Source organism: Leopardus geoffroyi, chromosome A1, assembly GCF_018350155.1.
Source record: "Leopardus geoffroyi isolate Oge1 chromosome A1, O.geoffroyi_Oge1_pat1.0, whole genome shotgun sequence".
Classification (NCBI taxonomy): domain Eukaryota; kingdom Metazoa; phylum Chordata; class Mammalia; order Carnivora; family Felidae; genus Leopardus; species Leopardus geoffroyi.
This window is the reverse complement of record NC_059326.1, coordinates 8,224,919-8,369,097: the sequence shown is the minus strand read 5'-3', so window position 1 is coordinate 8,369,097 and position 144,179 is coordinate 8,224,919. Positions and strand designations below refer to the sequence as shown.

The 144,179-nt window shown below is 43.3% G+C and overlaps 1 protein-coding gene across 1 annotated transcript; it reads right to left on the bottom strand.

Annotated features, from left to right (window-relative positions):
- Window positions 1-57,026: 57,026 nt before the first annotated feature.
- Window positions 57,027-114,612, bottom strand: LOC123605593 (translation initiation factor IF-2-like). Its single transcript, XM_045496612.1, has 7 exons — window positions 114,562-114,612; window positions 114,205-114,347; window positions 113,843-113,893; window positions 93,251-93,438; window positions 90,206-91,136; window positions 66,659-66,731; window positions 57,027-58,926 (listed from the first exon to the last, which is right to left on the bottom strand). Exons 1-7 carry the CDS (start codon window positions 114,610-114,612, stop codon window positions 58,840-58,842), a joined length of 1,524 nt encoding a protein of 507 aa, XP_045352568.1. The 3' UTR covers window positions 57,027-58,839.
- Between the last annotated feature and the right edge of the window lie 29,567 nt (window positions 114,613-144,179).

Genomic DNA, 144,179 nt, shown 5'->3' with positions numbered 1-144,179 from the left:
CTGCTTAAATACCCAAATGGCTGGGAGAATCCATACCTAAAGCATACAGTGCCCCAGGTTCCAAGGGCTTTTTTTAATTCTTAAGCAAAGTATGCCCTCCCTTTTACTAGAATTTGTCCCACAAACAGACCCCAGTTTTCACCCTCGGCCTGTCTCTAGCTGACATTTATATGCCAAAATTGCATCACTAACACAGCCTCAAAAAGAAATGGTGTAGCATTTCTATGTACTAACCACACGATCTAGAACCCTCCATTGTACTTCTCACAAATCCTGCTTATGTTGGGACCGTATTAGTCAGCTCAGGCTGCCATGACAAAACACCCACACACAGGGTGGCCTAGACACCAGAAATGCGTTTTCTCACAATTCTGGAGGCTGGAAGTCCAAGCCCAGGGTGCCAGCTGATTTGGTTTCTAGGAAGAACTCTCATCCTGACTTGCAGACGGCCTCCCTCTCACTATGTCCTCACATGGCACACAGAGAAAGAGCAAGGTCTCTGGTGCCCTTTGAATAAGGGCACTAATCCCATCCTGAGGGCCCCATCTTCATCACCTCCTCTAAACCTAAGTACCTCCCAAAGCCCCCATCTCCAAATACCACCCCACTGGGGCCTGGGGCTTCATATGAATGGGGGACACAATTCAGCCCATGGAAAGGACGGTAATGAAGACAGAAGTTACACAGTGAAGAGTGGCCCTAAAAAAGCAACTGAAAAGCCCTAAAAGCTCCCAACAACACCTCACTCTATGTGCCTTTTGCCCATCACTGGAAAACAAACTGTGACTTACTTGCTGCACATGCAAAATCCTAAGTCTTTAGCAAAGGCAAAATCACGTCTCTCTGGATCCTCGCTCTGTGATATACTTCTCTGAGTCATAAAAATTTGCAAATCTGCACATGGCAGAAACTAAGCCTCAACTTGAGGCTATAAATAATTACAATCATGTTCTATTCATACGGAAAGCCTGTTGAACCTGTCTTCCCATTTAGCCAGCTGTAGTGTTCAAAGCCATTTGGAGGGTATCTCAATACTCATGCAGTCTCTCTCTGATGCTTCTGAACTCTGAGCTCCTCCAGGGAACCGGCAACACCCAGTGTCTTGGGAGGCCCTGTGCTTCCTGGGGCACTTGTAGTGCTGCATTTCAGAAAGTTTCAGAATCGCTTGTTACGAAAACCATAGCAAAATCACCAGGTATGCCGAAACGAATAGAAATGGACATAATGACTCAGCCCCCACCTGGGAACAACACGACTCTTCTAACCATAGATCAGGTTAGTTAACCGAAGGCTTTGCCTTCAGGTCTTGGGAACAGATTACCATTCTTACTGTTGTCTTGGTGCTCCCCCATCTATACCTGCCCTATGCCACTTTCTACGCTGAACTGGGCACAGAAGGAAACCTGAAAGATGTCATCAAAGCATCACGTGGCCAGGAAGAGGCTCCTTCCTGCCTCTGCCCGTTCTTTTTCCCGACACAAAACACCTCTTCCCGGCTGACTCACTGAGTAGCTTTCCAAACTAATTTTTTTCGTCTAGTTTGGATACTTGACCCTGACGATAGTTCTGATACATCGATGCCTAAACATCTGCAGTGGCTCCCCACTGCCCGAAGAAGGAAGTCCAACTCCTCACCTGGCATTCAAGAACCTCCACAGCCACCCACTGATTCCCCCTCCAAGGGTGCCACTCATTCTCCTCTGTGGCCATATGGAATGCTGTTGGTCCCCCAGGACATTCCAGGCTATCCTGCCTTCAGACATCTGCTTGTGCGGTTTTCTGTTCTGGGAATGCCCACCACCCCCACCCACTGACTTTACAACCACGAGCACAAGTAAGCACCCAGCTAAATTCCACCTGTGGAAGAAAGGGGTTCCCCACCATGAAGCTGTCCCTGCTTTTCTCTAGATGGAAGTTCTCCACCCTGTGAATCCTCCTAGAACCCAGCAAGCGTTCTCCTGTGGCTTTTCGCACTCTCTGTACTGCAGTCCTGAACATAAGGTTCATCTCAAGACCCTAAGCTCCTGGGTTAGGTCCCCCGAATGTCTGGATAATGTCTTTTACATAATAGATTCTTACAGAACAAAGGAGAAAAGGAAAAGGGGAAGGTGAGAAGGCGGGAAAGAGGTGGGTGGGGAAAGAAACAATGCCCCACCCCGTGAATTTCTCATCCATCCACATCAGATGATTCAAAATGTAATTTCAAAGAGATGAACTAAAGAATGAACTCAGGGTAGAACTTAGGTATGATTTGCTATAAAAGATAGGCTTTGGATTAAAATGTTATTACTTTAGGATTGGCAGTTGTTCTAGAAGGATGACATCAGCCAGGCCTCAGTGCCCTTGAACTTGCTGTTCCCTTGGCCTAGAGGGCTCTAAATACTGATGAGACAGCTCCTCCCTCAAGGAGTTTCGGGTACGGAGTTTGAGGGGTAACGAGATGATTACGACAGGCTATGACTCATGAGTCTGGAAGTGTGTATAGGATGATCAGGGAAGAGGAAGGGAGACCCTGGCTCCAACCTGGTGGAGAGAGTTAGCAGCTAAGAAAGGTTTTCCAGGGAAAATAACACCTGACCTGGACCTTAGAGAAAAAGTAAGAATCCACCAGACCAAATGGGGTACGCAGACGGCTGAGGGAGGGTACCTGCCAGAGATGAGCTTTTGTTGTTACTTGTACTTCCTGCCCTGATTACCTTTTCATTCCCTTAGTCAGGAGCTTAGCATTTACAAAAACTCATATTACGTTATATGAGTTCATATATACACATTTAAAGATACCTCCCAGTGCCAATAGCCTATGATTCTGCTCGTCTGTATGTGCAGGCAGAGTTTTTTAATAGGTAACACGCTGTACTCTATAAAACTGGAGAGACAAGAGAGTGTACAATAAAAAGTTGACCTGCCTCTCAGTTCCCTTTCACAGAGGCACCCGCATGTACAGTTCTCCAAGATCTCTTTAAACTCCCGTGTCTGCCTCTTAATGGAAATATTGGCTCTATCCCCTTCTCACCTGCAACTCTGGCATCTGATGAGACACTGGAGGCTTCCAGGCTCCAGGTGCTTGCAGGATTTACGAACACTAATTAGGAACAGCAAAATGTGTGCCATGTGTCCTAGGACAAATCTCTTCTCCCACAGCGTCTTTCCAGGTAAAGGGATAGCACGGGGCTGGTTCAGAGGAAAAGCTGACACTTTATAGGGATGAAAATGAGAAGACTCCGAGAGATGGGGCGGCTTCCTTCAATTATGCAAGAGACTATAATGGAGAAGAGAGGTCAGAGGTGGCTTCTGTGATGTCAACGGGTAAACTGGAAGAGACGGGAGGAAGCTCCGGGGCCCCGTGGAGGCAGGATGTTCCAACAATCGTGGCTCGCGAAGATGGGGTGGATTTCCCCCGTGGCCTCAGTCCAGGGTCACGAGGGAGAGAATCAAGCACAAAAAATGTAGGAGACCAGATGACAAGATCAGTGCTTCTCAAAGCAAAACACATACCCCCCACCCCCCACCCCCGTTAGTAGAATGTGATCTAACCTTAACTGGCATAAAAGCGATTTTTTAAATAAGTATTTTCATGGTTGTTACAAAAACACATCATAAAGAGAGATACGCTGCGTGCGCTTACGTGCAAGGTACTATTGTAACTGCTTTTCACTCTTTTTTTTTTTTCCACTGACTCTTCCTAAAAACCATTTAAGACCAATAATATTATTGTCTCCATTTTGCCCTTGGGAAACAGAGAAACAGAGAGATTTCCATCCTGCTCCGGGTGACTATGACCAGAATCAGAAACCGGGCAATCTGGCTCCAGAGTCCAAGCAGCAACATCATCAAATCGAGATATTTATGCTTAGGATGAAGCTAAACCAAACATAGGATTTAATCTGGAGAAAAGCTATTAAGTAACTAATAGTGCAAGCAGTTCTCAGATATAGCAGAGAGAGCAAAAATCATGAATACAGTCTCATCGCTGATGTCTGAAATATACTTGTCTAGATGTATCAGTAAGGTCTCCTCCAATCCATCTTCTAGAATTACAATATAACCACTAAGAGCTCCTATAATTTAGGCCATTGGGTGGTTACAGAGTATAAATCACTAGGAGTGAAGCTGCATGGCCAAAACGGACGCTGTTCCAGGGACGCTACGATGCTTTATAGTCTAATAAATAAAAAGTTGCTACATTGCACAGAAACTGTTTTTGCTAAGTCCTCTGAACCAAACACCGGAATGCAGGTGTGGACAAATTTAGCCAAGACCCTGGTCGAGTATCATCCCTACCATCCTGCATCCCCTCCCCCCAACCTCATCCACTCCCACTACAAGACGCAGAATATAGACGCCTTCTCCTGCTCAAACTCCACTTAAGAGCAGAAAACACACGCATACACTAAAGGGAGTATTTTCATGTGTTCGTGCCAACTTTCCATTTGCTATTCCTTGAGGCTATGGTCCATTTTGCTACTGGTTATGGAAACGCTGAGAATCCTAAGTTAGAGCATTTTTGAGTCTGATGTTTTTTCCCACATCTCTCCAGGCATGGCTACCCTTCTTTCCAAGAGAAAAACAAAAAAACCCACACCCTTTGTCTTGAAATACAAATCCCAACACGCAGCACAAAGCACTGTTCTGTGTTTAACACATGGTTGCAATACACACATAAACTGGGGGAAAAGGAAAAACGTGGAAGTCTTGACAACAACACACACCCATACTCATTGCACACTTCAGCTTTATTACAACTTCAGACGCCCTACAACACAGTGAGAGTAATTACCTAATAACTAGGCAGCTCCCCCAAATCTGTGATGATTTAGTTATAATTAGAAAGTCAGAAATAATGAGCATGTACCTGCAAGCCCAATGCTAGCACAACGCTAGGAGAAAATGCCACTGTGCAAATGAGTCTAAGTTCTCCAGGGCAGGCAATGCATGTCTTGATTCAATCATCTGTGCAAGTCAAGGGAACCCCTAAATGCCACGTTTCCCCCCCTTGAATGGAACGCTACCATCACGAAATCCTTTCTGGTTTTTCTGAAGCCTGTCACAGAATGGGGAGCATGTGAGAAGCTACCCTCCTGGGAAGAGCTGAGAACAAGTGAACAATGAGCCTGTCACCTCCATCATCACAAAGAATTAAAAAGAAATTAAAATAAATGGATTATATGAAGCACCCTTGGTGGTAAACACTAATTACTTCCAAGTGGATTCTTGGGTATGGGACTTCACAATCAATTCCTTTTTTTCTTGGTGGGTGGGTGGGGGGAGGAGGTCAATTTAGCATACAATTTTATTTCTTTTTCTTTAATTAATCTTTTCAAATAATGTGGTTTATCCCTTACCCTTTGCCCTAGACATTGACAATGCAATCTTAAAAGCAAAGGATGGGACGCAAAGGTTGATTGTAGTATCTCAAGGGACCAATTCTCTCTCGCAATATCTCTTGCTTTTCAGATTTCATGAGAACTATGCAGGGCCTCCAACCAGAATGACGATCGACAGCATTTCTGATTAAGATGCCAAAGGGAAAATCAGATAGATGGTCTTCTTCATCTGACATGCCCTCATTCTGTATCAGACACTACTCTTGCCTTTCCACTTTCATTGTCCTATTTAGAGCATTTTCATCAGTGTTTCAAGATCTATTTTTGTATTGCTCATAAAAGTTATTTAGTACAATTATAAGTCCAAATATCACGCAAGGCACAGGGATTTAAGCTTTAGAAAGACTCAATCCACTCAGAGCACAAACATACAATGGTCAATAGTACAGACCAACAATGTTAACAGAAGAATGGACAGTGTTCTGTAGGGTCATCCCAGGATTAATCCGTTCCGCCACAGATGACAGGTAAGGATATACGGGCAGGGAAGGTTTTGCAGAAGAGGAACACCTGAGCTGTGTTTTGATAGGAAAGAGAGGGTGGAAAGGTGTGTAGGGACAAGGAGAAAAACATGTAGATAAGCAGATCCCCAAGTACATATGCGGTCCCTGAGCAGACACTTCACATAGTTTGGCACATGTAAGTTACTCATGCCTTTCGCACGTGAGTAGAGCTACCTGGTGAGGAAGTCTGGAGGTGATGAGGGAAGGAAGAAGGTGGAAATAAGGGCCCAGATGACAGCCCTGAGAGGGAGTGGTGTGAGAGAAGAGGTTAGGGACAGACCTCAGAGAATGCTCCCTCATAGCTCTGCGGTCACACCAGACATTGTTTCCTCTCCTAGTGCATGAAGCTCGTTCCCATCATTCGGCCTCAGCACATGCCCCCTTGGTCCAGAACGCTTCCCCCTTCCTTTTGCCCAACATCACTCTGGTCTCAGGCAGCCCAGCCCCAAACCCTCTTCCTCAGTGCTCTGTGAGTTTCCCTCACAGGACATAACAAAATTGAAATATAATGCAGGGGTGTGTGTGATTATTTATTTCATGCCTGCTCCCCAAAGCCTGGCTTTGTCCTCCATATCCAGCGTGAGGTCTGCCACAGAGCAGGCTCTCAGTAAATATTTCCCGAGTAAATGAGAAAAGAGCTGTGGCCAGAGAGACTGGAGGCAACTCAGGAATTCGTAGTGTCCAGGGGGCCAAAAGGGGCAAATGTACCAAAGGGGCAAGTGTACCAGGAAGAATATATAGTCAATAATGAGGAGGTGACCCAGAGAATAAGCACAGCTAAGACCACAAAAAGGCCTACTTCTAGAAAACCTAATGGGAATGATTAAACTTCCCAAGGCAACTATCCAACCAGGTCAACTACATAAATCAAATCCCTTCAGTCATGGTTTATTATCTACGAAATGAAAGCCAAACTCCCTAGCAGGAACCCAAGGCCTTCCTCAACTCACTGACCTCCAACTCAAACCCTCGTGTCCCGACTTCTATACCTTGGACCCACCAGACTAGCTTCCTGGGTCTCTAACCTGCCACACCCTGCAGACTTCAAAGCCAAGGGAAATGTCAGTTCCTCACCCAAGCTCACCTACTCCTAACCTGTTCTGGCCCATGGTGATTATTCATCTAAAGTCCTAAAAACCAGTCTATGTCTCTCATAAACTTCACATACCTTTTCCTTCCTCCACATATCTACAAGCCTCACTCTTCATCATGTTCAGGTGACTCTGGGAGGCTCTCCCTAAGGACCTTACTCGAAATATACACCTGTCCCAACACATCCTATCACCCTTCCCTTCTAGATGTGTTTTCATAACCCCTACCACTATCTACATATAGTTTACTTATACAGATAGTTTACTTATTTTCCTTGATTTTGGTCTGGTTTATCCACTGCTATATCCCCACTGCCCAAAATACAGCCTGGGACCAATTAAGGCCTCAAAAACTATTTATTGAATGTATGTCAAATAATCAGATATTTATCTACTCTGAAATACAGTATTTACTATTCATCTTTAAAAGGGATCCACGCAGGTATGTTCTGTACATACTTCCTGTTTATACATCAGGGCCATCCACAGCCAAAGAAGAGTAAAGATGGTTAAGACTGTCATACTCCTAAACTTGACCCAAAGCCTGCTTATGGTCCACACTTTGTTGCCTCTCCGAAGCAAGTCTGGATCCCAGTTCAGGAACTCATCAGCTGTCGAACCTTGGGAAACCACTAAATGTTCCTGAGCCTCAATGTCTTCTTCTGGAGGACACTTAACCCCCAGAAAGAGGGCAGATAGGAGACTATCTGGCACAGTAGTTGGAGCACAGGCTTCAAAAATGTCGACACTCAGTGTTAGCTCACTGTTCTCGCCTTCATCCACAGAGGTAAATACCACGAACGTTCTCCTTGTCAGCCTCATGGCATCATTCGGTCGCCAAGAACATTTTTCAATCCGGTTAAACACAAAAGTCTATGTCTCACCAAATTTTCTGACTAATGTTTACCAGATGACATATCTATCTATATCTATATCTATCTATCTATCTATCTATCTATCTAGAATCACTGCAAAACAAGATAAAAAGTAAAATATGAATGATGCTTTTATTAAAACACCCAAACCAAAACTGTTAAAATAAATCCTACTATAGAGCAATTTATCCATTCATTCATTCATTTAAATACATATAATGACTAGAGACATCTGGTTGGCTCAGTAGGCAGAGCACGTGACTCTCAAATCTCAGGATCATGAGTTTGAGGCCCACGTTGGGCATAGAGGTCACTTAAAAAAGGAGGGGGGGATCTATCACAGGAAAGGCAAAGAACCCTCTCGAATATATAATGACTAAAGTCAAAATTCAATCACTGATGGTAAATCAATGTAGTCATTCCAAGCAAACCCTTACCTAAAAAAGCAAAAGGTGTGAATGGAAAATTCTACTAGATCTTAGAATTTTAATTCATATATATATGGGGAAAGAATCTAACAAAATGGCATACCTTCCAATAATCACAGCAGGTTTTGTGTATTTCCTGCACATCAGGAAAATCGGTGGGTTGTCTTTACAGACAACAGTATTCTTGACCCAGTCTCCCCCTTGGGGAAACTTATTTCAAGAATGTTGTATTAATAGAATATTTAACCTTTGGAGATCCATCTAAGTTGTCGCAGGTACTGATAGTTTGTTCCTCTCCATTGCTGTATACCGTTCCATGGTGTGGCCCTATTACTACACCATTCACCCATGAAGGACGTGTGGGTGGTTTTTACTTTTTTGCTCTTCTCAAAAAAACGGCTATGAACATTTGTGTACAGGTTTATGGGTGAACGGAAGAGTTCATTTCTCTGGGGTCAATACCCAAGAGCGCAACTGTGGAGCTGTGTGGTGAACACACGCTATTTTACAGGAAACTGCACTGGGTTCTGGAGTGGCTATACCATTTCACATTCCCACCGGTGGTACCTCGGTGGTCCCGCTTTTGTGCAGTCTCAGAAGCATCCAGTATGGTTACTGTCTTTACGTTAGCCATTCTGATAGGTGTGGAGAGGTATCTCACTGCGGCTTTAATGTGCACTTCCCATACGGCTAATGATCCGACCATCTTTTCACGTGCTTACTTGCCATCTGGATAGTCTCTGTATCGTCTATACAGTCTGTTCACGTCCCTGTCCTTTGCCCATTTTCAAATTGGATTATGTGTTCATTACTGTTGGGTTTTGAGAGTTCTTTATGTATTCCAGATGTTGTCCACTTTTTGATACGTGGTCTAGAAATATTTTCTCCTAGACTGGAGCTTGTCTTTTCAGCCTCTTAAAAAAAAAATCCTTTGCAAAGCAAAAGCGTTTAATTGTGGCTTGTCTTTTCATTTTCTAATGCTATCTTTTGAAAAGCAGAAGTTTTGGGGGCACTGGGTGGCTCAGTCGGTTAAGCGTCAGACTTTGGCTCGGGTCACGATCTCACGGTTTGTGGGTTCAAGCCCTGCATTAGGCTCTGTGCTGACAGCTGAGAGCCTGGAGCCTGCTTGAGATTCTGTGTCTCCCTCTCTCGCTGCCTCTTCCCCACTTGCACTCTGTCTCTCTCTCAAAAACAAACATTAAAAAATAAATTTAAAAAAACAAAAAGCAGAAGTTTTTAATTTTAGTGAAGTCTCATATATTAATATTTTCTTTGATGGGTCATGCTTTTGAATGTCGTATCTAAGAAATGTTTTCTAGTGCAAGGTCACACATGAAAAGCAACCTTCTAGGAGTTCTACAGTTTTAACTCTTACACTGAAGTCCATGATTCACTTTGAGATAATTTTTGTGTTTGGTATGAAATAACAGTCTCAGTTCATCGTCTTGCATACGCATATCCAATCATTTCAGCAATGTCTGTTAAAAAGATTACCCTTCCCTCATTGAAATACTCTGGCCTCTTTGTCAAAAATCAATTGATCACAAATGTAGAGGTTTATCTCTGAACTTTTTATTGTGTTCTATTGATCTTTATGTCCATCCTTAAGCCAATACCAAATTTAGTGGTAGAAGTCCTCAAATTATATTCTTTTTCAAAATCACCTTGGCTATGCTAGATCCTTTCCATTTCCAAAAGCACTCCATTTTTTATAGACTTTGTTCTTTCAAAAACATTTAATTCTAAAAACAAATATGTAACTATAGTCTATTCTAGAACTCAACCTTTTTCATAAGATTTCTCTCAACAACAGACCATACTGTACTATTAACCATGTGAAATTATCATCTTTCTCGCCTTCAACTGTCTACCTAATCTTTTCAAATAATATAAATGGATGAAACTTACTAAAATTTTCCCCCATAATAAAAGGAAAAATAGGTACAGAAAACCAAAATCTGGAATAAAATATTCAAAACATAGTAATAATATTTATCATAATTATATAATAATAAAACATAATCTGTGATTATTGCTGAGTAGTATAACCAATGGAAACGAGTTTTTCTTTCCCTTTTTATATACTTACCCAAATTTTCTAAAATATGCATGTTACATTAAAGTTTATTTTTTCCTATTATAAAATACATGGACCTTCAATATTTGATTTTCCTTTTTCTTCTAACCTTTGCTTTTTGGTGGATAAACACAGTGTTACGATCTGAGTTGTTAGCATGAATATTGTCAGAGTCCGTGATTCCTGGACTTTGCTTTCCCATTTCACAAAATCCAAGATAGAACAACAAACTTTATTAATGCTTTACTTTATTCATTTACTGCTCTGTTTCATAAATATTCAAGGATCAACCTTGCTAGATTTATCCTGATCTTGATAAAATGTGTTTTATATTTTCACATTATCCTGGAGTAATATGCAAGTAGGAAACAATAATAATCAGACAGGAGGGAAATGAGAACTCCATTTCACCAACAGTAAATGCTTTTTTCATATTTTTCAGAGTTGGTATGAATTAAACATAATGAATACAGATTTCTTCCTTAAATCATATTATTAACCAAAATGTGTTGAACAAAAATGTTAAGACCAAACGTTGGTGAAATAAAATTTCAGCAGAAGATGCCTAAGTGTTTGATGAAAACGGTGGAGTCTTTCAGTAGCTGAAGAAGTTTCTGTCTTCTTCCAATAAGTTGTAGCCTTCCTGGGTTTCATTTCTTTACCTCAGCCCCAAGATCTATCACTTCAGATAGAAGAGCGTGCATTTATTTTTATTTTTATTTTGTTTTTGTTTTTATTTTATTTTATTTATCAGTACAAATGCCTTCACCTTCTTGCCCTCTTGCCTCCCTGACCTGAATCGATTCATCCACCTCTACCTTCTCTGTCCTCTCATGGGTTTTTGAGCACTGACCCTGAAAACCACAAAGCAATGTCAATGGTGTTTAGATACATCCCTGCCGTCAATGTCCATGGGGCACTCAACACTAAAAGGAAGTTCTTTCACTTCAATTTATAGAGTTCTCACTGTAAGTTTCAACTTCTGCTAGACCATCCAGGGACTTTAGTATTTAACAAAGATCATCAAAAACCCTCTCTTAAAGCACACAGGGCCACACAGCCTGTCTAGGAGACACTCGCTCTCTCAAATTTGCAGCGATGACGTTTCACGAATATATGCAAATAAGGGGAGCCCCCAGGTCAAGTTTTTAACATCAACGTTTCCTATCACCCGTACATGAAATAACGGTCCAGGAGAAGTCTGGTGGAAACCAATGAAATGTACATTCTAAGAGATAAAATGGTATTCCACAGACCTTTCCCTGCCTTTAACACTAGGTGTGGCTCCACATTCAGATTCTAAAATTTGAACTTCTAAATGGGATTAATTCTAAATTAATTCTAAATGGGATTAATAACACAGAGGAGCATGAAAGTGAGGGGGAAGAAAAGCAGGTTTTAAATAGTAATTAAACTTTATTCCCTGCCGTTGCCAGAAGTGACCTGGGGAAAGGCCATTCCACCCGAGTTCTCCTATCTGCCACCAGTCACGTGAAGAATATATATTATTTTTTAAGCCACCACTCCAGTGTTTGAAAGCATTCTGAGCCACTGTGCAAAAGCCCACCAAATAGTAAGTCTGATCCTCGCGTATATCAATGAAATTCTTTCAGAGCCACACAGCACGTACCCTAATCCGCCAGTCATCCCTCAAAGGATCAAGCGCAAACCTTGCGCCATAACTAGAGAAAACACAGAGGCCATGTCTATACTCAGGACGTCAGTAACTTCACTTCCAAATGCAAAGGAAACACATTTTGAGATGTGGTGAAACAAAGGAGCCAGCATCTCTGAGGCTCACGCTGCCTACCAAACAACGAGCACCAGGGTAGAGAATCAGCCAACGAATCTATTACCTGGAGACGAAATTTATTTTAAGTAAACCGACAACGGCATCAGCAATATAAGACTTTACTTACAGTTTAGGACATCAGGAGATAAACTATACACATGCTACACACTACAAATCGGTGGGGAAGCTCCTGTGTATCTTCTTACGGATTCATTTACCAAAGCAACATCATCACGACATCAGTTACAGGATTTATAGTAATCTCACACTAAATTCACTTCTTTTAACTGAGCAAGTGTCAACAAGTACGGTGAGATTTTATGGTTCCTACCATACGCCATCATTAGAATAGGACAGTCTCTGTTATACTTCCTCTGGCTTACAAGTTATAAATAATGGATCCGATCTGCTTTCTTAGCTTTACTAAAAATGAGCCCCTACACGAGGATATGCTGACGAAATTATGTAAACACATACCTATCAAATTGTTTTAATTATGTTATTTTTAATAATTCTATTAATTAGGAAATAGCAACAGGCTATATAAATTAGTTTTTAATAGCATTTACTTATTTTTATTTTTTAAGTTTATTTATTTTTGAGAGAGAGAGAGAGGATAAAGTACAAGTTGGGGAGGGACAGAGAGAGAGAGAGAGAGAGAGAGAGAGGCACAGAATCTGAAGCAGGCTCCAGGCTCCGAGCTGTCAGCACAGAGCCCGACATGAGGCTCAGACCCATGAACCGTGAGATCATGACCTGAGCCAAAGTCGGACGCTTAACCAACTGAGCCACACAGGCACCCCTAAATAGCATTTAAAAGTGAGACAATTTTTTTAAAAAGACAATAACAAGCAACGTATAAATGTTTATCACCCAGGAAACAAAAGCAAATATATATGTCAACTCTATTTCAATAAAAAATTAATTAATGTGAGATTAATTAATTTTAAAAAGCAAACACAGAGTTTGATAAATGAAACAAGATAAAAGAGAAAATTCATTTGATAAATGTTTACTGATGACCTATTATGTGCCAGGCATTGTTCCAGGTACCGGGGACATAACAGGAAGCGTATGGGTACTGTTTTGGTCATCCACCCAGCATGTATTACCTCCTTCCTAATAAAATTTTGATTTTGCTCAGGTCTTCACCTCTCCTCCAATGCATCCCAAAGAGGAGTTCAGGAATGAGCCTATGACTCAAGCTAGACCAAAGACACACACAGAGCGCCTTCCAGGGGATTTCTGAAAAAGACTTCCCTCAATCTTATGGTACCTCAAAGAAATAGCTCTCCTCTTGTCTGGACAGGGTGTTGAGATGACAGGCTGGGAACTGCTACAGCCATCCGTAGGATGGCCAGAGGATCCGGAGGACGGTGGAGCCAAGATGTCCACATGGAAATGTAGCTTGAACTTCTAGATGACGTTACCCGCAATCCTACCCTCCCTTTAGGCTTCCATATTGATGTGGCCAAATCCAAATCTCATTATTTAACCACTCTTAACTAGATGGTCTTATGAAAGCATATGAGGGCAACTCTTTGAAGGACAGCCATAGCCTCCTGGCTTCAGAATGTATAATCTAGGGGGAAACATAGACCCTGATCAGAATTAGGCTCCTTAATGCTGAAAGAAGGCAGAGATGGAGCAAAAGATTAGAAGTGCTAAAATCCTCCTGGGAGAGAATCATGTTTCAGCTGTTAGCTAAAACGGTTCAATAACAGCATCTCAGAATAACAGTATGCAGGCAACTGTAGGAATTGGGGCTTTCCTGGCATTCTGCCACCCATCCAAGTCTCATCAATTTTTAAATTAAAAAACATTTTAAACAGGTTTTAGCAGGCAAAACAAGTGATGAATAAAACATTCTAGAACATTACAATAAGCAAACCTACAAAACAATCCCTTAAAAAATTGCTGTAAATCTTTACTGATAGATTCTTAACTTCAATGAACAGAAACCTGTTTTCTTTCATTTAAACATACAGCTTTATCTTTCTTACTAACCCCAAATTGTTGAAATGATCATCAATATTCTTGAGTGACGTCAAGTGATCAATTACATAATCAGCTGAACAATTTTCTCCCGGGGAACATGCTAAATCCATATAAACCCAATAGCATAAATCTACATATGGTGTATATTTTCCTTCCACAGTAGTGCAGATTAATTTAATCCTTTAAAAATTAAACAGTAACATGAATACAGAACACTCAACACATAGGATTAGTAAAGCGGCAATTAAGGGCATACCCTGGATAATAAAAACAAAAAAGAACTGAATCTATTTAATCTAAGATTGGAATTTCTCCAACAAAGAACAAACAAGTTCAACTGGATTCATTTATTCATTTATTTAATACATTTTTGCTGAGCACCTATTATATGTGCCAGGTACTGTACTATTATGCTGGTTGGTGGGGTACACTGAATCCTTCCTTCATAAAACATTGTCTTGAGGGGGGACACAATAATATAACCTCATAAATACATTTGAATTACAATTATGGTAAGAACTTCTACAAAAAAAGAGTTTGGGAGACCTTACTTTTCTTAGGATAACTGATACTAAACCAAGACCCCTCAGAGTGAATCCATTTAAAACAAACTTTTCATAGTACATTGTAAAAAAAAAAAGGGTAATTCATGTGGTTTCCAACCCCCCAAAAAGCCTACAATGATCCATGACCCCTGGTATTCCTGTCCTTCTATAGTTTCATCCCACAGTGACGCAGCATTGGCCTTGTGTGACTAACATCAGTGGAGGTCACAGTATGGGACTTCTGATGTCATAAAAAGGCACTGTAGCTTCTACCTTGGCTTCTTGGAACATTTGCTCTTGAGAGGGCTGGGTACCATGCCATGAAGACATTCAAGCACCCCCATAAAAAGACCCCCATGGGGGGGCAACTGAGGCCTCAGATAAATGGCCAGGCACGCTAATGAGCCACTCCAGCCTAGTCATGGCTATAGAGCATGCAGCCTCAGAGAAGACACGGTCGCCACAATCTAAGAGACACCAAAAGACACCTACCTAGCCACGCCCTTCCTGAATTCCTAACAGACACCAAGGGACATAATAAAGGATTCCTCTGTTTTAAGCCATTATGTTTTCTATGATTTATTACACCACATAAATTAAATGACTTATCTTAAAAATGATAAGAAAAATAAAAATAAGTTTATTTCATCTAATATTTAAGAATATTTAAGAAAGTAATTCTTAAAACAAAAAATATGAGTCAAGTGTTGATCAGAGAGATGGATAATTCCCCCCAAATACCATATAATAAACAACACAGTACAAAACCCTATTTTCATTCTGAACTTTTACAGGGTGACAATAAAGCAAGTGATTTTATAAAAAGAATTTTCTTAGAGTCTTTTTTTTAGCTCCTTGATGTCCAAATTAGCATCTATTAAAGGTCATTCATTGTCCATTGTATCTTCCTCAATTAAGAACTCATATAACTCTACTGGACAGTTACTGGTCAATACCATTACATATGGTTCTATAATTCAACATCACTGTCATCAAGTTCATAAAATTCTGCATAGATGGGGACATGAGTGATTTTACTTTAGAACCGACTGGCTCTGCATAGTTGTAAACATCCAACTATCAACTAGAGGTTAATACAAGACACTGACAGGATGAATGAGGATCAATGTCAGTGTTAAGGCAACAGGTTTAAGTGTGAACTAATTTAAATGTTATCAGTTCACAAATATTTTTATGTTATGACAATAACTTCCCTATTGAACATGGTAGAGAAGTCCAATAATTAACATTTGGATACTCATGATATCCTTTATAGGGGGACTTAGTCTAGCTTTAAACTAGGGTATCAAAGAAGGCTTTCAGAGAAATGCCCTTTGTGACTCTATCTAAATGAGCAGAGTGGGTTAACTTAACAAAGATGAGAAAAACACCAGGCAGAGAACACAGGATACATTTAAAGACTATTTGAAGGGAGTAAATGCTCCCTCATGGCATGTTCAAGAATCTCAAAGATGCGTCACTGAAATATATTGTTCCTTCCTATATCTCCATACTTCCATTTTGGTCTGCTAGCAATGCGTTTTTTTGTGTGTTTTTGCCGGCGTGGGGGGGGGGGGGGGCGGGGAGGAGGGCAATACATTTGCCCAAAAATTCTTTATTTTGTCTTTGAAAGATGTTTTCACTGTATCTAGAATTTTAGGTCGGCAGTTACTTTCCTTTAGTTTTTTAAGCACGTAAGTGCATCATCTTCTGGTTCCATTGATTCTCTCATAAAGCCACCAAGTCGGTTTTACCGTCATTACTCCGTCAAAGACAGGACTATTTGGAGTTTGTGGAGTGTCTTGAATCTGTGATGTCTTTTATCAGACTTGGAAAATTCACAGCCATTCACTCTTCAAGTATTGCTTATGCCCCTCAGGTCTCCCATTGGATGGTCTATATGGATCTCAAACTTAACATAACCAAAATAAAACTTTTGGTTTTCTCTTCAAAACCTACAATTCTCCAAGCCCTCCCCAACTAAGTAAGGAGTATCATATCTACACAACAATTGTTCAGGACAAAAACCTAAGAATGCCCCTTAATTCCTCTCTTTCCTCTACACCCTTCCTGGAATCCATCAACATATCTATCAAAACATATTCTAAACTTACCCAGTCTTCCTCAGCTGCCCACCATCACCCATCTTGCATCAGACTCTTTGTCCGACAGCCTCCCCACTGGACTTTCTATAGCCTACTGTCCACACATCACCACAGTCATCTTTTAAATTTTTTTTTTCAACGTTTATTTATTTTTGGGACAGAGAGAGACAGAGCATGAACGGGGGAGGGGCAGAGAGAGAGGGAGACACAGAATCGGAAACAGGCTCCAGGCTCTGAGCCATCAGCCCAGAGCCCGATGCGGGGCTCGAACTCACGGACCGCGAGATCGTGACCTGGCTGAAGTCGGACGCTTAACCGACTGCGCCACCCAGGCGCCCCATACAGTCATCTTTTAAAGTATGAATCAGGTCACCTGCTTCCTTCCCTTCCTGAAAATCTCCATGTCTTGTCACCCTACAATCTCTCTCATGTGCTGCTCTGACAAACTCCTGTTGTCTTTCTAGCCACTATCCTTGATCAATTGCAAATCAAACCAAACTTGATAAACCCCAACTAGTCTACAAGCTTAATCACTACCACAGGCATGGATACCGATAACTGAGGGCAACCAACGTGAGATGGTGAACAGCCCAGCAGAGAACTTGACTGAAGAAAAGACGAGGGGCTGTGATGTGCAGTTCTGATCCAGCGGACCTTCCTTCCTCCTCCTACAGTCTGTCATCTGCCTGCTTCTCCCAGTGAGGCCATTTGTCCAACCATCTGGACAATGGAAATAATATCAAGAGTGTATTTTTATTTTTATTATTATTATTCAAACAATAAGAGGTATTTGATTTGGATTCCTCTTCTTTTAAGACCTAAGTTTCTTTTGAAAGTAAAAATTTCAATCTAGTAATATTCCACATACCTTTTTACTAGCGTGCACAAAGAAATCAGAGTCTACGTCAGCCCAAGAGTGAACATTTTACAGTAATTCAAATATCTGATAATAACCAAAACAGTGCCTCTACTGCACGGGAAACAGTCCCATAAAATACAGGAAACTGCCCCATCGGCTTTTTGTTTTACTGCTACTTTTTAACGAAACTCTATGAGTGGCACTGAAAGAGAAAAGAGTCTTTCTTTACGATAATAATTGATTTACAAATGGACCAGTGAAAGTCCAGCGATTGTAAAAGTACTTTAAGGAACAATTAAAATGAACTGGAATTTAAAAGCTTTGAGAGGGCCCTAAGATCAACACCAATGTGAAATCATCTGAAGAATGGGCTATCCAGCTAGGCTCATTGGATGCTAGGAGAGTCAGCTTTAATCAGTTACCTTTGAGGTCTGAGAAACCCAGAGCAAGTTAAGTGAGCGAGAGCCAACCAGGGTTGGAGTTGGAGCCAAGGTCAAGATTCTAAAGAGCTCTTCAACAGCTTTGAATGTGTCTGCCCTTTGAGAAGGGTTTGTAGCTGATCTGCAGATAATCAAATCAACCCTGTGTAAACACTACAGCTACGTGGTTTTGAAAGAGAAATTTCTGGCAACTGTCCTGCACTCATGTTGACCAACCTTCTCTTTTCTGCCTGTACCCAAGAGCATCCTGCACACATGTAAGCCATGGAATGGGGACACTGAGAGGAGTCCTAAAGATCAGGCAGCCCAGTGCTTCCCAAACTCTGGTCTGAAATAAGCTTTTTATCAATCAGTCTACGGTGAATTTATTTATTTATTTATTTATTTATTTATTTATTTATTTATTTATAATTTTTTTTTTTAACGTTTTAATTTATTTCAGAGACAGAGAGAGACAGAGCATGAACGGGGGAGGGTCAGAGAGAGGGAGACACAGAATCTGAAACAGGCTCCAGGCTCTGAGCTGTCAGCACAGAGCCCGACGCGGGGCTCAAACTCACGGACCGTGAGATCATGACCTGAGCTGAAGTCGGCCGCTCAACCGACTGAGCCACCCAGGTGCCCCTATTTTTTTTTTAATGTTTATTTTTGAGGGAGGAGAGACACAGAAAGGGGACAGAGGATCCCAAGTGGGGCTCTGTGCTGACAGCAGTGAGACTGATGTGGGGCCTAAACTCACGAACAATGAGATCATGACCTGAGCAGAAGTTGGATGCTCAACCGACTGAGCCACCCAGGTGTCCTGGTGAATTTTTTTTCAAAAAAGACACATAGTGAACTCTTTATAAAGCTGAATTCGATTCATCTCTAGAGGACTGACAGTCTGAGATTACAACGTTCCTACTTTTCTGATGTTAACATGTCCTTTCTTTCACGAACTCTCTAGAAGGCAACAAAACCAAGGAGATGATGACCATATTGGTGGGAGATAATGACTATTTCTTTTTAACTTACCTGGTTGGCGAAAATAAAAATTGGAATATCTTCTCCTGGACTATCTAGTCCCTAAAATCCAAAAGGCTTAAGATCTATCCCAATTTTCCCTTTATAATGTCTGAGTCCTATTAGTGACTGGAAGTCTCACACCAGGCACCATATACACAGTAGCAAACTGATCAGAACGCCCTGGGCAGATGGAACCCAGGGCCAACAGCACAACACTGTGGGTGAGTCACCTCCTTCTTCCCCCCGAAGCTCCAACACTGAAAGATGAGAAAAGAGCTTACTAAAATTCCAGCACGAGCTGACAGGAAACCGTCACTGCTGTCACTAATCCCAGTACCTCTTGATGACTCTGGCTGAACGTTCAACCACCACAGAAATACAGGTTCCATGGCAAGAAACAGATGAATCTGTCATACGGGATAACACGACTATAAGCCAATAAATTACCCATTATTGCAGTGCAGCGTGAATTTCCACCCGAGTGAGCTAAAATGAGCATCTAAAACGGACGAGGTTCTGAATTTGGGAGAAAATGCTGTTTTTGCGACGTCCATTTCCTCCTCCTGTTTTCCTTTAAAGTAGCCCTGTGGTTCCTCCACCTCTGTTACAGACAGACAAAGATGAATCACAAGAACAGGAAAGTGCTTTGAATTCCTTAGAAGCAGATACAAAAATTACACGGTCGACTCTTCGTGTTGGGTCTTTCTGGGATTCCCTCCGAAGGATCCTAACCGTCCCAGGATGCCGCACCACCAGGGCCCCGGAGTCTGACTGAGCGCACAGTACCTGTCTTGGCAACGACCGCTGTGCCGAAAAAGCTTGCCGCTTGCAGCTGCTCCCCTGGGCCCTTGTGCTAGCATTTCAGGAGAAAGGAAAAGAAGCTGCCACAGTCAATCACCGTGGCGAAACAGTAAGCACGGGACACGGGTGCTGTTGGTGACAGCTGCACAGAACCGCACTTCCGGAACCCCAGCGACCGGCTTACAAGAAAACCTCACGCCCTGCCCAATACGGTAGCTCCCAGTATTCTTCACCTCGTTACTGAAGGAAGCCCACACACATGCCTTAAGAGTTACAAAAGAACTGAGGGGCGCCTGGGTGGCTCAGTCGGTTGAGCGTCTGACTTCGGCTCAGGTCATGATCTCACAGTTCATAGGTTCGGGCCCCGCGTCGGGCTCCGTGCTGACAGCTGGGAGCCGGGAGCCTGCTTCGGACTCTGGGTCTCCCTCTCTCTCTCTGCCCCTCCTCTCCTCACACACACTCTCTCTCTGTCCCTCAAAAATAAATAAAAACGTTAAATAAAACGTTACAATAAAAGTTACAATAGAATAAAAAAAACAAAAGTTACAATAGAATTTAAATATAATAAAATTTAAGGGGCGCCTGGGTGGCGCAGTCAGTTGGGCGTCCGACTTCAGCCAGGTCATTATCTCGCGGTCCGTGAGTTCGAGCCCCGCATCAGGCTCTGGGCTGATGGCTCAGAGCCTGGAGCCTGTTTCCGATTCTGTGTCTCCCTCTCTCTCTGCCCCTCCCCCGTTCATGCTCTGTCTCTCTCTGTCCCAAAAATAAATAAATGTTGAAAAAAAAAAAAAGTTACAATAGAATAAAAAAATAAAAGTTACAATAGAATTTAAATATAATAGAATTTAAATATAATAGAATTTAAATATAACCCAAGTATTCTAGTATGAAAAACAGTAACCCTTCCTCCCACTAAATATTTTCTAAGCAATATGAATTTGGCAGAAAAGACAAGAAAATGAGAGGTGAAACTTTGCATAAGAGATTTACTGGAATTCTGAATGACATTTCTCTTTCTCCAGAAGCACCTGATCGCATCTAGCCACGTCCAGAACTTTCTCTTTGTATTGTTGGTCAATATAGTGCCTCCCCACGTTTTTCTTCTAATTTTCTCTTCAACTTTTAAATCTATATTAAATGAAATACAAGGGCGAGAACAGGAAGAAAAGGAAAAGAGCTTTGCTTACACACCACAAAGGGTCAGAGACACAAGCAACTTTTATTTAATAGTAATAAAGGGGGGCATAGTTGCTTAATATAAAGAGCAAGGGTCTTTTAGAAGCTAAACATTTGGCCATTCTTGGTAACTGCCTTGAAGATCAGACCGACACATTCTCTCACTGTCCACATACACCCATCTACCACTAAAGTACAGTAGGCAAGACTTAAGACTCTCACCTTGTTTCCAAGGGCTTGGGGGGACGTAGAGGCAGTTTATGTAACTTGAACATTTGCTCAGGTAGCAGGTGTAACGCGGCATTTTCATTCATTCATGATCCTGTTACTGCCCTTAAAAAATTTTACCTGCATTTTAAAATTCATTTTACAGTTTCAATCAATCCTCAATTACAGATATGTTTTAAAAGGAGGATTTAGAAACTTTCAAATGCAGGCATGGGAGTCATATACAGGATAGCCAGTAATCCTTCCATCAATCATTGTATCAAATAATACCAGGCAGAAAAACATGCCTAGGACTCAACCAAAAATAAAGGCTAAATCAAAACTGCTACACGTTAAAATGAAAATTACAGTTTGTCTAAAAACCATTCTTTGCAGCCATTCTCCAAATTTTATATAAAACTCTCTTTAAAATGAGAAAAAGGTGAAGGAAGTCGGGCCTGGTTAGTACTTGGATGGAAGTTTAGAATAAATTTAAATATTTACTTCAAACCATGTAAAAATAAATTTCAAAACTCAGCTGAGGGGTGCCCGGGTGGCTCAGGCCAGTCAAGCGTCTGACTTCGGCTCAGGTCATGATCTCACGGTTTGTGGGTTCGAGCCCCGTGTGTTGAGCTCTGCGCTGACAGCTCGGAGCCTGGAGCCCGCTTCGGATTCTGTGTCTCCCTCCCTCTCTCTCTCTCTCTCTCTCTCTCTCTCTGCCCCTCCCCCGCTTGCACTCTGTTTTTCCCTCTCAAGAATAAACATTAAAAATAAATAAAAAAAAAAACCCTCAGCTGAAAACCATTATCAGTCATTTTAGTATTCTAATACAGAATGTTTCCGCCCCATGGTGTCCAGCAGTCAAGAGGCACAGATGCCACGAGGATCGATAACAAAAACCGTCAAAAGCTCTGTGCCAAGAAGCAGGAGGCAGCACACAGCTCTTTGTTCCCATCAGGCCCTTACCTGCAACTGCTCTCGTCACTTGTGCCTCCCGACTGTCGGAAGTTCAGGAAAATGACGTTCCGCACATCTGAATTTCCGCAGAAGGAAAGAACCAAAACGGCCGCCCGGCTTCCGAGGAGCTGTGGCCAAATTACGACGGTAGCTCAACCAAGATGAAAGCAACGAAAGTGTGCGGGAAGTGGCACCGGCACGAGCAGCCACCCTCTCGTACACGAGCACAAGATGCAGCGCGCACACCTGCTCCCGTGCAGATAGCGAACACCGTCTTGCTGACGAGCGTCAGAAGCACCGCACGGGGGAAGCGCGAAAACGCACTCCTCGTGAAAAATTAAACACGGGGTCGGTGGACGCCCCTCCTCCTGCACGGATACTTGTCAGAAACAACCACAAACAACAGCAGCAGCGGCATTTCGTTAGCATCTGAAACGGAGAAGAGTAAGGAACTCCAAGCAGAGTTCTCCCAGGGCCTCACATGGTTTGTTTCCAGTTTGGGTTTCAGGAAAAAACACTTTGGCTCACACGTCAAGGAAATCGCAGGAGAAAAAGAACGACAAAGAGCTACAGCAGCTGAGCCTCCAAGAGGCCACCACTCCAGTGCCCCGTCCTCCCCAGAATGTCACCATGGGGAAAACCCGAGGTCTGTCGCCGATGACGCTACTCTCCCCACGCCAGACCGATCAATACGCTCACTTTAAGTGGCTCACCTTAGAAATACCATAACCCATCTCATGGCCCAGGGGATTCCACCGCGGGCCCAAATCCTCAGGATTCCACAGCACAGGTTCCATTTTCTCCCCATTTAAAATGTGGACGCTTGGTGCTCAAACAATCTGCAGGCCTAAACTCGGCCCCTCGTTATCGAGCACAAACAGAGGAATCGTAAAGTCACGGCTGGAAGCACAAATGGCTGGGAACGCCGCGGCAGTCTGCCAACTTAAGATGAAGATTTCATACTTTCTGAGACTTTCATCGCTTTCATTGGATTCTGACACACGAGTGAGGTTCTGACCCAGAGGACTGGGGAAAGAGCTAGAACCAGAATGCAAACGAAAGGGACTCCGTTAGCTTGGTATTCAAGACGCCAAAGCAAGCAACGTTTCTTCAAATCACGGGCTTTTGTGTCACCTGCAGCCCAGTCTTTAACAGTAGTTATTAGAAATGCAGATTCCTGAACCCCCAGCCAGAGCCTTGGGGGATGGGCCCTGGAATCTGTACCTAACATTTCTTATGCACATTAAAATCTGCTGCATGAACAACCAACTGTTTCACAGAGAGTCTGAACTGGTGAACATACACACACAATGCACCCTTTGCAGTTATATTCACTGGAAAGAATTTTAAGCGAAGCACATGAACATGGTTTCACATTCTTTTTCTTTAAAGACATTTATTATTTTTGAGAGAGAGAGAGAAAGCACACAAGCAGGGGAGGGGCAGAGAGAGAGAGAGAAGGGAGACACAGAATCCGAAGCAGGCTCCAGGCTCCAAGCGGTCAGCACAGAGCCCGATGCGGGGCTCGAACCCACAGACCGTGAGATCACGACCTGAGCTTAACTGACTGGGCCACCCAGCCCCTGGTTTCGTATTCTTCAAGAGTTGCCAAGTCTATACTGACCAAAAACTTCAATTACTGGCAGCTGTATGTGCATGGGGAGAAAATTTTGTTTTTAATAATAATAAAAGGACAATACAATGAAAAGACGCTGTTGATCAGATTTACAACCATGGTTCATATTTGCCTATCACTAACTCACACTTCTCCCTCCCTGACCAATCAGCCAATTTCTGCCCGCCGCCCCCCCCTCCTCAAAGGGAGGACTGCAATGAAAATAGCTGATACTAAAGTAACTAGTGAGGGGCACCTGGGTGGCTCAGTCACTTAAGTGTCTGACTCCTGGTTTTGGCTCAGGTCATGATTTCATAGTTCGTGACTTTGAGCCCTGAGTGGGGCTCTGTGCTGACAGTGTGAGGTCTGCTTGGGATTCTCTCTCTCCCTCTCTCTCTCAAAATAAATAAATAAACTTAAAAAAAAAGGAACTCAAGCCTCTCAGGTGTGAGGAATCTGAGCACAGTATTTTTGTTCAGTGAGTTTAAAACCGTGCAACTTCTTGAATCAAGCACAACTTCAGACCCACACCTTTTCATTTAATTTAGTCATCACCACTACCATCACTGGGTTTTGAAAGGCATGGTCTTTAGCTATTAGCTTAATGAGTATTAACTTAGGTTTTGCCAATTACGACTTGTTTGAAATATATTCAACGGTGAAAAATAATACACCAGAAAAGCCTTTTCAAAGTTTTTGTTTGGTGGGTTTTTGTCCACAGCAATTATTATTAGGCTTTTCACATGAGACTAAGAACAAAAATCCCCTAATTCCTTACAGGTAACAAGAAAAAAAAACTGGACTATAAATTATAGAACAGTCTAGGCTTTATTCAAAGAAACTGGATTCTGGATTCCATGCTGCAAATCCTAAAACATCAGTTGAGCCCCCCCCCCACTAAAAAAAAAAAAAACTTTCTCACCTCCTTTCCTTCCCCCAAACTCCTCCTAGGAATCTACATAACACAGTTTGACACGCTGACATCTTGGAATTGACATCTTGGGTATTCGTTCATTTTTACCTCATTCCAAAAAAGGGGACTGAGACAGTCTAAGATCAGAATAAATACTGTCACTTCAAATAGACAATAAGCTCAAATAATGCCCAGAGCTCTCGCGTTTATTTTGGCTCAACATATTTTACCAAACCCCTAGAATATTCTGTTGCTTCTAATTCCTGCCCTCCTATACCCAGCATTGCAGGAAACAGGGTTCTATTTTTAGAAGCAATTTTAAAAGGAGATGAACACCTTTCCCTGTGTCCTTTTTGAGAGTTTTTTATTTTTTTTATTTTTTTAATTTTGGGACAGAGAGAGACAGAGCATGAACGGGGGAGGGGCAGAGAGAGAGGGAGACACAGAATCGGAAACAGGCTCCAGGCTCCGAGCCATCAGCCCAGAGCCTGACGCGGGGCTCGAACTCACGGACCGCGAGATCGCGACCTGGCTGAAGTCGGACGCCCAACCGACTGCGCCACCCAGGCGCCCCTCCCTGTGTCCTTTTTGAACTGAAGCCCTCTGCTGGGTTCATGACTGGCACCGTCAACTGGCTTAATTCTGAGGATGTGACAAAGGACTGCTTACTCCTCTCAGTGTCTTCACGGAACACTCCCTAAGGCCGTTTGACTTTCGACGACTCAGATAATAAATTCTCACAGAAATGAACCCAACAGAATACAAAGCCTTCATTCCACTGTATTATTCTGAAATGGAATACTAAATCAAGTAGCCACCCTTCCTTGGCAAAAAAAAAAAAAAGAGAGAGAGAGAAAGAAAGAAAATTAAAAAAGACAACAGAAACGTCACATCTACTCTCCAGAGATGGGGATTCATTGCACTAAGCCACCCACAGTCTAACTTGGGTCACTTGGTGCCCAACAGTATTCACTGACAAGATAGCTATCTGGAGTCAGAGATACTGCCTTGGAGCAAAAGACTCCCAGTGGCTTTAACACAGTCCATATGAGCCCTGAATACAGTTCCACGTTAACCAATCCCCTTCTCTAACTAATCGGGCTGGCCTGCCTATAGCTAGGTTCAAGATACTGATGAAGAAATTTGTCGGTGATGACAAATAATGAGAACGCAATAAATGTAACAGTGAATAAATGAAGGAAATCAGTGTCTCAGAGACCTGACTCTCCTTCAGGTGCCTCCTGTGCCCACATCTACTCTCTCAGCCTTTCAGGGCCACTAAACCACTCAGGTGCTGAGTAGGACCTAGTCAGCAATGACAATGATAGAAACCTGGTAAGTCACAGCAGCTGTTCCCGGCCTCACCAACCTGAACAGCCCCATGAGCCAGGAAGCCTGGGAAGTCCCAAAGCTACAGGTGCCATCCACTTGCCATGATACATTCTTTTTTTTAAGTATTTATTTATTTAGAGAGAGAAAGAGAGCGTGCACAGGAGGGGCAGAGAGAGAGACAGAGAGAGAGAGAGAGAGAGAGAGAGAGAGAGAGAGAGAGAGAGAGAGAGAGAATCCCAAGCAGGCTCCTCACTGTCAGTGCAGAGACCAAGGTGGGGCTCAAACCCACAAACTGTGAGAACACGAACTGAGCTGAAACCAAGAGTTGTTGGCTTAACCGACTCAGCCGCCCAGGCACCCCACCCCATGATATATTCTTGGAAGTACGGGACTCTCCTGTCCAGATGTGATCACAGCTCAAATTTTGACCTAAGTGGGTTAATCTGATAACCTGAAATCAGGTTAATCTTGCCTTCCCCATAAAATAGTGTAGCAAACTATCCCACTTCCCTTTCCCCTTCATGGTCGCTTATAATATACGTGCTATGGTTACTAGGTAGCTAGCAGTTGTTACATAGTGAACTCGTAATTGGTATACGTTTATAAGACAGCTTCTTGCATTTGTGAATACCCGGTGCAGGAAGGTGTGGATGGTTAGACATTCACCAAAATCAAAAGTGGACGCAGGGCGCCTGGGTGGCTCAGTCTGTTGAGCGTCTGACTTCGGCTCAGGTCATGATCTCACGGTTCATGCGTTCGAGCCCCACGTTGGGCTCTGTGCTGACAGCTCAGAGCCTGGAGCCTGCTTCTGATTCTGTGTCTCCCTCTCTCTCCGTCCCTCCTTCCCTCACACCCTGTCTCTCGCTCTCTCTCTTGCTCTCGCTCTCGCTCTCTCAAAAATAAACATTTAAAATTTTTTTTTAAAGTGGACAAAGTGGCAAAAGATAAAAACCAGAGGCACGGGATATAATTCGTAATTCCTAACCCACAACTTCTGAACTCCAGATAAGGAACTATACGGGGCCTGGAAGCTGAACTTCAACTTTATCTTAAAACACATCTGTTTTCAGCAGACCCATAGCGCTTGTGGCACCTGTGAGACATTCTGCTGCTAAAATGAGCTGTCTTTCCCTCACTGGCAAGCCCACTCCAGGCGAACAGACAGGTGCACAAGGGTTATGCTGGTCCCACTGCAGAGGAGCAGAAACGGCTGCCTGTTAATATCAACCTTTTCTGTCCAAGGTCAAAGTCCCTCAGCCTCAGGCTCTGCTGGAACGCTTGCAGGGCTCAGCACTAGGACGCTGGCAGGAAGGACTCTGCGGGTCTCTGGTGACGGCTCAGGGAGGGAACCTGAGGCTGGATCACGACTGGGGGCCACCTCGCCAGTTGCCCAGCAGGCTGGGTGGTCCTTCAGACCAACACACTGTGAGTGAGTGGGAGGGCTGCAGACGACCAGCACCTGATCCGGGAAGGGAGTGAATTTTAGTAAGGCATCATCTGCCGGTCTGTGGGGCAAACAGCCAGCAGAGCAGCTCTTGAGAGTCACGGAAGCCAACTGCTCAGGAGACAGAGAAAGGCTGGAAGGAGGAGGAAAGGGGGCAAAAAGTTGAATTCGATGAGCTTGGGACCCCTCCCCCCCCCCCCAAGATAAAGATGAAGCTTTGTTACCAGCACACTCTCCCACACAGTGCTGTCCTGTTCAGGAACAGAGAGGAGACCGCATGTGAAAGACGGCCTTTTATAGGTCTCTTTTCTGCCATTTCTTCTTCTCTTTGATCACCCTTAGAAATGGTAATCACTTAAATAGATGGTTTGAAATTATAAAGCAAACAACAAAACACTAGCACCATCCCCTAGTATGAAATATTATTATGTATCTGTTTAATTCATACATGTTTAGCTGAAGTCACTTTGTATATAAGAGTTTTATTCCCATTTTTCAGTTCGTATCACATTAAATTTTTCCATGTTACCTTGATCTTCAGAATCACTTTTAATGATTTTATAATTCATCCAGGAGATGGATCCCACTCTCTTGGCTTTTAAGAAGTTTCCAGTTTTCACTGTTACAAATAAACCCACAACGAACATCCCGTGCATAGATGGGTTTCCTTTTTGCACTGGCTCCTTAGGACAAAGTCCCAGAAGTGGGACACCGAATCATCAGACAGTCACACACTGATTGATCTGGGGATCGCCTGTCTAATTGCTCTCCAAGAGTTTTACACGAACTAACCGTGCAACCGAAAATGTGCAAGAGTTTATCTTTGCCAGCCCAAGTACTGTTTTCATTGATTTTTTTTCTCAAGTTGAGTACCTAAAAATAGAAGCTTCTCTCTGGTTACATATTTTTAGTTCTACTTGAGATAGACCTATTTCCACACATTTACCAGCTCGACTTCTTCCAAATTGTCTATTCATATTTTTTTTTTTTGCCATTTATCTACTATGTATCAACTTGAATATGCTCTTTACATAAAAGACATATTAATACTTGATCATACTGGCTGCAGATATGTTCTCCACTCTGGCTACTTTCTGTTTTCACATGAGATTATTTTAGGTACTCAAGTCCCATGATCACTCCTAGTCCTTGAAAGTCATCTGTCGTCCAGGGGGTTCGTAAATACTACATTCTATTTTCTTCCAGCTTTTCTCCTGTTGGATTGTATTGTGTTGGGTTGTATTGTTGTTCTTTATTATTTAATCGTATGGAATCTGGGTACATTCTATCAGGTGCCACCCTAAATAAATATTTTGCAAATTTCAAACCAGCTATGTCAACAACACTGTTGAATAATCCAGTTCAGATTGATTTGTCACATTGATTTGTGATATGCCCTTTCATACACACACATTAAAATCATGTATGGGCTGAGGAGGGTGTGTGTGTGTGTTTCTGTGTTGGCGTCTACTTCTGATGAAGTTGTTTTGTAAATATTAGCCTCTCTCTCCTATGTCAAGGATAAAAAGAGTTTTCTTTCCCACATACTTTGGAAGCTGGGTGTGTGGGGGGGAAGAGGGTTGCAGCAAAACTCTAAGCCAGAGAACCTATGGGGAGTTCTCTGGGAATCTCTGGGAACTGGGTCAGGGAAAACCAGGCATCGGCGTTCCAAGTGGCCACCCCTCCATTCAAGCCACTAGAGCAGTTCCCTTCCACACACGCACTCCTTGGGTCACTAAACAGGGAGAATATTTGCCTTCTAAGTTTCCCCTGATCCTTCCATACAATGGTAAGTGCTGAGTGTCTCCTATGTGCCAGGTACTCCTCTAGGTTCAGCAAAAAGAAAAAAAAATGCATGCAGAAAAGATCCAAGATTCCTGACTTGTGAAGAGTATTCCCAAAGATGGTATTTTGGCCTTCATGCAATCGCAGACACTGCCTGCTGATTGCCTACTAAGTGCCAGGCATTTTAAAATGTATTAACATATGCAGTGATCTCCTTTAATCTTGAAAGCAACCCTTGGGGTGACTCTTGTCACCATTTTAGAGTAAAAGAAACCGAGGCTTAGAAGAGCCAAATGCTTACACAGAGCTACTAAGCGACAGAAGTACACCCACACCAGGCCGGTCTGGCCTCACAGCCTCCCCCCCACATGCAGAACATTGTGTGGGGCTCTCTGTGGGTGGACAGGCTACCTGCATGAATTCTCTAACACAATTCTGGCAATCATTTCTTCAATAGGCAATTAATCTACAGAATCTCTCATGCACATTCTAAAGGTACAAATGCACCCCCACTCCCCCCCCCCCCATATTACTTTCCATTCTATGTAGCATCCTAACCTCAGGGACTACTTGCTCTGTTTATGCTGTGGCACCGGGAAAATGTCCCCCACCCCATCCCCCGTGAGGGCGGACAGAGACACTCTCCAGCTAAGAGCACCACCCTCGACTGGCCCTGGCCCTGAGCAGCAGAGCTTCAACTCTCTCTGCCGGAGGCTCTCGGAGACTGATAAGACTCTTCAATAGACTGTTTACCTGGTAAGAACAGTACCCGTTACTGATGGAACTAGCAAGGGACGGTATGCCTGCCGCAGACAGGACGACAGCTATGACCCGGGCCACGCTTCGGCTGTCCAGCAGAGCCACGGCCAACCCCAAACATGACACGCACAGGCTGGGGCACTGACACACCTCCCCCCGCTGTGTGTAACAACAATGTCTGGCAAGACTGAGCTTGTACGGGATGAGAGTTCACAGGTGCACCGAGAAGGTTTCTCCTAAGGCAGCACAAGAACGGTCTGTCCTAATTCCTCCTGCATCCACACACACACACACACACACAGACACGGAGCAGGGGGGAGGGGGCCGTCGACTCCAACGGCAACCTAGGGCCACAGGGACCAGCCAAGCACACGCCCCATTTTATGCCGAAACGGGCAGCCCGTGGCAATGTTTCCCTAAGGTGCTCTCCTGCTTGCTTTCTCCTTGGGACTGAAGGCAGCACAGCCCACGCAGAGTCAAGGATCCCACGCTCTCCCAATTACCCTGGTTTCTCCGCTGCTTTCACGTGGGGCGTCTCAAAGTGTCAAGACCTACATCCCTATTCCAAACCTCTCCTTCTTGCCTCTCAGCTCAAGGGCTGGCACATAAATCCTCAGGCGTTCCCCGCTCTTCTCTTTTCAGATGCTATCCTTTTAGGAGGAAGCGAATCAAATTCCCCCATGCCTGTGAAAAGCTGGCAAAGGGACGGCTGCAAGGAATGCTGACTCATTTCTCCTCCAAGAGAAAAACGAGGTGTTCGCTTGTTTTCACGGCAAGTGAAAATAGTTATCTGGAGAGCAGAAACAACAGTATTTGGTTATGGGAGGAGGGCCCTCAATAAAACCTAGAAGTATTATTTTGATGGCGTCTCCAGATGGAAGCTTTCCTTGCGGATGGCAGGAGCCCTAAACCCATCCTGTCAAAGATCTGCATCGCTTTTGATCACAGCTCAGTGTCAGTTAAATCCCGCCGCCTGCCTCTGCCTTCCCCCACCCCCTCCCCCCAGGCTCAAGGTTTTGCAACACAACTAGGCAGAATGGAGTTCGTTGATCAGCAAGATTAATTCTGAAACAAAACCCAGAAGTCTGCCTCCTACGGAGCTTCAGGGGAAACGTGTTACAAGAAAGGATTCTGCCCTCTCTCCCCACCTGATCAGCGGGCTGCTCCCACGAGCCCTGACCATCCCACAGGAACATTTCTCCTGAAGCAACATGCACGTTGCCCACACTCGATCTTTTCTGTACGTATGCTGCTGATCTGTGAAACTCCTTAGGTAAACGCAGTCTCCCTTACATCGGTTACAGGATGATTTACCCCCTGCCTTTCCAAATTGAGTGGGTTTTCTGAAAACGAAGTTTGACTTCAGGACTTAAGTCTAACAGTAGCTACTTGTACTCCGCATTACGTTTGAGTCTTGCTAACGCATAAAAGCCTTAATTACTATAGTTCAGAAAGTTGGCAGACATCCATACACATCGGGCCCGCGGAAGCCAGCATATGCCTAATGAACACCAAGTCCTAGAAAGCAAAACACCACCCCGACGGGCCCGGCTTACAAATGGGTCTGTAAACGCGTTTTACCATAGAAATGACTATGCCGGAGGGATGACGTCCCCGAGCGGTCCCCAGAGTCTGTATGTTCCGCGTGTCTGTGAACAATCCAGCCATGCTTGACGACTGTAGGGACGGCCTGCAGGCGTCCAGCCCAGGACAAGGCCAAGGGCAGTGCACAGCCCCCACCCCACACCAGACCCAGCCCTGAGGCACTGACCACCGAATCAGGGCAATGCAGGGTGAAGTTCAACCCGCGTTCCGACCCCCTGGCTCAGCTCCTCCCTCGGTGACACGGAGGCACTAACACCGAATTCAGAGCTACAAGGGGCACAACGCCAAACGTGAGACGCACAGGCTGTGTCCCCGTCCCACCTCTCCCCGTGGGTAACGACAGTGCCTGCAAAGGCTGAGTGTGCACAGGATGAGATTTCACAGGGGCACCGGGGTGAAGGGCAAATGCGACCACGGCACAGGGCTCGGCTCAGCACCTGGGCTTGATAAAGGCTCCATAAAGGACAACTTAAAACATCACATACTGGGGCGCCTGGGTGGCTCAGGCGGTTGAGCGTCTGATTGCAGCTCAGGTCATGATCTCGTGGTTCGTGCGTTCAAGCTCCACAGGGGGCTTACTGCTGTCAGCACACAGCCCATTTTGGATCCTCTGTTCCCCTCTCTCTTTCTGCGCCTCCCCCCCCCACCCTGTTGCACTCTCTCTCAAAAATAAACATTTTTAAAAATCACATACTATCTACATTCCCCCATTCCCCAAAAGCCTTTGATATCAGTTTAAAGAAGGCTCTCTTGCTTCCTGGTTTCCTACTCCACCTGCGGGATCTTTATCTCCCCCCACCAGCTTCCCTCCCCACCCCCCAAAGGCAGCTTAGTTCAGGAAATGAGCACTGGAGACAGATCAGAAGATCTGGTTTCAACTCCAGCTTCTCTCACCTCCTCATCCAGCAGGGCTCAACTTCGTCTGAGCCTGCTTCCCACCCACTCTGTCCTTTTCCAGCCAAATCTCACCCATTCTTCAAAATTTTGCAGAAAACTCCCCCACACATTCTGAGTTAGGGGTTCCCTGCCTCATCTTCTGATGTCCTTTGCGCATGCCTCAAGAGAAATTAACACACTACATTTGAAAGTTATCGGTCTCCCTCTCTATAGGTGGTGGGCACACATTATAATTTTGTTTCTAATGTCCAATGCAGCAAATCTTCAAAACGCATTTTGATAATAATGGCACAGTGGTAATAATGATGATGCGTAATGATAATAATGCATTACAATAATGGATGCATAATATTGTCCTGCCTATCCTACCTGCATGGGAGGTAGATGAATGAGAGGAAGGAAAGGGGGCTGGGGACAGAGATACAGTCAAAATAACTACAAAGTACTCAGCCAGCTATTAATTGCTGTGTGTTAGTGTCAATATCATTTCATAAAGCAGGTCAGTGCAAAAGACAAATTTGCAATTCAATGTTCCTGCCTTTAGCTGCAACTGTGGCATAATTGACCCACTGTAAACGTGGGGCAAGGGGATGATGCGAGGTCGAAAAGGCTCTGGGTCCCTGAACACCTTCATTCAAGAATCCTTCCTATATTAGGGTGCCTGGGTGGCTCAGTTGGTTGAGTGTCTGACTTTGGCTCAGGTCATGATCTCACAGTTTGTGGGTCCGAGCCCTGAGTCGGGCTTTGTGCTGACAGCTCAGAGCCTGGAGCCTGCTTCGGATTCTGTGTCTTCCTCTCTCTTTTCCCCTCCCCTGCTCATGCTCTGTCTCTCTCTCTCTCTCAAAAATAAATAAACATTAAAAAAATTTTTTTTAAAGAATCCTTCCTATAAAAGAATTCCAACCTTAGGGTCGATGTACACATCCTTACATTCCTAAGCAAGTGAGGACCCTGCCTCCCAGGGAAACAGCACACCGTCCCTCACTGGCTTCCTTCTTCTCGTTCTTTGATTACGTTGATCCCTCCATCGGCCATCCAGGACGCCACAGGGCTCTCCTGCTTGGGACTCGGTGCTGCTGTAATTGTTCACTGGTGCTTTTAATAAGATAGCACAGCAGGGACCATGTGCGGCTTTGTGCTCCTCTGTGTCCTTAGTGTCCAGCCCAGGCCCTGGCACACAGCAGGGCCTCAAAGGTACTTATGGAAAAAATGGACTGATGGATGAGGAAGCACCAAAGTGAAACTCCAAGGTTAGACTCTGTGCAGAAGCCAACGAACTTGAGTAGGAATCGTCCCTGACCTTCATTTGTCTATGTTCTCTCATTCCCTTTATACTTTCTTACCTACTGATCATCAAAGTCCGTTAACAAGTCCCTCACTTGTTGCTCCCACGGTACAATATCAAGTGTATTTTCATTCCCGGCGCTCAGTCGGTTGAGCGTCCGACTTCGGCTCAGGTCGTGGTCTCGCGGTTCATGGGTTCAAGCCTGTCAGCTGTGCTGACAGCTCAGAGCCTGGGGCCTGCTTCGGATCCTGGGTCTCCCTCTCTCTCCGCCCCTGCCCCACCCGTGCTCTGTCTCTCCGTCTCTCAAAAATAAACTTTTAAAAAAATGTATTTTCATTCTTTATTTACAAAACAAAACAAAGCTTCCAAAAGGGCTGCTCTGTAGTTTGACTTTCAAAAGTAGTATCAGTCTCTCCCTGTTCCCCAAAAGACAGCCCTGGTACCTGCTGCCTCCTGGGATCAAGTGAAAGCCCTCTCGCTTCCTCTTTCCACCTCTACTCCAGGAAGCGGGATACTCCAATTCCTAAGGTTGGAATTCTTTTATAGGAAGGATTCTTTAAAAAAAAAAAATTTTTTTTTAATGTTTATTTATTTTTGAGAGAGACAGACAGGGCATGAGCAGGGGAAGGGAAAAGAGAGAGGAAGACACAGAATCCGAAGCAGACTCCAGGCTCTGAGCTGTCAGCACAGAGCCCGACGTGGGGCTTGAACCCACAAACTGTGATATCTTTACCTTCTCTTTTTTTTTTTTTTAAGTTTACTTACTTATTTTGAAATAGAGAGAAAGCCAGCATGAGCAGGGGTGGGGAGGAACGGGAGGGAGAGAGAGAATCCCAAGCAGGCTCCACACTGTCAGCACAGGGCCCCACCCAGGGCTCAAACCCACGAACCACTGTGAGATCACGACCTGAGCCGAAATCAAGAGTCGGACGCTCAACCTACTGAGCCACCCAGGCGCCCCTGCCTTCTCTTTCAAGAGCCGACTTTGTTCCCACATGACGCCTTCCAGAAAACTTATCTCCATGATCTTTACTGCCTCCAAAAAGCTCACAGATCGTGTACAACTTTAATCTTTTGGATTTTCAAAAGGGTTATTAGTTGCAAAGTGAACCTTCCGAGTTTAAGAAGGCTTGTCTTTGTCATTCAGAGCTTTTACCTTCCCAAATGTTCTCCTTGGTTCTATACCCCATGTGAGATACCCCCAATTGCACACCCAGGGTGGCTCTCTGCGACGGTATTAATCGCTATACATTAAAGGTAGCCCTGTCTCAGTACACAAGGCCCTGCCCTCCCGGATAAGCCAGGCAAACAGGCCACCAGCCCCCTCAGAGACATCCACACCTCCTTCAAGAGTCGGTGGCTAACGTACTCGGCCGCTTAGAGGTTCTGATTTAGTGGCCGAGGAGGTGCATCTGGAGCCAGAATGCCTGGTTCAGGGTCAGCTGTGCCTCTGAGAGCTGTGGGGCTCAGCAACTTTACGTGGGTCTCGGCTTCCCCGTCAGCGAAACGGACTTGACGACAACATCCAGCCGATGCGTTCACGGTGACAACTAAGTGCGCTGGACACGTGGGCAGTGGGCGCCGCGCCCAGCCCCGCCCCGTTAGCCGTCTAGAAATGACAGGAGTCTCCTTCTGCAAGAGCGCGGGTTGGGGTTTGGGGTCTGCTTTTGCTTCCATCGCCTTCACCTGTGTGGTTTCTGAACTCCCCCATTCCACTTCCATGTGGATTAAAGTTCAGGACGTGTGTGCCACGGCAGAAGGCAATCCTGGATGCCAAATGGTGTGCTCTTTCCAGGGAGAAGCTCTGTTCTGTGGGCAATGAAAGTAGCCCTTTTATAAATCCTCCTCAGGCTATTTTCAGATTAGTCAGCTAGCCAATAAATGCATAATTTGATATTCTGTAAACAAATTTGTCAAAGACATTTCCCCGGATGGGCGGCAGAGTTCCAAGGGCGGGAGGCAGATGTACCCAACTGCAGACATCAGCAGCGGCAGAGTGGGGAGCGCAGCAGGGTGGGGGGGCACAGAGGGGTGGGGGACACAGTGGGGTACGGGGGCGCAGCAGGGTGGGGGGCGCAGAGGAGTAGGGGGCACAGTGGGGTACAGGGGCGCAGCAAGGTGGGGGGGTCGCAGAGGAGTGGGGGACGCAGTGGGGTGTGGGGGTGCAGCAGGGTGGGGGACACAGTGGGGTACGGGGGCACAGCAGGGTGAGGGAGCGCAGAAGGGTGGGGGACACAGTGGGGTACGGGGGCGCAGCAGGGTGGGGGAGCGCAGAGGAGTGTGGGACACAGTGGGGTACGGGGGCGCAGCAGGGTGGGGGGGCGCAGAGGAGCTGGGGGTGCAGCCGCCTGCAGCTGCCGGCTGTTACTGCTCCCGCTTCCTCCACGCCGCCAGCCCTGCCTGTGGCTTTACCTGCCCTGCCAACTGCCGGCCCTGGGAGAGGTCCAGTCCGGCTCTGTGCTGCTGCCCCAGGGCGCAGCAGATTCCATACACATTCCGCTCAGTGGGGGTTTCTGGCCATCTGGGATGGTGGTACATACTCAGTCACCCATTTACTCGACCGGCGTTTTGTGTGCCCGCTGCGTGCGACGTGCCTGACTTTGCAAGGCAGCAGTCTCCAAACAGGGGCACACGACGACTTTCCAGGGGTTCTCATAGAGGGAAATCGGTTTATACATCCTTATCTTGTATTTGTACCCCCCCCCAAGTTGTTCTGCCTGGGAACAACTTTCCTCCTCACAAGTGTCCTTTGTTCTGCTTTTTTATTATCATTATTTTTTATTTGTTTATTTTGAGACAGACAGAGGGAGCATGAGCAGGGAGGGGCAGAGAGAGAGAATCCCAAGCAGGCTCCACACTGTCAGCACAGAGCCCGACGCAGGGCTCGAACTCGTGAAACTGTGAGATCATGACCTGAGCCGAAATCAAGAGCCAGATGCTTAACCGACTGAGTCACCCAAGTGTCCCGTCCTTGTTCCATTTTTTAAAGAAAAGCACATCCCTCACACATCCTGAAATTCTCTATAGGGCACTGATTGGGGCTCGAAAATCTTCCAGTGACAGCGGGACACTTCTAAATACTGGCATATCAGTAAAGACTAGAATATCGGTCAGAATCTCACCAGGAAAACAGAATCCACTTGAAGTATTTGCTGCAGAGGGAATCAATTCAGGGGACTGGCCACACAAATACAAGACGAGCTGAGCTACTAAGAGAAACTGTGGAGCAGGACAGAGAAGCCACTGCTGGAAGGTGCCCACCAGCCTGAACTGAAGAAACAAAAGAAGCCTTGGCCAGACCACAGCCCTGGGCCAGCAGCCCCAGGAGGGAGCTGGAGCTGTGAGCCCATTCAGTGGGGGCTGGAACCACCAGGGGATGCCACCAAAGTCTGTGAGGGAGAGAGGCAGGAGGAGAGAGGAAGAGAGACGGAGGGAGGGAGGGAGGGAGGGAGGGAGAGAGAGACGAAATAAACCCAGGCTCTTCCCATTCGCCAGCCCCCACTGGGAATCTACCAAATCACTTGGTAATTTTATTCTAATAGCTACACTGAAAAGAGTGATGGAACCACCTGCAAAATATCAATATTTACAAGAACCTAGGAATTACTTTGCAACTTTTTAAACTTACGATAAAACTTTTGTATGTTCACTTTTCAAAATGTGAGGGTATATGTGATTTTTCCAAATTCCTTTAGGAGGTACGTGAGTAAAAAGTTCATAAAGACCTCTGTGCTGGGAAATATGAAGATAGGCTTTCCCTCCTTCAAAGGGTTCACAGACCAAGGAGCAGAGGAGGAGGGACTGAACCAAGGATAACTAGGTTCATCCTCACTATGCCTCATAGACACGCGATCCTTACAAACACCTACGAGGCCACGTCTACTTTCAGACTTAGAACAGGGGCTCAGGGGCTCAGACTGCCTAAAGTCAAGTCTGAAGTGATAGAACAAAGTTTACAACCAGACGTGTGGTGTTTAGCATCACTCATCATCATGGAAATGGACATCAAAACCACAAAGAGGCAGCCCCTCACTTCCGTTAGAGTGGCTGTCACTAAAAAGACAAAAAATAACAAGTGTTTTTGAGGACGTGGAAGAAAGGGGACCCTCGGGCACCCCTGGCGGGGATGTGAATTGGTGCAGCCACTATGGAAAACAGGATGGAAGTTCCTCAAAAAATTAAAAATGGAGTCAACTGTACTTCATTTTAAAAAGAGAGAAATAGGGGCGCCTGGGTGGCGCAGTCGGTTAAGCGTCCGACTTCAGCCAGGTCACGATCTCGCGGTCCGTGAGTTCGAGCCCCACGTCGGGTTCTGGGCTGATGGCTCAGAGCCTGGAGCCTGTTTCCGATTCTGTGTCTCCCTCTCTCTCTGCCCCTCCCCCGTTCATGCTCTGTCTCTCTCTGTCCCAAAAATAAATAAACTTGAAAAAATAAATAAATAAAAATAAAAAGAGAGAAATTAAAACTAGAACTACCATATGACCCGGTAATTCCACTTCCGGGTGTTTAAACGAAGGAAACAAAAATACTGACCCCAACAAGATTAATGTACCTCCATGCTCACTGCAGCATTATTTACAACAGCCAAAGCATGGAAGCAACCTAAGTGTCCACTGATAGAGGAGTGGATAAAGAAGATGTGGTCTATATGTATCCTGAAATATCATTCAGCATTAAAAAGAAGGAAATCTTGCGATCTGCGACAACATGGATGAATCTTGAGGGCATTATGCTAAGTGATGTAAGGCAGGGAAAGACAAATTATCATATGATTCCACTTCCACGGGGCATATTTTTTTTAATCTCACAAATACAGAGAATATATTGGTGGTTGCCAGAAGCAGGGGCAAGGGGGTAGGCAAAATGGGTAAATATGGTCAAAAGGTACAAACTTCCAGGTAAGTCAGTCTTGGGAATGGAACGTACAGGGTGGTGACTGCAGTTAACAATGCTGTATTGCATATTTGAAAATTTCTAGGAGACCAGATCTTAAAAGTTCTGATCACAAAGGAAAAAAATAACTCTGTGTGACGATGGATGTTAAATAGACTTGCTGTGGTGATCGTTTCACAAAATATACAAATATGGAATCGTTATGTTGTGCACCTGAAACCAATATAATGCTCTATGTCAATTACATCTTTTAAAAAAAAAACTCAGAATTTCCTAACTCTACAATTTCTTGTGTAGGGCAATCACTCCCTGATTTCAAAAGCACAGAAGCAGTATGTTATAAAATATGCCCTTGACCAGCATTTCCCAAACTATAACATACATACAAATCACCTGAGAATCTTGTTAAAAAAGCACATTCTCATTCTGAAAGTCTGATGTGGAGGTCTGAGATGCTGCGTTTCAAAAACATTCCCATGTTTAGGGACCACACTTTGAATGGCAAGCCCCTTAAACTGTGGGCAGGAAACGTGCTTGGGTGGACACCCCCTAAGAGAAAGACACTTTGATCAGGCATCCCCCAACAGGTGTATACTTGTTTACTTACAAACTGTGTATACACATACATATGCTATTATATACCGTTACACTGTATGTAACTGTATACACGTATACACTGTATATAAACTGTATACACGTATTCCGACCAGCAACTAATGTAACTAGACACACTATCCAGTTAGGCCAAACTACACTGTCGCAATAACAGCTATAAATCCTCATTTGAGTAATTTTCTTGGTGATCTTGAATTGCTGGGCCAATCTCTTGTCCAACAGGATTAGGTCATCACTACTTTTTTACTCAGCTAAGAAAATTCACACACAGGGAGTAGTAGAAACAGTATCAATTCTACTGTTTTCTTAATGTTCATTTACACTTTCATTTCTTAGTATAATGGTTGATTTTGGTTTTTTAACCCACTTATCTATTTTGTGAAGGTTAATTTAGTTAAAACCAGATAATGTAAAAAATTTGAAGATGGTGGCATGGGAGGACGCTGGGCTCACTGCGTCCCGCGGGTCACTTAGATTCCACCCACATCTGCCTAAATAACCCAGAAAACCGCCGGAGGACTAGCAGAACGGAGTCTCCGGAGCCAAGCGCAGACGAGAGGCCCACAGAAGAGGGTAGGAAGGGCAGCGAGGCGGTGCGCGCTCCACGGACTGGCGGGAGGGAGCCGGGGCGGTGGAGGGGCGGCCAGCCCACCCGGCAAGGCAGAGCCCCCGAGTCTGGCTTGCAAAAGCGGAGGGGCCGGACGGAGTGTGTTCTGACAGCCAGCGGGACTTAACATCTGGAATGGTGAAAGTGAACAGCTCCGCTCTCGGAGAGTGGGGAGGGTGAGAGGACACCGGAGGGAGAGTTGTTGAGCCCCGGATGACAGAGCTCAGCTCGGTGGGGAACAAAGGCGCTGGGAAGCGCCATCTCCCTCGCCCATCCCCCAGCCGGAATCCCAAAGGGAACCAGTTCCCGACACCAAACTTGCTTGCGCTGCGCCAACTCCCAATGCTGTGCTTCTGTGGATCCATCCCTCCCACGGGCCTGCCTCCCTCCCTCCCGGTGCTGCAGGGCCCCTCCCACAGGGGACCACCCACGGCAAAGCGAGCTGAGCCTGCCCCTCCCGCCCCCATGCACCTTGAGGATCCACCCTGGCTAATATGCCCTTGGCCAGATCCCATCGAAGCGGCACCACAAGCCTGGCAGCGTGCAGGCAGCCCAGGCAGGGGCCACACCACTCCACAGTGAGTCCTGCCCCTGGGAGAGGGGAAGAGAAGGCACACACCAGTCTGACTGTGGCCCCAGTGGTGGCCTAGGAGCAGACATCAGGTGTGACTGTGGCCCCGCCCACCAACACAAGTTACTTCAGACAGCACAGGGAAGTGCCCCCCCCCCCCCCCCCCGTTACGGGCCACCCCGGGGACTATCCAAAATCACGAAATGGAAGAATTCTCAAAAGAAATTCCAGGAAGTAGCAACAGCTAATGAATTGATCAAAAATGACTTAAGCAATATAACAGAACATGAATTTAGAATAATAGTCATAAAATTAATCCCTGGGCTTGAAAAAAGTATACGGGACAGCAGAGAATCTATTGCTACAGAGATCAAAGGACTAAGAAATAGTAATGAGGAGCTAAAAAATGCTATGAATGAGGTGCAAAATAAAATGGAGGCGGCCATAGCACGGATTGAAGAGGCAGAGGAGAGAATAGGTGAATTAGAAGATAAAATTATGGAAAAAGAGTAAGCTGAGAAAAAGAGAGATAAAAAAATTCAGGAGTATGAGGGGAGAATTAGAGAACTGAGTGATGCGATGAAACACAATAATATCCGTATAATAGGGATTCCGGAGGAGGAAGAGAGAGAAAGGGGCTGAAGGTGTACTTGAAGAAATAATAGCTGAGAACTTCCCTGATCTGGGGAAGGAAAAAGGCATTGAAATCCAAGAGGCACAGAGAATTCCCTTCAGACGTAACTTGAATCGATCTTCTGCATGACGTATCATAGTGAAACTGGCAAAATACAAGGATAAAGAGAAAATTCTGAAAGCAGCTAGGGATAAACGTGCTCTAACATATAGAGACTGATAAGACTCATGACAGATCTCTCTACTGAAACTTGGCAGGCCAGAAAGGAATGGCAGGAAATCTTCAATGTGATGAACAGAAAAAATATGCAGCCGAGAATCCTTTATCCAGCAAATCTGTCATTTAGAGTAGAAGGAGAGATAAAGGTCTTCCCAAACAAATAAAAACTGAAGGAATTCATCACCACTAAACCAGCCCTACAAGAGACCTTAAGGGGTTCCTATGAGACAAAGTACCAGAGACATCGCTACAAGCATGAAACCTACAGACATCACAATGACTCTAAACCCATATCTTCCTATAATAATACTGAATGTAAATGGACTAAATGCGCCAACCAAAAGACACAGGGTATCAGAATGGATAAAAAAAAACAAGACCCATCTATTTGCTGTCTACAAGAGACTCATTTTAGACCTGAAGACACTTTCAGATTGAAAGTGAGGGGATGGAGAACTATTTATCATGCTACTGGAAGTCAAAAGAAAGCTGGAGTAGCCATACTTATATCAGACAAACTAGGCTTTAAATTAAAGGCTGTAACAAGAGATGAAGAAAGGCATTATATAATAATTACAGGGTCTATCCATCAAGAAGAAGTAACAACTATTAATGTCTATGTGCCGAATATGGGACCCCCCCAAATATATAAAACAATTACTCACAAACATAAGAAACCTATGGATAAGAATGTGGTAATTTCAGGGGACTTTAATACCCCACTTACAACAACGGATAGATCACCTAGACACATGGTCAATAAAGAAACGAGACCCCTGAATGATACATTGGATCAGATGCACTTGACAGATATATTTAGAACTCTGCATCCCAAAGCAACAGAATATACTTTCTTCTCGAGTGCACATGGAACATTCTCCAAGATAGATCACATACTGGGTCACAAAACAGCCCTTCATAAGTATACAGGAATTGAGATCATACCATGCATACTTTCCAACCACAATGCTATGAAGCTTGAAATCAACCACAGGAAAAAGTCTGGAAAACCTCCAAAACCACAGAGGTTAAAGAACACCCTACTAAAGAATGAATGGGTCAACCAGGCAATTAGAGAAGAAATTAAAAAACATATGGAAACAAACGAAGATGAAAATACAACAATCCAAATGCTTTGGGATGCAGCAAAGGCAGTCCTGAGAGGAAAATACATTGCAATCCAGGCCTATCTCAAGAAACAAGAAAAATCCCAAATACAAAATCTAACAGCACACCTAAAGGAAATACAAGCAGAGCAGCAAAGACACCCCAAACCCAGCAGAAGAAGAGAAATAATAAAGGTTGGAGCAGAAATAAACAATATAGAATCTAAAAAAACTATAGAGCAGATCAACGAAACCAAGAGTTGGTTTTTTGAAAAATAAACAAAATTGATAAACCTCTAGCCGGGCTTCTCAAAAAGAAAAGGGAGATGACCCAAATAGATAAAATCATGAATGAAAATGGAATTATTACAACCAATCCCTCCGAAATACAAGCAATTATCAGGGAATACTATGAAAAATTATATGCCAGCAAACTGGACAACCTGGAAGAAATGGAAAAATTCCTAAACACCCACACTCTTCCAAAACTCAATCAGGAGGAAATAGAAAACTTGAACAGACCCATAATCAGCAAAGAAATTCAATCAGTTGTCAAAAATCTCCCAACAAATAGGAGTCCAGGACCAGATGGCTTCCCAGGGGAGTTCTACCAGACATTTAAAGCAGAGATAATACCTATCCTTCTCAAGCTATTCCAAAAAATAGAAAGGGAAGGAAAACTTCCAGACTCATTCTATGAAGCCAGCATTACTTTGATTCCCAAACCAGACACACACCCAGCAAAAAAAGAAAACTACCGGCCAATATCCCTGATGAATATGGATGCAAAAATTCTCAATAAGATACTAGCAAATCGAATTCAACAGCATATAAAAAGAATTATTCACCATGATCAAGTGGGATTCATTCCTGGGATGCAGGGCTGGTTCAACATTCACAAATCAATCAACGTGATACATCACATTAATAAAAGAAAAGATAAGAACCATATGATCCTGTCAATCGATGCAGAAAAGGCATTTGACAAAATTCAGCACCCTTTCTTAATAAAAACCCTTGAGAAAGTCGGGATAGAAGGAACATACTTAAAGATCATAAAAGCCATTTATGAAAAGCCCACACCTAACATCATCCTCAATGGGGAAAAACTGAGAGCTTTCCCCCTGAGATCAGGAACACGACAGGGATGTCCACTCTCACCGCTGTTGTTTAACGTAGCGTTGGAAGTTCTAGCATCAGCAATCAGACAACAAAAGGAAATCAAAGGCATCAAAATTGGCAAAGATGAAGTCAAGCTTTCACTTTTTGCAGATGACATGATATTATACATGGAAAATACGACAGACTCCACCAAAAGTCTGCTAGAACTGATACATGAATTCAGCAAAGCTGCAGGATACAAAATCAATGTACAGAAATCAGTTGCATTCTTATACACTAACAATGAAGCAACAGAAAGACAAAGAAACTGATCCCATTCACAATTGCACCAAGAAGCATAAAATACCTAGGAATAAATCTAACCAAAGATGTACAAGATCTGTATGCTGAAAACTATAGAAAGCTTATGAAGGAAACTGAAGAAGACACAAAGAAATGGAAAAACATTCCGTGCTCATGGGTTGGAAGAATATTGTTAAAATGTCAATACTACCCAAAGCTATCTACACATTCAATGCAGTCCCAATCAAAATTGTACCAGCATTCTTCTCGAAGCTAGAACAAGCAATCCTAAAATTCATATGGAACCACAAAAGGCCCCAAATAGCCAAAGTAATTTTGAAGAAGACCAAAGCAGGAGGCATCACAATCCCAGACTGTAGCCTCTACTACGAAGCTGTAATCATCAAGACAGCATGGTATTGGCACAAAAACAGACACATAGGCCAATGGAACATAATAGAAACCCCAGAACTAGACCCACAAAAGTATGGCCAACTAATCTTTGACAAAGCAGGAAAGAATATCCAATGGAAAAAAGACAGTCTCTTTAACAAACGGTGCTGGGAGAACTGGACAGCAACATGCAGAAGGATGAAACTAGACCACTTTCTCACACCATTCACAAAAATAAACTCAAAATGGATAAAGGACCTGAATGTGAGACAGGAAACCATCAGAACCCTAGAGGAGAAAGCAGGAAAAGACCTCTCTGACCTCAGCCGTAGCAATTTCTTACTTGACACACCCCCAAAGGCAAGGGAATTAAAAGCAAAAATGAACTATTGGGACCTCATGAAGATAAAAAGCTTCTGCACAGCAAAGGAAACAATCAACAAAACTAAAAGGCAACCAACAGAATGGGAAAAGATATTTGCAAATGACATATCAGACAAAGGGCTAGTATCCAAAATCTATAAAGAGCTCACCAAACTCCACACCCAAAAAACAAATAATCCAATGAAGAAATGGGCAGAAAACATGAATAGACACTTCTCTAAAGAAGACATCCAGATGGCCAACAGGCACATGAAAAGATGCTCAACGTCACTCCTTATCAGGGAAATACAAATCAAAACCACACTCAGATATCACCTCACGCCAGTCAGAGTGGCCGAAATGAACAAATCAGGAGACAATAAATGCTAGAGAGGATGTGGAGAAACGGGAACCCTTTTACACTGTTGGTGGGAATGCAAACTGGTGCAGCCACTCTGGAAAACAGTGTGGAGGTTCCACAGAAAATTAAAAATAGACCTACCCTATGACCCAGCAGTAGCACTGCTAGCAATTTACCCAAGGGATACAGGAGTACTGATGCATAGGGGCACTTGTACCCCAATGTTTATAGCAGCACTCTCAACAATAGCCAAATTGTAGAAAGAGCCTAAATGTCCATCAACTGATGAATGGGTAAAGAAATTGTGGTTTATATACACAATGGAGTACTACGTGGCAATGAGAAAGAACGAAATATGGCCCTTTGTAGCAACGTGGATGGAACTGGAGAATGTGATGCTAAGTGAAATAAGCCATACAGAGAAAGACAGATACCATGTCTTCACTCCTATGTGGGTCCCTAGAAACTTAACAGAAACCCATGGGGGAGGGGAAGGGAAAAAAAAAAAAGAGGTTAGAGTGGGAGAGAGCCAAAGCATGAGACTGTTAAAAACTGAGAACAAACTGAGGGTTGATGGGGGGTGGGAGGGAGGGGAGGGTGGGTGATGGGTATTGAGGAGGGCATCTTTTGGGATGAGCACTGGGTGTTGTATGGAAACCAATTTGACAATAAATTTCATATATTAAAAAAAAGAATGACAGAAAAAAAAATATATATGGATATACATACACACACACACACACACACACACACACACACACACACACATAAAGATGCTCTCATGAAAATATGTAATCAGGGAAATGCAAATTAAAATAACAATGAGACACCACTCAACACTACTGGAATGGCCCAAATCCAGAACACTGCCGATACTAAATACTATCAGGGATGTGGAGCAACGGAAATAGCAATACTTTCATTCGTTGCTGGTAAGAATGCAAAATAATACAGCCACTTTGGAAGACAGTTCAATGGTTTTTATACAACTAAACGTACTTTAACCATATGATCCATCAGTCATGCTCCTCAGTATTTACCCAAAGGAACTGAAAACTTATATTCACCCAAAAACTTGCTCACAGATATTTATAGCAGCTTTATTCATAACTGCCAAAACCTGGAAGCAACCAAGATGCCCTTCAGTAGGCGAATGGATAAGTAAACTGTGGCACATCCGCACAATACATTACTGTTCAGCTTTAAAACGAACGGACTACCAAGCCATGAAAAAGAGGTGGAGGCCCTCATATGCACCGAGTGAAAGAAGCCAATCTGAAAAGGCTACATACCACGTAATTCCAACCATGTGCCGTTCTGGAAAAAGCAGAACTATTGGTACAGTAAAAGGATCAGTGGTGGCCACACATACAAGTGGGAGGAGAGATAAACAGGCAAAGCACAGAGGACTTTTCAGGCAGTGAAAATACTCTAAGATTACAGTGATGGATATACATCATTACACATTTGTCCAAACCCATAGAATCTACACCAAGAGTGAACCTTAAGGTTAACAATGGACTTTGGGCGATTATGACGTATCAGGGTAGGTTCATCCTTGGTAACAATGTACCCTTCTGGTAGGGGATGCTGATAATAGGAGATGCTGTGTGTGTGTGAGGAAAGAGAACATTTGGGAAACATCTGTACCTGTCTCTCAATTTTACTGTAAACCTAAAGCAGTTCTTAAAACCATAAAGCTAAATAAAACTTAAAAACTAAAAAAAAAAGTAAAACGAAATAAAAAGTAAATAAATAAATAAAACTAGATAATGTAATCTGCAAATCTACTTAACATTGCACACAGACCGCAAAAGGCACAAGGGTGTGGGGGGGTCTCTCTTCCCCCACGCCCAGACGTGACCTCCCACTGCTGCCCCTGAGTATCTCAGTCCAGAACACTACAGTAGACCAAGTGAAGTTGTGTGTGGCTACCCTTTAAGCAAAATTACAAAAGCTTCGTTTCTGTCCCATCCTCTACCCTCAAAGGAATTTTATGGGCCTCCCCAGGGTACCCACTCTGGACACAGCCCACGAGAAAAGAGGCCCCACATATCCTGCAGGAACATAAAAAACAAGAGATCGTTTTCACAAAGTGCTGCTGCCTTCATGATCAAATGCATGTTCAGTTTAACAAATGCATAATTAGTAAAAGAAAATATTTTATATGGGATTTTTTAACTTTTTTTTTAACGTTTATTTGTTTAGAGAAAGAGAGAGAGCACATGTCCGAGTAGGGGAGGGGCAGAGAGAGAGAGGGAGAGAGAATCCCGAGCAGGCTCCACACTGCCAGCGTGGAGCCCAAGGCGGGGCTCAACGTGGGGCTGGAAGCAGGGCTCAGACTCAAGAACCATGAGATTATGACCTGAGCCTAAATTAAGAGTCAGATGCTGAACCAGCTGAGCCAGCCAGGTGCCCCAGGAACATAAAAAACAAGAGATCGTTTTCACAGTCAACGTGCTGCTGCCTTCATGACCAAATGCATGTTCAAATGCAAAATCAGTAGAAGAAAATAATTTATATGGGATTTTTTTAACCCTTTAAAACTACACTGCACACAAACACACACTGAACTTCTCCCTCTCTCTCCCACTGTGCAAACTTCCAACTGAATCCAAATGAAGCACTATATTTGAAACGACAGAACATTTAGTATAGGTGTAAATTACAACACAAAATCAGACCTATTTCAGATAATCTGCCACTGCCTGTCCATAGATATCTGGCAGGGAAATGTTTTCCAACAGTTTAGAAATCCTCTGAATGTATGTTGCTCAGAAACTAATACATTTTACAGAAGACCATTTTGATTTCTCTTTTCACAAGCCAGCGAGGACAACGCTCCCAATTACCATCCCCGAACTATGTTTCTCCACTGCCTTCATTCACTTTTTCATCTGGCGGGTACTCACTGAGTGTCTCCCAGGTGCCAGACCCCACTCTAGGTGCCGGAACACAGCAGAGAACAAGGCTTCCTCCCCGAGTTTACACTGCAGTCGAGACGGACGAACAAATGACCATGTAACGGAGTGGTGATGTTCAGAGGGAAAGAAGTCAGAATAAAGAGGGCAGAGCGTGCAGGGGTGCTCCAGATGCATGGGCAGACAGCGCCCTTCCGAGGGCCCCCTGGAGCAAGCTGCACACCACACACAGGGGGCGTCCTGCAAGCAGAGGGGACACAGGCGAACGGAGACAGGAAGATGGCAGATATGCCTGAGGAACAGCAAGGAGGCCAGCGGTCGGCACGTGAGGAGCTAGGGGGCGAAGCACTGGGGTGATGGGAGCCGGTGGAGAATTGTGAGCAGAGCAGCAATGTTGTCTGAAGGAGCTTCCAAAGGCTCCGCCTGGCTGCTGTGTGGAGAAGACGCCTGGAGGGGCCGAGTACGATGTCACCGGCAGTCTGGCTCGTTGGGGAAATAGGGCCCAAGGCCCAACGATGGATCGCAGGCTCTTCTCAGGAGCTCCCTCGCCCTGCACACTTCCCATGGGCTCCTCGCCTGCACAAGCCTCTTGCAAATAAACATTCACTTCTCTAGCAGATTCTCTTTCTAGAATGTACAGTTCTAAGAAGGGCCCCCAGAACTAAAGGCACGTCATGCCCCTGCTCAGAGCCCTTTTCACCTGTACCACAGCTGCTACTCACTGTATCTCCTCGTAGACTCAAAGCGCCTGGAAGGCAAGCACTGTACTATATACATCACGTTTATCTCTGCAACCATGACAGACGCAGAGCACCTGATGCATAATGGTTACTCAAAATATATTTTCCAAATTATTTAATGCACACACGTACACACACACACACACACACGTGTGTGTGTTGGGCGTGGGTGGGTGGGTGGGTGGGTAAAGGGTGATAATGTTCTTGAAACAAGTAGTCTCATTTCCTTACTTGTAGACCAGAACCAACCCCAGGGCTTCAGGTACATTTGGGTCATCTAAGATGACTTCTATCAATGTCGGTATCCAAATGCATGCGCTCGCACGATGATATTTAAAAATACAATTCAGAATCTTTCAGAATCACCAGCCCTGCAAGTAAATTACACACGGTGTTGCAGGTTTCTTATTTCTCACAGGTCCACTCCAGATTCATTTCCTCACTTTCCTCTACTCCCAGTACCAACATGAGTAAAGGAGTTTGCTGGAATAGGAATAGACCTTACTGCTAAGACACAGGAAAAAACACAGCACAGAAACAACCCTCAGAGGCACCTCGCAGCTCTCACAGAACAAACAAGCTTCAGGCAAGAATAAGCTCTCATCCTTTTCAGAATATGTTTTAACTTGCAAATAAATGATCATTGCATTTAACAGCGATATTCCTCTCCTCTTTGGCAACTGATGCACCCGGCTGCACACAAAAAGGGGAAATTTACATCCAAAACTAAATGAAATCACATTAAACAGGCAACTGAATATTCTGATTACAAAAATCAAGGTAAGTTTTCTCTACCCAGTGGTCTCATATGAATAGAAAACAAGTACTTGTAATAAGGACAGGTTTGATAATGAAATTTTAACACCCAGCAGGAGGTTTAATTTTAATGTATCTGTCTGAGATTTTGCTGTAAAATGAATCAACTAGCTAAAGACCGACCTCAGGGGTGGTTCAGACATCCTTAAGAAATGCCGCACACAGAATGAAAGTTCTCTGCAGCAAAATTAAACTTCATTTTTACAAGTCTCTTCTCCCTACCACTGCTTCGCATTTTAATGTTAAGCATACCCTCTGGGCAATTTATGTTTTTAATATTGCTCTTCTCAACAGAGGTGATCAAACCCACTGCTTTGGGGAATTCTATCCAATATTGCTAAACTCCCAGATACACTTTCTGGGAAGAGGGTCCCTGGTGATCCTGACAGGAGTACTTAGCCCCGTGGGGTTGGCTCTGGCCAATTAGCAGAACGTAGCCTCACCAAGAGCCACACATGCCTCCCATGTTGTACCTGGACCCCAAGGAAACAAGGGCCGGCTGATTTCCACCTGTATCCAAAAACCGGAATGGCGTCCTGTGCATGGGGGAACTTACCTCCGCCTAATGTTAGGATAGCATTTACGTTTTTGTCTGGAGTTTGAAGACAAGTTAAAAGCACTTCCCATCCCTTCTTTGTCCAGGTAGGGACTGCCAAAACCTTCACGCAGATTTTAAGCCAGAAGGCAGGGTGCTGTGCACAGACTCTGGCCAAACGTCCCTGCCTGTGGGCATTCATCCAATGGGTCCCTGCTGGACAGAAGGGGGATGCTCTCCCGTTCTTAATGCCCGCTTCGATGACCATAAAAAGATGAATTTCTCTCCAGCTAATTTTCTGTAAATGCCTGAGGTTTCTATAGAATGGAGTCCTCCTGGTGCTCTCCTTACCTCTACCCACCTCCTCGCTCTGGGATTCGCATGCCACATGCAATGTGCTGACTGCTGTCTTCTTTAAGTCCTGCTCATAAACCATGACTGCACGTCGTTTCCTGAATTTGGTGGAATGGGAAGGATGCAGGCCTCGCTTAAAATGTTCTGATGCGGAAACATTTAGAAAAGGTTTCGCAGAGGGCGCAGAACTTGAACCGGGTCTTGGAAACAAATCAAGGATAGAGAGGAGAATGAAAATGGCATTCCGGAGAGAAGAGCATGGGGAGCAAAACCAGGTGGAGGCAGCATGAGGCATGGTTAGAAAATAGGCAGGGAAATCTGGCTGGAGCAAAGGGTTCATACATGGAAACGAGTGAGAGAGAAACTGGGAAGAACTGATCCCGGTGGAACCAGCACAGAAGCATCCCTGAGGCAGCGCAGGGTTTTCTGAGCCTGCTCTCATTCTGTCAGTCTGCGTCCCTGGCTGACGGCAGCACGACCGTTAAGCTGAGTTTGTTTCCTCTATGGACTCTGTATTATGCCCACTTGTTTTCCTACTAGAGGCTCTGTGTTGAGCTGGCTTTTTGGTACAGCTGTTTGCTTGTGCCATATTCCTCTGTGGCTCTGGACCAAGTGGGCTTTTGTGAACTTCTGCCGCACTTTCTGCCTGTTCAGCTTTCCAAACAAGCTGATGTTAGAGACAATGACTTCCCAGCTTCTCCCTTTGGGAGAGCCAGGTGTCTTATTTGACTGACTCAACACTCTCTTTGAATCGTTCAAATGACTTTCATCAACTTTGGCAGCAAATTTTCCATTTAGTTAACCATCAAAGGTCAAAAGAAGTATTTGGAAAACAAATAAAATGCTATTATCTCCAGGAACATATGCATTTATGCAGTCAACCCAAAATGCATATTAATTGTGCACTATGTTATAGAGTCTGTGCTAGAGACTAGGGATACACGTGTAGCATTCTCCAAAATACACTAATCAATAATCAAACAATTTATCTTATTAATTAATAAAAACAAGCTTGTTAAGGCCTTAAATGTCCCATAATAGGAAACATAACATTTCATCCTAAAGCACCAAAATACACACTCTTCTCAAGTGCACATGGGATATTCTCCAGGATAGATCATGTTAGGTCACAAAACAAATCTTAACAAATTGAAAAATATTTCCGTCATATAAAGCATCTTTTCCAACTACAATGGTATGAAACTAGAAATCAATTATAAGAAGAAACCCAGAAAAACCACAAATGCATGGAGATTAAACAACATGTTACAGAACAAACTACTGGGTCATAGAATAAGCCAAAGGAGAAATCAAAAAACACCTAGAGACAAATGAAAACAGAAATAACACATACCAAACTCTGTGGGAAGCAGCAAGAGTGGTTCTAAGAAGGAAGTTCATAGTAATAGAGGCCTACCTCAAGGAACAAGAAAAATCTCAAACAATTTAACTGTATACCTAAAGGAACTATAAAAAAAAAAAAAAAAAAGAAAAACAAAGCCCAAAGTTAGTAGAAGGAAGAAAATAATAAAGATGAGAGCAGAAATAAATGAAATAGAGACTAAAAAGATAATAGAAAAGATCAATGAAACTAAGAATGGGTTCATTGAAAAAACGCACAAAATAAGCAAACCTTTAGCTAGATTCAACAAGCAGAAAACAGAGAGGGCTCAAATAAATAAAGTGAGAATGAAAGAGAAGTTATAGTTGATACCACACAAATATAAAAAATCATAGGAGACTGCTATGAAAAATTATACACCAACAAACTGGACAACCTAAAAGAAATGGATAAATTCCTAGAAACATACCATCTTGCAAGACTGAATCATGAAGAAATAGACAATCTGAATAGACCAGTTACTAGTAAGGAGACTGAGTAAGTAATCAAAAACCTGCCAACAAACAAAAGCCCAGGGCCAGATGACTTCACTGGTGAATTTTCTCAAACATTCAGAGAAGATGGAAACTCTTGAAGAAAAAAGAAGAGAGAAAGCATCCAAACTCATTTTACAAAGCCAGCATTTCCCTGATATCAAAAACAGACAAGGACACCACAAAAAAGGAAAATTACAGACCAACATCCCCAATGAACACAGATGCAAAACCTTCCACAAAATATTCGTAAACCAAATTCAATAATACATTTAGAGAATCATACACCATGATCACGTGGGATTTATTCCAGGGATAGAGGGATGGTTCAACATCTGCAAACCAAACAGTGTGATATACCACATTAACAAAATAAAAGATAAAAAAAATAATATGATCATCTCAATAGATGCAGAAAAAGCATTTGACAGAATCCATTCATCTATGATAAAAACCCTCAACAAACTGGGTATAGACAGAATGTACCTTAACATTATAAAGGCCATGTATGAAAAAGTCCACAGCTAATATACTCAACAGTGAAAAGCTGAAAGCTTTTCCTCTAAAATCAGAAACAAGACAAGGATGCCCACTCTCCTCACTTTTATTCAACATATTACCAGAAGGCCTGGCCACTGCAAGTAGGAAGAAAAAGAAAGGAAAGGCATCCAAATTGGAAAGGAAGAAATAAGATTATCACTATTTGTAGATATAATACTATATATAGGATATCCTGAACACTCCACCAAAAAAACCGTTAAAACTAATAAATGAACTCAGTGAAATTGCAAGATACATAGTTAATTTGCAAAAATCTGCTGCATTTTGATATACTAATAATGAACTATCAGAAAAGGAAATAATCCCATTTACAACTGCATCAGAAAAAAATAGGAATAAACTTAACCAAGGATATGAAAGACCTGTACAATAAAAACTATAAGACATTAATGAAAGAAACTGAAGAAGACACAAATAAATGGAAAGATATTCTGTGCTCATGGACTAGAGCAATTAGTATTGTTCAAATGCCCATACTACCCAAAGCAATCTATACATTTAATGCAATCCCTTGATAGGGAATTTTGATAAATTCCAATGTCATTTTTCATAAAAAATGAACATATAATTCTAAAATTTCTATGGAACCACAAAAAGACCACAAATAGTCAAAACAATCTTGAGAAAGAAAAACAAAGCCAAAGGTATCATGCTCCCCGATTTCAAATTATACTATAAAGCTATACTAATCAAAACAGTACGGTACTGGCATGAAAACAGACACATACATCAATGGAAAAGATGAGACAGCCTAGAAATAAACCCATGTATATATGATCATTTAATTTTCAACAAAGGAAAAAAGAATACACAATGGAGAAAAGAATCTCTTCAACGAATGGTATGAGGAAAACTAGACAGCTACATGCAAAAGAAAGACTGGACCGTTATCTTATGCCATATGTACAAATTAACTCAAAGATTTGAATGTAAGATGTGAAACCATAAAACTCTGGAGAAAACACAGGCACTTAACTCCTTGACCTTAGTCATTTTTTGATTACTAAGTGTTTTTTGATTACTAAGTAACTGATCTTAGTAATTTTTTTTATTTGATTCCAAAGGCAAGGGAAACAAATGCAGAAATAAACAAATAGGATTGCATCTAATTAAAAGCATCCACATGGTGAAGGAAACCACCAACAAATTAGGAGACAGCCTACTTAATAGAAGACATTTGCAAGTCATATATCAAATAAGGGTTAACATTCAAAATATACAAAGAACTCCTACAACTCAGTAACAAAAAGTAAACAATCCAATTTAAAAATGTACAGAATATCTGAATGGACACTCTTCCCAAAAAAGGCACACAGTCAACAGGCATATGAAAAGATGATCAACACCACTAATCATTAGGGAAATGCAAATCAAAACCAGTCCCATGGTGGGACTGCCCTTCTCAATCAAGTGTGCCTCAGTCCCAGTGTGGTATGCCCCCTCCCCAGAAGACCAACAAAGGTCCCTGCCCACATCTCCCAGCCAGAGAGTTCTGCAGGGCCTCAGTTCTGGTGGATGTGGTGTCAGGTCTCATTTCACATGCAGACCAGAGCACACCTAGTTAAAACTCACCACATTCAGGCCAGGGACCAAACAGTTCCCATAGAAGGCAAGGAGAGCCTCTGCAGACAACTAGACAACTAGCCTGAAGGACAGAGCAACCAAAACACAACAGCAGAGCACACACCAGAGACACTCCCTGAAGTGCCAGGCCCTGGGCACTACATGCCCTCTTCTTCGTTAAGCCATTGCTTTCAGGAGCAGAAGATATAACTGGCTTTTGTAACACAGAGAAGGAAGAAGAGACTAATAAAAAATGCCAAGATGGAGGAATTTATCCCAAATGAAAGAACAAAATAAGGCCAAAGCCAGAGATCTAAGCAAAATGGATATAAGTAACATACCGGATGGAGAATTTAAAGAAACAACCCTAAGGATGCTCACTGGGCTTGAGAAAAGAATAGAAGACATCAGGGAGACTCTTACAATAAAGATAGAAGAGTTAAAAAAGAATCAGAGATGAAGAAAGAGTACAATAAACAAGACTAGAAACAGGCTTGCTTCAATGAACAGCAGGCTGGAAGAATCAGAAGAACGAATAAGTGATACAGAAGACAAAATAATGGAAAATAAAGAAGCCGAACAAAAGAATTATGCAACACGAGAACAGACTTGGAGAACTCAGTGTCTCCATCAAACCTAATAACATTCATATTATAGGAGTCCCAGAAGAAGAAGAGAGAGAAAATGGGGCAAAAAAAATTTATTTCCAGAAATAATAGCAGAAAATTTCCCTAATTTGGGGGAGGAAACAGACATCCAGATCCAGGAGGCACAAAGAAAAAAATCTTAAAAGCTGTGAGACAGAAGAAGTCCTTAACTTACAAGGGAAAACCCATAAGGCTAGCTGGAGATTTCTCAACAGAAACTTGGCAAGCCAGAAAGGACTGGCATGCTATGTTCAAAGTGCTGAATGGGAAAAAATCTGCAGCCAAGAGTACTCTATTCAGAATAGAAGAGATAAAGAGTTTCCCAAACAAAGACTAAAGGAGGTCATGACCACTAAGCCAGAAATATTAAAGGGGACTCCTTGAGTGCAAAGGAGAGACCAAAAGTGACAAAGACAAGAAAGGATCAGAGAAAATCTCCAGAAACAATGACAAAACAAGAATAAAATGGCAATAAATACCTATCTATCAATAATTACTTTGAAAGTAAGTGGACTAAACATTCCAATCAAAAGACATACAGTGTCAGAGTAGATTAACAAAAAACCAGACCTACCTATGTGCTGCTTACAAGAGGCTCATTTTAGACCTAAAGACACCTGCATATTGAAAGTGAGAGGATGGAGAAACATTCATCACACAAACGGATGTCAAAAGAAAACTGGAACAGTGATACTTGTATCAGACAAACTAGACTTTATTCTTCTCATATTGTTTTTATCTTACTTTGGTGTCAGGGTAGCACTGGCCTCATGGAAAGATTTTGAATGAGTTCCATCTGTTCTGTTATTTGTAAGATTTTGATAAAGACCGTCATTAATTATTTTTTTTTAATGTTTGGTAGAACTCGCCAATGAAACCATGTGGTCTTAGGCTTTTCTGGGCTGGAAGATTTTTTTATTTCTAATTTAACTTCCACTGGTCTAAGAATATTTCCTATTTCTTGGAGTCCAGATTCATGATTCAATCATGGTAACTTGTGAGCTTTTAAGAATTAGCTGATTTTTTCCCTAAGTTATCTGATTTGTTAGTATATGATTGTTTAAAGTAATCTATTATCACACTATATATTTCTGTGGTTATCTGTTGTATTCTCTCTTCCATTTCTCATTTTGGTTTTTGAGTCTTCTCTCTTTCTTAATGTAGTTAAAGCACTGCCAAAAAATTTTTTTGAAAACCTGGTCATTTCTTTCCATATCATGTTATTGTTTATTCTAGTCTCTCTCCTATTTACTTCTGATTCTTCTTTTTTATGCCTTCCTCTACTAAGTTTCAGCTATGTTTGTTCTTTTTCCAATTGCTGTGGTGCAATGTTGTTTATTTGAACGTGTTTCTCTTAATAGAAGCATTTATAGCATTAATTTCACTCTAACATCTGCTTTTGCTGCATCGCATAGGTTTCGTAATATTGTATTTTCTTTTTCTTTTGTTTTGAGACATACTTTGATTTGCTGTTTGATTTCTTATTCGGCCTGTTGCTTGTGCAGTAGTGTGTTGTTTAATGCTTACATGTTAAATATTTACCAAAAAAATGTAAATTGATACAGCTACTATGAATAACAGTATGGAGGTTCCTCAAAAACTTAAAAATAGAACTACCACATGATCCAGCAACTCCACTACAGGGTGTCTATCCAAGGAAAATGAGAATACTAATTCAAAAAGATATATGCTCCCCTATGTTCACTGCAGCATTATTTACTAAAGCCAAGATTTACAGACAACCCAAGTATCCATTGATAGATGAATGGATAAAGAAGAGGAATGAATAAAGAAGCCATAAAAAGAATGGAATCTTGCCATTTGCAACAACATGGTTGGATCCTGAAGGTATTATACTAAGCAAAATAAGTCAGAGGAAGACAAAAACCATATGATTTCACTCATATGTGGAATCTAAGCAACAAAACAAAGCAAAATCAGACTCATAGATACAGTGAACAGACCGGGGGTTGTCAGAGGGGAGGGGAGAGAGGGGTGGACACAAAATGGGTGAAGGGGATCAAGAAATACAAAATTCCAGTTATAAAATAATTAAGTCACAGAGATTCATGTACAGCATGGAGAATACAGTCAATAATTGTGTTAACTTTGTAGGGTGACAGGTAAGGTGACAGCTAGATGTATCAGGGTGATCATTTTGTGATGGATAAAAATATCAAACCACAATGTCGTACACCTGAAACTCACAAAATATTGTATGTCAATGATGCCTCGATTTTTAAGAAAGCTTGTTAAAAAAAATGAAAAAGACATGTAGCAAAGGCCAAAATAAAAGAGGGTCACCATCACCAGTGAAAAATTGCTACGAATCACCTGGCCTGTAATCTAGCCCTCCAACCCCCTTTGGTTCAAAGTCATCTTTTTAAATATCTTTATGGGCACACTTGATTTGAGATCTTATAAAATTCTCTAGTGAATACAAGCAACATAGGTCAGGCATCCAGACCAGAGCTTTGCCAACTCTGACACAACTGATATTTTAGGTCAGAAAATCCTTTGTGGGAGACTGGCCTTTGCCTGGGTTTGACTAGGCCCACTATACGTGGGTTTTCCCAGCATAGTACCATTAACGTGTTTTCCTCATGATTTCCTCAACAACGTTTTCTTTTCTCTGGCTTGTTTTATCGTAAGAATACAGTGCACGGCACACATAACACACAAAATATAACCTAACTGTTTATGTTGTCAGTAAAGCTTCTGGTCTACTGCAGGCTATTAGAGGTTAAGTTTGGGGAAATCAAAAGTCACAGATGACTTTTCAGCTGCCCAGGGGGATGACAGGCCCCCAATCCCCACAAGTTCAAGGGTCAACGGTATGTATTAGTCTCTTGTCCTGCCAGACTACACACCACTGAGTATAATTTATTTCTTTTGACTCTGACAGCTCTTACGGTAGCTAAAATTATTTTCCGGTACAGCAATTGTTGTCATTCAGTACTACAGATATAAAACACCAATATCAACTCAATACTGACTGATCCCCAGACATACTAACTATGAGTGGCTTAGGAAGGAGGGAGCCTCACCTCCATGCTTCCCATGTAACATCGCTTTAAACCACTGTTTACGTACTAGTCTATCCCATCAGGTGGTAATTTCTTGGAAAACATGAAACCAAATTTTATTTGGCAAATATCACAAAGCACACATTTAATACATACTTCCACAGCTGAACTAAAAAAGGAGCAGGCAGCAGGAAATGCAGATCGAAGACAGAGTGTGCAAAGGAACACTCTGCTGAGGAATCTGAGCATTGTCCTGCGGGGTTATGGAGGGGGCTGTCAAATATACGAGGGCCGAGCCCAGCCAAGGCAGAAAGCCCAGGTAAGTAAATGCCACTGTGTGTCCGAGGAGAAGGCCTAGATGAACCTTCCCCTCCCGCTCTCCCAAGGCTGAGCGGTGCTGACAGCGGATGCCCAGGTGCAGGAGCTATACGGGGCCCGGCTGGCCTTAGAAAGCATAACTGCAAAGTGGCATCGATCTTCAGGGCAGCTGCCTGGTTTCCTCGGACAGTGCAGGGGGAGGAATCAGGCCACGTAGGGAGGGCAACGAGGCCTGCCCTGTGAGACCCCCCTACCAACTGCTTATCAATTCCCTGGCATTGGCCAGAGCAGTAATGAGACCGAGGACACGGTGCAAATAATAAACAAGGAAGACAGTGACATAATCAAAAGAAGTTTTAAAAGTCTCAAGTTATCTTTAATGTCTTCTAGAATCTAACCGAGGCCTGATATCCCACTGAGTCCTTCTCCTGACTCCTTCTCAGAAGTGGGTCCTTTTGCCTTTTCTTTGGGACCAGTCACTATCACTCTTCCCTCTCAGGGCTCCTGTGCCCCCTGTCTCTTCCTTCTGGCAGAAAAAAGAAAACCTGTAGATTCCACCCCCATCCCTATTTCTCCAAAAAGGAGAATGAAGATGCCACCAAAAAAACCTCAAATGATACTCACTCTATTTACAGAAACACCAAACCGTTCATGCCTATTTCAATATATTCCCACTTTACAAAGAAAGTTACCCTAGGTGAGTTTCTGGCAGGTTCCTCTTGCCATCCTAAAGACAGCCCAGTGCGATGGCTTGAACAGGATCTAAGACAGACATCAACCCTTCCACACCATTTCCATCTTAAATAATGAGAACCATAATGAATCCGGCCCTCCGTGCTTTGGGCAGACAACATTTTCATTCACCAAATACTTACTAAGCCCCATTATGTGCAAGGCATTTTGTCAAATAATTCTGAAGGAAATGAGACATGGATCACCCCACCGAAGAAGCATAATGTCCAATATGGAAATAACGTGTTTTGTAAATAACCCCACCGCAAGGTAGAAGGACGAATCCCCTGCAAGCCACTGATGGGGTGCTATGGAGCTAGGAGCTTCACAGACTATCATTTCTATTACGTCTGCCTTTTAGGAAGATGATGAGTCCTAATACCCTTTTCCTATTAAAATTCATTGGTTTTGTTAAGTATGCATTTTCTTAATAAATGAAAGACTGCTTTGTTTTCTGAATGCACAACAAGAACCGCTTCTATGTGAAGCGGAAGAAGACATGAGTTCTTCTGACAAGGAGTCTATTAAAAATCCACCATAAGTGGCATATTATTTGCACATTTATAACAGTCTGTGGAGATGAATCTGCCCAGATAATTTAATTTCTTTTAAAGAGAGGGAAAAAAAAGAGAACACAACTAAAATATTGAAAAGCCACATACAGCTTTTGACTTGATGGAGTCAGAAGTGTATCCGTGCGTTTTGGTTGATGTTAAACCTCTCCAGTGACCCAAAATACATCTTAGAACTTACAATTGGCCAAGCGTTTCCGATCTAATTCTTTCATGCATTGCAGTTATTACAGAGAATCACTATTCCTCTAAATTAAACTCTGAGGAGAAGGATACCCTGGATTGACAGACCTCAAAACTTAGTTTAGATTTCCCCATGGTCTGCTCTCATGTGGCTTCCACATGGAAGAATGTTGGTTCATTAGCAAACGAGCTCAGATTGGCGCAGTTATGTGAATGCCTAAACAGACTCCTCGGCCAAACCACAACTTTTGAGCAGCCCTACTTCCTGTATAGGACCCTTTAATATACCCTATTTTGAGAAAGAAGGGGCAGGGGGACTATATACGCTTTTTTAAGAAGTTTAGCAAGTCTAGAAATATCAGCTTCTCAAAGGAGACTTTTTAAATTTTTTTATTTATTTTTTTAGAGAGAGACAGAGCATAAGTGGGGGAGGTGCAAAGAGAGAAGGAAACACAGAATCCAAAGCAGGCTCTAGGCTCTGAGCTGTCAGCACAGAGCCCGACGTGGGGCTTGAACCCACGAACCATGAGATCGCGACCTGAGCCAAAGTCAGACGCTTAACCCACTGAGCCCTCCAAGTGCCCCTCAATTTTAAACACGGCCTTACTTGGAAGAGAAAGCAATATTTCCTTTGTGCCCAGCACTGTAACATTATTGGGTGCCCTACCTTATCATGTCATTGGATCCTTCTGGAACTACAGGACAAGTGCTATCCCATTTTAAGGGAAGGGAACTGTAATGCAATTCAGGTCACATACTCCAAAATGCCAAGATATGACCCAGAGTGTCACCACCAAATGCCACGCCATCCTTCGTCATGCCTTTCTCATGACCTTTCTGGTTCAGACTGACAAACGTAACAAGCTGTCTATACATAAAAAAGCATAAAGAGAAAGCCAACGTATCAGGGACTCGCCTGCAAAGCCAGGACTTGAACTGAGTACGTTCTATGCCATGAATAAAAGATTGCTTCTCCCCGGTTTCTTAAATGAAGCGTTAAGTCTTGCCGTGATCTCTCACTATGTCTCTGATGCAGAAAGAATAACAGAACGCATCTTCTTGGTTTCCTCCAATTGAGATGGGAAAAAAAGGCATCCCACTCCCCAGAGCCACCAGCTTCCAGTCGGCCTCCCTCATCCTACAAACGTCCACGGGGCACCCAGCAAGTGTCAGGCGTTCGGTGGCCACAGTGTCAGGAAACAGCAGTGAATGAACAAATGCCAGCCCCCATGGAGCTTACTTTCCAATGATGAGCTGGCCCGACAGGAACAAGATGAGAAGATGCTGCGGACCCCCGTGTCCCCCCCCCCCCCCCAGCCACAGGCCAAGGCTGCTCCGCAACCTGCACAGGTCAACAACCACTTCTGGGAAGGTCATCCTGCCCATCCTGGCATCGAAGCGGAGTATCCTCACCCTAAGAGCACATCAAACACACACACGCACGCACACACGCGTGCGCACAGCATTTTCAAAGGTCAGGATGGCAAGTACAATGAATAATGACTATAAAAATATGATGAAAAGCTAAATACAAAATCCTTTTCAGGCAAAAGCAAATCTTAAAAAGTCGTATTTTAAAAGCCATTTAACTCATTCTCCTATAGTTGGAACCAAACTCAACCTTCAAAAGAAGAACATGAAATGGATCTCCGACTGATCTCTCCTGACGAAGGTCCCAGGCTGCTGCCCCAGGAAGTCCCGCCAAATGGCTATGTCAGCTCGGGTTCTCAGTGCTTCCAAGAGGAAAGGGGTGGGCGGAGTCTACAGTATTCTAAGATGTCCTCAAAGTGACTCATAAAACATCTGAATAACCCATCCATTTTTAATTCTTCTGTGATTTCTGTGCTAACTTGAACTACAGTGAACTCATCTGACTTAATATGAGACTCGCAGGAGCCCTTCCAGGATTCCCGTCGTAATTCATCATTAACTGGACGCGTGTACAAGTATCACACGGCTGCCTGCTATCTGCCTCGAATAGCAGGAGTGAAGCCATCGCGTGTGCTGCTGGCACGCTTACCCATTTAATTACCAAAGACGACACAGTGCCAGTGCGATCCAGGCCCCCGTGTGTGTGCCCCGACGACCTAGTTGAATAAAATCTGACCTCGCCTCAGACGGAACATGGGTTTCTTTCCTAGCTACGGAGGCCAGATGATAGCACGTATCTAACAGTACGAGAGAGCAGTGCGTGGAAAATTGTACAGTCTTGGACACATGGAGAAACAGACAACAAAGAAACCTACGTGGTGTCCATCATCTTAACGGGATCAGCCATGTGACACTTAGTCGCTCTGCCTCCCCTCCCCCAACAACCAATTTCTTAAAATCCTGGGCTCTGCATCTATGGATTTAAATATTAAAATGTGTTTGGGCTCTTCTCCTGGGTTTTCTAAGGAAAAGGCAGATATGGAAGAATATTAACCTCACCTTCCCTGAAATGATGGGACTGTGAGACCCTAGAGTTTCTAATCTATTCCTCAAGATAATGCTAAAGCAGAAAACAAGACACACACACACTGCTGAGTTTCTTCCAATCCTCAAAAATCTGAGAATATTTTGGTCCTATTTGACATTTAGATATTTTCAAATCACAGGACCTTCTTTAGTGGTGAAAAAAAAAAAACCCAACATATTCTTCAAAAATCTCTAAGGTCTCTGGGAAACAAATTGTAACCGACAATTCCCTCACATCTCATTATGTGGTGCAAATTTATTTTTAGGATTCTTCTGGCCTTATTCAGCAGGTGCCCTCTAATGATAGAATTATTTGCTCGATTTTAAAGCAATTCCGTGTGTGAAGCTATCAGGCTTCATATTATGAGGACTGAGCCAGGCTGGTCTGAAATGCATAGAGTTTGAGAAATGAAAAACACTTTCTGGAGTCTACAAGATTTCATCCAGTGTCCAAAGGGGCAGCAGACCTAGTGGGTAAGGGCAAGGCTGGCTACAAGCCCCAGCTGCAAACCAAGGGCCATGGCACCATCTACCTCACAGGGTGTTTAAGGAACAAAGGAGACAAAGGAGTGTGGTCAGCTCAGCACAGCACTGGGGTAAGTGAGTATTTGCTCTGAGTCAGATATTATTGGCATTTAAACACTGTAAAGTGATTCCATTCCATTGAGCATGCATTAATACAGGGTGCTATATGCCTAATCGAACAACCTCCAGCGTATGATACCCCGCTAAGACTCCTTTTTAAAAGCTACTCTCTCTACATGTCTCTTACGTCAGAGTGTGTGTGTGCATCTTTATATAATCAACATAAAGGGTCTCTTATTAAAAATAATCAAGACGTGGGGCGCCTGGGTGGCGCAGTTGGTTAAGCGTCCGACTTCAGCCAGGTCACGATCTCGCGGTCCGCGGGTTCGAGCCCCGCGTCGGGCTCTGGGCTGATGGCTCAGAGCCTGGAGCCTGTTTCCGATTCTGTGTCTCCCTCTCTCTCTGCCCCTCCCCCGTTCATGCTCTGTCTCTCTCTGTCCCAAAAATAAATAAACGTTGAAAAAAAAATTAAAAAAATAAATAATAATAATCAAGACGATTATTTGGACCACGTAGCGATAAAATGTTTTAATCCAAAAGTACGAAGATTAATGACAATGAGAATGCTAGACTGTTGTTATGTACCTTATTCTGTGCCATTTTAACATTTGTTAAGCTAGTGTTTTCACAAAGACTTCCTCAGCATTTTCTAACTGCAAATATCCTTCTCCCTACTGAAAGGTAAGGAAAATGGAACACGAACTTATCAGCTCAGTATCACAGGTGCCAAATATCAGACCCCAGAACATCTTCCTATTGTTGCTCTTTCCTTGGTATTCCGACAGCAGAGAAAAAAAATCAGACTTAATATCCACAAAGCAAAACAACATCTAAGCAATTATCCGAGGGTGGGAGGGAAATGATTTATATAAGCCTCCCTTATCCGCTTTCCCATTTCCTTCTGCACCCTCCACTCATTAAAAACAAATACATCCATGAAATACCTTTCTTTAAAACATAGATCATGTAGGGGTGCCTGGGTGGCTCAGTCGGTTGAGTGTCCAACTTTGGCTCAGGTCATGATCTCATGCCTCATGAGTTCGAGCCCCACTCGAACTCTGTGTGTTGGGCTCTGTGCTGACAGCTCGGAGCCTGGAGCATGCTTCAGATCCTGTGTCTCTCTCTCTCTCTCTGCCCCTAACCCCCTCGCATTCTGTCTCTGTCTCTCTCAAACATAAATAAACATTTAAAAAATATTTTAAAACATAGATCATGTATATGTGGCAGGGGTGGGGGAGAGAGGTTTCACATGTAAACAACACCAGGGCCTCTCCCCTAAATCACCTAAATGGTTCTCTGAATTGACTATGTGTTCCTCTGCTTCGGTACCCAGAGTATCAACCCCACCACATACACACACACACACACACACACACACACACACACACGCACACACGAAAGCAATGAGGGCCATGAGCTGGGGTATGGGAGATAAACATCAACATTCACTGGAATTAGAACTACTCTCTAAGGTCTCTTTATTGTCATTCTTTTTTTTTTTTTTTTTTTCAACGTTTATTTATTTTTGGGACAGAGAGAGACAGAGCATGAACGGGGGAGGGGCAGAGAGAGAGGGAGACACAGAATCGAAAACAGGCTCCAGGCTCTGAGCCATCAGCCCAGAGCCCGACGCGGGACTCGAACTCATGGACCGCGAGATCGTGACCCAGCTGAAGTCAGACGCTTAACCGACTGCGCCACCCAGGCGCCCCTTTATTGTCATTCTTAATGTAAGGTGGTGTCCTTTGGGGGAGGAGGGGACGGATAAGTGATACAATAAGAAAATTAACTTGGCATTCCACAAAGAGGAGCTCCTTGAATTTCCCGCTAATCAATTCTGTCATCAGCATTAAGGATGCCGAAGCTTCTTCTTAGGCCATATGTTTTGTTTCCATGGCCTGGCATCCTTTCCTTCCATGTCCTCCCTCACAGGAGTCATCAACATTATGGCGGCTGCCACCACCACCCTGACCACTCCTGCAACCACTGCCACCTATCAGCACTGCATTAAGGTTTTTTCCCGGATCTGTTCTTTAACACATCAGTCATCAGCCACATTCTCCACCTGCTGTCCTAAAATACTGCTGCATCCTCCTTACCCTGTATTTATCAATCGCTATCTACCCATTAACATCGACTTCACAGCTTTTTGTCTCATCGGAAGATTAATTTAAAAATTGGTTACGCAGAAAAAAAAATAATAAAAACATTGTTAAGCAGGGAAGAGCCATCCACCCATTTTGAACACCCTCAACATCTTTTTAAAGTTTATTTACTTATTTGGAGGGTGGGGGAGGAGGGCAGAGAGAAGGCAAGAGAGAATCCCAAGCAGGCTCCACACTGTCAGTACAGAGCCTGATGTGGGGCTCAAACTCAAGAAACCATGAGATCGTGACCTGAGTCAAAATCAAGAATTGGCTGCCCAACTGACTGAGCCACCCAGGTGCTCCATGAACACCCTCAACATTTTGAAAGTAGCTCCCTTTTACTAGGACAAAACACTCAAGTTTAAATAGTCTTTCAGAATAAGCCCATCACAGAGGTGGTGATCTACAGAATAAAGCCCGCTTGAGTAAGGTTGGCACTCTGAAAATATACACTCTATATCACTAAGTCTCAGGAACTCACGCATAAATTTGATTTAAAACATAAAAGTTGAGGTTTTCCTTTCCTAGTTTTACCCCTAGAAAGCTCAGGCTACCCCTTCTGGCCTCCAAACCTATAGAAGCTACTGTCCTTCTAACAAGTTTCTTTCATGCTACCCAAGTGTCCAGTGAAAGCCATACCCCACACTGTTGTTTCTATCCTCTGCCCCAGTGACCAGACTTAGTAAAAAGTTTCCCTTCCTTAGAGTCTACCCTGAATTAAATCCCAACAAAGCAAAGCCAGCCTGGCATCTGTTCAAGTCGTGTACTGTGCAAGTTCACCACGTTTAAGAGGCCACCGATCACATCATTAGCATCTCTACGATTTCAAAAACTGTGCATCTTTGTTGCAACACCGATGGTTTAAAGATGGGTAATTTGATTATTTATATTGCAATTTTCCAGCATATGGCAAGAAAGTGTCTTGTTGTAAAAATCAGTATAGTTCGACAATTTTCCGTCACAAGAAAGTAAAATGTCTGTGGAAGAGGTGCCATTGTCTAATTTGCACAAAATGCCATATGGGCCAGCAGCAGCCCTCGGAATAGCTCCTCTCAAACATTTTAAACTTTCTGTGGTCTTGGCTGTTCACTAAATCATCTGCTCTTGGTTTCATAAACTCTGTTTGCACTGCATTAACTTTTTCCCCCGCCCCCAATCTGGGCTTTCTCTCTCAGTAACCTCAGCGATCAAGCACATCCTCCCCTCAAAGCAAGACCCTAAGTACCAACTGCATCCCCTTGTCCTACTTCTGTCAACTGATATTACTAAACACACGTTAACAATAACACGATAACCTTTTGTACGAGATTAATTACCGCTAGGAAAAAGATATCCGTTATAAGCACGTGCCACAAATTTAATAACATTAACAAAACATGTTGCTTGAATTTGAGTTTCATCAATGTCTGAATAGATTCCTCACATTTTAAAAAAAGCAAAATTAAGCTTTCATACCAGAATTCATTTTAATTGACTTTTGTCATTAATAATATCCACCAAAAACTTATCACTGTTTACTTTGAGTGCCAGGAACCCAAGCTGAAGGAAATACTAAATCAAGTAGAGAGCCACAGAAACTCACCTTGACCTCCAGAAAACGAGTTTTACTGCCATTGGTGACAATCTGCCTTAGTTGACGGTCCAGGTGTGGAAACCTTAAAAAAGCAAAAGAGAGGTGAACACTTAGAAGGAAGGACACAGAAATAGAAAAGCATAACCAGTTACTTCGTTATAATACTTCTTCTCCCTGAAAAATAAAGTTAGTTCAGGAGGGCTTGAATCCATGCAGTAATTGTACCACTAACAAAACTCTTCATAAGTGGAGCTGTTTCATGAACTTAACCGTTTTTCCATTGGCTGGGTCTGGGATTTTAGAGATACTTAATCTTATTTTCAGATTAATCCTCAGTGAATTACATTACTTCAATTTTCCTTCTATCTTAACCCCTCAAGTAGTTAATGATCTAAAAACTGATTCTTAAATACACCATATAAATGAAGTATCTTACAGACTTAAGACTTGGCTTTTGTCAGGGGAAGAATACCTCTGGTACATGAATAATTATGTCTGTTTGGTAGTTCCTAATTTTCTTAAATGACACAAAATTTATACCTTGTTATTCTTACTTTGTTCTTATTCAGAAAAAAAATAAAAAACTAGAGGAACTATGAATCCCACAATATTAACAGTATTAATTAAATCTAATAAAACTGTATTTTTAAAAAAAAACAGCAAAAATTACTTTCCTCTCTAAATTATCCAGCAAGATTAGTTTTAGGTGGTAGAAAAAAAAGAAATTTTCCTCCCAGATGCTATTTCAGTAGATGCCACAGAATGCCTGCTATTATAAGCTTCAGCCATAGAAAGTTTGTCATGTCCAACCACCGTTTACCTCAAAAATGACAACGTCATCATTTTTCTAAGTCAAAAAAAAAGGACCGGAAAACAACTAAATCTTCAAAACTACCTTTTGCTCGGCACACATCATTTTCCTAAGCAGCGTCCATGGTTTGGGTATTAACTGTTTCCACTCCCACTTAACACCTTCCTCGCACCAGAGAGGTAACAAGTGAATTGCCTCCAGCATTTGGAAGGGCCTGAGCGAACCTCCTCGATTCTTTCTTCCCACCCAGTCTATTTACTTACTGCCGACTCCCTCTCAGCTTCCTCCCTGCAACATCAAGCGTCTTTTCCAAGAGTGTGTGGAAGAGAGGACAGCTGAGGGCTAGAAGGCAAAGGGAGACAGTAAGAACGCAGATCTCTAAGAAGGGCAGGCCAAAGGGCAAGTCAGAGTAAGTGAGGAACAAGGTGGGGAGGAAAGCAGAGGGCTGCCCACTCACTGATCCAGCCCTGACATGGCGGCAAGCATCACACGAGACTGAGAAAATTAAACAGGTCCACGTCGGGATGGAATGAAGGAGACGTTCACTCGTCTAATATATTCAGCAACCCATCTATCTCAGGAGCTGCCACAACCACCACTCCCACCACTGCTACGAACACCAGCACACCATCACCACAAGCGACCCCCGACACTAGGGACGTAATGTAGGGCACGCACAACACCACTGGAACTAAAACCCAACAGAAGAGAGGCCACGTGGATACCCCCGATACAAAAAGCTTCCCGTTCATACGATGTATTTTCTTCTGAGATGGAGCAGAAATGGTTTAACTGATTTTCCCTCCTACGGGGAGACCTGTTAATGAGCAGCCTACCATAAACTGCTTTGTTTTGTTTTGTTGCATGAACCAGCAGCCGGTTGCAAAATAAACTTTTTAACCTCTTCTTAGTCCCGTTTATCTATTTCACATTCCCTTGCTTTTGAAAATTAATGATCTGAAGAAAAGGTGTAAGGTCAAGATCAGCATTCTTGGGGCACCTGGGTGGCTGAGTTGATTAAGCGTCTGACTCTTGATTTCGGGCTGAGTTGATTAAGTGTCTGACTTGACTGCAGCTCACATCATGATCTCAGGGTCATGAGCTCAAGCCCCACGTTAGGCTCTGCACTGACAGCACGGAGCCTGCTTGGGATTCTCTCTTTCCTTCTCTCTCGGCCAATCTCTCTCTCTCAAAATAAATAAATAAACAAACATTTTTTTAAAAATCAGCATTCTTACTACAGAGTCCCAGATGACATGCCAGGTGGAGCCTATTGTTTTGTTCATATCCAATCAGAATTTCAAAACACATAAGACCAGGAGAGAAAATGCATGGAGAGTATATCCTACATTCAGAGGCACTGTTCACTGTTCTAGCACTGACTTTCCCTTTGAAACAGAGATATGCAATCTACTGTGGACCACTATAATGTTGAAGGCAAATGTGTTAATGATGGCAATAGCTAAATGACAGCACCAACAATAACAGAGAAAGGAAATCATTATTATTATAATAGGTATGGCTACAGATAAATATCACAGCCTGGAATTAATAAACCAGTTGGAATGGCACTGCCCATTATGAAAGACAGTTAGAAAACAACATTACGTTAATAAAGCGATCGAGCAAGAGTGTGAACGTAGGTAAGGAGAGCTAGCAAAGGTCTGTGGAGACTCTACATACATGTGTGGAAGCTTCCCAGTAATAACCAAGCAAAGTCACTCTGTGAAGTCAGAGGCTGCCTAAGAACCAACGGGTCAACCTCACACAGAGGAGCCTAGGCCACTGGTAATGATCACTGAGATCAGAGCAAGGTCTGTGGAACATCACCAGGCAGCAAAACTGGGAAGCTGACACAAAAGGCAAGGGGAGCAGGTGTTACCTAAGGCCTTAGAGTCCTATGTAAAAGGACTCTGTATACAGCTCAACACCAAAAAATAAACAAAGAATCCAATTTAAAAATGGGCAGAGGACATGAATAGAAGACGTTTCTCTAAAGACACACGCAGATGGCCAACAGACACATAAAAAGATGCTTAACCACACTAATCATCAGGGAAATGCAAATCAAAGCCATGATGAGATATCACTCCACACCTCTCAGAATGGCTAAAACAAGAAACACAAGAGACAACAAGTGTTGGCAAGGAAGCAGAGAAAAGGGAACTCGTGCACTGTTGGTGGGAATGCAAACTGGTACAGCCACTGTGGAAAACAGCATCGAGGTTCCCCAAAAAATTAAAAAAAGAATTACCATATGATCTAGTAACTCTACTACTGGGTATTTACCCGAAGAAAATGGGAACACTAATTTGAAAAGATATATGCATTTCTATGTTTACTGCAGCAGTATTTACAATAGCCAAGATATTGAAGCAACCCAGGGTCCATCGATAGATAAATGAGTAAAGAAAATGTGATAAGTATATATATATATGTGTATACACACACACACACACACACACACGGGAATATTACTCAGCCATAAAAAAGGAATAAAATATTTCCATTTGCAACAACATGGAAGGAACTCCAGGGTATAATGCTACGTGAAACAAGTCAATCAGAGAAAGAAATACCACGTGATTTCACTCATATGTGGAATTTAAGAAAAAAAAAATGAATAAAAGAAAAAAGAGACAGAAAAAGACTCTTAAATACAGAGAACTTACTGGTGGTTGCCAGAGGGGAGGTTATTGAGGGGACGGTGGGATGGGTGAAACCTCTGAAAGGGATTAAGAGTACATTCATTTTGGGGCACCTGGGTGGCTCAGTCAGTTAAGTGCCCAACTCTTGATTTCAGCTCAGGCCATGATCTCATCATGGTCATGAGATCGAGCCCCATATTGTGTTCCACACCTAGTGTGGAGCCTACTTAAAATTCTCTCTCCCCCTCTCCCTGCTCATGCTCTCTTGTATGCTCTCTCTCTCTCTCTCTCCAAAAAAATTTTTAAAAAGAGTACATTCATCTTGATGAGCACTGAGAAATGTATAGAATTGTTGAATCATTGTACACCTGAAACTAATACAACACTGTATGCTAATTATACTTGAATAAAAACTTTTACAAAGAGAGTCAATGCTAAACTTAGTTAGAATGGTAGGTAAAAATAACAGAGAAATATTTTTTGAATTCATATAAAAGGACAAAATGAACACAAAAGTTGCAAACAACCATACCCTCCACACACAGAATGATTCATTTTTAGAGTAAAGAACACAAAACCCTGGAGCATAGTTTTCAAATTAAGAAAGTACATCGATTTGATCTTGACTTTTGAGGTACAGACAATATTTTTAAACAATAGGACATAAAGTTGAGGAGCTGGTGTACATATCTATTATCAGACAGATGCTTATAAATTTGGTTTGAGTCAGAACAATATTCTTGGAAAAACCAACTGTGTTCAACTCATAACTGATATAACCAAGTATTTATTGCAGTTTAGCACACAATGGAATACTACATGGCAATGAGAACGTTTGATCAAAACCACATCCAAAACTATGGAGGAACACATGAAATAACCATTAACTAAGATATACCATATTCAGAGCACAAAAACAATCACAACAAACTGGCTGGGAAAGTAAACTCTGCACACTAGTGTGCAAAACAGGAACAGGTGGTTACACAATAATCACTGAGGGAATTTTTTACACACAGAAATTCCTGGACAGCACCCGGAGACTTACTCTCGAATTTCAAGAGTTTATTTTTTTGGAAAGCTTTCCCTGGGTACACTGGAGCACAGCCACTTCATGTGCTGGGGCAACAGATGGAAACTACCAGAGAGGCAGTCTCTCAATTCAAGAGTCTGGGCTGGACCATCAGACATGTTATATTTAATCTTCATGGCAACTCTCTAAATTTCAGGATCCCAGTTTTGCAAAGAGGTGACTGAGAGGCAGGTCTGAAAGGTCAAGTGACAAAGAACAAATGTCACCTGTGACTTCCTTTTTCAAGCTCTTTGGTGGTGCCCACTGCTAATATGGAATGTATTCTAAACTCCTTTTCAGGTACCCTCCAAACACATGGTCCCTAACTCTACCTCAACCACACCACTCCTTCAGCCACCCATTCACATCCACACTCTAGCTGAACCAATTGCTTAGAAGTAAGCAATTTCCTGGGCAGTGCTATTTTAAGCCTCCCCGACTCTGCCTTTGCCCTTCATCTACCTCATGTTCCAAGATGAAGCTCGACCTTCACCTCTTTATGAAGCCCTTCCTGACCACCACCGGCCCCTACCCAAGTAGAACGGACTACTGCCTTCAATGTAGCAGTCATAACAATACAGTAAGACTTACTTCTCCCCACTATTACATGTAGCTCATGGATATGGGCTATATAACTTTTCAAGAACAGATATCAATAAATGTTTTAGGAATAAATACAGTGTTAGAGCCAAAACCAGAATTTGAACCTGGATGCAACTCAAAGCCAGTACACCAAACTGTGTCTCTTGAATCTGATTTTATAAAAACAACTCCATAACTATTAATACAGTAGCCATTTAGCCACGTGTTTCTACTGGACACTTGAAATATGGCTAGTCTGAACTGGAACGTGCTATAAGTTTAAAATACACACTTGACCTTGAAGACTCAGTATGACAAAAGAATGGAAGATATTCAACATGTTAAAATAATATTTTGAATATATCTGGCTAAATGTGTTAAAATTAATTTCATGTGTTTCTTTTTATCTTTTTAATGTGGCCACTAGAAAATGTAAAATACATATGTAGCTCACATTACATTTCCATTGAACAGTGCTGCTCTAGGAAGTACGGCCTTTCTCTTCCTTACTAATAAATCTGTTAAGAGGATGCTAACTTTTCCTAGTGATTACAGAGCACAGACATCCAAGACCACACTGCAGTGTCACATAGCCTGGCCCTGCTGGACATAAAGAGGTTTCTCCTACATTAAAAGACTCAGAGAATGTTGCTTCCAGAATTCTATCAACTCATTGGAGTTCACCTCCACCATCAACTGTTGGTTCTCCACATGTAACTCCTAAGGTCTTTAATCTTCCAATATGGCTATCTTATGTATCCTGAGGCAAAGGCCAGTAGAGAAAAGTGGGGCCAGGACTAGGCAGAAGCAAAACATTTGCCTCGGGCACATAATTTAAGGGAAACTGAAAAACTCAGTAATCAAGATGAATAATCGTTTAAGTAACGGCTTTGTTGTCATGTAATTCACGTACCACAAAATTCACCATTTTAAAGGACACAATTCAGTAGTTTTAATACATTCATAAGTTGTTTAACTATTGCCACTATCAAATTCTAGGACATTTTCATTACCCCCCAAGAAACCCCGACCCCATCAGCAGATATACCACCTTCCTTATGCCCACCCCTCACAACCATCTATTTTCTGTGTAAATTTGCCCATTATGGATATTTGATACAAACGGAATCACAAAATATGTGGCCTTTTGTGTCTGTCTTCTGCCAGTTAAACGTTTTCAAAATTCACCCATGTTGTACCGTCTATATTTCATTCCTTTTTATGGATGAATAATATTCTATTATATGAATATGCCCTATTTGTTTATAAATTCATCAGTTAACAGGTACTGGAATTGTATCCAGTTGGGGATATTAGGTGCACATTGATATACACATTTCTATGTGGATATAAAATTTTAATTCTCTTGAGTATATGCTTAGGATGGAATTGCTGGGTCATATTGTAGCTCTATGTCTATAATTTGAGTAACTAGCAACTGTTTTCCAAAGTGGCTGCACCATTTCACTGTCCTACCAGCAGCGTATCAGGATTCCAAAGTTTTCATATCTTTACCAGCACTTGTTGTTACTTGTCTTTTTTGTTAGCCATGTTAGTGAGTGCATAGTGATATCTCATTGTGCTTTCTTTTTCTATCTTCCTAAACCCATAATGTTGACCACCTTTTCATATGCTTATTAGCCATTAGTATGACTTCTCTGGAGAAATGTCAACTCAAATCCTTTGCTCAACTTTTTAGTTTTTTGTCTTTATGTTATCAAGTTGTAAACATTCTTTATATATTTCATATACAAGTTCCTTATTGGGTATATGTTTTGCAAAATTTTTGTCCCATTCTATGGGCTGTATTTTTTCTTCCTTAATGATACTCTCTAAAGCACAAAAGTGTTTAATTTTTATGAAGCCCAACTTATATATTTCTTCTTTTGTCACTTGTGCTTTGGATGTTGTATCCAGGAAACCATTCATTGCCTAATCCAAGATCATGAAGATTTACTCCTCTTTTCTTCCATGAGTTTTTGTTGGTCTGTTTTAGCTCTGGCATTTAGGTCAATGAACTATTTCGGGTTAATTGTTGTATGTAGTGTAAAATAGAGTGCAACTCCATTCTTTTGAATGTGGATATATAGTTATTCCAGCATCATTTGTTAAAACGACTACTCTTTCCACTAAATTGTCCTGACACCCTTGTTGAAAATCAATGATCACTGTAAAGGCTTATTCCGGGACTCTCAATTTTATACCACTGATCTATAAGATGGTATTTTTTTTTCAACGTTTATTTATTTTTGGGACAGAGAGAGACAGAGCATGAACGGGGGAGGGGCAGAGAGAGAGGGAGACACAGAATCGGAAACAGGCTCCAGGCTCCGAGCCATCAGCCCAGAGCCTGACGCGGGGCTCGAACTCACGGACCGCGAGATCGTGACCTGGCTGAAGTCGGACGCTTTAACCAACTGCGCCACCTAGGTGCCCCATAAGATGGTATTAATGTCAATACCAATATTATCTTTATCACCGTAACTTTGTAGTAACTTATAAAAACAGGAAATGCAAGTCTTGAACTTTGTTTTGCTTTTTCAAGATTGTTCTGGCTCTTCTGAGTCTCTTATATTTCCATATAAATTTCAGGATCAGCTTGTCAATTTCTGCTCAAAAGGCAACTGGGATTTTGACATGAGTTTCCCTGAAGCTATGGATCAATTTGGGGAGCACCGCCATCTTGACAATATTGTCTTCCAATCCATGAAGAGAGGATGTCTTTCCACTTATTTATCTTTTACTTCTTTCAGTGATGTTTTGTAGTTTTGGGTGTACAAGTTTTGAATGCCTTTTGTTAAATTTATCCCTAAGTATTTTATTTTTTGATGCTACCGTAAAGGGAATTTTATTTCATTTTCAAATTGCTCACTGCAAACATATGAAACAGATTTTTGTTTATTGATCTTATATGCTGCAACCTTGCTGAACTTAATTAGCTCTAAGTGTGTGTGTGTGTGTGTAGTCCTTAGGATTTTCTATGTATAAGATCATGTCATCTACTCAATGACAGAGAACAAACTGAGGGTTTATGGAGGGAGGTGGGTGGAAGATGGGCTAGATGAGTGATGGGTATTAAGGAGGGCATTTATTCCGATGAGCCCTGGTGTTGAATGTGACGAATCACTGAATTCTACTCTTGAAACCATTATTGCACTGCATGTTAAATAACTAAATTTAGATGAAAGATAAACATAAAATATTTTTTAAAAATCATGTCATCTGCAAACCAAAATAGTTTTACCTCTTCCTTTCTAATCTGAATGCCTTTTATTTCTTTTCCTTGACTAATTGCTTGGCTAGAACCTCTGATAAAATATTGAATAAACGCAAAAAAATGGGAGGTGCCTGGGTGGCTCAATCGGTTGAACCTCCAACTCTTGATTTCAGCTCAGATAGTGATGCCAGGGTGATGGGATCAAGTCCTGTGTTGGGCTCTGCACTAAGCATGGAGCCTGCTTAGAATTTTCTCTCTTGCTCTCGCTCTCTCTCTCTCTCCATGGGCCCCTCCCCTGATGGCATTCTCCTCTCTCCCTAAAATTAAAAAGAAAAAAGAAAAAAGAAGGAATCCTCATCTTGTTCCTTATCTTAGGGGGATGTACTCAGTCCCTCACCATTAAGTATTATGTTAGTTATGGGGTTTTGGTAAATGCCTTTCATCAACTCAAGGAAGTTTCCTTCTCTTCCTAGTTTTGTGAATGCTTTTATCATGAAGTGCTTTTGGCATTTGTTAGGTGCTTCTGCTATGCCTAGCAAGATGATTATGAAGTTTTTGTACTTATTCTATTCATAAGGTACATTGCAGTGGTTTTCATATGTTAAGCCAATCTTGGATTCCTCAGATAAATCCCACTTGGTCACAGCATGTAAACCTTTCTATATGTTGCTGGCTTCAGTTTGCTAGTATTTTGTTACAGATTTGTGCATCTATATTCATAAGAAATATCAGCTTATACAGTTGACCCTTGAACAACATGGGTTTGCCCTGTGTGGGTCCACTCATGTACAATGTTTTTCAATACAGTACTGTAAATGTATTTTCCTTACGATTTTCTTCATAAAATTTTCTGTTCTCTAGCTTATTTTATTGTACATAACACATATAAATAATAAATATAAAAAATATGCAGTAGTTCTTATCAGTAAGGCTTCTAGTCAATGGTAGGCTATTTGTTAACTTTTTGGGGAGTCAAGTAATATGTGGATTTTCAACTGCATGGGGGATTAATGCCCCTCACCCCTGCACTGTTCCAGAGTCAGCTATACTTTTCTTGTGATCTCTGTCTGGTTTTGGTATCAAAGTAATACTGGCCTTAAACAATGAGTTGGGAAATGGTCCTTCCTTTCCCATTTTCTGGAGGAGATTGTGCTATACCATCAAGTCTTCTTCAAATATTTAGTAGACTTCAGCAGGGGAGCCACAGATGCCTGGGCTTGGCCTTGTGAGCATTTCTTTCATTACTAAATCTCTCTGCTTACAGTAGGTCACGTCAAAGTCTCTGTTTCTTTTTGGGTAGTTTGGTAGTCATGTGTCTTCCTAGGGTTTTCCACTTCACCTAGGTTATCATAACTCGTTGACATAAAATTATTCAGAATATGATCCTTTTTATTTCTCCAGGGCGGGTAGTGATGTTCCTTCTTTTAGTCCTGATTGCAGTAATTGAGCTTTTTCTATTTTTCTGTTGGTCAGCCAGCTAAATGGTTTGTCGATTTTGTTGATTTTTTTTTCAGCGGACTAATTTTTGGTTTCATTGATTTTCTCTACTGTTCTCTATTCTCTATTTTATTTACTTCTGCTCTAGTCTTTATTATTTCCTACCTTCTACTTGTTTTGGGTTTCATTTGCTCTTTTTCTACCTCCTTAAGGCAAAAGGTTATGTTACTGATTTGTGATCTCTCCTCCTTCATTTCCGCCCATTTTATTGTGATACAACTGACATAGTACTGTGTGTTTAAAATGCACAACATAATGACTTGACTTACCTATACTGTGAACTCATTATCACAATGAGTTAACATCCATCATCTCACACAGATTAAAAAAAAAGTTTTCTTTCCTTCTGATAAAACCTCTTAGGATTCACTCTCTTAACGACTTTCATATATACCATACTGCATCGTTAACTACACTCATCATATTGTACATTATGTCCACAATACTTACTTATAACCGGAAGTCTGTACATTTTGTATACTTTGACCACCTTCATCTAATTCCCCCACCCCTCACCACCACCCCATCTCCAATAACCACAAATCGAATCTCTTTTTCTATGAATTTGGATTGTTTTTATGTTCCACAGATAAGTGAAATCATACAGTATTCATCTTTCTCCATCTGACTTATTTCACACAACATAATGCCCTCAAGGTCCATCCATGTTGTTGCAAATGGCAGAATGTCATTTGATGGCTTAATAATATTCCTGTGTATCACAATTTATTTATTCTAATAGGCACTTAGGTAGTTTCCATGTCTTAGATATTGTATGCAATGCCGCTATCAACATTGGAGTGCAGGTATCTCTCCAATATAGTGTTTTCATTTTCTTTGGAATTGTTTCCTATGTATATATTCCCAGAATTGGAACTGCTAGATCCTATGGTTTATCTATTTTTAACTTGGGGGGAAACCTCAATACTGTTTTCCATAGTGACTGCACCAATTTACCTTCCCACCAACACTGCACATGTGTTCCCTTTTCTCCACATTCTTGCATTCATCCTTTTTTTTTTTTTTTTTTAATGTCAGCCATTCCAAAAGGATTCAGTGATATTTCACCATGGTTTCGATTTGCCAATGAATTCTGATACGAGGCATCTTTTCATGTGTCTGTTGGCCGTGCATATATCTTCTTTGGAAAAATGTTTATTCAGGTCCTTCGCCTATTTTCAAAATTGGATTATTTGCTTTTTATGTTGAGTTACATGAGTTCTTTATATATTTTACATATTAATCCCTTCTCAGATATACGGTTTGTAAAGATTTTTTTCCCGTTCCAAATGTTGTCTTTTCATTTTGTTGACTCTCTTCTTTTAGAAGTATAGGCATTAACAGCTATAAATTTCCCTCTAAGCACTGATTTAGTGGCATCCCTTAGGTTTTAGTATGTTATGTTTCTGTTTTCATTCACCTCAAAATATGTTCTAATTTCCCTTATTATTTCTTCCTTGACCCAGTAGCTATTTAGGAGTGTGTTAATTTCCACATTTATGTGAATTTCTGAATTTCCTTCTACTATTGATTTCTTATACCATTCCACTGTGATCAGAAAGCACTTTGTATGATTTCAATAATTTTAAATTCATCAAAACTTGTTGTGTGGCCTAATATATGTTCTATGGGCTAATACAGTCTATTCTGAAGAATTTCTGTATGCGATTAAGAACAATGTGTATTCTGCTATGGTTAAATGCAGTGTTCTTTGGATGTCTGTTCTAGTTTATTTATAATGTTCAAATCTACTTCCTTATTGAACTTCTGCCCAGTTTCAATCCATTATTCAAAGTGGGATATTAAAATCTCCAGTGGTTATTGCTGAACTTTGTATTTCTCCCTTCAATTGTTCGTTTTTGCTTCATGTATTGGGATCTGATGTTATTTGCACATGTTTGTAATTATAATGTCTTCCTGAAATATTGACCTATCAATATATAATGACTCTCTTTACCCTTGTAATAATATTTTTCTTAAAGTCAATTTCTCCAGTATTAGGACAGCCACTCCAGCTCTCTTTTGGTTACTTTTTGCATGGTGTATCTTTTCAGTATATTTGTTTCTTGAGAGAGAGTGTGTGCATGCAAGTAGCAGAAGGGCAGAGAGGGAATCCCAAACAGGCTCCACACTGTCAGTATGGAGACCAACATGCGGCTCAAAGTCATGAATCTCAAGATCATGACCTGAGCCGAAGTTGGACGCTTAACTGATCAAGCCACCCAGGCACCCCACACAGTACATCTTATTATATTCTTTTACTTTTGAACTTTTTGTGTTTAAATATAACGTGGGTCTGTTGTAGAGAGAATATAGTTAGGTCGTGCTTATTGAATTCATTCTGCCCATCTCTGCTTTTTCATGGGAGTGTTTAGTCCATTTACATTTAACATAATTATTGGTAAAATTTAAATCTGCCATTTTATTGTTTTCTATATATCTTAGGCCTTTTTGTTCCTCTATTCCTCCATTACTGCCTTATTTTTTGTTATTTTAGTATCCCATTTTAATTCCCTTGTTCCTTTTATTATATATTTTTTAGTTATTTTCTTAGTGGGTTACACCATCTTTTACATTTACTATGGAGTTGCCTTTACTGATACTCTTTTTTTCTCCTATGGATTTGAATTACTGTCTAGTTTCTTTTTGTTACAACTAGAAAGATTCACTTTTTTTTGTAGGATACGTCTGCTAGTGACAAACTGGTTTCTCTGAGATGTCTTAATTTTTTTTTATTTTGAAGGACAGTTTTGCTGCATATAGAATTCTTGATTGTTCTTTCTTTCAGCACTTTATTTTTTTTTTTTTCAACATTTATTTTTGGGACAGAGAGAGACAGAGCATGAACGGGGGAGGGGCAGAGAGAGAGGGAGACACAGAATCGGAAACAGGCTCCAGGCTCTGAGCCATCAGCTCAGAGCCCAACGCAGGGCTCAAACTCACAGACCACAAGATCGTGACCTGGCTGAAGTCGGACGCTTAACCGACTGCGCCACCCAGGCGCCCCTCTTTCAGCACTTTAAATGTGTCATCTTACTACTTCTGGCAACCACGATTTCAGATGAAAAGTTAGCTGTTAATCTTACTGAGGATCCCTTTAACACCATGATTCACTTCTCTCTTAGGTTTTTTTTTTTTTTTTTTTTTTTTTTGGCTTTTGATAGCTTGACTGTGTAAGTGTACATCTCTGTGTTTATCCTACTTGGAACTAACATTCCTGGGTATTCAGGTTGATATTTTAAATGAAATTTGTCAAGTTTTAGGCTATTGTTTCTTCAAGTATTCTTTCTGTCTCTTTCTCTCTCCTGCTTCTGGGACTTCCATTATGGGGGGGGGGGGGGGGGGGAAGCCTGTGTAATTTCAATTGACTTCCAAGTCCACTAATTCTTAGTTCTGCAAATTTAAATCTGTTGTTGACCCCATCTAGTCATTTTTTTCATTTCATTGTGCTTTACAACTCCAGAATTTCTATTTTGTTCTTTATTATCTCTCTCTCTTCACTGATATTCTCTATTAGGTAAGACATAATTTTCATACTTTAATTCTTTAAATGTGAATTCCTTTCACTCTTTGAACCCATTTATAATCACTGATTTAAAATGTTTGTCTAAATCAAAACCACACTCAGATATCACCTCACGCCAGTCAGAGTGGCCAAAATGAACAAATCAGGAGACTACAGATGCTGGAGAGGAAACGGGAACCCTCTTGCACTGTTGGTGGGAATGCAAATTGGTGCAGCCACTCTGGAAAACAGTGTGGAGGTTCCTCAAAAAATTTAAAAATAGACCTACCCTATGACCCAGCAATAGCACTGCTAGGAATTGACCCAAGGGATACAGGAGTACTGATGCATAGGGGCACTTGTATCCCAATGTTTATAGCAGCACTCTCAACAATAGCCAAATTATGGAAAGAGCCTAAATGTCCATCGACTGATGAATGGATAAAGAAATTGCAGTTTATATACACAATGGAGTACTACGTGGCAATGAGAAAGAATGAAATATGGTCTTTCGTAGCAACGTGGATGGAACTGGAGAGTGTGATGCTAAGTGAAAGAAGCCATACAGAGAAAGACAGATACCATATGTTTTTACTCTTATGTGGATCCTGAGAAACTTAACGGAAACCCATGGGGGAGGGGAAGGGGGGAAAAAAAAAAAAGGAGGTTAGAGTGGGAGAGAGCCAAAGCATAAGAGACTCTTAAAAACTGAGAACAAACTGAGGGTTGATGGCGGGGGGGGGGGGGGGGGGAGGGGAGGGAGGGAAGGGTGGGTGATGGGTATTGAGGAGGGCACCTTTTGGGATGAGCACTGGGTGTTGTATGGAAACCAATTTGACAATAAACTTCATATATTGAAAAAATAAAAAATAAAATAAAATTTGGCACAAAAACAGACACACAGACCAATGGAATAGAATAGAAACCCCAGAACTAGACCCACAAACGTATGGCCAACTCATCTTTGACAAAGCAGGAAAGAACATCCAATGGAAAAAAGACAGCCTCTTTAACAAATGGTGCTGGGAGAACTGGACAGCAACGTGCAGAAGGTTGAAACTAGACCACTTTCTCACACCATTCACAAAAATAAACTCAAAATGGATAAAGGACCTGAATGTGAGACAGGAAACCATCAAAACCTTAGAGGAGAAAGCAGGAAAAGACCTCTCTGATCTCAGCCGTAGCAATCTCTTACTCGACACATCCCCAAAGGCAAGGGAATTAAAAGCAAAAGTGAATTACTGGGAACTTATGAAGATAACAAGCTTCTGCACAGCAAAGGAAACAATCAACAAAACTAAAAGGCAACCAACGAAATGGGAAAAGATATTTGCAAATGACATATCGGACAAAGGGCTAGTATCCAAAATCTATAAAGAGCTCACCAAACTCCACACCCGAAAAACAAATAACCCAGTGAAGAAATGGGCAGAAAACATGAATAGACACTTCTCTAAAGAAGACATCCGGATGGCCAACAGGCACATGAAAAGATGTTCAGCGTCGCTCCTTATCAGGGAAATACAAATCAAAACCACACTCAGGTATCACCTCACGCCAGTCAGAGTGGCCAAAATGAACAAATCAGGAGACTATAGATGCTGGAGAGGATGTGGAGAAACGGGAACCCTCTTGCACTGTTGGTGGGAATGCAAATTGGTGCAGCCGCTCTGGAAAACAGTGTGGAGGTTCCTCAGAAAATTAAAAATAGACCTACCCTATGACCCAGCAATAGCACTGCTAGGAATTTATCCAAGGGATACAGGAGTACTGATGCATAGGGACACTTGTACCCCAATGTTCATAGCAGCACTCTCAACAATAGCCAAATTATGGAAAGAGCCTAAATGTCCATCAACTGATGAATGGATAAAGAAATTGTGGTTTATATACACGATGGAATACTATGTGGCAATGAGAAAAAATGAAATATGGCCTTTTGTAGCAACGTGGATGGAACTGGAGAGTGTGATGCTAAGTGAAATAAGCCATACAGAGAAAGACAGATACCATACGGTTTCACTCTTATGTGGATCCTGAGAAACTTAACAGGAACCCATGGGGGAGGGGGAGGAAAAAAGAAAAAAAAAGAGGTTAGAGTGGGAGAGAGCCAAAGCATAAGAGACTGTTAAAAACTGAGAACTGAGGGTTGATGGGGGGTGGGAGGGAGGAGAGGGTGGGTGATGGGTATTGAGGAGGGCACCTTTTGGGATGAGCACTGGGTGTTGTATGGAAACCAATTTGACACTAAATTTCATATAATAAAAAAATAAATAAATAAATAAAAATAAATACATAAAATAAAATAAAATAAAATAAAATGTTTTTCTACTAAGTCCAATATCTGGACTCTCAGGGACACTTTTGGATTTTCCCTGTCCCTTCTTTCTTTGTGTGTGTTGAAAACTGGATTTTCAATAAACTCAGATTTCACTCTCCATCAAAGGTTTATTGTTGTTGCTGCCTGTTGTTTTTGTTGATACTAATGCTGTGTATCCATTTCCAGGACTAATTCTATAAAGTCTGTTGTATCATATGTAGCTGCTTAAGTCTTTGTTTAGTTGCCTTTAGTGGCCAACTAATGATAAAACAGAAATTCCCTGGGGCCCCTGGGTGGCTCAGTCAGTTAAACCTCTGACTCTTAATTTCAGCTCAGATCATGACCACACATCATTCGTGAGTTAGAGCCCCACATCAGGCTCTGTGCACACAGCGTGGGGCCTACTTGGAATTCTCTCTCTCCTCCTCCCTCTCTCTCTCCCTCCCTCTCTCTCAAAATAAATAAGCATTGTTTCTAAACCAAAAATTTCTTTAAAATGCGTTGAACTAATATGTCTCTCAGCCTTCATTGAGGAATTGTGTGTATGTAGTCACATTCTTTCTATGCTCTGATAGGCAGTTTCCAACTCTCCCTTAGCCTTTTCTTCCTGCTTGTATAGAGAGCTTCAGTGTCACCCAGGGTAACAGATCAGGGCCTTCACAAGTCCTCGGCAAATGTATAAATTTCCACATGCGCAGGGGCCTTGTAAATTCTAAAACATATGTCAAAGCGTTTCAAATCCCACAGATACCAGAACATCCCAATTATTCTTTTTAAGGTTTTTTTGGTCAACCTCTTTCTTGTCAACCTCAACAGGTGTAGCCACCTCAGGCACCTGCAATGTTAATTGCTGCTGAGTGTCTTTAAAAAATGCCCTAAAGCTGTTCACACAAAATGAGTTCTGAATCAGGTGAAATATAAACAAGCTCTGAGGTGCCTGGGGGCTCAGTCGGTGAAGTATCTGACTCTTCATTTTGGCTCAGGTCATGATCTCACAGTTTGTGGGATCGAGCCCTGCATCAGGCTCTGTGCTGACAGCACAGAGAATGCTTGGGATTTTCTTGCTCTCTCTCTCTCTCTGCCCCTCCCCTGCTAACGTGCTCTCTCCCTCCCTTTCTCTCTCAAAATAAACCTTAAAAAAAAAAAAAAAAACAAGCTCTGAGGAGAGAGCTTTTCAACATTTGCCAGACAGGTCATACAGTGACAATTTTCTGAGTGTGGGGATTTTTGAAGAGCTCAGAAGTTGTTCCTACCCCTCCAGTAGCATTTAGCTTTCAAGGCTTCTGTACTAGGAGTTCACTGTTCTGAAATTCAGTCTTTTCTCTTGAATAAATGCTCCTTGAATTGTTGCAACTCTCTGATTTAATCCCAGAGTCCTAAAATAGTTTATTATGCCAATATTTGCCTCCATGAAATTTTGTTCTCTGTGCTGTTTTGCAGGAGAATATTTACTGAAAGTCCTTACTCTAACATTCCAGATGTGGTTCCAAGATAAGGGTTTTTTTTTTTTTAATAAAAATGCATGACGAATAAAATATCAAAATTTTAAGTTAAGACACAATCAGTGACAGTGCTGTGCCGCTTCATCCTGGAGGCTGACACCAGAGGAAAAAATCAATACTGATTTTTTTTTTAATTTGGTATTTTGCTCATCATGCATTTTTTGCACTAATCTTCTTTTATTTTTTTTTTTAACGTTTATTTATTATTGAGAGACAGAGAGACACAGAGCGTGAGCAGGGGAGGAGCAGAGAGAGGGGGAGACACAGAATCCGAAGCAGGCTCCAGGCTCCGAGCTGTCAGCACAGAGCCCGACGTGGGGCCCGAACTCATGAACTGTGAGATCATGACCTGAGCCGAAGTCAGTTGCCCAACCGACTGAGCCACCCCGGCGCCCCTAGTTTTCATTTTTAAATTACATTAAGAGATCATTTATTTTTGTTGTTTGGTTTTTCATACCTCTTTAAATTCCGCACCTGAGACGAGTGTCTGACCAGCCTCTCTCTGGTCCCAGCCTTACACAAACGCAATTTTCAGACCACATCTCTGCTTTAAAAAAAAAAAAAAAAAAAAAGTTCTCCAAACTGAGATATTAGCTCTACTTCACTTTTATGTTCCATTACAATATCTTGGGTTGTTGTCAAAATGATAATCTAAAAATCTAGCAGAAAATTTTTAATTGGGAAGCCGAGGAGCAGAGGACAACGAAGTTCTAATACGCTAACTTCCAAGTCTTCTAGGAGAGGTGTATTAGCTCCCTCAGTACTAAGCTCATCAGGAGCCGCCAGTTAAACTAAAACAATACAGACTGTTGCACAGAAACACTGGTTAGAGTCTGTAGAATTTAAATATAACGTGTCGCATATCTGCCATACAAATTTCCTAAGATATTAGGCAACACTAACAGAAAATGCATCAGCCTTACAAATATCAATTCCAACCAAAATTTTTTTGAGAGAGAGAGAGAGAGAGAGAGAGAGACAAAGAGCGAGTGAGCGTATGCAAATGGAGAAGGAGCAGAGGGACAGAGGCTCCAAACCCAGCCGGGAGCCCAGTGTGGGGCTCAATCCCACAAACCCGTGAGATCGTGACCTGAGCTGAAATCAAGAGCTGGACAACTAACTGACTGAGCCACCCAGGTGCCCCCCAAAATCATTCTTTTACATGATTTTAGTTCTCGGGTTGGCATTCCCGGAAAATGAACTAATGGAAATCGAAGAATTAGGGGCAAAAAAATGTGTTTGGCTTAATCTGTGGCAACATTTCCAACCCGAGAAGACAATTATTTGTATGGAGAGAAAGACTGTCTTGAGACGCTATGTTGAGTGGGTCATTTCAAACAGCTTAGTATAAAGATAATTCTGGATGATTTGAGATTACTTCTCCTATACTGCATCGAGCAGAGATAGTGTTCACATTAGCTTTTTAGATTAGTACTTTGCAGCAACAGTCTGGTGAAGTGTGGAAATTTAACTTCCCTATTAAGCGCTCATTATTTGCTTCTGCTGTTTTATTATCATTTCTTGTAATCCACGGCTCTATACTCGATGCTTTTTCCACTGTGCTTTTGGAAAGCATTTAAAATCACGGTATCAATATCAGCCTGTTTCTGGACAAATGTATTTCCCTTATTATAGTCTTTATAGAAGCTAATACACCCTGTTGGCTTTTCACTGCTGCGGGTGAGTCAAAGTTCCCAAAGTCAGTATCAACCTGTCATTGATACTGGCTTCGCCCTAATCACATACACTGCTGACTTACCTTTAATGACCGTGTGTCTACACATGGCTACACATGGTTACACATCAGCAGCCAAAGAACAGTTCCCCTCCTCCAACCCTAGGTCACTGGGTTCCCTCCAGCTCACTCTCCCTAAGCTCACTCTCCACCTCCACGTTCCCTAAGAAAGAGCAGTGTGGCTTCCACTGCCAACATCCTGATTTAGCGCAGTTCTATTTGTTCCTAGGGGACCGCAGGGAACCTAGGCACAAGTGCCAACTTCCTCCTGCAACCAGCCAATGGGAACCGTCAATGAGGACACACAACCTCCCTCCAACTCCCAGTTCATGTAATGGTGTAGACTGGATTCCATGTCCCCAAAAGGCCCTCGGTTGCAACTGGTCCCAAGCCACCATGCCACCCAGGGTCCCAAGAGAAACACCACCATCCACTCGCCTGACACGGCCTCAGGTTGCTGCAGAAGAGAGTCCAAGGGGAGGCCCAAGAAACCGCTACAGCCGTCGTGGGGAGGCACTGGCTATCGCCATCTGGCCTCCCTGATGGTCCTGCCATGTGCCAGTGGAGCTCTGGTCTGAGGCCCCTGTACTAGCCGTTCCCCAGGGAGCAAAATGCTCCTCCCCCTTATGGCTCCTCCCCGATGGCTCTCTCTTCCATCTCCTTTAGGGCTCCACTCAACGTTCCCCCTCAGAGAGGCCTTCCCTGACCCCCCTACTTGACACAACAATTCCTTGCCCTACATTCCTACTATGATTTACTTTTCTCTGTAGCACTACCCCTACCTGATCTACCGCGTATCTATTTAAATTTACCTGGTACGCTCACTGTAAGTTCCTCAGGGGCACAGGTTTGGTCTGTTTTGCTCACTGCTCTGTAAGACTACCTAATGCTGAGAACAGCACGTGTCTCAAGCTTCGGGCGGATGCTGTTAAAGCAAAACAAAGCCGGACACTAAGGGCACTAGAGGCGGCTTGTATTCGGTATATACTGCCAAAGGGGAAAGAGACTTCAGGAGAGAACTGAGCTCACCTGCAATCCGGGTGACTGACTGGGTGTTTTAAAAGAAGAACGGGGGGATAAGGAGGGGGAGCAAGCCGAGTCAAGGAAGCGGGCAGGGTGGCTGCTGCCCGTCAAGGCGATTAGGCCATCTGTGTCTGCTAAGTGGCACCTGTCAGAGTTAGGCTCCCACACAGACCGGGAGACAGAGGCTCTACCCTCCCTCGTGATTACATGTCAAAGGAATGGCTTTCAGGTCTTTGAGAAAGACACTCCTGGGTTGTAGGATGTACGTCTACGTCTCGAAGGGGCAGAGAAAGGATTACGATTGTAAGTTTTTCTAATAAATACTTAACGAAAGGGAAGTCAGGGCCCCCACCATCAGGTGTCGGCCAGGACCAAAGGTAAATCCTTTCTGGCAGCCTGGGGCTTTTCCAAACTGGAACTCCAGGCGGGTGGGGCTGGGTCATCCCAGAGAGGAGGCCTTAGGCTGCTAGAAGCCAAGTCAGAGTTTTTCAAGAAGAGTCTTAGTGTGTGCGTGGGAGGGGTGGGGGTGGGGTGGGTGCACAGGGGGAAGTGTGTCCCAGGATATGCAGTTCTTACAGGCCAAGGCTGAGGTCAAGAAGGGTCCTCAGAGGAGCCTTGCTACAGTTTGGTCAAGGAGAGGGTCTGTGCCGGGGTGGGGGGGGGGGGGGGAGCTGGATGGATGGGGCACAAGGGTTGGAGGGAAAGGGGTCGAGATGTTAAGCTCTGAAGGCGCCCAAACTCAGATAGGAAGTAGAAATCGTGTCAGAAAAAAAGGGAAAATCCTCCTCTCTTCTCAGCAGCTCCCTTTCAAACATTCCTGCCATGGGCCCAATCAGGCTGCTAATGGGGACAAGTCAACAGTCCACGCGAGTCCTTCCCGACATGCACTGGTTTCCCTCAGAATATTTTCCAGGCCTGAGTTTGTTCCCTGTTTAAAATTCATATTAGAGACAGATCCTAAGGAGTTTACAAAAAGATCTCCTAATGGAGCTGATGCTATCTGTTCCTATTAACTTTCTAGTAATGAAGCATCTCTTAGTAGTTAATTTTTTTTTTTCTTCCTTCTCCCTTGGCAGCCCGCCTCTGAGATGTGGAAGGGCTTTAACCCACTTTCTTCCCTTCCCCACCCCCGGCTCAGCTTTTCTCCACCTCCAACTCACACCCCCGGGGCCAGAAAAGCCCCGGTTCTGGTTCGTGCCACCAGGCAAAGAGTTGGTTCTCCAGGTAACCGCCTGATCTCAGTAGCTGCACATGCCCCGAGGTCACAGCACCTTGCACTATTTCAGCAGGTCAACTACAACACTGGCCCGATTTCGGGTTTTGTCTTTTCGTAAGACTGTAGATGTTAAAATAAGAAAAAGCATTTTTATAAGTTAACTTAACATTCAAACACCATTGAGAGCCAGAGCAGACTGAGACTTTGTAGAGCGTTACATTTACATAAGGGACGTACGGGGGGTGGCGGGAGTGTCCACCTCGTCTAAAAAGAATCCAAAACGCAAATATAAAATTAGGCAGGACCAGGCGAACGCACGGCCAGTGGCCCTCCCAGGGGCTTGGAAGAAGCCGAATGAGGGGCCCCGAAGCTTAAGATTCATTAGCTTCCCGGTAAATCCGCCTCTGCTGGGAGAAATAAAAGACTAGAGCGGTTTATACCGCGGCATTAAAATCTCTAGAAAACCGCGAAGCATAACAGCGTTCTATTACCCCAGTCCTCTAGATGCTGTTCTTATCTCTCTCTCACAAACCTCCGTCCCTTCCATTCGCTCTAATTTGGCCCCAGCAATTCATTATAAAAAGTACATGTGCCGGGCTGGGGTTGCGCGTCCTTCCCCTATTTGGGCTCTAAGGATCCAGTAATGTGTCAATTACGTAATAGCCCAAACAGGGAGTTTAACAGAGTACAAAAAGCATAGTCGTGGTTCTTACATAAGCCTTCATAAACCATCCATAAGATCCGAGTATCTGGAATATCTGGAATTACATAAGGCAGACAAAAAACACTGACTCAGCAGCCAGGCCTATTTCCAACCCTAAAAACAATAAAAAGCGTCTTGCACCTAATTTACTTCTCTATATTAACTTAAGTTTTTAATGAGACAAAGATGACCTTTAATAAGACCTGATTATCTTTTCACGTACGCATAAGGAATACCCTGACACTACGACTCAACTTCACTGTTACCTCTGCACAAAGAAATGTCCCACTTTGGACTCCTCTACATATGTCACATGGAATTACGGGTCTCTGAAAAACAACAACGATTTCTGCAGGTTTAGAAAAATAACCGAGGAAGATCTCGGGACACAAGACAAAAGTGCACATGCTATAATTTTTCTTTCCAATGCCATTTTTTTCTCTCCGAATTTTTAACCACTTTTTTTTTTTTTTTTTTTTTTTTTTTTGCCTACCTTAAGCCACTGTAGCCACACGTTGAGCTACGAAGTGGCAAATTAAAAGAAACAGTGCTACCCAATGGGTCTCACCCCCTCGGGCTGCACGTCAGAATCACCGAGAGAGCTTTGACCATTACAAATGCCTCAGCACCACCCAAAACCATGATCTATAAATTGAAAACAGAAAGGAATACTTGGGGTGAGGCACAAGAGAGGGTCCCCAGACATCAGAATTTCTGATGTTTTCTACCTCTGTCTTCTTACCTGAAAAAAATAACCATATATATGAGTAGAGGTTTTCTTACGAGGGAATCTTTAAGAACAGGTAGCTCATAATTACTAAGTTTCCATCAGCTACACAAATAAAATCATCCCATAGTTTGAAAGCCATAAAGGAGATCTGTGGGATCTTCTTTTTATTTCTATCAATAAGGAGTCAAAATATTTTCACCAACTGTCTTAACAGCCTTTACAAAACCCATCTTATTTTTTAATGTTTTGCAATTCTACCTAATGAATTGAAAGAAGGAGCCCTATATTATCTCAAAGGGCACCTCAAGCTATGACCAGGCTTCCCTTCAAGTAAAGTTTTGGTCTGAAAACCTAGTTCTGACTTATCTTCAACCTTTCTCCTCAGATGCTCTGGCAATCGCTTCTATAACTTCACCAATGAGCAAATATTTTTTAAAGCACTTCTATAACGGAGAGTACAGGCGCCTTTGGTACCCGGCCAGGAGTTCTTCTTTCCATGTTTGTATTTAAAATAGATTGGTAGTAACATCACTTGTGTGCCTGAAATTCCTTCTGTGCAGAGGCTCAGAATGAGAAAAAAACAAAAAACAAACAAACAAAAAAAAAAGCACCACTTCACTGCTTTGCCATTATAAAGCTCAAAGGAAATAACACATTCATACTAAATTAAGACGAAGACACAGAACAAATTCTCTGAAGCGGGGGGTGGGGGGGAAGGACTCGGCTCCCCTAACCCACCCTCCCTCCTGAAACAGGGGGTGCGGGCAAGGGTGCCACACGAGCTGCAAGACCGCGGCCCAAGCAGGTGACGCGAGCAGGAAAGAAGCAGCGAGCGCTGTGATGACCAGAAAAGCCAAATAAATACTGCGCTGCCGGGGGCCGGCTGCAATCACTCCCCAACTCCGCGCACCTGCCTGCGAGCGGGTTCCAGAAGCCAGGCTCCCGGAGCCCAGCGCGACCCCGTCGGGCTGCGCGGAAGAGGATTCGCTCACCTGGGTGGGAAAGGGCCAAGGAAGATGTCCCAGAAGCCACCACTGCCCTCAACGAGACTCGCATCCCGGACCGGGTGCGGACGCGCTTCCTCCGCGTCTTCCTCCTCCTCCTCCTCCAGCTCGAGTTCTCTATTTACCGACGGGCGTGTACTCCGCTGACCGGCCACGGAGATCCCCGAAGCGGGGACCCCGACAAACTTGCCGGGAGAGGGCAGCGGAGGCGGCGCGGCCAGGGACGCCCCCGCACCTGCGGCGCGCTCTCCGGCACCGTCGCCTCGGCGGCCGCCCACGCCCGCCGGCAGCGCCGGCTCCGCGCCCCCGCACTCACCTCGCGCCGGCACCGCCCAGGCCGCCGCCGCCGCCCCCCTCCCGGCTCCGGCCGCTCCGAGGCCACCGGGGCCCGTCGACAGCGCGCCCGGGCGCGCCCCGCCTCGGCCGCCGCTCCTCCGGCCGCGTCGCCCGGACAAAGACGGGCGGCGGGGCGGGCGGCGGCGAAGCCCGAGGCTCGGAGCGCGCCGCGCCACCCGCGCGCCTCGCTCGCGAGGTGCGGTCGGCGGTGACAGCCCCCGGGGAGGCGAGCGGGCCCGCGCGGGAGGGCGGCGCGGGGCGGCAGAGGCGCGCACCCCCTCCCGGCCGCCCCGAGACGCGCACGCCGGGGCCCGGGCGCCTCCTCCCGGCCCGGCGCCCCGCAGACCGCAGCCGCGCCGCCGCCGGGGAGCCGCAGCGCCCTCTGCCGGCCGCGGGGCCTCGGTGCGCGCGCCGTCCCGCTGCAGCGCCGTGCGGGCCCGGGGGGAGGCGGCCCTTCCGCGCCGCCGCGCTCCGCGGGCGACCCTGCGACCCCCGGGCCCCGCCCCCCGGGGCAGGAAGGAGTAAGACTGGGGGGGGTGGGGGGGAGGGGGCGGCTTCGAGGAGCGGGATCTGCTGGATTTCTCTTAGGACGGAAGAGGGGGCAGCTTCCCATTCTAGGCAGCAGGAGGAATTCGGGGTCAGCGGAGGGGAAAAGCTTGGGAGGGCGGTGGGATCCCTGATGCACGAGGAACCCAAAGTTGATCTCTGGAAATGGCTGTAGAAAAAAGGCAGGCGTTTCCTTCTAGACTCAGGTTTGTGTCTGTGCCTAACACTGTTCGAGGGGTTCTGGAGAACTTGACGGATAACATCCTGACTTATAAACAAATACACGGGCTCCTCAAAGATTGTCCCAGTCCTGCCTGAAATGCTCTTGGCCTCCCTAAGCAGTGCACCTAGAAGGTTTAAAAAGGCCACGGAGATCGGAGAGCTACTCCCTGTGGTTCAAGCGCAGAGGAATAAACGTTTCCCAGCATAAAAATGAAATGGTGTCGTTTTCCCTGTTAAGCGGTGTTTTATGCAAGTCAACTTTTTAACAAGCTGCACTGCTTGGTGAGGGGAAATCATGAAGCAGCACCTTTTCTCCACGCGGCCTTTTGAAATCATTCTATCAGATCTCCCTTCTCCTCTGGAAGAATCTGGGGCAGATTTCATAGCTTTTTCTGTCGCTTTCAAGTGTTAACAAACAGGCTGATTCCCCAGTATTCCAAAGTCCAGTCCAATCGAAATCAAAACTGTAGTCTCATTCCACCTAAGCCTTCCCCATTCCCCCCGCGACACCCACCAGCTGGGGTATGACTCCAGCTCAGAAGCCTGCGTCTAGGGAATGGAAACATCTTTTCCTTCTTTGTCCTACATCCTCCAGCCGGCTCTGTGAAGGCTGGTTCTGCCAGGATGGCAAGGTGGGGGACGTCCCCTGAACCCTGCCCTGGTCCTCCCTTCCAGGTCAGCTTCTCTAGTGGTCCTCCTCCCACAGACCTTCTGTGGAGTCCCCAAGCTCCGGCAGGCTGACCTGGCTAGCTTCCACCACGGCCGCGCTGACCCACAGAGGACAGGTGGTGTGTTTGCCAATCCAGCTAGAAGTGCAGGTCACAGCACTGCGCTGCACCCCCGCCCTCTTTCTCTGGTCACAGGCTCCGGTGAGTCTCTCTCCTTGAAGTTTCTAATGTGGGATTCAAGCGGCCATCTCTGGGTTTGTGTGCGTCCCCGAACCCCAAGTGAAACATGCCAGGCTCTCCAAGTGGTTCCCCAGAAGCATGTCTTTCTTTGAATGAAGTGGCTGGGGTCTCCCCCCGTCCCTCAAAGCACCCTGTAATTCTCACCGCCAATCTTCTCCCTGGATCACTGTCCCCTTTTCCTTAAATTTGGGCTGAAAACGGCAGAACCTTTACTCAGTAATCACAGCATCCAACTCTTACCCCTTCCAGTCGACCACAGCACTCACGCCAAGGTCATACGTCCCCCTGCGTGGCTGAGCATGAGGGCATCACTAGCACTGGGCCATTGCTGCCTGATGGAGGACTGATCTGACGCTCCGCCTTTGTTCCAGAACTCCCCACCACCCTGCGAATGCTCTCTCAAGATATGGCTACACTCCGAAGCTCCTCGCACCCGATCTTCCCCCCTTCCTGCTCTCCCTTCGCAGGTGCCAGCCTTGAACAGTCTGAAGGCCGTCCTCACTTACATGCCAGCCTCCCCCTCCTGCCCGCACCACCCTGGGCAGGTGTTTTCTCAACATTTCTTTCCCACATCTAATCCTTCTTGGCATCTGCCTCTCAGAGGTCCCAAACTGGCACAGCCACCTATGGTTCCCAGCAGTTTATTCCAAGACAAGTCCCATTTGGACATGCGGTCATGCTTGTATTTAGAAGCTATGAACAGAAGAGTCGAGTGTTCTCTTGAGGAAAAAAAAAAAAATGATCAGCAGGTGTCTTGGCATAGGTTTCCTCCCCCCCTCTCCCAAAGCAGAACCTGATAGAAGGACTTGGATGCGGAGAGATTATTTCGGTAGCTAAGCCAAGGAGCAGGGGTGTTGACATTGAAAAACCAAGACAGGGAAGTATGAAGACACAAGAGAAAGGTGTGCCATCTCACTGTGTCATCAAGGTCACTGCTTGAGGGCAATACCAATGCGATGTCTGAGAAGCTTTCACGGTTCTCCCAGATTGGTCACCGCAAAGACGTGGGCTGAACACTTACCATCTGGCTCCTGTTGTCCGTGAACTGGAACTGTCTTTGGGGCTTGCTTTAACTCACACACACTTCCGGGCACCCAGGGCTTTAGCAGCGATCTTGAGGCCGAAACACAGAGCGACTCATGGCAGACGTACAGAGTGAGTGGGGCACTGTCAACCGGAGTCCCCGCTCGCAAGGCACGTCCGTCAGAGCTGTGGGTCAGGGGGGCCGAGGAGATGTGGGCAAGGGCATCCAAAGTGCCTGCCCTTGCAGGTGTCAGGGGTATCTTCCCCGTTGCCTCGCCACGCTGAGGGGCACGTGGGTCAGCCAGGGACATCTGCCTGGTGCAATTCCACGTTGCTGAAATGCCAGTGGAAAAAGACGAAGGAAGGGTAGAGTGGTGTTTGCAAGTCAGAACGACACGCGGCAGGAGACCGGTGTCCTAGTTCAGGCTGCTGCAACAATACCATACGCCGTGTGGTTTATATACAACACGCATTTATTTCTTCGGCGTCTGGTAAGGGCCCGCTTCCTAGAGAGCCACCCTTTTGCGGTCACCTCACAGGATGGGAAGGGTAAGGGAGCCCTCTGGAGTCTCTTCCAGAAGGGCTCACGGAATTCCTAGAAATGGAACAGTTTGCGCTTGAGGCTGGTACAGGAGGGCTCCAGCACCCCACTCTATCGGTGCTCCAGAGCTCCCCCCCTCATGACCTCATCACCCCCCGGGGCTCCACCTCCAAATACCAGTACATCAGAAGTTAGGTTCCAACATATGACTTTGGGGGGACGTAAACATTCAGACCACCGCAATCCGTTTACCGCACAGCAGGACGTTATTAGGGTTCGGTGCCCGCGAGGAGGGCAGGGAGCCAGGATTATTGGACAAAGAGAGTAATCAGATTGAGTTGCGCCCAACAAAGCCTCAGCCAAACCCTCGGGGAGCTGTGAGCACATACAGAGCGGTGGGCTAGAGCCTGCTGGTTCCGGCCCGGAAGCACAAATTGTTCCATTCCTAGGAATTCTGTGAGCCAGTTGTTAAACACAGCCATTACTAAAGATTAAATGATAGGAGCGCCTGGGTGGCTCCGTCGGCTGAGCGTCCCACTTCGGCTCAGGTCACGATCTCACGGTTTGTGAGTCCGAGCCCCGCGTCGGGCTCTGTGCCGACAGCTCAGAGCCTGGAGCCTGCTTCGGATCCTGTGTCTCCCTCTCTCTCTGCCCCTCCCCTGCTCATGCTCTGTCTCTCTCTCGCTCAAAAAGTAAAATGAACATTAAAAAAAATTTTTAAGATTAAGTTACATAAACTTACAGTGTTTTATCTGTAGCTACATATATACATTATATACAATATATAATATTAAAAACGAAGTTAATAAACGCTCATGACTTCCATTACTTTGTTCTTGAGTTTAATTATAGCCAGCCTATCCGTATGGTGGCAGTACTATCTGATAGTGTGCTGTTAGGGATCCCTTTCCAACTCCACATTTAGTGCTATTCCTCTGGAAGCTTGAAATCATGGAGGGTGATATTTACACCACAGAAGTTGGGTTTCCCACCCAGCCCCGAGAAGCCCAACACTTAAGAGCGCACTACTGCGTATATGACACGGGCAGAGTTGTCCCAGACTAGGCTAAATGGCCAGATCTTCACGTCCCCGCCCATGTCAGTCGCTGGCTGTGGGACTCTCTGAGGAAGGTACGCTCTTGGGCCAGGAGGCTCTCTCCAGGCGCTGAAGGGGCCAGCCAGAGGTAGCTGCTCACTGCGTTCCTAGCAGCTGAGGCAACAGGCCCTTCAGGGAAGGGGAGCCCGGGCCACACTTCTCTGTATCCCCCATAACTGATATAAGGTCAGAGTATTTTCTTATTAATTTTAAATATTTGCTATTTCTGAAGTTGCATCCATTTTGTTTCCAATATTGTGTAGATGTGCCTTTTTTTTTTTTTTTTTTTTTTTGGTTCATTCTGCCTAAGGTCTGTCTCCCCTTTGTCTTTTTTTTTTAATTCTTTAAGTTCATTTATTTATTTTGAGAGAGACAGCGACAGCACGAGCAGGGGAGCAGCAGAGAGGGAGAGGGAGAGAATCCCATGCAGGCTCTGTGCCACCAGCACAGAGCCCAATGCGGGGCTCAAACCCACGAAACTGCGAGATCATGACCTGAGTGGAAACCAAGAATCAGACACTTAACCCACTGAGCCACCCAGGTGCCCCTCCCTTTTGTCTTTTGACTTTATTGATTCTACTGTATTTTATTTACAATTTTATTAATTTCTGCTCTGATTACCATTATTTCCTCTCCTCTGTGTTCTTTGGGTTTATTCTGTGGTGGTTCTTTTTCCCACTTCTTAGTTGAAAGCTTAGCCCATTAATTTTTTTCAGTCTTTCTTTTTCCAAATAAACTCCCCACACATTTTTTTATGTGGTGTTTTTGAGATCATTAAATCATAAGTTCTTAATTGCCATTTCAATCACTTTTTTGACCCGTGGGTTATTCAGAAGTGTCTTTTTACTTTCTAAACATATGAGGGGGAGGAGCCAAGATGGCAGAACAGCATGGAAGTGTTTTGTGTCTCGCGTCCATGAAATACAGCCAGACCAACACTAAACCATCCTGCACACCTAGGAAACCGACCGGAGGATTAACACAACAATCTGCACAACCTGAACCACAGAATTCAGCAGGTACACGGTGTGGAGAGGTGAACTTGGGGAGCGAGAAGCTGTGGCGGGCAGGGAGCTGCTTTTGCACGCAGAGAGAAGACGGAGAAGGGGGCGGGGGAGAATATGGGAAAAGCACCCCTTCCCAAAAGCAGCTGGAGAGAAAGTGGAAAATTACAAACAGCCACAGGGACTAAACTAAAAAAGGAGACAGGAGAAAGGAGAGAGTTTAAATTCCACTAAGACTATAAACAAGGGAAGCACAGAGTCTGCAACTCCACAGCTCGATGCCTGGTGATGCTCTGGGGGGAAGGGCGAATCCCCAGGAGCAGAGTGGAGTCCAGGAAGTTCTCAGGCCACACGGGGAAAAGGGGTTCCACTGCTGGAAGGAGTGGTAGAGACTGTTGAAGCCACCTGGTCCCAGCAGACCCCAGAAGGCGGCCACATTCACTGGTGCTGGAACAAGGTCGTTAAGGGTGAAGCCTGGTGCCAGAGGTGGGTTGTGATTTTCCATAATCCCTGAAACGCTGCTGCTACACTGTCTCGCGAACTTTTGCTGGGACGGGCTGGCACCTGGCCGCAGTCTCGGGGCACCGACAGCAGCAGGGTCCAGCAAGCGTTCCTGGGTGCAGCCGACATTCGGCCATTGCTCATTCAGCCATTGCTTGGTGAGACCCTCCACAGAGGGGCGGAGCAGGTCAAAGTCACAGTCCCTCAGAAGCGGGAGGCCGGGGAAGGCAGCCATCTGAGACAAAACTCGGGAGGGAGGTGCTGCCTGGGGCTTGGTCACGGACGGTGTGGAAACGGGGAGTGGACGGAAGCCAAAGACAGGTGCGTGATTGCTGATCGGGGAGAATGGAGTTCCGATACTAGAGACTGGGTAGCTGGGTGACGCCATTTTCACCGCTCCCGCGCATGCGCATACGCACCTACGAGCGCCGCAACAATCCACCCCGGTAGGCTAGCAGCGCCATCTAGTGGAGGACGGAGCCATTACACTAAGTCCCGCCCAGGTCTCACTGCCTGCTTAGTTTATGGACTATAAAGCACTTCATAGTTTGACTTCTAGGGGAAAATGAAGTAATTTCAGTCATATTTCAGTCTGTTAGCTGGTCCAACTCTTCAATTTTCTCTTTTTTTTAAATCTTTGTTGTTTCTTTTCTTTTTCTTGAATACAGAAAGAGAAAAAATTCATTTTTATTTTCAATTTTTATTAAAAATATTTTTTCTTTAATTTTTAATTTTTTCTACTATATTTCTTACTTTTGTGTAAATTTTTTCAAATTCTATTTTACTTCGATCATTTCATTTTCGTCTACTTCATTCAGTGTATTCATTTTTTCACATTTTCAAACGATTTCCTTTTTTTTTTCTATTCTTCTCCTTTTTTTCTCTATCAAACCACTTTCAATACCCAGACCAAAACACAACTAGGATCTAGCATCATTTATTCGATTTTGTGTGTGTGTGTTTTTAATTTTAATATTTTAATATTTTTTTAATTTTATTGTTTTATTTTAATTTTTTCTACCCCATAAATCCCTTTTCTCCCTTCAAAATGACAAAATGAAGGAATTCACCCCCAAAATAAGAGTGGGAAGAAACAAAAGCCAGGGACTTAACCAACATAGATACAAGCAAGATGTCTGAACCAGAATTTAGAATCACGATAATAAGAATACTAGCTGGAGTTGAAAATAGATTAGAATCCCTTTCTGCAGAGATAAAAGAAGTAAAAACTAGTCAGGATGAAATAAAAAATGCTATAACTGAGCTGCAATCTCGAATGGATGCCACAGAGGCAAGGATGGATGAGGCAGAACAGAGAATCAGCGATATAGAGGACAAACTTATGGAGAAAAATGAAGCAGAAAAAAAGAGGGAGATTAAGGCAAAGAGCACGACTTAAGAATTAGAGAAATCAGTGACTCATTAAAAAGGAACAACATCAGAATCATAGGGGTCCCAGAAGAGGAAGAGAGAGAAATAGGGGTAGAAGGGTTATGTGAGAAAATCATAGCGGAAAACTGTCCTAACCTGGGGAAAGACACGGACATCAAAATCCAGGAAGCACAGAGGACTCCCATTAGATTCAACAAAAACCGACCATCAACAAGGCACATCGTAGTCAAATTCACAAAATACGCAGGCAAGGAGAGAATCATGAAAGCAGCAAGGGAAAAAAGTCCTTAACCTACAAGGGAAGACAGATCAGGTTTGCAGCAGACCTATCCACAGAAACTTGGCAGGCCAGAAAGGAGTGGCAGGATATATTCAATGTGCTGAATCAGAAAAATATGCAGCCAAGAATTCTTTATCCAGCAAGGCTGTCATTCAAAACAGAAGGAGAGATAAAAGGTTTCCCAGACAAACAAAAATTAAAGGAGTTTGTGACCACTAAACCAGCCCTGCAAGAAGTTTTAAGAGGGACTCTCTGAGGAGAGAAAAGATGAAAAAATAAATACATAAATAAATAAAGACCAAAAGAAACAAAGATTAGAAAGGACCAGAGAACACCACCAGAAACTCCAACCCTACAAGCAACATAATGGCAATAAATTCATATCTTTCAGTACTCACTCTAAACATCAGTGGACTCAATGCTCCAATCAAAAGACATAGGGTAACAGAATGGATAAGAAAACAAGATCCATCTATATGCTGTTTACAGGAGACCCACTTTAGACCTAAAGACACCTTCAGATTGAAAGTAAGGGGATGGAGAACCATCTATCATGCTAATGGTCAACAAAAGAAAGCCAGAGTAGCCATACTTATATCAGACAATCTAGACTTTAAAATAAAGACTGTATCAAGAGATGAAGAAGGGCATTATATCATAATGGGGTCTATCCACCAAGAAGCCCTAACAATTATAAACATTTATGCTCCAAATGTGAAAGGACCCAAATATATAAATCAATTAATCACAAACAGAAAGAAACTCATTGATAGTAAACATAAGAAGCTTTTTTAGATATCTTTTAGAGATTCGCTTCTAGTTTATTTACACCGTGGCCAGAAAACATGGTCTGTTTGATACAGACTCTTTGAAGTTGATGGAGACTTGCTTTGTACCCTTTTCATAAATACGCCATGCTCTTCAGAACAATGTGTATCTTCTAATTTTTAGGTTCAGGTTTCTAAGTGTGTTCACCGGGTCGAGCTTTTAAATTTGCAGTCCAAATATTCTGTTTCTTCTCTAATATTTTGTCTCCAACAGCTCTCAGTTACTGATGGGGAATGTTGAAATCTCCAGCTATAATGCTGAATTTGTCCATTTCTCTTTATAGCTGCTCCTTTATGTACACAGAAGCTATGTTATTAGGGACAAACAAGTACCCAAATGTTAGACAGCCCTAGTAAATCATATATTTTTACACTACGCAGTGGCTCTCTTTCTCGCTAATGCTTTTTACCTTATATTTTCTTCTGTTATAAATATTGCCAGAGAAGCTTCCTCTGGTTAATAATAGCCATATATCTATCTTTTTCTGTCTTTTACCCTCTCGGTGTTGTATTGGGTGTGTTCCCTATAAGTTTGCAATCTCTGGTTATTTCTAGTCAGCCTAACGACATCTGTCTTTTCATTTGTGAATATACCTCATTTAATTACTTATGTCATTACTTACATAATTACTTTGTAATTGTATCATTTTTTTATGTAATTGACCCATATAATTTGTGCTTTTTATTGGTCTTTGCTTATTTCGCATCTTCTTTTTTTCTTTTCTGTCTCCATTAGATTGAGAGAAAATCTTCATTGTTTTATATTTCCTGTTATAGAAGTTATACACTCTATTTTCTTTCTTCCAGTAGTTAGCCTTAAACTATTAACATGGATAGGTAACTGGAAATTCTAATTTTTTATGTCTCTGTGCTTCTAATGAACAATAAAGGACTTTTGAGCAATTAAACTCCATTTACTCCCTGCCCATATGATCTCATGCAATATGTCAGTGGATTTTTTACAATGCAAATTAGACAGTGTTATTATTATTTTATAGTCAGTGTTTGCTTACCAGTCCTTCTCAAAGCTCAGCTCTTCCTTCTGGGATCCATTTCCTTCTTTCTGGAGTACATCATCAAGAATTCCTTTGTGAATGCTTACCGGCAATAAACACCTCCCAGTCTGATTCCCTGAAGACATCTTTATTTCATTTCCATGTCTGCACAGTTGTCATCCATGCCTACGATTCTAGGTTAACAATTACTTTCTCTCCCGGCTTCCATTGCTGCTCTGGTGAAGTTGGCTACCAGTCCAGGTGCTATTCCTTTGGGCATGACCTGTCTCCTCTCCATATGCTTTGAAGATCTTCCCATCGTCTTCATTGTTCTGCAACTCGCTTCTTCCCATCTAGGTGCGGATTTTGTTTTACTCCTCCTGTTTGTGATTTACTGTGCCTCCTGTGTCTAAGAATTCTTGTCTTTTACCAATTTTGGGAAGTTCTGCAATACTATCTCCTCATGCTGATTTTCCCCATTCTATCCTTCTGGAATTCCAACTGAATGCACATTGTACTTTCTTATTCTAGTATCTCTTGGTCTGTTTTTCTTATTAACCATTTCTTTTTCTCTCTGCCCTCTCCCCTCTGTCTGGACCCTTTACAATTCTTTCACACCTCCACTCCACCTCACACATTTCTCGTTAATAGTGTCTGTTCACATCCTTAAACCTTTCTTAATGTTCTCTTTGATTCTTCTTCATTTCTTAATGTTTCTGTTTTCATTTCTTCACATTCTAGTTGGTTCCTTTTCAAATGTATGTGTGTTTATTTTATCATCTTTTATTCTTTTCTCATATTTTTGATGCTCTGCTTAATTTTAGCAAACCTGTTAGGGATACTTCGAACTTTTTTACATTTGATCATTCCAATACCTGAAGTCCTTGGGGGGGGGGGGTCTAGTAATATTATTTGTTTTTCCTGCTCACTCTCACTGGTTGTGGGTGCTTTCCTCCTATATTTGATAATTTTTTATTTAGAAATTGTATTTGGTTTCCTTCTGGACTTCTTTTATTGATGGGTGGATCTTTTTGTAATTAGGTAGCCCTTAGAGCCTTAATTAACTAAGAGGTCTCAACATTAAAAGCCGTTGTTAAACAACAGAAGGGCTCACAGACAGAACACATTGTGGTTGCCAGAGGTAAGGGGTGGAGGGGTGGGGGAAACGGGGAAAGGGGATTGAAAGGTACAACTTCCAGTTATAAACTAAATACGTCCTGGGCATGTAATATACAGCATGGTGACTGCAGTCAATAATACTGTGGTGCATATTTGAAAGGTGCTAAGAGAGTAGATCTTAAAAGTACTCATCACAAGAAAAATAAGGTTTGTAGCTATGTGTGGTGATGGATGTTACCTAGACTTATTGTGGTGATCATTTCACAATCTATACAAATATTGAATTTTAAAAGACTCATTATAGAGTTAGTCACTGCTCCAGATGACTTATGCTCAAACTTTCTGGGTTCTGATAAAATGCATCTGAGATACGTCCCAGTGCACCACTCCCATCTCTTACACTTTCCATTAAGTCCAGTCGATCACAGGATTCCCTTTATGGCGGTGGCCGGCAGTCATTTCTATGAAGAGTTAATACACAGTCAGTTAGTGGAACAAGCTACGGTCTCTTCTGTGGCATCTGTTCCCTAGAAGGTCACTGAGAATCAGCATCTTCTTCCTCTAATTCTCATTCTAGATTTTCTTTACCTCTGCTGGGACTCTGACCAGGCTAGGTTGCTGGGGTAACCTGACCTTCCTCCCTAGGGTCCTGACTCTTAGTCGTTTTGCCTGAGTTAAGCCATGACCACTACAATTGCCTACTCGTTACGACGTTGCTGGGCATGGAAGCCCCAAAAGGTGCCCAGTGAGTCCCAGGCATACTGTCTTTTTTGTCTCCACTGTATAGCAACAATTCTAGCTCCTTGTGATAACCAGGATCAATATCTCCTGCCAGAACAGTAACTCCTCCCCTTGCCTGTTGGCCTATGGCCATGGGAATCTCAGAGTGACCAGATGGTAGTTGTAGCTTCAAGCTCAGTGGAATTATTACCGTGAGTCAGGGCCTCTAATCCCACAAAGTTCAAGGTTTCACAGGAAGCATGAGTGGGTCACTGAGAGTGTTGGTAAGAGGGTCTAGTTCTACCAAATGGTTCCTGGACCAATATACTTTGGCTATTGATTACACAGTACCACCCACCTAAACCAATAGCACACATACCACTGTGAAAAACTACAAAATCAATGTGTGTGTGTGTGTGTGTGTGTGTGTGTGTGTGTGTGTGTGTGTGTGTAAGCTATTTTTCTGCTCAGGCTGAGCTGAGAGCCGACTCTGGATACCAGCCTGGGGGCAGTGGAGGGATGGTGTGAGTGGACTTCGAGGAGAACAGCATAATTTTGTGAGGCATTTTATAGTCAGTGAAATTTTAACAGGCAATCAAGCCAGCAGAAACTTCTGTCCTCTAGCAAGAGGGACGGGGCTGCTTCTACCAGTCCCGATGGCTCTAGGAAGTCTGGAGGTTCTAAAGAGTCAATCTTGCCAATGCAAATATCTCTATCTCAGATTCCAGACCCCACTTGTTTCACATCAGGGCCCGACTTTGATAGGAGAGACCCGCTGAGGCTATGCTTCAGTCTCCCTGTCCTCTGCCACAGTTCTCGTAATTATTTTTGCCCCAAACTGCTAAGCCCTAAATTTACCCAATTTCTCACGGTTGTCCTCTGCATATCAGAATCCTAGTTATTTTGATGCTAATGCATGCCAAGATTGTCATTCTCAATTTAGACTAGCAAAGGAGTCCTTATTGCTATCTAATGAAATAGGGACCCAGTCAAAATCCCATCCAGAGGATCTGCTTACTTCTAGAACTGCATGGAATCCTCTGAAAGCAGAGTCTGGAAAGGAAGAAACAAACAAAAAAACCTTGTGTTCAGGGAGCTTATCGGACAAGTGATCCCAAGAATCAGTTATTTGGAAGGGAGTTGTAGAATACGAAAGGATGGAAAACTAATGATGGAAGCATTACTGAGTTGGCTACTACTAAGGGTGAATGGTATTAGATCCTACTAAGTCTTTTTGAAGAGGCTTTTACGGAATGCATCTCAGATATGTCCTCCTGGAAGAAGAAAGGGAGAACCTCTTTATGCACTGGCTTCCATTTCCTTTTGGCCAAAGGTAGTCTCATGAGTTTTAATTCACCCACTCTTCCAGAGTTCCTATAGGTACTCCATGCCACGCTATCCGATGTTCCTTCAGGAAGGAAAACAAGAGACACCCAGGGCAGAATCGAGGTGAGGTCGTGTCTGGTTATACTGAAGTAAAGCTGGTCTAAGCCTCATGAAATTGGTAGCTGCCACAACAGCTGGAGCAAACGGTGACACCAAGAGGATCCACAGATGTCCACAAGCAGATATTAGCTCTGTATTTCAAAGCAGTTTTAAGTGTTTGAGTCGGGAGCTGTTTTTGTCTTAGAATAATCAGTCCTTCATATATCTGGAATGGGAACAATCACACTGGTCTCTGTGCCCATAGAGTGGACTGGAGAAATCTCAAAATGTGATGGGAAAAGCACTGAATGTGTCAGAAATCAGCAGGTGGTGTTTCCAGCCCAATGTTGGCTCTACAACCTACACAGCAGCTCCTGTGAGCCCCGTTTCTCCAACTATTAAGGGGAATAATAGCAAATGCATTACCCCTCTTCTGGAGCAGGAATCAAAGAGATTATGAATATAAAAGCATTTTATAAGCTGTAAAGTGCCACAGCAATATAATTTATGATGAGTGTGAACATTAACGCTTATTCTTGGTGGCCTGGCTGGTCTCTGCACCCATCCCCCCAAACCATAACTATGCTGAGCCCTGAGCTTTTGATAAGAAAATAAGATGACATGGGATAAACGCTTGAGAGCAAGAAATAAAAAATAATAAACCAGCTATGATGGTATTCTTTAAAGTGAAGCAGATACGTTGCGGTGGTATGCTTTGTCACATAAAATGTAACCAGGGGCAAGGATGTGGAAAAATTGGAACCCTGTGCACTGTTGGTGGGAATGGAAAATAGGGCAGCTGCTACAGAAAATAGTATGGCAACTCCTCAACAACAACAACAACAAATAGAATTTACCATATGATTTAGCAATTCTATCTCCAAGTATATACCCAAAGAATTGAAAGCAGGGACTGAATGAGGTCTTTGTACACCCCTGTTCATAGCAACAATATTCAAAATAATTAAAAGGCAGAAACAATCCAAGTATGAGCTGACAGATGAATAGATACACCAAATGTAGTGCATACATATAAAAAATCATTATTCAGGCATTTAAAAGGAAGGAAATTCTAGGGGCGCCTGGGTGGCTCAATCGGTTAAGCGTCCGACGTCAGCTCGGGTTGTGATCTCGTGGTCTGTGTGTTCAAACCCCGCTTCGGGCTCTGTGCTGACAGCTCAGAATGTGGAGCCTGCTTTGGATTCTGTGTCTCCCTCTCTCTGCCCCTCCCCTCATATTCTGTCTCTCAAAAATGAATAAATGTTAAAAAATTTTTTTAAAAAAAGGAAGGAAATTCTGACACATGCCATAACATGGAATAACCTGGAAAACATTATAAGTGAAATAATTCAGTCACCAAAGGACAAATACTGTATGGTCCCACTTATATGAGGTACCCAGAGTAGTCAGACTCATAAAGACCAAAAGTAGGAATAGTGGTTGCCAAAGGCTGGGGGGAGGGGAAATGAGGTGTTGTTTTTTGGTTTGGTTTTTGGTTTTTTTGTTTTGTTTTGTTTGTTTTTCCATTATTATTTTTATGTTTGCTTGTTTGTTTCAATACGAAATTTATCATCCAATTGGCTTCCATACAACACCCAGTGCTCATCCCAACAGGTGCCCTCCTCCGTGCCCATCACCCACCCTCCCTGCCCTCCCACCCCCCATCCACCCTCAGTTTGTTCTCAGTTTTTAAGAGCCTCTTATGGTTTGGCTCCCTCCCTCTCTAACTTTTTGAGGCATTGTTATTTAATGGGGACAGAGTTTTGGTTTCGCGAGATGAAGAGAGTTCTGAGATGGATGGTGGTGACGGTTGCATAACAAGTGAGTGTACTTACTGCCATAAAACTATCACTTAAAAATGGGGAAGATGGCAAGTTTTATGTCATGCATATTTTACCACAATTTTTTTTAAGGTAGCCAATGACCCAAATAGTACAAGAAGCAAAGGGACGGTCTTCATGGCAAGAGCACCCACTGCATCAAGGATCAGTGAGATCCTCTGTGTCTCCTTCCCAGGCCAAGGGACCTAAGTCTTGGTTTTTGGCCTGGTCCCGCGAAAGGCTTGGGTGGTGTGTGCAGACACCATCGCCTCAGTGACAGGGACCCTACCTCCCTTTCTGAACACACTGCCCAGCTCCTAGGCCGGTGACCACACAAAGCCTAAGGGCATGTTTCCCATAACTCCTGGTCCCCATGCCAGAGGCTCAGGACCTCCCAGCTGCCCCTCGTCTCTCTGCCATTGCTGGGCAATGCCAACCTGACTCTGGGGAAAGGGGAGTCACGGGTGAAAGGGGTGAAAGGGGAAACCTTTCACCATGGCAGGGACAGCAGAGCCGGAAGACGAGAGGCAGACTTCCCAGTCTTCTGACAGAGTGTCCCCGTACTGGCCTTAACTCGCCCATCTTCCTCTTCCTTAGCATGGCTCATTGAGCACCGGCTGCGGTTTTTAAACACTACCAACAACACCTCCCTTCAGTGTAGATCACAGAGTTGGCTGCTGTTCTTGAAACCCGCTATGATGTACACTTGGCTGCAAGGTCCAGGAGTTTAAAGACTTCGTGTTTTCTTCTAAAATTTGATTAGAGTTTACTGCAGTTGATATCCTAAAACTCAGTGACTGGGTTTTGCCCCAACTATGCACCTTCTCTTCTTGTGTTCTCCCTGAAAGTCCATTTTTCCTCGAATCCGGACTGTTCAAATGATACAAATGGTACAAAAATCGTAATTTCTGTCCCTAGACCCAAGATAAATTCCCCCGGGCAATTATATTTGAAATGGCTAAAACAGCAATAAAATATAAATGGCCATGGTTGTGTTAATGCTATTTGAATTTCTAATGCATTATGAGTCTCCTGAGAATTTGACATTCATTTAGGGTTATAACTAAAATATATCGAAAGACGTGTTTTTTGCTTCCCTTTGCTTGTTTTATGTACTTACGGTGGAATAAACTTCAATTATTATGGTAAAGCCTACTGAAAAATGTATGCATAAATTTTAACACAATCTGCAGCATACAAAGAATCCTTCTCAGAGATTGTTATTTTGTGCCAGAGGGTCAAAAACCCTGATCATAGAAGACCTTGCAAGGGAAATTTTTAGGAGAAGAAGAATCCAGCATTTTACATTGGATCTCAGAAAGGCATTTCTCTGGAGACCAGAAAATATTAACCAAAAAAGTCAATCGTGATTATAAAATCTGCACAATGCTGGTACACAAATCACTTATACTCCTTCAGCTCGACCAGTTTGGTCCTTGAAAGTCCTTTTCTTCTTTTATGAAGCATTAATTTCTCTACAGATGGTTACTGAGCACGTCTTTTTGCCACAGCACAATGGAGGACCACAAGACATGGTCTCTTCTCTCATGGAATTTACACTGTAGGAAATTAAAGATTGTGCCAGGACTGTGGAGGAAATACATAGTACGGCATGACAGAATCTCAGAGGAGATGGGGTGTCTACTGTGGATATGAGAGTGTCCTCCACTGGTCCCTTGCCCACTGAGCCTCAAGTTACAGGTCTCAGAAGAAAGGAAAAGCGAAAGGTCCCCAGGTGTAAAAGAGGTAACTGTACCTTTGTGTTCATAATTTTTTTCTAATTTCAGGGGTTCATTTTAAGCTTTAATTTTAGGGGGGGTTAGCCTTTATTTCCAAGAACTGAATTTTTGGAGAATATTAACAAGTTTATGGCAACATATAAATAATACAGAACATATACAGAACATATACATAACATATGTATGTTATATATACATACATATATATAACATACATTATATGTGTTATATATAACAGATTATATATGTTATATATACATATAACATACATTATATATGTTATATATATAATCTGTTATATGTATATATAACATATATATACACATAGACATATGTGTGCACAACATACATGGGGTATACATACATGTGTGTACATATACATATATATGTTGTGATATATACATAATTATAGAGAGAGACAGAGATACAACTAAAAAGAGTCTGTGCCAATTTATACTTCTACTCTCAATGTACAAGAAAAGCTATTTCACTTTCTTTAATCTCCTTTAGAATACTCACAATTTTGATAAATATAAATAGTATCTAATTTATTTATTTTCTTTATCATGTTTTTAAATATAACTTTGGAAAATACAAAAGAATATACGGAATATGTGCATATGTTATAAAACAAAATAGCACACATGAACCCATAACCCAGCCAATAACTTGCGTGCATACACAAGCAACTCCACTGTCCCCTTCCCTCAGCCTCACTGCACCCCCCAGGTAAACTGTATCCTGAATTTTAGATCTATTATTCTCTTGTCTTTCTTTTAAAATAATGGTTATCAAATCAGTGTATATACCTGAATATTGTATCAGTGAGTTTGGGTTTTTAGTTTTATAAAAATAGTATCATACTTAATGGGGTTCTGCAACTTTCTATCTTCACTCAACATTATGTTCTTAAGATTCATCTATGTTATGGCACGTCATTGAGTTCATTCATTTTCACTGTTAATGATATTTCATTCTTTTCGATTGGATCATTTTCAGCTTTGTTATTATGATTTCATGTGAGCATATCATAAAAATCACTTCCTATATCAAAAACCATTCAAGATAATTCCAAATATTTTTCCAATGCAACAGTGGAGATACTGGCTGTCCCAGGATACTTTTCCACCAGCATTATATAAGACACCCTATTTATCCTCATTCTCTCTAACACTTGACATGGTCAAATTTCATTGTTGGCAAGATAGTGTTTGTAAACTAGTATCTAACTGTGTTTCTACATGGTATTTCCCTGATTACTAATCAGGCAGATTATTTCTTCTTACAGTTATGTGCCTTACATATTTTCTCTTCTGTGAAATATCAGTTCACATCTTTTGCCCATTTTTCAATTGTATTTGATTATCTAACATATTTGTAGAAGTTCATTGCATATTCTGGGTATGAATCCTTTGTAGATTATTTTTTGTTAATTTTTATTTTTGAGGGAGATAGGGTCAGAGCATGAGCAAGGGAAGGGCAGAGAGAGGGGGAGACACAGAATTCAAAGCAGGCTCCAGGCTCTGAGCTGTGACGCGGGGCTCAAACTCATGAACCGTGAGATCATGACCTGAGCCGAGGTCAGCCGCTTAACCGACTGAGCCCCCCAGGTGTCCCAACCCCTTCTCGATTATATGTATTACAAATATATTCTCCCAATTAATGACTTGATTTTTATTTGCTTTATGGTATTTGTCGGAGAAGTCTTAATTGTACAGTAGTCAAATTTATCAACTCTCTTTTCATGAGTTTCTGTGTCTTGTTTTAAAAATTCCAAGGTTAGAAAGATTTTCTTCTATATCTTGTTCTAAAATATTAAAGTTCTCTGCCTTTCACATTTTAAGTACTGGAATTGATTTTTGTATGGGATGAGAATCGAGTTTCAATTTTAGCCATGTGGATACTAAGCTATTCAACAACTATTTATTAAATAGTTCCTTCTTCCCCCAATCATCTGCAATGCCACTTCTGTTATATATCAAAGTTCCACGAGTATGTGGGCTTCTTCCTCAAGTCCCTATTTTGTTCTACTGGTCAATTTGTCTTTCCCTATACCAACAGCCAATGCATCAATGCTACAGATTTATAATAAATTTTTCCATCAGCCAGAGAAAGTCCATCTACTTTATGCTTCTTAACTATTTTTGACCCTTTTCTCTTCCATGTAAATTTTAATACCAACCTCTCAATTTCAGTGGAAATCCCATTTAGCTTTTATTTGGACTGTGGAGAGAACAAGCAACTTCATGATAGTGAGTACTCCTCTCCAAAAACATGAACATCATTCCATTTTCTTGAGTGTTCTTTAATATCCTCCAGTAAGATCTTATGATAGTCTGAATGTAGATCTTACACATCTTTTATTAGAGAGTTATTCCTCATATTGCAGGTTGCCAATTGCCTCCATAAAATTTCATCCTCCTCTTCCTGGGCATAGAGCAACTCAACGATTCTATTCACTCCCAGGAATAATGGTGCAGCTTCTAGGTAACTCCTCCTTAAGGAAACATTGCTTGCCCTGAATTCAGCTTTTCCTCACTCTTGACCGCAGCATTGATGTGGGAGTGGCCCATCTTTGACCATTCCGGTGAGTACAGGGCTCTTGGAAATGACCTGGCAACAAAGTGGAAGGAACCTAGGTCTCTTGGTGACCTGTTGAAGCAGAGCTGTCTGACCAGCCTAGACGAGCCAAGCTAGAAACTTCTCTCTTATTTAAGCCGTGCTTTTGGGGGGGTATTTATTATGGTGTGCTATTGTTTTATACACTGTTAGATTCTGTTTAGAACATTTTACTTAGGGGGCGCCGGGGTGGCTCAGTCAGTTGAGCACCCGACTTTAGCTCAGGTCATGATCTCGCAGTTCATGGGTTCGAGCCCTGTGTCAGGGCTGCTGATAGCTCAGAGCTGGAGCCTGCTACGGATTCTGCATCTCCCTGTTTCTACCCCTCCCTTACTCGCTCGCACTCTCTCTCAAAAATAAATAAATGTTAAAAAAAATTAGGATACTTTATTTAGGATTTTTACATCTACCCTTAGAATGAAAATGAACTATAATTTCCCTTTATTCTAATGTTCTTTTCTTGTCTTGATGCCATAAAATGCATTAAAAATATTTCCACTCTTCCCATCCTCTGGAGGAGTTTACATCAGATGGAATGATCTGTTTCTGGAAAATTTAGTTGAACTCATCTGGATCTCCTGTTGTTCTTGTTGGGAAGAATTTTTACTATGAGTAATTGGATTTCTTTAATATTTTTCTTATTGATGGGTAATAAGTACTATTTCAATGCAGTTTTAACTTCCATTTTTTATGCTACTAAAGAGATTTGTCATCTTTCCATAGTTTATTAATTATGGGGTTCCTATTTTGTGGGCTTCCAGTTTATTTCCTTTTCCCTCTATGATCATTTAGATTAATTTTACTTCCCCTCCCACTATGGATACAATACTATCCCCTACCCCAATGATGTTGGTGCTTGGCCATATGAGTTGCTTTGCCCAAGGGACTGTTGGCAGACATGACATAAGCAAAAAGCTCTGTGGCTCAGTCAGGAGAGCATGCAACGCTTGATCTCAGGATCATAAGTTCGAGCCCTATGTTGGGTGTAGAGATTACTAAAAATAAACAAACTTTCGAAAAAATAAAAATAAACAGGGGCGCCTGGGTGGCGCAGTCGGTTAAGCGTCCGACTTCAGCCAGGTCACGATCTCGCGGTCCGTGAGTTCGAGCCCCGCGTCAGGCTTTGGGCTGATGGCTCAGAGCCTGGAGCCTGTTTCGGATTCTGTGTCTCCCTCTCTCTCTGCCCCTCCCCCGTTCATGCTCTGTCTCTCTCTGTCCCCAAAATAAATAAACGTTGAAAAAAAAATTAAAAAAAAAAAATAAACAAAGACGGGGAGAAACGTAAAACTAAAAAAGGGGCTTGGTGTTAATACAGAAGATTTTTTTAAGTATATTTATTTAGTTTTGGGAAAGAGAGGGCGAGACGGAGAGCATGAGCAGGGGGGCAGGGCGGAGAGAGAAGGAGACAAAGAATCCCAAGCAGGTGCCACACTGTCAGCAGCAGAACCCAATGTGGGGCTTGAACTCACAAACCTTGAGATCATGACTTGAGCCAAGGGAAATCATTTGTCTGAGAGTGATGACAGACCTTTGGAATAGACCTGTACCCAAACTGCATCTTGGAGACAAGCCCCATGAACTTGTACCCTGAAGCAGAGTCACCTAGCCCAGTCCAACCTAAACCAGTCAAATCAGAGTTGATTTAGGTGATAATAAATGCTATCGTTAGCCACTGAGTTTTAAGGGGATTTGTTATGCAGTATTATTAGAGGAATAGCGGACTGACACATCTATCTATCAGGATGTTAGATAATTTATTATCAAATTTTATGAATTTCTTATCAATTTTTCTCACCAATTTTATTAATTTATATAATCTTTATATATAATTATAATTAATTTTATATAATTATTAGTTTATTGCTATAACTATTCCTCCTGTGCTAGAGTTTTTCTGGCATTTTTATTTATTTAGTTTATTTATTTAATTTGAGAGAGAGAGAGTGCTTGCAAGCAGGGGAGGAACAGAGAGAGAGGGAGAGAGAGAGAATCCCAGGCAGGCTCCTTGCTGTCAGCAGGGAACCCAACATAGGGCTCTATCACACAGACCATGAGATCATGACCTGAGCTGAAATCAAGAGTCAAACACTTAACAGACTGAGCCACCCAGGCACCCCTGGTGTTTCTTTATTTTACATCAGGAAAATCTCATGTTTAGTTAATTTCGTACACCGTGTACAATTTTGTACATTTTCCTCTGCTAGCTTATGCTACTTTTGAACCTAAACAGTCTTTCCCAATTCTGAGATTTAATAAATAATCAATTCCATTTTCTGTTTTTCTAAAATTTAAGAGATATATAATTCTGAAATCTATCTGGAATGAGAGAGGTATATTAATAATTCGTGGATCCTTTTATTTTTTTCCCTGAGCTCAATGTAATGTGTCTGGGAGCCCCCAAAATTAATCCTATTTTTAATTGGAAAAATATTTAAATTGAAAACTCATTAAGATTATATAATAGTCACCCTTTTAGCTAACATGTTTGTTTTTGCTTTAAATTTTTAATTAAATTAGCATACCAATTTAACAACTCCCAATTATTCTGTGTTTAACCAAGCTGAAATGAGGCTTTCATTTGCTGTTCAATCCCTCTAGACAATTTAAATGCACCACAGTGTTCTAGTTAGTCCACATCTCTGTTCCTTATTAACCAAAATAATTTAACTGCTTCCAAAAAATTTTTACTACTTCCGGTTTCTGGATTATTGTCGGATCCTCTTGTCTGTCCAAGCTGGAAGGGAAGGGTGCCCATTTCATTGTTAGAAGGACCAGAAAAATGCTGGGTGAATAGCAGTGCCATAGTGAAGGTATCCTGGTGAGCGGATGTCTGTCCCTTGGTGACAGTGATCCTCCCAGATGGGAATCACTGCTCTCCCTGCAGTCCAATAGCAACGTGTTTGTAGGATCGGCATTGCAATGTACTTTTGTTTAAATGTTTGTTCATCCCATTTGACTGTGAGACCCCCCATTGGTCGTTACTCATTTCTAGATTTCTAGCCCCTCCCTTGGTACTTGGCTCACAGAAGATGCTCGGTAAATGTTGGTTGATTTTTTTTTTTAATTTTTTTTAATGTTTATTTATTTTTGAGACAGAGAGAGACAGAGCATGAACGGGGGAGGGTCAGAGAGAGAGGGAGACACAGAATCCGAAGCAGGCTCCAGGCTCCGAGCTGTCAGCACAGAGCCCGACGCAAGGCTCGAACTCATCAACTACAAGATCATGACCTGAGCCGAAGTCGGATGCTTAACCGACTGAGCCACCCAGGTGCCCCAAATGTTGGTTGATTGATAAACTGACTGGAAGTTTGCACTGCGTGACACTTGCGTGACAATGAGATGCCTATTTGATTAGCTTCTTTTCTCTTTCCTTTCTCAGTTAGACCATGACTAGTATTTAATCCATTTACAATCTTGTACGAGCTCATTCTTTAATCTCTCTCGCTCCAGGTAGTTACCGGAGAGCCCAAATACCACCGCATAAGAGACAGAAAAGTGGAAATAAATTAGATTATCCCCAATTCCTTAACTAAGTTATTCCAGCAATGTGATATATTGGAAAGAGCACTGAACTAGGGCTAAGGTGACTTGAGGACCCAAGGCCAGGTGTTCTCCTTGTGCCCAGCTCCGGAAGGATCACTTGATTCCTCAGGGCTACAATTTTGCCATCTGCAACTTATAACGTGCCATTGTATTACACAATCTTCCTAGTAGTTCTCTGAAAAACTAATCAGGATTAGAGTCGTTCGTTAGGCGGCCACATTGCATAGTGAAGTACTCGGGGCTTTGGAGCCAGACAGCTCTGGCATTGATTCCAGGCTGTCAGTTACCAGATTAACAAATCTTGGGTAAGTTATTTAACCTCAGTGATGCTCAGTTTTCTGTAGGAAGTATGACATCTCTCGTGCAAAGTTGCTGTGAAGTTTAAATGGGAGAAGTCAGATGAAGTTTGTGCCAGTTCACCCATGGTAGAGTCTAGATGGGCCTTCGGTTGTGTTAATGACACCCGTCCTTACGCACAAGACACAGAGGATGCTCATCTTTTACCTTCCACTTATGCTCCACATCTCTCTCCGCCCCCCACACCCCAAAGACAACAGAGGTCCACTGATTTTAATGATGTTCTTTCCTATGGTTTTGGGACCACCATTGCCGAAAAGAGAGTCTATCTTAGAAGCACTGATTTAATGGTTAAATATCAATTTCTTGATGTATTACAAACGTTAAAGAAATATTCCCTAGGTCCTCCCTATGTCCAGTGAAATGAAAAATTGCCAGATATGTAGAGCTGGGAAACTGGAGCGATGAGGTTCTTTAAATTCTGAGCACAGGTGCTAGTGATGTGTAGGCTCATTCCAATAATTTTTTCAATGGCAAGGAATGTTTCATACACAGTACGTTAGGTTACATGATGGCACAATAAAACAGAATCACAAAATCTTCAAAATGTGGTTTACATCTCGTTCCTAGATCCTAAGGTTTTATGATAGCCCATTTTAAAACAAAACTCACCTGCCGACAAAGCAATTCACTTGGGAATTGGCTATTCGAACCTGCAACAGCCTTCAAAAGCCCAGAAGAACATCGATGATCATTTAAACTGTTTTCTCAAAGGGGTTTTGAATTTCTTGGTTTGGGAGCATTTTCTTCAGATTTTGAGGCAGAGCTAATGCCTGGGCTGTCCAGCAGAGGGCAACAGGACCCGCAGGAAAGCACCCGGATGTCTACTGTGTTTTAAAACAAGGCCGCGGCCCAGGGGGAGGACACCCTATTCCCACCAAGAAGCGCGCCAGCGGCCGTTGCAAAATGAAAATAGGGGTCCCTTGTCCAAAGGCCAAGAAGAAAGCTTTTCCCGTATTCTTCAATCTCTCTACCTGTCATGCTGCGTTTTGTTATTTAATATCAGCTCCTTCTGGCCGAGGGACACCGGCAGGGTGGTGCAGGCCTCGGTGCCCCGACCGGTGGCAGTGTGCACAGGGTTTGGCCTTCCTGTCACCCTGACGCAGACCCCACTGGCCTGTCAGGCTTCACACGAACACCACAAACACAAAGAGAACACTGTTAAGCATTTCAAGATGACTGCCACGGAGACTTAAAGCCAGGTGGGAGCCCCTTCAGATTGTCAGCCCTTTGGGCCTGCACTGGCCACATACCCAACCAGCGCACTCTCTGTGCTCTGAGTCCAGCCAATGCTAACAACGGGGACCCCTAAACCCAGACTGTGCCGTTACCTGCACGCTTTCCAGCTTCTGGAAGCACAGAGGCAACAGCTCTCCCATCATCCTGCCCCCAACAGAACAGAAACCCCGCCACTGTCCAATCTCTCTGCCTCCTCATTCCAGCCGCATTGGTCTCTTCGATGTTCCTTGAACACCCCCACGCTTACACTCTCCCCTCAGGACCTTTCCCCTTAACTTCCGCTTCCCTGGACTGCTCTTGTCCCAGACTGGGGACGCTCTCCCCCTTCATTCAGAACTCAGTTCAGATGCCACCTTATCAGGAAGGCCTTCCCCAGCTAAAAGAGTAATCCCGCTTACCCCCCAACCTGAGGTGGGCCTGACCCTTTAACCAGCTTTATTTTTCCTCAGCACTATCACCTGCACCTGATGTATTATATATTATCTGACTAGCCTATCCACAGGAGCGGGATTTTTGTGGGATTCTCGGTCCATGACTGTATCCCCAGCTCTCGGAACAGTGCCTCATGCGGATAAACACTCCAATATTGAAAGGAAAAGGAATCTCTTGACAACCCACTGTCTGATGGCCGCAGTGCCCACTGACGAGACACAAGTCAAGACCAAACAGCAACGTGGGCAGGGCCCACAGGGTGCACCTGTCAGATCAGCAGAGGGGATAGGAAAGGAGATCTCTTCACCTGTATACAGATTTGCTCTGAAAGAACGATGCAGACTTTGCGTCGTACCTTTCCATTTTCCCATTGCCAAACCTGTGACATATTTCCAATACCCTTGGAGAGCGACTGCTTCATTCCGCTTACAGGTAAAATAAATAAGGCCCAGAGACGTAAACAGTCTTCCTTAAAGTTACACACCTCGTAGTGGCAGAGCCAGATCTACAAGACCAGAACCCGAGATTCTTGACTTTCATCCCTGGGTTCTTTTCCAAGACCATGCTGTTCTGAGCATGTGGTCCCTGACCTGAGTTTTTCATTCTATCCCAGGGTCAGGAGGCTAGCCTCTCTGCCCCTAAGAACCCTTCTTAGTGGCCCACAGCACCTCGTGACTTGTTTGCAAGCCACACTCAGCTTGTTTGCAGAGACAAGTCAGCTTTGCCTTGGATTCAGTTCAGGATCAATATGTCAACAATTCTTTATTAATAAGCCCAAGTATATGATGTTTGTAAGCAACTGCAAATCGAATGTCCAGAGGAAACACAGGGGAGTGCATGATGTGTTGTGAAATATTGCAGCAGACAGGCATAGTCTAGGTTTTGTGATTCGGAGTGTTTGCTTCCTAAAGGAGCACTGATTTCCGGCCCCTGAGGAGTTCGTTGTTTAGCCCTGAGCAAAGCACTGGTTCTAGACCCATCTACTTTAGCTAATTAGCCTCAGCTACATCTCACATGGGGGTTTCCTCTGTGGCGCACTTTAATATTCAGCAGGAGAATAGACACTCTTTATTCCTTTAATTGTGTTTTCCTAATTAAATCGCAAACAGTAATTGCCTCTTACTCTTGAAAGGAAGACCTTAGATTTCATTATTGAGCGCCTATGTTCGCATTTTATCTAAACTATTTTTAAAACCTTGGCACAACTGAGTAACCAAATAGACCTTACGCCACAGACATATTTTCCATAAATATAAAATTTCTTCTTTGATGGCAACCCTCACAACATGGCTGTGTTTGTTTATTCTCTCTCTCTCTCTCTCTCTCCCTCTCTGCCCCTCCCTGGCTTGCGTGCATGCTCTCTCTCTCAATAAACAAACAAACAAACAAACATTTAAAAAAAGAAAGGACGGAAAAAAGAGTATTTAAGGCCCGGTCCTCACTAACTAAATGCAAGTCCCGTTTTCTGCCAAATTAGCCTCAGAATCGAGCAGCAGGGCAAAGTGTGGAGCGGACCTTGTGACCCGGTGAGTGGATGGTTCAGCTCACTCTGCTGTGGGGGAGCTGAGCCCTGAGGCAGGCTGCAGCTGTTGTGGCCAGAAGCACCCCGGGCTCCCAGCCGGACCAGCCAGGGAGAAAGTGGCTCAGCAGAAATGATCCATTTAGAAATGGCTTCGAGTGTCTGAACTTGCTTTGTAACCCACACTGAATTCACGGTGGGCCCTACAGCCGGTCTTGGTTTAAGACGAATGAGGAGAAACAGTAAGAAAGGAAAGAGACGGGCTCATAGGATTAGTGTGGCCGGTGTTTGCAGACGACGAGAATCAGATGGATACTGAAGACACAGGCACAGTAAGAAGCTGCTCGCGGACTTCCCACCCCCGGATATGATACTAAACAAAATGTGAATGGGTAGTGTGGTGGATGCCTTTAAAAAACTATAGAGACGACACAGGGTACAAGCCCTATATTAGAGAACGAGTGTCATTTGGCTCTTCTCCCTCGCGGAGGCCTTTCCCAGAGATGCTCACTGATAATGGCTAATGTGAAGTGAGTCTGTTGTGTACCAGACTCGGACTGTGCTGGGTAATTGGCATGCATTTTCTCGCGTGATTGCACCATCTCCTGCCCCTACCATCTCCCATTTTACGAGTGGGGAAGGGAGGTTTGGAGTGGTGCCCAAGGCCACACAGCTAGCAAGATTTCAACTGGAGAGCAAGAGATACTAGTTCAGAGAAAGAGATTAAGGAGAGAGGCTAGTGAGTCCATGTACCAGCCCACATTATGGGCATGACGGAGAAATTTCCGGAAAAGATCAGGCAAGGAGAAAAACAGAGTGGGGTCTAACAGGATTCAAAGTGCCCAGCTTTAGTGGGGACCCAGATGTGTCCTGAGCCCTCCCAAGGGGCTGCTCCCCATTCACCACCTGGTTCCCTCTCCCAGTTGCTTCCAAATCCTTCCCCTTCCACCCTCACCAATAACACCTGCCGTCCCTCTGTAGCAGATTGATCTGGCTGAGAAACTCACTGCCATGATTTCTGCGGATGTCTCACTAAAACAGAACAAGCAGTGGTTTTTTTCACCCTGTTCTCAGAAAGTAATCATGCCTTTGAGTCTCGGAAACTTGACTTTATTCTTAAAAAGCAGGAACGGGTCTTTGTAAGAACCCTAAGTTTTGAGGAAGAGGGAGTATGACCCCTCCAGCCCCAGGAAGAGCTGGATCCTCTGAAGAGAGGGTCTCAAAATGCCGTCCCCTGAAGTTCCCCAAGACCCCTTTAGTGGTTCCAGGAGATCAAAACTACTTTCACGATAATACAAGATTCTTTGCCTTTTTTACTTTCCTGCTCTCCCCAGTGTACATGGAATTGTCCAGAGGCCAACGGGTGTGATATCACCCGTGTGTGATATCACAGCAGATCGAATGCAGAAGCAGATGTGAGAATCCAGATATGAAAGTGACTTACAAAAAATGTAAAAAAAAAAAATTCTCATTCATTTTTTGGTTTGGAAAAATTAATTCTACCTAAAGAACGTTACTTAGTTCAACGTATACTGGGCTTAATAATACTTTTTGATGACTTAATAAAGATTTTGAACATTTCTCAGTTTTAATTTCTGGTAAATATTGACAGCCATACCCCCCCCCCCCCCCCCCCCCCCCCCCGCCAAACAAAAGCTCTTTGGAGTGCTCAATAACTTGTGAACCACCTGTGATGAATTCCAGGTGTGCTGGAAGCCTGAGACCTGTTTCCACACCTCCTAGATATGGCTGGACCCGCATCAGGGTGAATGGATATCGCTAGGGGCTGGAGTCTAAATCCACAAGGCTCAGCCACACCAGGGAGGGTCCACTGTGGTTGAGCAGCCGTCAATGGAGACGCCCATTGGGCACCACGGGCACCATTGCAGCCCACCTGGGGAGCATGGCTGGGCTGGAAAACCACATTGCGCAATGGAAGCACAATGTGTGATACAATGGCAGCCACCACCCTATGACCAGGTAAACCCTGGGATTCTGTTAAAGGATTCAGTACAGGAGGGCACTAGGAGTCCCAGTAATCACCAACATCAACTATGCCACCAACCAGGAAGTGGGGTCTTAGAGCCGGATTTGATTTGTCATCCAACATAAAAGCCATGTTTCGTGTTCCTGAACATCATGAAACAAATTTCTATCTGCTGCACACTTCCTTTCCACATTGCTGTTATCTTCCAAACTTCCTGTCTTGCTTCATCATTTACTGAAGGCTCCACAATCTGGCTCAGTCTTCCTTTCTATTTCTGGGCTAAGGAAATGAAACATTTTTGAGAATGACCTCAAAAACCTAAGTTTTCTATTGCTGGCCTCCTCTCAGCAGCAACCTTCTCCACAGTGGCCCTTCCATTCCCTCCCTCAGCCATGACCTGGATCTACTTGTCCCCTGGAATCCTAGCTCCACACCACCCTCCTTCTCCCAGCTGGATCATCCACTTACTTCCTCTGCATCAGTTCTTTCCCTTTGTCCAGCCCTCTAGTCTCTTCACCCTTCTCCCTCACCCCTAACTACCCATCCTGTCAACACTCCCTTCCCTCCCTAGCTTCTACCCAATGTTTCACCCTGTCCAACTTCTCTTGGCATTCTCAACAAGCTCACCTCATCGTCTTTCCATCATACCCACCTGATAAAACCTAAACCCTGGATTACTCCAACTATTGGCCTTCTTGATGCTCTTAAGTGCTGAAGAAGAAATCCACACCACCTCACAGACTGTATTAGATAAACTCATGGTGTCTGACCCAAACGGGACTCACAATCTTTCCAGCCAACTCTGCCAGGTTGCTTTAATTGATTCTCCTTCCCACTCTCCACACTGGTTACTTCAAGCCCCCTCCTCTTTCCTTAAACCACTAACCCCATCGCTGTCCTCTTCACTCTTGGGTGATGACCTGGCCTCTCACTTTTCAGAGAAAATAAAAGATAGTAGAAAGGAATCTCATAAACTTTCTGCACCACTCTCACAGACTTAGCTCCAATCATATCCACCTCCTTCCCTCAGTTACAGTAGAGATCTTCTGATGTTTAAGATCCCATCTCTTTCTTCACAGACATGTTTCCATCAGTTACCCACTCTCTGTCCTATATCTTCAGCCTCTGCCTCCACCAACACATAGATCCCCTCAATATCTGAAAACAAAGAGAAAGGAAACCTCTCCTAAGCTACACCCTCCTCCAGCCATTATACCATCTTTCTCTTTGTCTGCACTCCTTTTCTTCCTATATATTATACTCTTCAATAAATCATAATCTGGCTGAAAGCCAACAGATGCCTATGTTAATTGCAAGTCTTTCTTAAGTTTATTTATTTATTTTGACACAGAGAGAGCATGAGCAGGGGAGGGGACAGAGAGAGAGAGAGAGAGAGAAAGAGAGAGAGAGAGAATCCCAAACAGGCTCCACACTGTCAGCACAGAGCCCGATGAGGGGATTGAACTCATGAACCATGAGATCACGGCCTGAGCCGAAATCAAGAGTTGGACGCTTAACCCACTGAGCCACCCAGGCGCCCCACAGGTCTTTCTTTTCAAGTAAGAGAAAGCTAATTGCCTTAGGTGGACAAGGATTCATTAAGGAAGAAATAGAGCAGGGAATCATCAGGTACCTAGATAACCAGGGTCAGAAGAAATGCAGAAACCGGGGCAGCCCTAGGGGGTGGGGAGTAACAACTATTCAACAGCCTGGTCAGGGCCCCGCTTTTGGAGCGAATGAACTTTGGCTCTGTCTCCCACTCTTGTACCTATGCTTAAAATCTGAAGTCCCAGGAGATTACTGAGAGTACACACGATGGGGAAGGAAGTTTCCTAAAAGGAAATGCAGGTGTTATAATCAAAAGGAAGGTGAAAGAATAACGGGTGGAAAAAAATAGAAAGCAAATGCCCACCACAACTCTTTTCAGCTTTTCTAATTGACACCTTTGCCACAACGAACAACTGCTGGTTCATTGTTAGGAAACTTTCTTTTTTTTTTTGCTGATAAATACATTTTATTTTTATTTTTTTATATTAAATATAATTTATCATCAAGTTGGTTTCCATACAACACCCAGTGTTCATCCCAACGGGAAACGCTAGAATGTAAGCTCCCTGAGGACAGCATCTCCAGCATCTTGGATAGGACTTCCTACATAGGATGTATGTAATAACTATTTGTTAAATGTTGACCACTCATCCTCTTGAAATCCTTTCTCTCTTGGCTTCCATGATATCTTGCTTTCCTGATTTCTCTCTGAGGTAGTCTCCTAGAACCGATGTACCAAATCACCACAAACTAGGTGACTTAAAACAACAGAAATTGATTCTCTCTTAGTCTGGAAGCCAGAAATCTGACATCAAGTTGTCAACAGGGCCACGCTCCCTCTGGGCTCTAGAGGAGAATCTATTCCTGGCCTCTTACAGCTTCTGGTGGCTCCAGGAATTCCATGGCTTGTGGCCACATCACTCACCTCTGTGCCCCCATCTTCACACCATTCTCTCTGCATTCTCCAATCTCCTTCTGCCTCCTTTCTAAGGACCCTTGCAATGGCATTTGGGGTTCAAGTAGATAGTCCAGAGTAATCTCAGCACCCTTCTACCTCCGTGGCCATTCCTTAGCCTTGTTTGAAGGCTCCTTTGCCTGAACCTGAAATTTTGATTCTCCCCAGAATTCAGTTGAGTGGTGTTTTTTTTTTCTTTCCCATTCCACACATTCTCCCTGGTATTTCACATTTCCCCCAAGATCTCAATTACCAACTGCACCTTGATGATTTTTAAATCAACATCTTTAGCCCAGAAATTTTTCCTGAAAACTGAACCCATACAACCAACTACTAGAAAACTCTGCTTGGATCTTGGATGTTTCGCAGAAACCCCAAGTGCAAACATCCTAGAGTGAGCCCATTGTCTTCCCCCAAATTTACCCTGCTCCTGTGTGCCTGTGTCAGTTAATGGCACCAGTTACGAGTGGAAGGAGCTTTCAGCCGCTGTGCCTGCCAGAACTCCTGATTCAGAGAATCTGTGTCCATAATAAAACGGTCATTATTTTAAGCCACTAAATTGAGGGTGGTTGGTTACACAACAATAGATAACTGAGACATCCTCCACTGTCTCCAAGGTAAAACCCAAACTTATTAATCTGTCCTTCATGACTCCCCACCTTCTCCAGCTTCACCTCTTGCCATTTCCCCGCAGCACTTCATCCTCCAACTCTACCAACCACCGTGAGTTCTCTGAACAAGCCACGTTCCCCCACCCCCAGGCTTTGTGTGCTTATGGCCACACTGACTGGCTGACACATCCCCTCTCAGCCTCCACCTCTCGTCCACTTCCACACAGAGGCCAGGGTAGAAAACACTGCCATTCCCAGCCTTCTTTGCAGCCAGAGGCGGTCATTTGTGACCTTGTCTGACTCACGGAAGATGGGCCGTAGTCTGCTGGGAGCTTCTAGGAAAGCTTTTGCTTTCCTGATTGAAAGGATAGACGTTGGTAACAACATTCCCTCACCTGTTGTGTCTTTGACACAGAAATGATGCTAATGTGGCAACAGCGATCTTGTGACCGTAAGAAAAGGCCAAGAGAATAGCGGAGACACCTACAGATCATCAAGCTGCAGAACCAATGTCAGCAGCTGCCTACTCCCACTCCTTGAGATGTGACAGAAAATAAACGCCTACTGCTTCGAGCCAGCCTTAATCAGTACCTCTTCCTTGAAACCAAAATCGTTCCTAACCAACACAACGTGACTCCTTCTGCTTGGACACTCGTACCCCTTCCCTCTTTGTCCTTTGGATGCTTCCTGTCTAAGCCTAGATTTCGGCATTTCCAGGAAGACTTCCCCTGACTGTCGAGCCCAGGCCTGATCACTGTCCCAGGAATTTCCCCACAGCATCCTGTGTTTCCCTTGCTCTAGCATTTATCACATTTTTTTTTTTTTCTTTTTTGGTGTATGCCACATCCCACTATGTTCTGGGCTGAATTGTGTCTTCCCACCCACCTAAAATATATGTTGAAATCCTAAGCCCCAGAACCTCCGAATGTGACTCTATTTGCAGATAGGGCCTTTAAAGAGTTAATTAGGGTTAAAGGAAGTCATGTGGGTGGGCCCTGATCCAATATGACTGGTGTCCTTAGAAGAAGGAGAAATTTGGACCCAGACACAGAAAGAGAAAAGAGGTTGTGAACACACCCCAAGAAAATGGCCATCTATGAGCCAAGAAAAGAGGCTTCAGAAGAAATCAAGCCTGCTGACACCTTGATCTTGGACTTCACAATCCAGAACGGGGAGGAAATTAATCTTTGTTGTTTAAACCACCCAGTCCATGATACTTTGTTAGGGCAGCCCTAGTAAACTAATAGACTAGCCAATATGGCAGCAATGAGACATCAAGGCAGTGATGGCCAGACATCAAGGCAGCCTCCTGGTCTCTAAGATGCAAACAGCCATGTTATTATCCTGCCCTGTCCATGGGTCAGGAGTCCAAGCATGGCTTAGTAGAACGTTCTGGACTGCCTCTGGAGAAATCCATGTGGTGGGAAACTGCAAGCACCTCTAGGAACTGAAGGTGGCCTCCAACCAAAAGCAAAGAAGAAGCCAGGACCCTCTGGTCTGTAACCACCAGGAAGTGAATTCTACCAATAACCATGAAAGCCTGGAATAGAACTCTGAGCTCTGGAGCAGAACACAGCCTGGCTGGTTCCTTGATTACAACCTTAGGGAGAAGAAGGTTCTGTTAAGCCATGCTTGGACTCCTGACCCATGGAGAAGGCAGGGTCATAAATGAGTGTTACTTTAAGCTGCTGAGTCTGTGGTAATTTGTTACACGGCATAGAAAACTAATATGTGTCTGATGGGACGAGATTTCCATTTTCTGGTAGAGAAGACGGGGAGCAGGTGATACCCATATGACTCCATGCTAGGAATGTTCATTGGAAATTCAGGAATCACGCTGAGCCTGAGAGGAGAAAGGGGAAAAAGGAATATGATGCAACTCACTACCACCCCCAAAATATGTTTTCCTCTCAAGGTGTGATGGGGTAAATAACAACTAGTATCGTGTAATTTGAGGAACACAAACAAGCGATTCGTCCAAAAATATTTGCCCCCCACCGACCTGTCCTGACATCTAAGATGTCCATCTGCAAGGGGAGGGGATCTTTATGTAATAAAAAGCTTTCGGAGTCCTGGTTTACAATGCACAAGGCTGAGTCCCAGCCCACCTCTAAATCTCTCAGTCTACATTTTTACCAAGAACATCATCCGACAGGACCTCTGGGAACTATCCTTTGAGGACACTGCTTTACACACCTTGAGGAGACACGTCCTGGAATGATGGGGTCAGTCTCCTGGACATGTAATTTGCCTGAACAGTCTTGAGGAGAAAGCCACCCTCCCTCCTCTGTCTCAGGGCCCGTCCAGGAGCTGCATCTGGCTCTACGTCCCCTACCGGGACTTGTTCCCAGGTTTTCAGGCTGCTGCCCAGCCCGGGCACAGTGGACATGCTGCGTCCACCCGGAACTATTCTCAGCCATGGTCTTGGTCTCCACACTGGACTCCTTATGCCTGGGAACGCCCTGCCTGACACACACAGATCAGTCCCTCCAGCTCCATGAGCAGAAGCTTTGAGCGACAGGCTGCAGTTCTCGGGGTTCTAGAACCAGAGACATTGCCCCAGAGAAGGCCTGGGTATCTGAGCCAGTAAGGAGAGTCCGTGAATGCCAGGAACTGGGAAAAACTCTCTGACTGCTCAGTTTGCCTCTGATAGGCCTGGCCCCCCACTGACCTGCTTTTATCACAGCCCCTCCTAGTGATTTACAATAGCACACCCCCCGGGAGGTTCCATGCAGCTGGTGCTGCCCTGAGTGGACAACCCAGGATGCCGAGGACATCAGAGGAGTGTTAGTGACTTATCCCACCCAGACTCACCTCCTTTGTCCTCACCTTCCCTGTTGTACCTGTATTTCAGGGGTCTGTCCAATGTTTTCTGGAGACAGAGGAGTTCCAACTGACAACTGTCTTTAGTATTTCAAACTAAACACAACGGAAATACCATCGGTGCCGTCTGGCAAAGCAAACCAGACTGGGCTGAGGATTATATTTGGCACCTGCTCACAAGTTTGTTCTATTTTTCATCCAGAAAACTTGAAACTGCTTCCTCCAAATATCATGACTTGGGATTAATCAGCACTTTGGGGAGAGTCCAAAATTCTAACTGAAAGATATTTTTTTTTCTTGCTTTGAGTTATTTTGTGTAATAATAGGCATAGAGTCCTTAGGAAAATACCGTTTGAAAACAGTGGTTGTGAGATGGGGGTATAGACTTAGCTTGATCTCCCCCTGAGCCCAAAGATGAAATTAACTGTGTGCTAAGAGGAGAGGAAATTTTTTGCTTCTGAAAATTAATTTACATTTTGGACGAGTATTAATTTTGCTGATGATACGACCAAACCATATGGAAAACTTTGTGGTTCTGTTACTGATTTAAGAAAAAAATAATAGGGGCACCTGGGTGGCTGAGTCTATTGAGCGTCCAACTTTGGCTCAGGTCATGATCTCATGGTTCATGGGTTAGAGCCCCACGTGGGGCTTTGTGCTGACAGTGCAGAGCCTGCTTTGGATTCTCTGTCTCCCTCTCTCTCTGGCCCTCCCCTGCTTGAACTCTCTCCCTCTCAAAAATAAGTAAACATTAAAAATTTTTTAAAAGATAAATTTTGTAAAAGATATATTTTTTAAAAAGAAAAAAAAAAAAACAATAATTTAAACCTTTGCATCTTATTACTAGACCAGAGAGTCTTCTATAGAAAATCGCCACTCAAATCAAAAATTATATGTGACAGGTATAATTCTCATTTATCGCAAAATCCAAGTCTATGGAATAGTCTGTACTAACAATAAACGAAACGGCGTCTTACGTTTTTGTTCTACTTTACAGTTCACGGAACCATTTTATGTATCCTCATGGTAATCCAGTGAGGCAAATAGTATTTGACAAATAAGGAACCAAACAAGTGAAAAAAACGCCTCAAATTTAGACCTCTCTCCTTGTCCCACATGATTCCACTCTTTTATATCTATTCTTGGGCTCCTGGAAATGACCCTGAGGATAGTTTCATCTAGCCCTAACTTTATTTTGTTACCAGGAAGAAATAACAATTTTGAGACAAAGCACCACATTTATCTTCAGAAGGAGAATTCTTTTCTTTCACGTCTTTTTCAAAAAAAGTCATATAATTTACGACTAAGTTACCCTGTTTGTGTTGTTGTTGCTTTGTTTTGCTTTGGTCTCTTTTCCTTCCTCCCGAGCCTCCCCAACCCCTACAGTCCACCGTACTCTGGAACAGAATGAACCATTGACATGTAAATGTCAGGCCACTAATGAGCAGTTCTAGTCAAAACTGCCCCGAAGTCATGAAACCTATTCACTAGTAAGGTTAACAGTATGTTTTATTGTCAAGTATCTAAAATATCACTGCCCATTCACTTCATGCCTGGTGGAGATTACCTGGAGTGTGGTTAAGTTCTTCCAGATTGAGAAGAACAGCCTTTGGCCCCACAGGGCCTAGTGAAGTACCTGGCACACAGTAGACACTCAATAAATGTGTGGCAAATCTCACTGGGCTGGGTTGCAAAGTCCTAGGCCCTGCCAATCCAGGAATAACCAAGGAGACCAAATGAGGTATGACATATTGCCAAGACAACCAGGCATCCCCAGCTGGTACTCCAACTTTGGCTGGTGCTCCTCACAGACCCCCAGTAAATTCTTTTGCCTAGGGTACCCCCACAACTGCCCTGCCCTACCCACTTCCCTCTTCTCCTGACTAGACTACGAGAAGATGGGAGGCCAGAGAGGGGATGGGAGTACCCAAAGAGGTTTCCACCACCATTAAAATGGCTCATCCTGGCCTGTCTGTGTCCAGAACTGGCCTTCTGGTCTCCAGACCTGAATATTCTTGCAGCGATTGTCTATCATTTATAAATATCAACGTGCATACAACCACTTTATAGGAAAACAACATACTCAACTAAAATATTTCTATTTCTGGTCGATATTGAAACCTGAATTTTTATAGAGCTATAATCAATGGTTTATACTATAAACTAGGCAGGGACTCATTTTTTACTGACTGTAATCTATACTTACAACATAAGTCATCACAGAGAGTTTTATTACGTCGATGTACCATTGTTTGGTTAACATTTGCTATGCATTGGTTATTTTTTTTAATATGAAATTTATTGTCCAATTGGTGTCCATAAAACACCCAGTGCTCATCCCAACAGGTGCCCTCCTTGCTATGCATTGGTTAATTAGGCTGCTTCAAGTTTTTACCACCATGAATTGTGCTATGATAGACATATTTGCATAAATTGCCTTTTTGTGTTTTATTATTCCTTAGAATCTTTTTCTGCAGACTATATTCCTAGTAATAAGATTAACGGGACAAAGAACGAATGGGTACGCGCACACACACACAGGCAGCCATGTTGTTTTACAGAAGGATGAGAGCAAGTTGTTGGTTTCTATTTGGCAACTTTTTTTAGGCAAGACTTTAAAATATCTTGCTTTAAAAAAGTTGAGATCTTAGAATTTAGGGACTGAAATGGAAGACTTTTTAGAGGTCATTTAGACCCACTCCTCAAAGAGCACAAAGATGCCTTCTTCATCACAATTTTTTGTTGTCACAATCTGTTGTGATATTTAGTTTTGGTTGAGGTATATGAAGAAAATCCAGACTCATACAAATATGTAGTAATAAAATGATGAGTATTTTGATCATCTTTTCAGACAGTTATTGACATTTTCTTTGACACTACAGCAAAACATGACAAAGGATTAGTTACATTGTAGAGTTTGAAACTACTCAGTGAAATTTTCATACTGTTACATTAAAATCCATTAGTCTGTCTTACACTTTGAATGGCACTTTTACTCAGGCATGATTTTATAATGGCACTTTTACTCAGGCATGATTTTATAATATCATGCATTGGTCAGTTGGAAATTTTGGGTTCACTAGTAATAGAGATCCTTCAAATGTAGACATATTTATTAAATAATTTAAAAAACCACACTGGGGGGCGCCTGGTGGCTTAGTTAGTTGAGTGATTGACTCTTGATTTCGGCTCAGGTCATGATCCCAGAGTCTTGGGACTGAGACCTCTCTGTGCTGACAGTGTGGAGCATGCTTAGGAATCTCTATCTCCCCCTCTCTCTGCCCCTCCCCTGCTCTCTCTCTCTCTCTCTCTCTCTCTCTGTCTCAAAATAAAATAAACTTTAAAAAATCTCTAAAATCACATTGGCCCAAGGCCAGATGGCTTCACTAGAGGATTCCATCAAACATTTAAAGAAAAATTAACACCAGTCTTTCCCAAAAATAAATAAATAAAAAGGAGAGAATATTTCCAAACTAATTTTACGAGGCCAGCATTACCATAACAAGATCCAACAAAGATACTACAATAAGGAAACTACAGATCAGTATCTATGATGAATATTGATGCAAAAATCTTCAACAAAATACTAGCAAAACAAATTCAACACACATTTAAAAGATAATATACCATGACCAAGTGGGATTTATTCCTGGAATGCAAAGATGGTAAAATCAATCACTGTAACACACCACATTATCAGAATGAAGAACAAAAACCACACAAACATCTCAATTGATACAGAAAAAGCATATGACAAAATCCAACAGCCTTTCATGATAAAAACACTCAACAAACTCTGAAGAGAGGAAATTACCTCCACATAATAAATAACCTCCACATAATTCCATTCCATATATGGAAATCCCACAGGTAATGTCATACTCACTGGCAAAAAACTAAAAGCTTTCTCTCTAAGATCATGAACGAGGCAAAGATGCTCATTCTTGCTGCTTCTATTCAACACAATACTGGATGTCCTTGCCAAAGCAATTAGACAAGAAAAAGAAGTAAAAATCATCCAAGTTAGAAAGGAAAAAGTAAAATCATCTGTGTTTGCAAATAATATGACCTTAATATAGGAAACCCACAACACACCTGTTAAAAGTAATAAGCAGGGGCACCTGTGTGGCTCAGTCAGTTAAGCATCTGACTTTGGCTCAGCTCATGATCTCATGGCTTGTGAGTTCGAGCCCTGCATCAGTCTCTGTGCTGACAGCTCAAAGCCTGGAGCCTGCTTCGGATTCTGTGTCTCCCTCTCTCTCTGACCCTCCCCCTCTCATGCTCTGACTCTCTCTGTGTCTCTCAAAAATAAATAAACACTAAAAAAACCCAATAAACAGATTCAGCAAAGTTGCAGGATACAAAATCAACATGCAAAAATTCCTTGGATTTCTATACACTAACATTTCTATACATTTGTACACAGTAATGAACAACTGAAACAGAAATTAAGAAAACAATCCCATTTACAATAGCATCAAAAAGAATAAAACATGTATGAGTAAATTTAAACAAGGACATAAAAGACTCGTACACTAAAAAGTGAAAACAATACTGGAAGAAATTTAAAAAGACATGAATAAATGGAAATACATTCTATGTTCCTGGATTAGATAACTTAATATTGTTAAAATGTCTGTACTACCCAAAGCAATCTACAGTTCAATGCAATCCTTATCAAAATCTAAATGGTTTTTTTTTTTTTTTGCAGAAATAGGAAAAAAATTCCTAAAATTCATATGGAATCTCAAAAGATCCCAAATAACAAAAACAATCTTGAGGGTAAAAAAAAAAAAAGCAGGAGGATTCATACTTCCTGATTTCAAAATATTACAAAGATACAGTAATCACAATAGTATGGAGTTGACATAAAGACAGACATACAGACTAATAGAATAGAATAGAGAGCCCAGAAATAAGCCCACATATATCTGATCTTCAACAATGCAGAAAGGATAGTTTCTTCAACAAATGATGTTGAGAAAATTGGACACTCACATGCCAAAAAATTAAAATAAATAAAGCTGGATCCTTAGCTTATATCATCCACAAAAATTAACTCAAGATTGATTAAGGAACTAAATATAAAATCTGAAACTAAAAAACTCCCAGAAGAAAACATAGGGTAAAGAAAACAAATTTAAAAAGCCTCATGACATTGGACTTGGATATGAAACCAAAAGCATGAGCAATAAAAGCAAAAACAAAAACAAAAACAAAAACAAAGGTAAATGGAACTACATCAAACTTTAAAGCTTCTGTGTGTCAAAAGCAGCAATCAACAATCAACAGAGTGAAAAGACAACTTGTTGAATGGGAGAAAATATTTGCAAACCATGTACTGACAAGGGGTTAACAACCAGAACACATAAAAGAACTCCTACAATTCAACAACAGAAAAACAAGAGACCAAATTTTAAAATGCACAAAGGACTTGAGTAGACATTTCTCCAAAGATAATGTACAAATGGCCGACAAGAATATGAAAAAGTACTCAACATCACTCATCATCAGGAAAATGCAAATCAAAACCACAATGAGATACCACCTCACATCCATTAGGATGGTCACTATCAAAAAAATAAATGGAAAATAAGTGTTGGCCAAGAATGTGAAGACACTGGAACACTTGCTCATGCTGGCAGGAATGCAAAATGGTGCAACCACGATGTAAAATAGTATAGTGGCTCCTCAAGAAATTAAAAACAGAATTACCATGTGATCTAGCATTCCATTTCTGGGTATACCTCCAAAAAAATTGAAAATAAGATTTTGAAAAAATATATTCATTGCAGCACTATTCACACTACAAATACTGTCCGTTGTTTGCTTTGAGATGAAAGGCTCACTATCCCTTTTCAAGCATATGAAATATTCTGGGGCGCCTGGGTGGCTCAGTCGGTTGAGCATCTGACTCTTAATTTCGGATCACGTCATGATCCCAGGACTGTGGAATCAAGCCCATGCTCAGCATGGAGCCTACTTAAGATTCTCTTTCTCTCTCCCTCTGTCCCTCCCCTTCTCTTTGTCTCTGTCTCTGTCTCTCTCAAAGAAAAAAAAGAATATGAACTATTCTGGTATTCAATTAGACTGTTAAGCGTTCTTCAAATAACACTGGTGTCCCCCAGGGAAAAAAAGTAGCTGGTTGAGCTCATATCTCAAACAATTGAAGCACTTCACCATCACACTTCAGCACACAGTAGAAAGGCTTTAAATGTACTTCTGTTTCATCACAGGGAATATTAAAAAGACAGGTAGTCAAGGGCTGATGTTTAATAAATTTAACTTTTGCTGCTCCGCTGAGGACATCCTCAAGTGAAACGGGCATTTTTTGTGTCGGGAGTATATGGTAGTGAAGAATACAATGGCTACTAGTAAGGTTGGATGCTACTGCCTCATTTCAGAGAGTGAGCTGGTTAACCATTGGTCAGTGTTCTACGATATCATAACCATAGTCCTTTAGAATTTATAAAGTCAGTTTTTCCATGATTCCCATGTCATGCTGACCATAAGTAACACTCATCATCACCCATCATTAACAGATCAGAAACTAAGGGATACAGAGCTTGAGAAACTTCCCCCAAAGCCTTCAAGGTTATCATCTGGCAGTGTCCGTTCTTCTGACATAAAATCCCACGCTTGTTTTCACTGGGAAACATCACCTCTCACCGCCCCTGACTTGACCCCTCAGACCCATATACGGTGCAGAGTTGTGAAGTAAGCTAGTCTGCCTCGGGGTCTCCTCAGTTCTTTTCCCACCTTTCTTGACAGCGGGGGTGCTCACCCATCCAGACATTTGCCCCACCCCTCAGCCCACCTTCATCCTCCTCTCCTGCAGCCTCTTTTCCTCTGCCTCCATCAAAACCGTAACAGTTCTATGCATGTGAGTTTTATAAAGCACGGTCTCATTAACCATCTCCTTTGAATTTAAAAAAAAAAATGTTAAGTTTTTTAATTCCAGTAGAGTTCATTTGTTTCTCATCTCCTTTGGATTTTGATCTTCATACCACCGGCTGAAATAGTTTCTCCTTCCCACTTCCCACAAGGAAAACGATACCCTGAGGCCTGAGGTCACGTGCATTTGCCCAAGTTCACGTGGCTCAGCTGCCTTGCGTCTCCTTTCCTTAAGATCTTTCCTATCTCTAATAGACTAATTTATAAGGAGGTTTAAATGATGGATAACTCCTTTACATGTTCCTTCCAAGAACATGTATTCGTTTTAGAAAAGAGAGTTTTGTTTTGTTTTGTTTTGTTTTTAAAAAGAAAGAAAACCACACCTGTGTCTAAGAAATAACTCCCTGATCTTAACACTTTTACACGTCCTTATCCTCTGCACCTCTCCGGGAGAGTAACTGCACAGACCACTTAAGCTGAGCCGTGGAGAAACAGAACTAATGACAAGTTTGCACGCGAAGGTGAAGCGTTTTTGCAAATTTAAATAAATAAACCTAAATATTTACACTTAAAAGTGACAGCATCATGCACTGCATAGCTTTCACCTCATGATGACATCTGAACGAGGTGTGGGTCCTCCCAGGAGGCCCCCAGCCCCAAGAACAATATAAGGTGTATGTGTGGTCGGATACATGCAAACGCATTAACAAGAGCTGGTTGCACAGAATTTAACGATCACGTTCCCTTAATAACCACAGACCAATCTGTAGGATAACTAAATGCCCGATTCCTAGTAAACCACGAAAAGTTCAAAGAAAAAAAAGCCTATGAGCCTAAACCTGGAAGGCCAGAGCCTTTGAAGTTCTTTTACAAGGCTATGGCCAGGGGAAGGAGTACTTTAAACTGAGGAAGCAGGAAGTACCTAGATAAAAAAGTTTGTGACATTTCCTAGGGGGGTGGTCTTTCTAGAAGCACTCTTCCAGGAAACCAGTCCTTTCCCACCTAGATGTTGAGGTTTCCGGAGAAAAAATAAATAACTTCTCCCTGTCGCAGCAAGGAGGGCCAGCCAGTCAGTAAAAAGCTAAAATAGAATTTGACCCACTAGATGTTATCAGCGCAAAGGAAGGGGAGGGGCGACTTTGAAGAAAGGGCATGGGGAGAGGAGGGAGTGCAGGCCAGCCATTTGGAGACCAAGAAGCAGATGGCAGGAATGAGGCAGGTGGCCAAGGGTATTTACTCATGCCTATGCGTGCTTCACCACTGGGCTCCGCTCTCCCGCGGAAAAGCACAGCTGGGCCCTGCACACACTGCAGGAGACGCCTCCTGGGGGCACGGGAGAGGACTTCCAGTTAAGCCACTGAGCACTGTGGCCCCAGCCCTTGAAGTCAAGCCATTCTCACACGATTCCATCTAGTTCAGAGCTGCACCGGAAGGACCGTGGCCAGAGTAGAGTGGTTTTGCGTGGACCACAGTGCCCCCTGGTGGAAGTGTGCTTGAACAGCAACCCTCTGGGCAGGCTCCTGTGGGCAGCAGGCTGGGCAAGGGGGGTTGGGGGTGGGGTACAGCTCCAATGCGGTTGCAAAGAGATGTGGCTTCCTTTCCAGGCACAATGTTTCCATCTTCCCAAACACCAAATTACTCAGTTAAAATACGCTAGCTGCAACTATATATACACTATGCTTCCTTTTTAAGATTACCTCCTCCTTCCCCTCGTGTTCAGCTAAAGCGGACTTCCCATGGCATTTCAGGGGTTCCACCCTTCCCCTGGATGTAGATCACTCGGACGTCTCTCTTTCTCCATATTTTACCCGTATGCTCCTTAGATAGATATCCGTTCCCCTTGAGTCCCCAGCATGCCCCGCCTATTCCGATCCCAATAAACCCAGCTGTCTGGTACCTTCTCTTCCCCGGCCCCCTTCTGACGAATCCTGCCAGGCCTGCGACAGAGGCAATGTCTCGCCGGGAAACCATCAAGCTTTCTTTGTGATTTTTATATTTGTCCGAAGCTTTGAATACGTTGCTGGTATTGCAAAGGGGCCCTGTCCAGTCACTAGCGAGGTCGCCCGTGGCCAGAGGGTCCATGCTGATCTTTTGCCAGCACGGGGCTCTCTTCTAAACTCTAGGCAAATGGGTGCAGCCAGGCAATGGCTCAGCTCTTCCCTGAAAGTGAGAAGAACGAGTAAACGCCTTCCCACGTAGGCGTGTTGGTTTCTGAATATACCTGAGATTCAGCATTCTTCCTGAATAGACTTAGCGCTAGTATTTTGAGAGAAGTAAAATTAGTACTCACCTTAAACCAAGAAATTTGATTTTATGTTTGTGATAGTTAAGAGATAAAAAAAAAAGATGCTATTTTCCTCCTAATAATTTTATTTCCATACCTGTAGATATTTTTAGAGACCTTTTCATAGAAGAAGTGAGACAAAGGTGGAGTTTCTTAGAGGTGTGAAGGAATGGTTAATAATGCCTGCCAAATTCGGAAACATTTGGAGGTTTCACAAAAGAAACCTTGCAATGTTATTTTGATAACTGTAAAATAAAGTAGGAAACAGACCTTTATAAATACATAGGATAGAAAAACAAGCCACTGTAGTCTAAATACAAGATACAAAATAATTTTTTTAAACTTCCAGTGTAAAATATACCTCGGAACAACAACAACAAAAAATGTACTGAATTAACCCAAACAATTCTCGTCTTAGATGTCAGAGCCCTGCGACTTCTGGCAGAGGGTCAGGGCGTGCAGGAAAATGTTAGCATCTGCGAGATGGATTATAAGGTGTGTGAAAGGACCAATGGCCGCCTCGAATGTATGTTGCCCCGAAAAATGTTTGTCTTTTGGAGAATTTCTGGAAACTACATTAGATCATTCTAAAAAATAATTCCTGGGCGTTGCCCCGTTGACAGCCAGCATAAACACTGCGCCCCCTGGATCAAAGAAACTACCCCATCAAAGAAAAACTAGGCAATACCAGGAATTCAATCTTCTCAGGCTATTAAGTAAATGCCACCAAAAGAAGAGGGAAGCATAGAATGTTTGGGAAGGAGGTGGCAAATTTGTTTTTAATGCCGAGAATTAGAAAGAATTTTTAAAAATAACAATCATAGTAGTGAACTAACCAGTATCTATTGAGCATTTTGGATGTCCCAGAACCATTGGCAAGGACCTTTACCTGTACTGTTTCATTTTAGTCTCACAAAAGGGCTCTATGGTAGGTACTACTATTTTTTTATGTGTAATTTAATGTGTAATTTATGTGTAATTTATGTGTGTGCTCACAGAGTCCTGATGCAGGGCTCGAACTCATGAACCATGAGAGCATGGCCTGAGCTGAAGTCAAGAGTCAGACACTTAACCAACTGAGCCACCCAGGTGCCCCTACGGTCGGTCCTACGATAGCCCCACTTGACAGTTGAGAAAACTGAAGCACAGAGAGGTCACTACCTTGTCTAAGACCACAGAGGTGGTCTCCACCACGGCCTGCACTCAGCTGGGCCACGTTACCTCCTTTCCGGGCCGTCGAGGGTGCTGGCGCTTGTAAGCACTTGCTAAGAAGCACTCTTAAGGTGTTAACTCACTTAATGCTCACAACACTAGCCAATGAAAGCCGCAAGGTTGTAATCCCATATTACAGATGGGGCACTAGGGCACAGGGAGGCCCAGTAAGCTGCCCAAGGCCACCCAGCTAGTTGAGGGCCACAGTGGAATTGAGACCCAGGCAATCTGAGCTCAGATGCCCAAATCGTAATCACTTCCTAACACGACCTCTCGTGTAGAAAAAGAAATTGTGTTCAAAGAATTGCGTTTCGGAATTGCACCCCGTAGAAATAAGTCAGCGACTGAAAGCACAGGAAGAATGCTTTCTTCGTTCACATTCATTTCAAACTCAGGAAGGACTGAAGAAAAACGTGGCAGGGAATGCCCACAAGATGACAAGGTTTTGCATTATCAGCTACTGGTAATGCCAGCCCAAGTCACGTAGTGAAAGATTCGGGGCGGGGGGGAGGCGGTCATGAAGTCAAAGAAGCACCAGGCCGTTGGTAAGAGACAAGCAAAGCAGGACCTGAGCTTCTGTGCCGACCAGGGCCCCCAAATTAATTACTGAGTGGAATAGAAACAGTAAAATAATCAGGTGGTAATACCTAATTCCTCCCACCACAAAAGAAAAAAAAAAAGAAATTTACTCCAGGGCACTTGACTTCGTCTTCCTTCGAGAGAAGAGTGTATCTGACCCTATGATTTACTACATGTGTCTGTCCTTCAACAGCTGCATCCATTACAGATGTGACCTTGAGAGAGGTGTTGGAAGAATGAACAGGAGTGCATTGTAGACAGTGGAAGCTAATTTTTTTGATAAACGAATATTCATGAAGTCCTTACAAGTCATCTCGGCTCTTGGCTGAACTGGGAGCCAGCTGTTGGTGCCAGCGATCGGAGCCAGTGGTTCTGGGTGGCGGTTGTGAGAACGGTTTCCTTCAACTTGAAGGAACTGGCCCCTCCTTCCCACCTCCTATCTTACAACAGAAAATGAAGACCATCCCCAGAAGTTGCTTTGCTACAGTTGTGCACTTGTGGGTGATGTATTACACTATCAGCTGAATGCCAGTGGATCAATCAGGATAGAATGGGTTAGACTACTGGAGCAATCACGTTCCCCCCTCCCAAATACACACAGACAGACACACACACACACACACACACACACACCCCTCAATGGCTTAGCACAGCAAAGGTCTATTTGTAGCTCATACTACATGTGCAGTATGGATTACAGGATGTGGTGATGGGGGTGTTCTTCTTAGTGTAACCATCCAGGGGCCCAGCCTGCTGGGTTGCTGGAGGATCCCTCCAGGGAAATGCTTCCGCGATACTAGCAGAATGGGAACAGAATTGTGCACAAACTCTTAAAGTCGCCTCCTGGGAGTGGCATACAACCTCCACCCACATTTCATTGGCCAGCACAGGTCACGCGATGTGCCTAACTTTAAAAGAGATAACCAACTTACCACAGGCCCAGAAAGGGAGAGGACTGGACTGTTTATTTAGGTCCAGCCCACATGACCACCAGGTCCAGGTCAGAATCAGCACCTCGTGACTACCAAAAAGGGTCCCCTTGAACTTTGAGACCTCAGACTAAAGGCCTGTGATAGGTTCAATGGGTTGGTGTCTACACAGAACCGACTGGTAGTCGCCAATGAAGAGAGAGAGAGAGAGAGACAAGGACAACGGAAACATACTGTGCAGCTCTAGGTTGAAGAACTTGCAACTGAATCCTGGGGGTGCCGGAAGTTTGTGGGCCCTGAGGTCTCAGAGGGAGTGGCCGAGGGGGACTTCAGGCTGAGGAGAAACTTGAATCTATTTTGCAAACAACCCTGTGACACTTAATAAAACATGATTCTTAATAATAATAGCAATGATAATAATAATAATAATAAAACGTGGTCCTTAATGAAAATAATCAGGTGAAAGGCAAAAACTCAGCCCTGGCAGAAGTCAGCATTAGGCTAACGAGGACTTAATGACTTTGGCGTCCATCTTTGACTCACTGAATTTCCCACAGCCCTGGTGTTCTCTGTGCCAGAACGCTGGGGCAAAACGAACTTTCACTCCTGATAAAGTTTAACTAGCACTTTTTGTGAAATTAAACACCCGGCAGGCCCAGGAAGATGGGGAGAAAAATGAGAGCTCGTCACGAGAGGGACATACTCGTGACACCGTCGTCCATCCCCGAAAGGAGGAAGTCGTCCGTCGGGCCTGGATTTCTGTCAACTGGGAACACGGTTGTCTCCGATGAAACTCTCGAGTTATGCACTATCTGTGCCAATCTCTTTTGCCTTCTATAACCCCACGAGAAAGGATAAAGCACACTTTTAGACCTCAAACCGAGGATTCAGTCTGACTGATGACAATACCAAACAGGTTGACGGCTGAAAGGGTAAGGTGGTGATTAGCTCGGGCCGACTTCCTGTGGCTCAGGGCTCTCTGCTCTGCGGCCAGGAGCGAAGGTTTGCTTCTCTCCTCGCTCTAATCTCTCTCACCACTCCCGTGCTCCTCAGACCTGCACTATCAGCATCACCTCTGACCTTCTTCGAAATAGAGCCTCAGGCTCCGCCCGGACACCCTAAACCACAATCTGCATTTTAACAGTCCCCAGATGAGACGTAGGCGCTTTGAAGTTTGAGAAGCTTTGTTCTCCAGAGTTTTAAACCATTCCTGAAAGAAGCCTTTGCTACTTACTGTTCTCGAACAGAAGAAAGAGGAGGGGCCGACTTTCCCCAGCCTGCCTTCTTTCCCATCTTGGTGTCAAATGGTCAAATTAACCCCAAACACTCGCTTAAGGATTCTCCTGCCTCAGAGCCTTTAAAAACCCGTGAAAGGCAAATACCATGTGAATTCACTTATATGCGGAGTCTTCAAAACAAAACAAGTGTATAAATAAGCAAACAAAAAGCAGAATCAGACCCATGAATACAGAGAACAAACGGATGGTTGCCAGAGGGAGACCGGGATGGGCAAAACCGGTGAAGGGGAGGGGGGGGGGGTACAGGCTTCCACTTATGGAGTGAATAAGTCACAAGGATAAAGGCACAGCATAGGGAATATAGTTACTGATATTGTAATAACGTTACATGGTGACGGATGGTAGCTACGTTTGCAAGCGCGGCATAATGTATACAGTTGTCCAATCGCTATGTTGTAGAGCTGAAACCAATGCAACGTTGTGCATCAACTGTACTCAAATTAAAAGTATAGTTGTCTTTGCGTGAGTAGAACAGCATGAACAGAACTGCCCTTAACTGTAGACAACTTCACCTCAGTATGCCCCCGTAGAAACGAATAGTGTAATTTTTCCCTTTAAATATTTGCCTCCATAAACAGCATACCTACTTCTCCCATTAGGCGCACACATCTGGCCATCTTATTTGGAACTTTATTCTCTCCCTCCACCAACATTTGCCAAGTACAAACAAGCATAAGTGACAGTTTACATAACACGTATTTCTACCTACAGGGATTCAATGGAATGTTGTCTTTTTTTTTTTTTTTTTTTTTTTTTTTTAATTGCATTGTTTGTTTTGCCTGAGACTAGCTGGGCAGTCTGGACTATGTCCTGCTTCACTGTTATACCCATCTGGTCTGGTCTCGTATCCATGTCTGAATGCTGAGAGACACCACCGGGAAAGAAAGCTCAAGTGGCCCATTCTCCATTTTTAAAAAGTTATGAACTGCCACGCTTCACTTTAAAATATTAATGCTCGGTGCCAGCGCAGTTTAAATTGAAAATAAGGTTTTAGCGTGCTAAGGAAAATGCTGGCATGCTGTGCGTGTCCGTTACATCTCCACCTGCTTTGGGACTTTAAATGAAGCAAGAAAATAGATGCTGTGCTCAAACTCAAGAAGCCTGCATTTAAAAAAGGTGTTTTGCCTGTCTTTGCCATTTGCTTCCAAAAGCAAGACTCCATTTTCTGCCCGCAAGGGACGAAATTGGTCCGGTCGATGCACGTGTGTATTTCAACATTATCGGTGGCGACCCAGAAACTGTGTTGCCTGGTGGATTTCCATGACATACTGTTCTCGAAAGCCTTTAAATAATCCCTAGTAAAACTGAGAGACTACTTGCAGGTGACAATAGGGCTGGAAGTGATATGACGTTTGTACGTGATGAGCCACTCATTTTTGTGAAATAAAGAATCTTGTGAAAAGAGGAATTATGACTCGTATTTACAACAACTTTTCGTAAACATCCCCAAATTCCAGGCACAAGACAAAAGGCATGACTCATATCACAGTAGGCATTACAGCCAGGGAAGTGGCCCTTGTGAAGATTGCTTCCCTAATGCCTGAGAATGGCTCTGAGGAGATCTGTAGGAAGCTGATAATAGGTACTTCGTCGAGCATCACCAGTCAAAATCTGCTTTTTGATCAAGAGCATTTCCTTAGCTAAAAATGTCCTGTTTCCAGACCTTAATGTGATTTTTTTTTTTTTAGTGGATTACCATTGAAAAGCCTGAAAACTGGAAAAAAAAACCCAATATGAATGATTATCATTCTTCCACTTGTGCTGTCACTGGAATCCCGGCGATGAGACGATCCCGATGGAGTTCTCCTGCATGCTGTGGTTTTCAGGGGGCTGGAGGGTGCTCTCCCCCTAAATCTCTCCTCAAGGGCTTGTCAGCTGGCCAAGACCTCACCTGCCGGAGGCGTTCCTGTGAATAAAGGCGACAGGTGCACACAGAACTTGGCCTCAGAAGTCACGTTCAGAGGCCCTACTCGGTGGAGGGGACGAGGAATGTGCATTTTTACAAGTGTTCCAGACGGTTCTGGGGAGGTGATCCTCCCATAAGTTTAGAGAAACACTGGATAAAACCTAGATAATTCTTCATCTTAAAAAAAAATATGTATCAAACCCCAGAATATAAGTGGTGACGAGAATGGGGAGAAACTGGAACCTTTGTTCACTGTGGGTGAAAATGTAAAATAGGACAATGGCTATGGAAAGTGGGAGGGTGGTTCCTCAAAAAGTTGAACGCAAAATTACCGTATGATCCGGCAATCCCACTTCTGGGTATAGACCCAAAGAATCGAAAGCAGGGTCTCAGAGAGATGTTTGTATGCTCACGTTCATAGTGTTATTTGCAATAGCCAAGAGGTGGAATCAACCCAACTGTCTACTGACGGGATGAACAGATAAACAAAAGATCACACACACACACACACAGACACACCGGAATTTTATTCAGCTTTAAAAAGTTTGGAAATTCTGATTCGTGTGACAACGTAGGGCATTGTGCTAAATGAAATAAGCCAGACACAAAAGGATAAATATTATAAGATGCTACTTTTTTTTTAATTTTTTTTAAATTTTTTTTAACGTTTATTTATTTTTGAGACAGAGAGGGACAGAGCATGAACGGGGGAGGGGCAGAGAGAGAGGGAGACACAGAATCAGAACCAGGCTCCAGGCTCTGAGCTGTCAGCACAGAGCCTGACGCGGGGCTCAAACTCACAGACCGCAAGATCGTGACCTGAGCCGAAGTCGGATGCTCAACCGACTGAGCCACCCAGGCGCCCCAAGATGCTACTTTTATATAGGTACCTAAAGGACTCACAATCAGAGATAGGAAGCAGAATGGTGGTTGCCAGGAGCTAGAGGGGAGGGGGAAATCGGGAATCACTGTTTTCAGTTCTGCAGAATGGATGGTGGTGATGATCGCACCACAATGTGGGTGTACTTATTACCACAACTGCACACTTACAAATGCTAAAGATGATAAGCTTAATGGTGTGTGTATTTTACCACAATTAAGTATTATAATTAAAAATATTCCAAGCCTCTGAGAGAGAAAGAACATTATGCAAATAATAAATTACTGGCTCTGTGAGTTTGTATTTCGGGTGGGTCAAAACGCACTTAAGGACTCCAGGATTTAGAGAGCATCAAGAAATTAGTACACGGCACAGCCAAGATCTGAATCCAGAGTCCCCTGGCCCCGAAACCCCCACGCCCATCCCCTCCGCCCCCTCTGGCTCATTTCTGTTTAGATGTAGGGGAGGATGAGAGTCATCTTTGGGGCCCACGCCTGACGCCTATGTTCGGATCACTGAAACACAGGGCAGAGGTTGCAAAAGTGGGAAATTGGGAGGAGAATATTACGGAGAAGAGGATTTGTTGGAAATGTTGGCCTGGCACTGGAGAGGGTGGGTTTGGGAACTGTTTTTGGGCTAATTAAAAGTAGAAACAGAAAGTAGATGAGCTCAGCAGAGATGAGGGGGGGAAAAAAGCAGCACTGGGGAGAGAGAAGCCAAGAGTCAGAGCCAGAACCTGCAGAAATGACAGCACTGTGTTTGGGAAGCAGACCAGGAAGCAGGGTCCAGTGATGGGGAGAGAAAAGAGGTAGGGGCAGCCTCACGGCCAGATTCTTCCACGGCAAACCACAACTCCAGGGGCTAGTTGTGCAAACTGGTATTTGTGTACAGATATCACAGGCTCCACATGTATGGAATCTTCACGACGGCTATGCGAGGTCACATAGAGAAGTGCTGTTATCTTAATGTTATTTATTTATTTATTAAATGTTTATTTTTGAGAGATAGTGAGAGAGACTGAGTGTGAGCGGGGGAGGGGCAGAGAGAGAGGGAGACCCAGAATCCGAAGCAGGCTCCAGGCTCCGAGCTGTCGGCCCAGAGCCCGATGCGGGGCTCGAACTCACAGACCACGAGATCATGACCTGAGCCGAAGTCGGACGCTTAACCGACTGAGCCACCCAGGCACACCTGTTCTTTTCATTGTATAGACAAGCAAAGTGAACCACAACAATATTGGCCAGTTTCTCCAGGTCATAGGCCAACACCCAAGGCCAAATCTTCTAAGTTCAGACGCCCTTTTCTTTGCATTATGAAGAGGCCGGGGCACAACAGCCTGGTGCTGGTAATAATGGGATATGTGACTGGCAGGAACAAAAATGTTGATAAGGAAAACAAACTGGGGGCTCCTGGGTGGCTCAGTCGGTTAAGCATCCGACTTCGGCTCAGGTCATGATCTCCCGGTCCGTGAGTTTGAGCCCCGCGTCGGGCTCTGTGCTGACGGCTCAGAGCCTGGAGCCTGCCTCGGATTCTGTGTGTCCCTCTGTCTCTGACCCTCCCCCACTCATGCTCTGTCTCCCTCTGTCTCTCAAAAATAAACAAACGTTAAAAAAAAAAATTTTTTTAAAGAAAACAAACTGTAAGTCAATCTGCTTTTCACATCAACACACACCAACAATTCGCATTATGCACCTCTGCAAAAAATCTTTTTGTACGACAGGCTATAAACAGCTGCCACCGGTGTTGGTGACTTTTACTAATTCAGGTGAGCTGCACACGAGCACACTTGAATTGCTTATCCTTCCATAATCACTGTATTCTCTCTGGAAGTTAATCTGGAGGATTCCCAGTTATTCCGACTTACATGGACTCATCAACACGCAGCCATTCTGACGATAAACTGGTAACAGCATGGCCTCGCTCAAGTTCGCTTTGGGCCAATTTTTGTCTCCAGCCCTGTAACATGGCATGCGGCTGTGTTTCAACAGCAGACTCAAAATAAACAACGACAGGACAATGACTGTGAAGACGAAAAGCCAGGACTTGCCTCCCTTCGGTTTCATTATTCTATGTGACCACGCGGAAGTTTTCTTTGTGCTTAAAACGTGGACGAGGGAAGAAGTACAGCGCAGTGTTTTTGTCTGATACATGCACACTTTCGTTCAGAACCCAAAGAGTTTACTACAGTTGGGTATCTTTGAAATTAAAATATGTTATTTTTAATAGAGAGAAGAACGATTGCTACTTATCACCGACCAGTAGAGGAAGTAATTTTGCCCGGTAGAGAACACCAACGTTGGTGTCAAATGCTCCAAACCACCGCACTGCCCAAGCTAGACCGCAGCACCACCCTCCCACCCTCCCCATGCCTCCATGCCCAGGCCCCGAGGTGGGGGGTGGTGGGGATGCCTGGCTGCACTGAAAGATGGGGGCCGCGGTCAGGCCCTGCTCTTTTCCCCTCTGCTCCTCTATTCAGTCTGCAGAGACCCCCAGCAAGGAGGCCCTCTAGCTGCCGGGGCTCCCAGGCATCTGCCCCTGATACGTCACCAGCTGCCTTTTACCAGAAGGACAGAGTGCAGAAGGCTTTGGGAAGTGAAAAATAGCTGCTTCTCTCAAACAGCCCAGAGATCCATATTCTGGGATGGTTAAAAATAACCCCAAGGTCCAGGGGGAGACGTGGATCTCAGAGAAGCATTTGTCCCAGGGAGCACACACAGACAGCAGTCCATTTCCTCAGATGTAGCTTAAAATAGTAATGGAACAAGCCAGCAGTTTTAAATTCATCACTGAAAATTTTCCATATGCGGGCCGCCTGGGTGGATCAGCCAGTTAAGCATCCGACTTCAGCTCAGGTCATGATCTCGCAGTCCATGAGTTCGAGCCCTGCATCGGGCTCGTGCCCACAGCTCAGAGCCTGAAGCCTGCTTCGGATTCTGTGTCTCCTCCTCTCTCTGCCCCTCCCCCACTCACGCTCTGTCTGTCTCTCTCTCTCTCTCTTAAAAAATGAATAAATATTTAAAAAAATTTTTCATATGCTGTCACAAACACATTTTTTGGTCTTAGACAAAATTGACACTTATGTTCCCATACTATACTTTGCTTAAGTTTTATAATTACCTATAACACACACACACACACACACACAGAGTGCACACATGCAAATACCCTTATATATACCCACTGATGTACACACATACATCCACATACACAATATTAATACTACATTGTTCAGATGTATATAAACACATATTTAATAACTATATATTTATATGTGCATATTAATCTGGTCTCATGTATATCTACATACATGTCTATTTATATCTATAAAATCAAGCAGATGATGGTTGGGAATAGTCTTTGGAAGAAAATCCGATATGTAAACGCAATGTATTTTTATTACACATCATTGGGTGAATATGCAGAAATGTAGAAAAGGATCTACTTTCTCCTAGAAGTTAAAAAAAAGGTTTTTTTAAAAGGTTCGTTTTCAAAAAAAAATTAGAAGAAAATAATTCGTAGTAACAGAGGACATACAGACGAATATAAGTCATGAAAAAGAATGTATTTTGACATTATCATCAACTGAGTATTAAACTGTCAAAGGTATGGGGTAAGTATAGACCAAGTAAAGATGCACACACTGCCTAGTGACCACCGAGGGAATGTTCTAGGAGTGCACGTGGATCAAAAGTTTCTAGATAAGTTCCACATCCCCAAGGACGGTTCTGAACCTGGTAATCCCTGACCAGTCAGCCAGTCTTGGGTTTGCAGGACAAATCTAGTTCAGACTTTGAATCCCAAAACAGGATTGGAGTTGCTTTAGGGGATCCTAGAGAGAGGGCAATTTAGTCTCTGT

Excerpts from the sequence above, each read along its gene's own strand:
- LOC123605593 (XM_045496612.1), bottom strand. The coding sequence starts at position 114,612 with ATGATGGGAGAGCTGTTGCCTCTGTGCTTCCAGAAGCTGGAAAGCGTG. Across the intron at positions 114,348-114,561 it reads AGAAGCTGGAAAGCGTGCAG|GCCAGTGGGGTCTGCGTCAG; the intron begins GTAACGGCACAG and ends GAAGCCTGACAG. Across the intron at positions 91,137-93,250 it reads CGGACAACAGGAGCCAGATG|AGAAATCCAGCAGATCCCGC; the intron begins GTAAGTGTTCAG and ends TTCCGTCCTAAG.